Raw genomic sequence first — 144179 nt, 5'->3', positions numbered from 1 at the left:
TGTGTATGTGTGTGAGAAAAGTGCTAGTGACCATGTGAACCAGACACCGAGTGGCCACCACGAGCTGCCTGTGGGCATCCTAGGCTACAAAGGAAGCAGTGTGTGTTGGGATGGGGTGAGGGTTATGCAAGGGTGGGTAGGGCTGCACAAGTGCTCGCTTAGGTGAACTGTGGGGTGCGTGAATCCCTGCCAGCAGGAGGGTAGAGGAACACTGATGTGCACACAAGTGCCTGTGGGCGAGTGGGGCACCTGGTGCTGGAGGAGAGATGCAGGAGGGCTTTTTCCTGATTCTTATACAGTGCAGTTTGGCACAGCAAAGGGTTGACATGGTAAAGAAGTTTAGAAGGGCTCCTGTCAGCTATAAACAGAGCGATCTACATACACAGGATGTGGCAAGCAGCTAAAGGCGTCCCATTATTAACTTCACTTTTATTTCAAGGAGATTCACTTCTCTGTTCTGTTTCCCATTTGGGAAGTGAAACCTAAGATCATGGTACCATTAAAAAAAAATTGTTACAGCTCATTTGTTTTTTCTACTTTATTTTTTATTTTCTTTTAAAATGTTGCTTTGCTTTTCCTCGAATGGAATTTATTGAAATCGCTGCTAACACATGAAGCCTTCCCTCCCTGTTTGTCTCCTCAGGAATTATCTCATTTGCTCTCATTTGAAACTATTGACTCTGAGGGGAGTGTTTACACCTCACTGTGTGCTCACAGTATGGTGCAACCCAGAGCGGAGGGAACAACACGGGTTCCTCCTAAGCACAGCCAGAGCTGGCCTGCACGCCGCTCACAAGGTGCTTTGTAAACATTTATTCATTCTTGCACACACTCTCCCTCCCCTCCCCCCATCAGGTGAGGAAATATTATTGTCACCATTTCACAGATGGAAGAAGTGAATGCAGGTATGTTTGGTGACTCATCCGCAGCCACCGAGGCAGATCTAGAGCTGAGGTGTTAAGCTCCCAGCCACATAATTTAACCCAGCAGGTCACGTTCCCACCCAGGGCTGATGATGTAGGTAGTGCCAGCTCCATCTACCTGCCACCCACTTGTCCTGTGAAGCAGTAACGCTCATCTCCACGTTTGCAGAATGAGATCAGATTGCTGTGGCTTACTCCATGCAATGGTGTCATCAGAGTGTGATATATTATTATGATATCATGATGTTATTATGTCTGAAACTAATGCAAGGACACACAAAGAACAGAGGTAGGCAGTTGAAACTCAGTGACCATGTGCTCCTCAACCACATCACACACCCTGTATTAGGGTGTTGGTTGATCCCACCACCCTGCAAGGATCTGCAAACAACCTGCGTGTTGGGCAGGGTATCCTGCCTTCTCTGTTGGGACCTCATTCATTTCTGCCCCATACAGTCCCACTGCAAATGATTGAGGTAGGAAAAATGGCTCCATGAGGCAGTGGAAGGAAAATGTTTGCCACTTTGGTGGAAATGGCTCTCAAGGACAGTGGCCACAGTTCTCCAGTTGGACTGGTTGCTTTTGAGTGCTGATCACTTACTGGAAACCAAGCCTCCTAAGGGCAGTGCAATACAAGCACTCAGGAGACAGAGTGTTCAGTGTCTCATGGCTGAACACCCAGGGCCACATGTTGTCCCTGTTTGCTTCTGCTCTGCTGTTTCAAATTCCTCACCAATATTGTTATCCTCTCCCACACAGAATCAACAACAACAATTAAAAAAAACCCAAACCAAACACCCCCAACAACAAAACACTCCTTATCATCCTCGTTTGCTTTTCACACTGTTTACACGGGGCATGATTTCACTCATGTTCAACTCAGCACAGACTACTCAGATGAGTCAGTTCTACTTTCTGAGACAGGTTTGTCTGACTGGCTGCTGCTCAGGCCATTCAGGACACTGCTGCAACCAGCCTCACACTGCTAGAGAGGAGGTTAGCTTTGCCTGTATGAATCTGAACTTTCATTTTTTAATAAAACACTTGGTATTTTCTTCTTTTGAATAGGACCTTTGTTACAGGTCCTTCCAATTAAATACAGTGTTGCTGTTTGCCTTGCCATGTGCAAAACCCGTTTCCATTGCCATGAGGAAGTTTGCAGATAGATCCCATTTGCTTTCTGTGGGCTTTGGACCCATCTCCCACAGGCTGTCACTACACCTGTGAGGAGCAACAGCAAAATGCCCATTAATTTCATGTGTGAGGAATAAGGGTCTCAGAAGTACCTGGGAAGTGGAAGGGGAATATGTTGGAGTGCCTGGCGTGTTCAAAGGTCTCCCTACAGTTCTTTGTACCGTGGTATGTGATTTTGGAGTGCATGGGGCCTTTACAGTTGCAGAGAAAGGGAGATGTGGAAGAGTCTCGAGCATCCAGAAGGAAGATGGCTTCTTCCTCTGGACCTCCTTTAGCTCAGACTATGCCAGAGACTGGGGCTGTAGAGTGTCATGGCGACCCCTTTCCATGCACTTGTCTCTGGAGGTGAGTTTTTTCTTTCCTCACTGAGGATTAAACAGGAGTTTTCAGGATGTGGAGGAAGGCAGGGTGGCCAGAGCTGTGACTGGTAGCAGGAGAGCTTGGGCTGGTGTGTGGAAGAGCTTCGAGTCAGCACCTTTTGTCCATAGAAACAGACAACTCTCTGCTGTTGAACTGGAAGAGAGTTAATCTTGTAGTTAAAATATTACTGGACTCTACCTGCTCTTATCCTTCCAGAGTACAAGGGGCAAGGGGCTTAGTAGGTCAGCTGGCTAGTACCTGACAGCAACTAAAGGGACCTGGTGAAGGCGCAGAATCTGACCTGTGCTTCCTTGGCTAGATCTTTTTCCACAGTTCATGTCACTCTTTTATAGCCCTTGTTCATGTTTCAGTGTGTTTCGAGATAAACAGAGCAAAGTCAAAAAGGCCCTGCAGAGAGGAAAGCCCAGGCCAAAGCCAGGCATGGTAAGTGCAGGCTTCACCAGCTGTCCTGCAGTAACTCAAGAGGGCACAGGGTGCTGGTGAGGGCTGGTAAATGAGAGCTGAGTCCTCAGTGCAAAACTCAGTGCCTAAATTTCAGGAGCCCCTGATGGGGAAGACAGCTGTGCCAGCTGTGAGACAAATAAAACAACTAATTGAGAAGTCATAAATTCAGGGCAAACGCCCAGGCCATACCCCACCTTCTTCTGGTAAGAGGCACCCAGCAAACACCCCGTGGCACTAGTAATCACAGCCCTGGGTAGTACAGGGCTTGTTTGCTGCCGGCATTGCCACTGTGCACAGGTCCCTGCTCCCAGACCTAAGCCACCAATGCTAGAAGTTATAGTTTTGGTGACCAGAAGCTTTCTAAATGGGAACAGGGAGCAATCTTTGCTATCTCTACAAGTTCCAGCTCGGCAATGTGTGCCTCACCCATTCATCTAAATGCAGAATTAACTCTGAAACTAATGATAAGGCTCTAAACGCTGTCACACAGCTGATTTATTTTCCCACTGTCCCAAAGTGCTTCCCAGGAGCTGAAAAGCTTAGCTGCCAAAATCTCCATAGCCTCTGCTGACACCTTCAGCAACACAGCTCTGCATTGCATCATCTTTCCTATTCATGCAGGCCCTGAGTGCTTTCACTCTTCCAGAGCCTTCTGTAGCAGTGGGGAGGACATTCCACCCCCTGCATAGGAAGTGACTTCTCCCTCCCTGTTCACAGGGAAAGTGGTGTCTGGAGCACCACAATCAGCTGATGCCTGCTATCTCCATGCGTGCCTTCCCTCCTCAGAGCACGTTCTTTGCCTTGATGTCAGTGGAGTTACACAAGTGCGAGCTCACACTACTACAACATGTTGGTTGTGCAGAAGGCATAAGGTCATCCCTCCCTTGGGAAGGAGAGGGAGGACACGAGTGTAAATATATGCACACTTGAGCACATGTCTGTGGCGGTGTATAAACACACATGTACACATGGAGCTGCCATTTGGAAATGTGTCCCACATGGCAACTGTTTGTTCAGGTGGAAAAACATCGCTGCCCCAGTTCCTGCAGCAGAATTGTTCTTGTGTAGTTCTCTCTTGGGTTCTGGAGCTACTTCTGGTTTGCAAAAATAGCACCGCTCGAGGCAGCCTTCCTGATAGGTGGAATAGTTTCCCCTTGAGAAGGAATTGGTGGAAATCCCCCAGTGAGACATTTTTAACTTTGCCAGAAAACATACAGTGGAAGTGACTGCTTTAACTAGTGAGCTGACTGGGATGAACTAATGGGTTTTTCCATCTCTGGTGTCTAGTTCAGGGATTTCCGTGAATTGCTGTCAGGACAGAAGAAGGCAACAAATTGCAACTGTGGGATCTGCTGTTTCAGCTCCACTGACACGTCATTCCCTCAGGACACCCAGTGACCTGGTTAATCTAGTTCTTTGCTTCTGACTTCTCCTGGTAAATGATTTATCAACTGGCGTGGATCCCTGTTTGCTTAAGGAGGCGTGTGACGACCTCTAGCAGACCGGCTGCACAAAACTACAGCCCACGTTTGGCACCTGGCTGCTGGTCCCAGCTCGTGACCCTTGGCACAGGGAGCAGAAGGACAGGGATCCAGCAGAGCCTGGTAGCAAGAGCCGATGCAGGGAACTGTGAGTCATGTTTACATGGCTCCGTGGAGAGCCCTGGTGACTAAGGCATTAGCTTAGCGATGAGCATGCTTGCAGGTCTGCCTTGGCCTGTCCTGACCCCCACAATACAGAGGTGGTTACTGAGTGGCCAGCCACTGTGTTGACTATACACAGGCTGTGGGGTACAAGTCTTGGGAAGCACCAGCTGTGCCAGAGCCAGCCATTGGGTCCCTGTGCTCCAAGGGAAAACAGCATGAACATCCATCACCATGCACATCCTCATAAAGTAGCATCAGTGGCCATGACAGTGGCCACGACAGTGAATTTGAACCAGATTCAGCTCTGGAGGTCTTCATTATGCATGCACATAGGTCAATATACATACCACACAAAGTGGTCAACAGATGAAACTCTGCAGCTAAAAAAAAAATTTAAAAGAGATGGTACAAATCTGAAGTCAAGCACTCAAGCCAGGCAAGTGAAGTATGATCCTGCAAGCTTTGCATCCTGCCTTTATATGTGAGGCTAAAGGAAAGTGGAAAGAGATCAGATATCGCAAATTGGACACCCTCCCTAAATTGCCCATGGGCAGCACCCTGCCTTTCTTCCAGGCCAGTAACTGCTGTTTCCTGCTCTGATTGTTTCAAATCCAGTTACCTGGAGTTATGCCTGTTGGAACAAATATGGTGCAGCAGAGGGGAGGTCCTGTTCCCTTGGATGCTGCATGCATGCTGCTGATCACAGAGATTAGCATGGGAGGAATAGCTCAGATGAGCTGCTTGAGGCAGGCATTGGGAAACTTACAAGAGAGCTGTGTAACAATCAGAAATACAAAACCATCTAACAAAATCTTCATGTTGGAACATACAGTGCCATGATGAATCTCCAAATGGCTGGAGGCTGTTTCATAGGGGCAGCACCCAGTAAACAGGGAAGCTGAGGAAGCCCACTCGAGCACTGGCCTACACAGCTCTGCTCTCAGGAAGCAGGGCGGCACACCGCCCAAGGGCCACGTATCAGCAGGGAGGGCTGGCTCACGCTGCAGCGAGGAACCCACAGCCTCACGTACACAGAAGTGTGCCATGTCCTCGCTTCCCACACAAGGGTGGATCTGGAGCAGCTTTCAGTCTTCTGGGTCCTGAGAGGTGGGTTTGTTCATAGCCCAAGAAGATGGAAAGTGTAGCTCCTGTTTCATTTCCTGGGGGTATACCACAGGCTACCCTTCAGGTACTGGAAGGTCATTATTAGTCTCCCTGGAGGGTTGTCTTCTCCAGGCTGAAAAACCCCAGGTCCCTCTGCCTGTCTTTGTAGCAGAAGTGTTCCAACCCCTTGATCATTTTCATGGCCCTCCTCTGGACCCACTCCATCAGACCTTGGTCCATGCAGAAGCTCTGTCCTTACCAGTAGCATAAGTACTTCTGGCTCAAACCTCTTTGCTTTGCAAACTCAAACGTGTTTACTGAGGACAGCACAGATGTAGAGTCATGCAAGTGCAAAATTCCCCCAAAGCACTCCCTTAGGGTGCTGAAACAAGAGCTGAGTTCTCTCATTGACCTCTTCTGTGGCAGGTGCACAGATTTAGCAATTGCACATTAGAAGAGCACCCACAAACTCTTTGGCAAAACCAGGATGGAACCCGTCTCCTCTCATCTCCATTCTCTTGGGATGAGGGAGAGATTGCTTCCAGCTGCCTGGCTTTGTTCTGGTCCTGGCAACACAAGGCCATTCTCTGGCCCATTCTCTGTCTGTCCCAAAGGGGGTTTAATTTGCATTTTTGACCACAGCCAAACAGATATTTTCATTGGGTTGTTCACACAGAAACCATTTTATTGAGCTGTTCTGGTTTTGGTGTGGTAAAATCACCCAGCTGTCAGAGTAGTGCAAGACAGAGAGGTCACAGACTTCTTACTTGGGCCTTACCATCCTACCAGGATGTTCCAGTCAAGGCTACAGCTACCATTCTGCTTTACCAACACTGTTCTGGGAAGACTGGCTCAGAGTGAAGAGACAGCTGACCCCAGCATCTTATCCAGGTCTACTGCTGATGAGGTTCACATTAAATCTACTGGTAAGATCTAACAAGACTGCATGCAGGAGGGTACAGTTATGGATGAATAGAACTTAAGGGAGTAATAACCTGCTTTGCTTGGACACAGTCCAGTATTCACTAAAGGGATTTCCACGAGCATTTGTAGGATTCAAATCAGACCATACATTTCCTACAAATTTTCTTCTTATTAAAGTGGAATAACCCCCCACCCTTCACACGAAAAATATCTCTCTCTATATATATATAAAAAACCCAAGTTGTTTTCCCTAAATTTTTATTCTCCTTTTTGCTCCTTCCTGGCACCAGGAAGAGTCTATCTCATCTCTGACAAGACCTTGATCTGACAACTGCCCATAACGTAAGCACACTTGCAACCCTTCCAGCTTTGCTGGCTGTGGAGAGCAACCAACTCAGCACTGCTCCACTTCAAGGCCCATCACTCGCAGAGGGCACCAGCACAACAGAATTACAGGGAGGATGGCCTTCCTGTCTTATTATCACCTCCCCAAACTATCAATTAAAAAGTGTGACATTTCTGTACCCTGTGGATGTGATCTATCTTATTTGAGGGCTTTGTTCATGCAGAGTTGTGATGCATGCTTCCCACAAGTCATCTAGGGAGCAGTATTAGAGCTATCAAGGCTCTTCTAGATGCCAGCACGGAGCCTAATTGGATTTCAACAGGGCATTGCACCTGACACTTTTTGATTCCAGTGCAGGTTGCACACATAAACCCCAGTCCCCATCCTGAGGTATCAAACACTTCTAAAGTTTGGTTGTTAGCCTGTGTTCCCTCTTAAGACTACAGCAGTTAGCTCTCAGGGTGTTGCAAGGATGGAAGAAGTAATGAATATGAGTTCTCAGAAAATACAGAAAGAGAGTCAGCTAAGAACTTTTAAGTCAATTAGAAAGACAGCTTATTAACACTGTCTGCTAATAGCCAGCTTTGATAGATTCCCATGATTCGTACTGGCAGCATCTCCATTCACACGAGGAAGTATTTATGACCCTTCTCCTTCTAAAGGCTGGTTTATCTCATTTAAAGTAAAGAAAGCATAAAGATAGATCTATCAACATTAGGAGCATTAATTCTTCCTTTTTTGTCGCCATCCTTAAGAAGGAAAAGAAGCATTCAAATCTTACAGTGGAAAGTGAATCACAAAAAGTGGCTGTGGATGGGAGCCACTAAGTGCCTGGCTGCATTTTTTTTTTTTAAACAATAAAGAAATTTACCATACAAATAGCTTTGGCAAAGTAGGGTTTGGGTTTTGTACACAGCCCTGTGTTTCTGAAGGTTAAGTACAGCAGCAAAGCCGTTGACATTTCTGAGCACTGAGGAGGCATTAGCTCTCACCCCAGGAGAGCTGATGGCCCATCAGGGAAAGCACCAACCAAATGTGTGCAAGCCTGAAGTCTGAAGGAGTTACCACATCTCTGCTTTGATTTCCCTGCAGTTTGGAAATGTCAGGGCCAGTTCCTAAGTAACAATTTCAGGTCCATTACAGGCAGGTACTCAGCTCTGGTGAGGCCGCATCTGGAATACTATGTTCAGTTTTGGGTCACTCACCACAAGAGTTGCTGAAGTGTGTCCAGAGATGAGTTGCTGGAATGTGTCCAGAGAATGGCAACAAAGCTGGTGAAGGGTCTAGAGAATATGTCTTATGAGGGTGGCTGAGGGAAGTGGGGTCGTATAGTCAGGAGCCAAGGAGGCTGAGGGGAGACCTCATTGCTCTCTACGACTACCTGAAAGGAGGTTGTAGTCGGGTGGGGGTTGGTCTCTTCTCTGAAGTATCAGGTGATAGGACAAGAGGAAATGGCCTGAGATTGTGCCAGAGGAGGATTAGATTTTATATTAGGTAAAACTTCTGTATGGAAAGAGTGGTCAGTCATTGGAACAGGCTGCCCATTGAGGTGGTGGAGTCACCGTCATGGAGGTGACGGTGGACATGGCACTTCAGGATGTGGTTTAATGGCCATGGTGGTGTTAGGTTGATGGTTGGATGTGATGATCTTAGAGGTCATTTCCAACCAAAACAATTCCAGGATTCTAGGATTCTACGTGTGGAGTCCAGAGTAGGGGGTAGGGTGCAAATCCATAGTCCCCATTTTTACCAGGAGAGAAAAAAACAAATCCAGTTTTGTTTTCAATGCAGTCTTGACTGCCCATAGGTTTTGGTCTGAACGACTAAAGTGTGAGGCCTATCTTTATGCCCTGTTTTTAAGAGGAAGGTGTTACGGCATTTTCAGCATTTTGGTGTGTGAGCAATAGGGTTGCCACCTAGAGGCCAAAGGGACTTTCCAGCACAATCCCTTAGGCAGCAGTGGCACTGGCAATAACCTGTACCACTCACCATGTCCTTATAAAAGACTTTTCATTTCTAAATAAAATCGCTATAGCACAAAGCACTCCTGCATCCACATCTCTCATTCAAGAACTGCATCTCCTGCCTTGATCAGTCCAGTTTAAGAATTGACTTAAAGTCTTCCCAGGCTTGGGAAGATTTTGTTCTGGAAATGCCCCAGAACTGCATCTGTTTTGGCTCCAGAAGTGCCTTTCTTCCATCCCTAGAGCAATCTCATTCCTGTCTGACATCAGGTGAAGACATGGTCTGCTGACACCAGCAGCGAGGGCCCGCACACTGTCCTTCCCAGTCTACTTCTGAACTGAATACTGCCAAGTTAAACTGATTCAAACTCCCAGCAACTGGAACCAGTCTAGAACTTGTCTTGGTGGTTTCAGCCTGTACAGAAAAGTCACATCTCAGCTTATTCTATTTCCCTTTGGCTTCCTCTATGCCTTGCTGCATAATCTCTCTGGTCTGGTTTAGGAATGACCTCTCACCAAGCACTTCCTTACAGCAAGCGTAGGAGTCATTAATACTACAAACTCTAAAAGGAACCAGGCAGAGAACATTTATGGTAACCTCTTGCTCTCCACAATGCCCCATGATAATTTGAGGTGTGTTTAATCCACCTCCCACACAACTCGAGTGGCTAAGCAGGTTGAAGCGGAGCAGGAAAGTGAGGATTGCGTTGCAGTACTCAGGCCTTTCAGCTGGACAACCCCAATCCAATGACCTTGCAAAGCACTGCAGTTTGGGTTGTATACCACCTGCCCTGTGCCCTGCACCCGCTGTATTGCAAAATCCCCTGTTGATGTGACTAAGTGTCACTCTCTGCAGCCTCAGCTTCAGTTTCTACCTCTTTCGGCCCTGAAATGGAGACAAGGAAGTGTCAGATACTTTCTGTTCTCCTTACCTAGGACTCTCTGACCACGGGCGTTTTTGACTCCAATGAGATGAGGGGATCTTGCAGTCAATACTGTTGTGTGAGTGGCTAAACACGACCAGCTCTGAGCCCAGTCAGCAGTGCTCACATCAAGGAAAGGGGAAGTGGCCGTTGACTCCAGCAAGTGCTAGCAAAGTTCTGCAAGAGGCCGCTAAAAATAGGGCTGCTCCCTGCAACACTTCCGTCCTGCCTTTGACAGACTCTCAGCTTTCACATCCCAAGGGCCTTGCTGTTTCCTTGTCACAGGCCTGTCCACGTCACAGCCCTTCCTGCCCACAGACAGCCCCAGGAGCTTTGAAGTGTGGGCAGCTCCCTGCCACCTTGGTGTAAGTGGTCACTTCCCCTACCCTCCTTACATGTACTTTGGTTGCAAAAGAGAAGTGGGGGAAGCCCCCAGTGACAGTCTCACTCTAAGACGACACTAGAAGTCCCAGAGATATTGAAGACCAAAAAAGCTTCCCACGTTGGAGTGTCTTCTCAGTAAATGAAATGGTGGAAAAGCATTTGCTTGAATATCCTGGCATAGCATTGCATAACCTTGCCAAACACTGCCTTTCACCTCTGGGGGTTATTCTCGAAAAGCTCAGAGGTGGAAATGGCCTGAACCTGCTTTTTTTTGGAGCAAAACTGAAAACAAATGAACCCAGGATGCAGAGGAAGGGATGTGAAAGGAAACTCTTCTACATGGTGGTCTGAGGCCAAGATGCCCTTGTCCCTGGAGCCAGGCAGGTGGTTGTTAGCAGGTCAATGATATTGCGTGGGCACTGGATAATGGCACATCAAAGATGAAGGTATGTTAGCAACGTACTGTAGGAAACACAAGAGTGTTACCAGTCTGCCAGTGCTGTGTGAGAACAGAGCTCAGCATGGGTGACCATCAACATTAAGTTGAGAAGAAAGCAAAGAAGTCTGTTAGTCCAGATGAAATGGGGGCTCTTGGAAGTGGCCTGTGCTGTTTATCAAAGTTTTTGCAAATCCTGGGAAAGTAATGCCCATGGGAAGTTGGGCTGAGTGGGAGCTCACTAGTGTTTCTGTCTTTCCTGCTTTTCAGTCCAGTAGGTATCAGGAAGGGCAAAGCAGCACATGCTGGACTCCTGGTAAAGACAAATAAAAGCAGTGAAATCCAAGACCAGGGCTTTGTCTTCTTCTCTGGACCACAAGAAGATTAAGCAAGTTTCCAGCTTGTAGCTGCAGGAGCAGGGGTACAGGAAGTCTGGAAGGTAATCCACTCCTCCAGGAGTTTCAAGTCTTGTTCTGGCCTCAGGCTCTCAAACAAAGGGATCTGGTCTTGAAAGAGAAATACTTCACAGACTGATTCTGCTCCCAGATATCAGGTAAATCAAGAAAGCCAGTTATGTCTTCTTGCTGTAAAAGGACTGATGAGGAGGAAGAACTGGGCCCCTTCACTGGGTGTAGGGGATGCTGTCTGGAGTTAGCCTCTGTGGAGCTCTGATGTTGCCAGAGGACAAGAGTGTGGAGAGGCTACCTTGGGAATTTGGCCCCTGGTAAGGGCCAGAGGTCTCTGGAGAGGACCAGGAAAAGACACACCTTGGAAAAGAGCCCCCAGCCAGCCCACAGGACAGCCTGAGGGAGAATAAAAGCCCTATTACGAGATGGCTGCCTCAGGCACTGGGTGGTAAAACAGCAGAAAAGCATTCTGCTCTGAAGTCACACCCAGACCAAGCCAAAAGCTATTTCCTGAAGCCTCTTTGTCACCATATTCCTTTGGAGGACTGACAACATTCTGTGTACACTTAATGCTGGCTAGAACAGGGCCATGGCGGGAGAAGGGTGCATCCTCAGTTCTAGGCAGCTGCTGTGGGTACACGTGTGTGTACATATGGAGGAGGATGCTGGGGGTGGCTAATGCTGTGCCTCAGCAGAGTTGTATTTCTTGAATTTCTTCTTGAACTTCTTCTTGAATTTCTTAAGTCTAGTGCAGAAGAGAAGCATTCATAAGCTCTCACTTTTAAGCCTTGCTAACCACTCTCCTCTGAGACTAGCTCATGTAGGTTTCCTGGGTAGTTGGTTTGTGGGTTTTACTGTTGCAATTTAGCATCTGGCTCCTAATCGAATGTCGTTGTCTCCCTCTCTTGCCCCACAAGAGGTCACTAAGGTGGGTAACTTCGGCCCTCGGTGAAGCTGTGCCTCTGTGTCCTTCAGAAGGTGGTGTGAGGATCTGAGGAGCTCCTCCCCAGGGCAGGGGATGGAGAAACAGGCCTGCGGCCCCTCAGGTCAGTCCTCACAGCAGTCTCCCTAACAGAAGGCCTTCCAAAGGCTCAAGGCAGTGCCAGGGAGTCAGAGGGATGGGACAGAATATCTGCACACACAGAGATGGATTCCATCAGAGTCCTTCAAGAGAGATGCACATGGCTCAGCTCCTTGGCTGATTGTTGAGCGCCCGCCCCGTCGCCTGTTCTCACACCTCTACCTCTTCCTTCCGTTCCACTGGCAGGTGAGCACACCGGAAACCGCAGGAGGGGAGGAAGACGAGCCACAGCGCCCAGCGCTCCGCTCAGGCGTGGTGCTATGGTGTGTGTGTGGGGGTGCGTCCGTGTGTGTCTGTGTGCCCGGGCGGCTGCGTTTCTTCCACAAAAGCAACGCTTTGTGTCACCAGGGCTATTTTAAGATGGCTTTTGCAAGTTTCTTCTCGACAGGGTACTTCCTTGAGGCGGTGCTACAGCACCATCTGCTGGGGTCCCTTTCCCGCCGGAAAGGGGCTGCTCTGCTGCAAATGGCGTCAGCGCGAGGTCTGCTGGGGCAGAGCGTAACGCTGCCCGAGTGCCGCCCTGCAGGGAGGGGGCCGGGGCCCTGAATGCCTCCCGCCCCCAGCCACGTCAGAGGCGAGATCTTTGTCTGTGGTCACGGTGCGCTGGGCCTTGGCAAGAGTTCTCAGGGCACTGAATGCTCTTTCAAAGCATAGCCTGCTGCCATACTGCAAACTGTCTGGGCCCTTGTTTGCTTCACATTATCTGTCTGAGAATGTGTGCTAAAACTCCCCTCAGGGACTGCGTTGCAGCCAACAGTCTGGTGCCCCGAGATTCAATTGTTTAGATACTGGGCAAACCTCACTGTTAACATAAACTACATCATCATGGTGAGGATGAGCATGGGTCGGCTGTGGACCCCTGTCTAAGATAGCCCTATACCACTGGCTGCTACCAAACACCACAGCTGCAAGTACAAGTGCAACCTACTCTCACCACACTCTACCTGTGTACAGCTACTGCTCTTGCAGTAGCTCAAGTAGAGCAGACAAATGGAAAGTGCACCATGCAGGTGTGTAAGCTATGTGCTAAGTAAATTCACTCCTAGTTTGTGAGGTGTTTGCTGAGAGATTTGGGGTCTCAAAAGCTACATGCTACATCATCTCACTAGGAAATACAGCACAGCATGATTGTTTTGGTGTTCAGGGATAAGAGATACGAGCTACAGGACTAAAAGAAGTTCAGGAGAGTACATACAAGGAGCAGAAAAGGCTTTTAAACCATCCAAGCACCAGAACTGGGAAAAGGTAAGGCAAATTGAAGCAAATGGAGGGCGAGTGTGGGCAGAAAGCATGCAGTAAGCATTTTGGCAACCTGGAAGACGAGTCTGCATCAGCAGCAGTGGTTCTTGAATAGTGGTAGAAATTGGCTGTCACAATTTGAAGGAAAAGAATGAGGAAGGGTTTTAAGCATGTAAGAAAACCTGGGTTTTCAAGCACATCACTTTTCAGTTAGGCGTTCAGAGGAACTGGCAGTGGTGCAGAGAACATGGCAATGACCGTGTGTGTAAGAAACAGCAGAGGTGCTAGTTTATAATTTTTGTTAAACAGCCAGTCTGGGCTGAAGCTTTACTGGGAAAAAGACATGGAGAGAACAAAGCCAAGTGAAATCCAAACCATCACTTCAGGCTGAAGTACCAGATGTTGTATTCAGCACGAGCTCTGGTAAGTCCCATCTTTGGCCAGAGGCATGGAAGAGTGTCCTAGTTTAAGGCCAGACAGATCCTCTATTTTAAAACTATCACAATGAGCTAGGCTGTCTAGAGAGGCCAATACCAGCAGAAGGATGTACTGTCCACAGCCTAGACAGGAACCATCTGCTTTGGAGAGCTTTGACTGGTGGCTGGAATGCTGCTGGCCTGAACTCAGTATCCTGAGGCACTCAGGAAAATCCCAACCAGAAGTCACAGTGGTGACTGGGGCCCAGACCCATGGAGTTTGAGGAATAATTCTTTCAGTAGCACACGTGAAATGCAAAGATTTTATCCAGTTTCCTTTCTTTCCCTCTATGTCTTTTCCTTTTGTCTCTTTCTTGCAATTGCAGTGCCAGCATATGCGGCACCACTGCCACCCTACACCCCAGCTAAAGTCTGGCACAAAACTTAACAACGATTTGGGGTACCTCTGCTTTCACAAGCAGGACTGGCTGTTGGGCAAAACAAATTCAGCATGCATGTAGGATCCTGATGAATGTTATCTCAGGGTCCCCAGTGATACATCACACCTACATACACACAGGCAGAAAAATTCTTGGTCTGAACTCTCAGCTTGTTTTGGATCTTTCCAACTCAACCTGCCGCTGCTAAATGCCCACACAGTGCAAGGGGTTTCTAGAGGGGAAAAAGATAAAACAGGGAAAGAAGACATTCACAGATTCATCCCTGGTTACAGGAAAAAGCCATCACACAACACAAAAAGTATCACTTATTACCAGTGAAACTGTCTTTTTATTTTCAGCTCTTTGTTAATCTTGAAGAGCGGGTTTTACAGTACACTCCTTCTTTCCCTCATCACTCCCTCGTGATCCTAGGCCCAGCAAATCAATAGCAGTGATTGTCCTTTGAACATCTTGAGACATAGAGTGTCCATTAGCTAGGATTTCACTGTATAATTTGGCCTTGTTTCTAACCCAGGCCTCAGCCTATTAACCCTTGCACTTCCTTATTGGTGCCGACTCCATCCAAGGCCTGTATGGTTCCTGTATATGGAGTCAGTGTTGCTGCTGTATTTGTCCTTTAAACTGACTCCCCCAGCTGTATCAGCATTAATCACCCCAGAGCCAGAGAGGAACAACTCTCCTGGAGGTTTTCAAAGAGAAGGGGTAAACTGACTGCAGGGCTAGTAAAATGGGAAACATGCCCTCAGGTGCTACACATACAGAGCAAGTAGTTTTCCAGTAAACAGTGGTTAAGGAGGGGCAATGGAAGAAACAGACTGGAAATTACACAATTCCAAAACTCTTGTAAGGAAACTAAAGTCATTTATGAAACTTTGAGCACTTAGCCCTAAGATCACAGAGCAGGAGAGCTTCCCACCTCAGAACTCACCATCCTTGACCCTCTGCTAGAGCAGTGACAGAGCACTGTAGGTATAGAACCTGGGGCATTTCTTCCTCCTTGGAAGCACCTCATTTTTGAAAGAGAAACCTTTTGTCTCCTAAAAGGAACCAACTCCTTTCCCTTCTCAGCTCGTTTCATAGCACCCCAGTCAGCAGCAGCGAGTGCGGCCACCGGATGGCACAAGTGAGAGCAAAGCTTGTCGCCTGCCGGATGTGTTATGGCCAAAGTTTATAAAGTTTCTATTCACAAACTGCTGGGATACTCCTGGATGAAGGGCCTTCACTTGTGATAAATTGACAAAAATGTAATTAATCATAGAATCATTTTGGTTGTAAGAGGCCTTTAAGATCATCAAATCCAGCCTTTAACTGAGCACTGGCAGGTCACTGCTAAACCTTATACCTCACTTTCTCATCTGCATCTTTTAAGTATCTCCAGGGTCAGTGACTCCACCACTTCCCTGAGAAGTCCATTTCAGTGCTTGACAACCTGTTCAGTGAAGAAATTTTTGCTGCTGTCCAGTCTAAACCTCCCCTGGTGCAACCCAAGGCCATTTCCTCTGGTCCTGTTATTTGCAGTAAGAGACCAACACTCACCTTGCTGCGGCCTCCTTTCAGGTAGTTTTGGAGAGTGACAGTCTCCATTAATGCTCTTTTTTTCCAGGCTAAGCAACCACAGCTCCCTCAGCTGCTCCTGATAAGATTTCACCAGTTTTGTTGTCCTTCTTTGTAGTGAAGGTCCCAAAACTGAACGCAGCATTTGAGGTATGGCCTCACCAGTGCCAAGTACAGGAGAACAACCACTTTTCTAGCCCTTACTGGCCACACCATTCCCAGGTACAGGCCAGGATGTTGTTGGCCTTCTTGGCCACCTGAGCACACTGCTGGCTCACATTCACCCCATTGTCAAACAGCACCCCCAGGTCCTTTTCTGCCAGCTTTACAGCCACTCTGCCCCAAGCCTGTACCCATTGCATGGGTTTGTTGTGACCCAAGAGCACTTGGCCTTGTATCTCAAAAATTGGCCCCAGACTAGGATAAAAGAAGGGCCATAAACATCACAGACAATACACTCTTATTTTTGGGGTGGGATGTAGCCAGTTGCTAAACAAGCAACTAATTGCAGTGCTCAACTCCCAGCTGTGCTGTGACAGTTACACGCTGTAGTAAGTCTTCCCTTGGGAGGAAAATGCCCTGTGGTTAAGACAAGCACAAGAAATCTTGGACAGGAGGAGTGATGTTTGATTTGGAGACTGACAGCTTGGAGAGCAGAATAGGTGGACAAAGTAAGAAAAAAAAAAAACACAGAATACTTGTGTTTGTGAGGGAGGTGAACAGAAGGCTCACAGGGGAGTTACACTCCAGGTCATCATCCCACTTCCTCCCAGGAAGCAGTGGAAAAAGCAGTTTTGCAGGAGACCCAAAGTACCTGCTTTCTGTGATGCAATTAAATTGGTTTCTGGAGGATCAGATGAGCATCAGAGCTTGCACAAGACAAGGGGCAGACACAGGGTCGGCAGCTTGTCTTGCTAGCAGCAACCATGTCACACAATGCACTCCCAAAATACAAGTGGAACCTTTGCATCCAATGCAAATTTAGCATTTGTATTATCTTACGTCACTTCCATTTGCTGAGGAGGAATTCGTGAAAATTGCTGTTCAAGGATCAGGTTAGGAGAATAAGGGTAGGAGTAATGACAGATTTACTTGTAGATGCATCATGACTTAAGACTTCAGAGCTTTATTCCTTTCAGCTTTGCAGGGTTAGGAGCAGAAGCTTTCTGCTATCTGGAAGGAATGACTCCCAGCTTTCTCATGGAAAGTGTCTGATGTTGGAACATGCTGCTTGTAACAGATGAGACTTTAATCCATTAAAGAAGCCTATTTACGGTTATTTTAAAATGGAGCTTACATTCCTGTGCTCTGTGAAGTTGGAACTAAGGCACTCAATATGGATAAATAATTTGTTCCAATGCAGTTTAAAAATGGTTTGTAAAATAACCGTGTTTCTGGAATACCTTCATGGTTCAGCCAAGTTTCAGACTATACTGTATTGCCTAAAGAGTCCACCAGGCAAGTCTATGTCTCCTAATTGAGATGCCTACCTGACTCTCAGATACTATCTGCTCACAGGAACACAGACACAACTTCAGCTGTTTGCTCTTCAGTGAAGCACCAAATGTTTTTAGGCAAAACACATTCCCCTCTTTATCTCAAGATCACATGCTGAAGGAAACCTCTAAATTCGAGCTATTGTCAAGTATAAAGGTTGTATTCACTTCTGTGGTCTATCTATATCAGTCTTTGAAACTGAAACTGCCACCTGTCAAAGCTCAAACTCCCGCTTTATTTTTTCCCCCCTTCACAGCTTCCATCTACCCCAGTCCTCCTTCTTCCCTTTCAAGACTTGTCCAGATTTGCTGAACACCGAGGATGTATTTTATCCAGGCTGCTGAACTGTCCTTTTAACCACTCTGCACCAACTCATGTACCTAAAATTAGAAGTTCCAGATTGGGTTTGCTCCAAGCTGAGGTCAGACATAACCATCTTAAGAGTGGCACAATGAGTTATCCTTCATCAAAGCAATTAATTAAGTACACACAGATGTAGTTCATTTTACATGTTAGGTGAAGTCAAAACTTTAAACCCAAATGGAAAAAAAATTCTTTTCATTTCCAGCTCTAACATGTGTCAAATAGGGCTATGCTGCCCTGAAACCTCCTCAAAATTGTGAGGACTTCCTGATAGGCAAAAATACCCCAAGCCATCTGCTATTCATAGTCTGTTCTCTTTATGAAAAAGGGTGTAAAAAGGTGTGGTGACACAGTAGGAAATGGGGAGAGGAAATCAGACCACCCTTCCACCTTCTCCCCCGCTTACAATTGAAGAGCTTAAGCTTTTTTCTGACTAAAAAAAAAATCCATTAATGAAAGGTTATGTGCACAATGAATAAAAATTTGGGCTTCCAAATCCATTATTTCTTCAGCCACCTAAATCAGTTGTACCAAAAGAAACAACTAAGAGCCAAGTAACCAGGTACTCAACCTTTCCTTTAAGAAAACTGTTTTTAGCCGTAAGATTCCTATCCTTGCTCTTCAAATAAATACTGAGAAAGCTGCCAACTTCACACAAGCAATTTTTCCCCAGAAGTACCAGATTTAATATTCTTAGCATTTCAAAAGCTCACCTTTTCCTCACCCAAACATCTTTGTGTGTTTAGGGTAAAAATAGCCACTGCTTGCCATCTTGAAAAATGTGTGTGTGGGGGGGAAATAGTGAGAGGTCTGTTTCCATCGTGTAACATTGCATTCATAACACCATCCTACAATAAGCAGACCTTAGTTACCTGTTACTGTATTTAGAAAGCACCACTGCAGTGGACTTGGATGCAGCTGTGCTGGCAAAGATGCTTGAATTGCTACTATGACAGCATAGAAAAACTTTTGTGTTTCTGTGTTAAACCACTATCAGTTCAGCTGTAAAATTTTACCTAAAAACATATGGACCTCTAACCAGTATTAATAGCAACACAAATCTATGGCTAGATTGGGAGGCAGGGAAATTACATTGTACAAAGAATCCAGAATTAATAAACCTCACAGGATTTAGATTGACTCAGTATTTAAACAATCTGCAAGGTACATGCTGTGATCAAAAGCATTCAGTCTTTGATACTGCACTTGCCAATCTCAAAGGTACTAGGGCCAGATAGTGGACACATTTGGGTGGTCTAACAAACTTACTGAAGTAAGCAACACTGGCATTTAACACAGCTGAACACACCCCAGCTTTCTTAACCGAATGGCATGGAGTAAGGCTTTTCTGCAAAGTGGTTTCCTTGTCCCCCCTGTACTTTCTGACCTGCTAGTACATTCATATCCCACCAAGCCAAACATGGAAAGAACACGATGAGCAATAACTTGCTCCGAAAGGTGTCAGCCTTCAAGCCTTAGATGTGTACACAGGAGTAGTCTGGGCAGTATCTGGAACTGTATTTCAGAAGTGACAAATGATTTTTACCTGCCAGAAGATTCCAGCACGTGCAGCTATTTAGTTGTTGGCTCTCCTGGTAAACAAGAAGGTATTACACAAATCTATCTGCACAGACTGCAGAAGGATCTGCCATCCATCCAACCAGCTGCTGACTGTACAAAGTGAGCAACAGCAACATTACTAAACACCAACTGCAAAGTAAGCCAGAAAAAGGTTTTATTTTATTAGGAATGGTACATTTAAACACACATAAGACTTTGGGATTAATTTACATACTTTTTCAAAAACGCTTCCCTTCTTTTAATGATACAGAAGTTAAAAAAATCATCTAATTCCAAATGATAAGAACAAACAGTATCTGCAGTGTAAATTTCTATTAATCAAAACAACTGTGCATTCAGGAGATTTTAAGAAATTACCCTCTTTAACATGATTAAGTTTTCCTGTCACGACTGACTAAACTTTTCCTGGGACTTTTTTTTTTTTCTCATTTTTTTTCTTCTTTTTTTTTTTTTTTTCCTGCTGTCATTACTAAAATAACCTTCCTTTCCATCAAGACTATGACTAGCCATACACACGTTATTCAGTATCATACTTTGGGGTATGAAAGCTATGTCACTTTTATAAACATCAAAAACATGGACATGCATATTGACATTTCTGTGCAGTTTTATGGAGTCACCTGTCAAATAAGGCCTCTACATACAATACCACATATACTGGATTCCCAACAATCCTGACATCTGGATGGTATGTCTCATTTTAACAGGAAATTCCAGCTTTCACTACTGCTTAACAATGTATTGATTCACTATCCAAATTAGCAATGTTCAACTAACCAATGTGTAATCCTGAAAGTCTGTTACAAATTAAGCATATTATCAAGATCATTTAAAGCTGGAACTTAAAAAGCCTGTTAAGCCAAGCAAGGGGGATAAAAGTGAACTCTAAATTCAGCTGGTCCATTCATTCTCACACAGAAAAGTAGCCACAGAACCTCAAAGGAATAAAATCTACGCTTCCTGTTCTCAGACTTAATACCAAGGACAAAAGCTATCGTACATAGTATTTTGGAAGTCAAAGGCCTTAGAGATGGAGGGGAAAGTAGGGGGCAAGAGAGGGAGAAAGCAGCGTATTGTCTCATCCCATTACCTCAGCATTATGTGTACATAAGATATCTATTATAGAAATGTTTACTAATAGCAGGGGGGGAAAAAAAAATAAAAAAAGACTTCCCACTCCAGACTCACTGGAAGGAGAAAGCTGACAGCCCCTCCTCACAGAGATGGCCTATTTGATGACAGGCACTTTGGCAATGTAAGAGGAGGTTACCCTTTCATCATGTTAACTCTTCCCCTCCCAGTTCTCATCTATAATTTGTCTCAAGTCTTCAGGAAACTTGAATCAAATTAAATGCATTAATACACCTCTAAGAGCGGTTAACTACGGCTATGAGCGGAGCTCGACCTAGAACGAGATTTTCTTTTAGAAGAAGAGGGAGATGGGGAAGAAGCTAGCAAGCTGGAGCGGTGGCTTTTCTGGGAGTAACTCTTTTTAGGCGTACGACTGCGAGAACGAGACCGGGATCGAGAGCGGGAGCGGGATCGAGAGCGGGAGCGAGACCTGGACCTTGATCTTGACCTGGACCTGGACCGGCTGTCCGAGCGGGACGATCCTGTAGACCTGGACCTGCTGCGAGATCTTGAGTAACTCCTTGATCGAGATCTGCTTCTAGAGAAACACAATTAAAAGCTGTAGTCTCATCCCTACTAAATTAAAAAATATTTGGTTTCAACTGTCCTATGCATAGCAGTTAAATTGCAGAGTGCTGCTAGCTATCTCTTACACTCTGTCACAACACTATCTTCTTAGGCCAAAGCCAGCAGACCTGCCTAATAAAATATGTCTTCCTCTCACTTTTGATGGGAGAAGACAAATTAATTTTTAACTGTTTAGAAGAAAAGCACAGAAATGGCAATTCATACCTCTCATATTTATTCTCTCAAGAAACAGCCAAGCAGATGAATTAGGGTTTTTTTCAAGATGCTAGAAGAGTCTCTAAAGACATAGAACACCAGCACACTTTAAGGCCTAAAAGATTAACGCCTCCTCTAGTTATCTGTCCCTTTTTTGTGAAAAGAAATGGATTTATTTTTAAGAGAGACAATAAAACAGCTGCAGCTAACATGTTTTTTTAATCACTGAACTGCAGAACTGGTTTGGGAGCAATGCAAGCAAGCTAACATTTTCTTTTATCCTCATTAAACTATTCCTTTCACCACTATGAGAAACACTTCACAGGACTATGAAGCAGCTTTCCATTAAACTAAAAAGCTTTTAATTATCAAAATAATATGGGTAAAGTCCTTTAATTTAAATATCAGGTTTTATGATTATAAAAAGTATTATCCCCTTTCTCTCATCCCAAAGTGTTCTGTTTACCTTGTTTTCAGCAAGTTAGCTTTAATCTACATTTTGTTTACACTACTAGAAAGTGTGCACCCTAAATATCACTGCAAGGTGGTATTTACCTTGGGGCCAAAGAATTAGATAATACTACTTTGGTATCAATGCTACCCAAATCCATGCCCTCAGCAGAATTTTATCAAGTCAGGTGACATACCTATGCCTTCTGTGATCCTCGGTCAGCTTAATTCTGCGTCCATTCAGCTCAGTGCCATCCAATTTTTCCAGTGCACTCTTCATATCACTGTAAGATGCAAACTCCACAACCCTGCATATCATCAGGGGGGAAAAAAACAACAAAAACCAGAACATTTTACTGAAAATGAAAAAGCCAGGAGAACAAGTTTGGGCCTTTTTCCATCTGTTGATTCACAGCTTGATATTTTATCCTCTGAAAGCTAATTTTTAACTTAGTTAACAGAAAGATAGGACACTAACAGTCCTAGCCATCTATACCTTTCACATCATCTTAAACATTACCAGAATTCTCATCTGCAATGAGATGGGAGAAAATCTAGGAAGCCACAAACCTGCACCAGCTGTGGAAATATCTTTCAGTTCTCTACTAAACTGCATTCTAAGCTGTCCAAGAAACAAAATAAACTTGCAGCAGACTCTCCTGTTCTATTTAGATTTTAAACAGTGAAAAGAAAAATCCCCTCTTTTTAAAGGTTTTCCCCTGAGGAAAAAAAAAAACAACAAACAAACAAAACCCAACAGGTCTAAGCTGCATTTGCTTCTAGCAGCCCTAGAGCACTGTTTTGCCAGCACAGAGACTCTAGTCATACTTCCTCTCTCCACCACTGTGTAGCGAAGGACTTTTGTAGTCTATAGAATTAAGAGAGGAGAGTGGGCACTAAGTATTCCCTGGGGAGACCAGATATGTTCATTTTCCTTGACTTTGACTGTTGAATCAACACAAAGCCATGACAGACAGAAGGTATTTTAGCCTCAAGAGCAAGATCACAAATTATTATACATAAATAACTCTAAGTTAAAGACAGCACAACTCAGCTGTTGAAAGGTATTCTTCCTTCCCTTTCTGCTTTGACACACTGGGCAGAGACGGAGTTCAATATTCTTTCTGAACTGGTACTTACTGTCTGTTTGTTAGTTGCTGTGGTGTGTTTTTTATTTTAACTGGAGAAATTTCAGAATCTAAGCCACACCTTAGATTCATGTTTCATTTCTTTCACATTACAAGGATCATCTTGCATTTAACAATTTCAGTTATCATACACAGACACAAAATTAATTTACCCTTCATTCCTGTTGTTTCTGTGTGCATCCACATAGGTGACCTCCCCAGCCTTTCTCATGACATCTTTCAAGTCCTGCAGCAAAAGTTAACATTTTAGCCTTAACCAGGACAAGTCAGAGAGCAGCAATACCCCCCCAAACTTTCTCTGCTAAACCTGCTTGATGTTTTCATATGTACATATAATTTAGAAAAAAAGTTTCTGAAATAGCATACTTAATAGCAGCTCTGTATAGAAAGAATCCCTCAGTTTTACAACTACAGTGAAAATACTACTTTTAAAATAACACTGCATCCCAAACCCAGCTGTTAAGAAAAGACAATGCAACAGTTAAAATACCAACCAATTCTCTGAAATCAGAAGAAAAGCAACATAGTATTAAATGCAAAGGCTCATGGCTAACAACCCAGTTAGATGACAATACACAGACAAATTCAGTCTATATGCTCACCTCCCCCAACTTCACAGCAAAATTAAATGCAAAAAGGAGTAATTGGTATTTAATTACTAATTTTACACCAGGAAAAGGTTTCTTATATTTCACTTGAATCTGTCACATTATAATGCCACATGAACAGACTTGTATTTAACTTAAGAGGCTAACACAGCCACTCTAAAATTACTGGCTCAGCAATAGGATAAAGTACAAACAAATAATGTAAAAGGTCACTAAAAAGCTAAACATTTGTATAAGTCAAAGAAGTACTTTTACCAAACAGTATCTGGTATTTTAGAATCCCAGACTACTTACCGCAACATGCCACAAGTGGCAGATGACATAAGAAGGTACCTTAAGCAAATTGTTGCTTGTCCAATACCTAGCTGGCCAAGAGGAACTTTCTTACATGAGAAAGGCAGAGTGATGGCTCATAGCAATATGCTTCACGGAGGTACCAGAGGCCCTGAAAGCACTGGACATAGTCTCCAGAGGTGGCTAAAGAACCCGAGGATGATCTGTGCTAGCCAATCGAGATCAAACCCAGGCAAACCAAGATCTAGATCGCCAAAAAACAGGAGTGTCATAGGAACCAAAAGGAAAATTCAGAACAGGCCAAACCCTAGAAAACCCCCAAATCTTTGGTTCTTTTTCCTCCACACAAGGAAAATGAGAGTTAGCTATATTAAGGTTGTTAGGACAGGTTCAAAATGCACTTGGTTAGAAATATGCTTAGGGAAGGAAAGACTACAAAACAAAAATCCAAAAAAAAAAACTTTAGAACACTTGCTACATAATATAAGGCTGCTTAATTTCATCTAGTATTTTAATTAAAATTCAATGGTTTCATTTTAAAAACTGGCACATGGAAATTAGTAGACGTTTTCCTCATTTCACATGTACTTAACATTAAGAAACCTTACTAGCAAATGAAAAACAGGCCCTACAGCACCATTAAAAATAATACTGCAGTAAGTTTATCCCAATTTAGAGACAATGAATGAAATTCCAATTCTGCTCAGGTCAGCGAGTTTAACTGGACCAGGACTGGTTAAATCAAAAAGAAATTAGAAAAAGTTAATCCTAATTTAGTAACTTGAAGCTTTAAAATTGAGGGCACCCCAAGCTTGCCACACTATATACTGAATTCTAAGGATCATCATTGTAAAATATCATTTGTAATAGTAGAGGCAACATGATTAAAATGCCAACATTACTGCTCAAAATAGAGGAAGTGTGCATGTGTTACAAAAACGCTCAGAGTACTTGACATCATTACGGGAATTAAAATTACCTGTGGAACCAGAGGAAGTTAACCACTGGCACAGTCAGATTTTATCCTAACTTTACTCTTCTGGTTAACCTCAAACAGCACAAGAATACCCTCTTGTCCTTAGCAGCAAGGGAAAATAAAGTGTAGGATAACCATAAACAGGAAACCCACATGTTAAAAATTGCATCTTAATGTAGCATATCTGCTTTTCCCAACCGCTTGAAAATTCACAGGTATCGACAAACTGAAGTGGCTGGAAAGCTCTGAACATGCAAAAATGTGTGTTTGGTAAAATAAGGAGAAGTCTGACAGTTTGCCTACTACTTAGATCTGAGATTATCTATTAACAGTACAGTCAACAATTTGAGGAAACTTATTTGAATACAAATTTTATTAGCGGGTCGGTGGGTTTTGATTTTTGTGTGCGTGTTGGGTTTTTTTAACATCACAACACTAACATTTAAGGAGAAAAAAAAGCTGTCAAAGCATGAGGAGATGCACACACTGAAGAGGAAATTAGGTGCCTAAGTTTTAAAGCAAGGTTCCCTATCTGTTGCACTTGCTAGAAGCTCAGGAATTAGAAAGGAAGAATGATGCCACTACTGTTAGTACTGTTAGCTACTTTAATCTTGTTGTGCAAATAGCATAGTTAAAAGAATTTGAAACACTGTAGTCAGTAACAAAGCACTGTGGCTTCAAAAGTAAAGGAGGCTTGATATGGATGTTAGCTTCATATGTTTTCTATTCAGGCAGGTATCAAGAAGTAGAGCCTCTTATGCTAGCTTACATGTTTAAAGAGAATAATTAAAACATTTAATTAGAATCCTGAAGATTCATTGGAAAGAAATCTCAATTGGGTGAGCTTCAGTCTAAAGTCTAAGTATACATAAAGCCATTATAAATATTCACAAGTAAGTTAGAGAAACACAAATTTGTTTTTTTTTCCTCAAGTCACAAATTTAACACCAAACAGCATTATAGGATTTATGTTTCTTTACACTCCATGCTAACTTACTTCCCTGGTCCCTACTGTCATTTCCAAGTGCTGTGTTTTGTAACAATCTCTTCATATACATAAACAGCATACCCACAAGATGCTTTGATTAAATCCACTTGTACATCACATCATGTCAGAAGATGGGTTTTTTAGTTATTCAGTAATTAACATATCTGCATAATTATGAACTTTTGAACCTGTCAAGCGGAAGACAAATTTAGTTCAACCATTTATCTGCTGGACTGTACCCAAGCTCTCACAAAACACTTCATCAGAGCTCCAGACAAGACAAACAGCCTCCTCTTGTGGACTCAGCTGCAAGATCAAGGGTTTGAATATTCAATGAGTTCTGCTGCATCTTTCAGTACACTAATTAATGCACCTCTATTCAAAGAATACAAAGGTTAATGAACAAGACTAAACTCACTCACCTTTTGACAATAGCACCTGTTGTTGTGCCCTTAAAAACTTCCTACAGACTATAATACCCAAGAGCAACTAAATGAGTTGATTACATCAATTAGTTAAAAAGCTGTTAAAAGCTAAAAATCAGCAAAACATTAGAAAGGGATGGGAAAAAAAAAATATAGGAAAGATGGTAAAAAAAGCTTCAAAAGAATTACTGAAAACTGTTGGCATTTAAAAATATCCACAGTAAGCATACTTGACATAGTAGCTCTCCTAAGATCCCCTTTATTGTGTTATCAGACTCCTAAACCATGCATGTCACAAAAACATTTTGCACAACAAGAAAAGACAAGACCACAACTTTCACTCAAAGGCATACACTTCCAGGTGGAACAACAGAATAGTAGTAGTACATATTTTGAATGGATGTGATGCTTCAAGAATTCAGAAATGACCCAGAGTCTTCTGAACTTTTATCAGTTGGTAAACAAATGAGAATCAGTTCCCACCTACCATATCCAGTTCTAAAACTATTTGCACAGCTGCGAAACAAAAGACTTCGAGTGTTTGTTTTATTAAGAATGGTTCAGTAGTTACAAAACCGTGTAACCCAAATAAACTTCAAAATCTCATCAGTTTCAGGATCCGTATCTCCCATGGCAGCTTGAGTCCTACTGACTCTCCTTGCCATGGCAGTCTGAAGCAAGTCCATGCTGACTGTTGCTCCTGGAACAATGTCGGGAGCTTTAAACGCACACATGGTGCTTGTACAGCATTTTGACCAGAAGTTTGCTGCTGTAACTAGATTAGGAAATTGTCTGGGTGCTAGCTTTGACACTGACAGATGTCCAACTGCACCTGCATAATCAAACAGAACACATAGCTCTTTTCTGACAGATTTAACAGCTTCAAGGTACACTGGAACATCAAGGACTACCACTTTAATAAACACTGTGCCATCCATACAATGATCAAGGTATTCCCAGACTGTGAAGCATGTTGTCATCTGTTTAGGCTGGGCACCTCCTAAAAAGACACAGAGTTGAGACCTCCAGTGTCCTGAGTGCCCAGCCCAGTGGGTGGGCACAGGAAATACATTTATTTCTACCCATAAACCCTGCACCCTTATAAATCTGGCTGCAAAGTTATTGTCTTTCTCTTTCTTCCCTCTCTGCTCCCATGGGAGAGAGAAACTCTCAAGATTTATAACAATGGGGGAGTATCCCAGGCCTGAGTTACGTTTTTTTCCTGCACAATCTTGGCTTGTTTAGGGCTAATGCCAGGGTAAAAAGGGGGTGCAGTTCAGGCCTAGTGAGGCCTGAAATGGAGAGGGGAGAAGAAAGAACCCTGGGGTTTTTGGTGAACCCCAGGTGGGGAGAAGGGAAGCACTGGAGTTTTTTTGATCTGGTATAAAGGAACTGCTATGCTCACTACTATGCTTTGCAGTCTTTGTAGTATATGAATTGCTTTTCCATTTAAACTTGCCATGACTATCCAATCCATTCGTGTGAGTGTTATTCTTTTGCCCCTTTTGGAGCAATAGAGCTATCTGTCCCGCTCTAAACTAGGACACAGGCTAAATATTTATGATGGCTTTAGTAAGACATTAGGCTGAGAGCAGTCTACTTACAGGGCAGGAAAATAAAGTTTCAAAAAAAAAGGAAAAGAAGACATTAACTCACCTGCCAGCTGATACGGGATGAAAGGTTTTCAACTATGATCCTGTGTTCAGTACGAACGGGAGGTCCATATCGGCTAGAAGAGTTCAGAGGGAAAACAAACAAACAAAGTCTCCAGTGTAAGAAATTTGTAACTTAAGAAATCTGATGTTTTCTACAGTTTGCCAAGAGATTTAAGTATTTTCCTTGTTACTGGACTGCAGATTTGATTCTCTCTAGTCAATAATGTATTTTAGAGTGCATTACAAGAAGAGAGCTGCTATTAGAAAGGATTTTGACAACAAACTTTGTACCCAGGCTGTAAATATAACTGAGTATTTCTGACACACAGAAGTTAGTAAAGAGAGTTAGTTCATGTAAAGAGAGTTAGTTCAATTTTGGTATTTAGCAGCCTTGGCTCACCCAAATGGTTTTGAGTAACAACATAAAGGGCAATGAAAAAAAAAGGAAAGAAGGTTCTCAGTTGGTAGGAGAAGTTCTGCTTCATGTCAGGAAGACAGAGGCACACCTGTTGCTTTGGCAGTAGAAATATTCTTTAATAAAATGAGAGCTAGGTAACTGGTTGCCCTGAAGTAACTATAGCACCTTAATGAATGAAAGCTGTTGTTTTTTCACTTAGTCAAAAACTGAAGACCTCCTAAAAAAAAATGAAACCGTGGCTTGAACATGTTCAACAGAAGACATCTGGAAAGAATACTGCTCTTGCAGGTCATTTCTGTTTCCAATCCTAGTCATTCTGAATCCAAAGGGATCTGAGAATTGTGCCACTGATATGCAGCGCAGGATTCTAACAATGGCAGTAGTTTGTGTTACTACAGAAAGATTCAGAATCAAGAACACTGACCTTAAGAGAAAATTACTCCCATCTTCTCCTCCCATAGAAACATAATCCTACGTTGTGCTTATTGATTTGTACACTGAAGCACAGGCAATTTCATTTCAGTGCATACCTCAAAGTGTCCCAAATTTTTTCAGAACATCCAGATCTTCCAGGCATTTAAACAGAGGTCCCAGAGTCCCAAAACTGGCAGGATGAGTCTCATTTTTCCATTATTGCAAACCGCAGTCTCTTCCTGTCTGGCATCGGCAGTCTGACACCATGAACATGACTACAACGTCAGATGCCCACGACCTTCAATCACACTTCCTACTTTAAAACTCCACTTTTAGCCTGGACCTCGGACCAATTATACCGCATCAAGGTTACTGCCACTAAAGAAAAAATAATCTAATTAGCATACTTGCATATGCAAATTAGATGCTCCAGACACTGGTTTGTAATTGGCAGCAGTTCTGACTTTGACACAAATGCAGAGGTTTATGTCAGTTAAATCTTTGTCTTTCCTCCAAACTCTGCTCTGCACAGGCCACAGCTATAAATGCTTCCACTGAGTAAATTATTCTGTACCTATTTATTTCCCTTATGAGGAAAGGCTGAGGTACCTGGGTCTCTTCAGCTTGGAGGAGACTGAGGGGTGACCTCATTCATGTTTATAAATACGTAAAGGGTGAGCGTCAGGAGGATGCAGCCAGGCTCTTCTCGAGTGATGTCCAATGACAGGACAAGGGGCAATGGGTGAAAGCTGGAGCACAGGAGGTTCCATGTGAACGTAAGTGAAAACTTTTTCACTGTGAGGGTGACAAAACACTGGAACAGACTGTCCAGAGATTGTGGAGTTTCCTTCTCTGAAGACATTCAAAACCTGCCTGCACGCATTCCTGTGTGACCTACTCTAGGTGATCCTGCTCTGGCAAGGGTGTTGGACTAGATGATCTTTCAAGGTCCCTTCCAACTCCACACATTCTGTGATTCACACAGGTAGATCTAAAATACTGAGATTCTACCAAACTACTACACTTTGCATATATGAAAATCTGCAGAACTTTCACCAAGTCCACCACAAGGTTCACCGTTGGCTCAAACCACGGAAGTGAACAACTCCATAAATACTGTATGTTCACTACAGGTATCCTGGACAGGAGCTAAGTTATGTTTCTCAGATTCCATTGTTGAACATAGGCCCTCCTTCAGCAAGCCACCTGATCAGTCAGCAAGCTTAGTTGATTGGTATTTAAACACTTCCACACGTGCTGGTATCTCCTGCCCTAGCACTGTTCCTCAGAGTTCCTTTTGTATGCTGTGCTGAAGTCAGCATTTTGATAGCCATAGAACTGGAATTGTGAAAGCCTATTTCAGTGCTCTACAGTAATTCTCCTTAGCCTGTAACCTCAGTTTAATGACAAAAGCCTTAACAGAGAAGCTCTGGCATTATTCTTCAGTGTTAAAAACAGGCAATCCAACTGCAGCATTACTCCTTCGCATCATTTACATAACAGTAGGAAGCAAGACCAATGCAGTGCCTACAACATGGAGAAGGAGCATTTCATAATAGGTTTGTGAACCTTTTATAAGCCAGTTAAACTGCTTTAGTATCCACATTCTGTTCAGCCAGAGGAGGTAAATAATAGCAATGGACCTCCAAGGCTGGAGAACACAAAACTTCTTTCATGAAGCTATACAAGGGGATCCCTAACTCCAACCACAAAAAGAAAGCAGTATTTCAGTACACCTCTTCAGTTAGCGTGTCTGTACGAAACAAGAGTATAGATCACCTACCTAGATCCACTCTGTGACTGGTAATAACTGAACCGTTGTGGGAATCTGCCTCTTCCTCTTCGGGCTCGAGCATGCTCAATTGTAACCCTTCCAACAGGAACAAAAGGAGGTAAGCAAACAAAAAAACCAAACCCGTAAGCTTTAAGTATTTGTCACTGATTCCAATCTTTTACAACTGGAAGTATATATGCACAAACAAGACTGATCTTGCCCTTGCAAGCAACGATTCATACAATGGTCACTGGCATTTCTTAAAGACTCTTGTCTCATTTATCTCCCTCACACATTCATGGAAATTGCCACAGGTCTTTAACTCAGACTGAAACAATTCAATTTGCTCATCCAGAGTACAAGAGTCATCACAGAGGGAAAACGGTACCAAAATAAGCAACAACAACCTAATGACCTAAACCCAGCTTCCATGATCAGAAGAAAAATCACTGCAACATAAAATGACTACAGTCCACATTGTTGCAAAATGAAGGGCAACACTCATAATGAGAGGCATCATCAACTTAGTTTTTGAAGTCAACAGATAAACAGCAGATAAGTTCAATTTGCTTGTACTAACATTTCTAGTGACAAGCCCTCAAATTTGCTTTGTAGAAATAAGTGCAAGTGGAAAAAACATCCAGCTCCGCTCAAAACCATCCATCCCCTAGTCCTAAAGATATCTCTGCTTGTTAGAGGAGATTGTAGCCAGGGTCCCACTGAATCTTCTTAGGTACTGTTACAGAAGGTCTACCTCACCAGCTCTGGCACAAGCTAGTACCCTATATGTGGATACAAAGCACGTCTGCTGTTAGAAGGAGATTATGGTATCGTGCTTACCTTTCATCGCATAACTCTTTACCATTTAGTTCATAAATCGCATCATCAGCATCCCTGTGGTCCTCAAATTCCTAGAAAGAAAACAGGAATAAGAATGTATTTTCCCTCACAGTACATTCAAATGCTAGAAAATGTGTTTTCTTTATGGATAAATTTTACATTTCTGCAGCATGTACCAGCCAGAACTTCAGACAAGGAAGTCCCTTCCTAGTATATTTATGACTGAAAAGTCAAGATGTTCTCATGTGGGACAACAATGTGCCCTTGTCGCCAAGAGGTCAAATGGCATCCTGGGGTGCATCACGAAAAGTGTGTTCAACAGGTCTAAGGAGGTTCTCCTTCCCCTCCATTCTGCCCTGGAAAGGACCACACCTGGAATACTGCATCCAGTTCTGGGCACCCCAATTCAAAAGAGGAAGGGATCTGTTGGATCCAACAGAGCTAGGAGGATAATTGCAACAGATCTGTTGGATCCAACAGAGCTAGGAGGATAATTGCAACAGATCTGTTGGATCCAACAGAGCTAGGAGGATAATTGCAGCACTTGAACATCTCTCCTATGACAAAAGACTGAGAGAACTGTGGTGGTTTAGCCTTGAGAAGAGAAGGCTGAGAGAGGACCTTATCAGTATCTATAAATGTCTGAGGGGTGGGTGTCAAAATGAAGGTGATAGCCTCTTTTTGGTGGTGCCCAGTGACAGGACAAGGAACAACAGGTACAAGCTAGAACACAGGAGGTTCCACTTCAACGTGAAGAGACACTTCTTTACAGTAAGGGTGACTGAGCACTGGAACAGGCTGCCCAGAGGTTGTGGAGTCTCCTTCTCTGGAGACTTTCAAAACACGCCTGGAATGCATTCCTGTGTGGCCTGCCCTAGGTGATCCAGCTTTGGCAGGGGGGTTGGACTTGATCTTTGGAGGTCCCTTCCAACCCCTAACATTCTGGGATTCTGTGATTTGTGGTAATTTCTTCTCTCTCCATCCAGAATTCCTTTGGCTTCCCTTAGTTGTTTCAGTGTAACTATTTTCAGGACCTAGATAAAATATACTAATTAAATTTCCTGTTTTATTAGAGAAATATCCAGAATACTTTTTGGGAAAGAGATGGGGGGATTACTCCAAAGCACAGAATTTTAAATACAGCTTTACATACAGGGAAATCTTATCTAACAGCATGGGCTGATGAACTGCAAGCAAAAAGAGGAGAACTGTGTATTCCCAAAACTCTCTTAAGGGATTTAGGTCTGATTTGATTATTACTGAATTGGCAAATACAGTAAACTAGGAAAAAAAGCCCTTCTGATCTTCCTCTGCACAAATTCAGCTTGCTATTCTCACAAAAAGGTGCCTATGTAAAAATAGTATGAAACAATTCCCTCTTCATCATGGGCCACCTGTGGGCCTGGATCAGCTATAACATGCAATTCCATACACTAGCAATGGAATCAGTCACTTTGGCAGCAACGCTGTTTTAGTCAGCCCAAGTAGCCTCTGCCCACTATCCATCCCACTGGCTCTTGGCAAAGCTCTTTGTACAACTCTGCAGGAAACTAGGTCAAGAAACTTATCCAGAAGAAAAACAGCACTTTGTGCAGGAAGTGGGGTGAAAAAGACGGTGTTATTTTTCAACTAGATCAGCTTCCCAGCTAGGTCCATTATGTGGCTGAACAACCATGGCAACACCATGTGGGGCAGTGGGAGAAGGGAAAGAAAGCAAGCCATGAGACTGAGCAGCTGGTGAGGGACTGCTTGAACCAACAGTGTGGCTGAAGAAAAATAAATTGTAGACCTACAGTTTAAGAGCAACAACCAACAGAGAAGCAGCTTCTCAAGTCGAAGAAAGTGTCTGCATAACTGCAAACAGCTTTTCAGTAGCAATGGTGGCTTAAGCAATCTTCCCCTTTCTGCACTGAAATCTGTTTCTCTACCAAGATGAACCATTGCCATCTTAAGAACATTCAGTTAGGCTCAACATTTAGCATATACAATAGTTAGCGCACACAACTCCCATGATTTCAGCTAGTTTCTAACAAACCAAATGTCTGCAAGTCTATCTAGTTTTGCATACAAGGTTTATGGTCTCAAGTTTGAAAACATTCTGCACTGCAATCTACAAAATTCAAGTAAATATAATTAGTTTCAAAGATCAGGCAATTATTTGAATTGAGCACAATGAAACATGCTTTTAATGCTACAACCATGTTCAATGAAAACAGCCTGGCTTTGCAAGAGGTTTTATAAATAACCAAAACCAAAGATGAACTGACAGCACAGAACAAGTGAGGTATCACAAAGGACAATGCTATTCAATATCTTCGTGAACAACCCAGATGACAGGGCCGAGTGTAACCTCGCTGATTTTGTGGCCGATATCAAAGTGAGTGGAGAAACAGATATACCAGATGAAAAAAACAGCACACAGAGAGATCCTGATAAGCTGAAGGACAAGACCAGCAAGAACTGCAAGTTTTAACAAGACATGTATGTTAAGTCCTACTCCTGGGATTGAATAATCCTTAGAAGCAGAATGGGCTGGGGTCTGAGTGGCTGAAGTGTAGCTCTGCAGAAAAAGACGTGGAAATCCTTGTGGAGAGTCAGCTAGGCATGAGTCAGCAGTGTGGCTTTGCTGTAATGAAAGGAAACCATGTCCTGGGCTGCAATCACTAAGAGAACAGCCAGCACACCAATGTGACTATTTCAAGCTATTTGCTATTGGTTAGGCCACATGCAGAACGCTGCGTCAAGTTTTGGTTCTTCCAGCTCAAGATGTGGAAATATTGGAACAGGACCAGCAGAGGGCCACCAAAACTGATAAGGAGGTTGGAGAACAAAGAAAGGTTGAAAGAGTCATGTCTGTTCAGCCTAAAAAAAAAAGCAGCTCAAATGGGATCCAGTCAGAATCTTCCTAAAGCTAAACCACAGTTAGAGATGATGGAGTGCTTTCCTCATGTGGGTGCACAGTGATACAGCAACAGGTAAAGGCATAGAAAATGCTGTTCCGATGCAAGAATAAAATTCTTCATCATGACAACACTTTTTTTGACAGTTATAGGACTACTCAAGCCTATTAGTATGACAATTATTCAAACCTATTAACAAGATCTGGGGAAAGGACAGAAAAAAAAAAGCCCACGATAAAACCCCGTTCTGCCTAGCAACTGGAGGAGAGGAAGGAAGGTTGGCTGACTCAGGTCATGTACAGCAGTCACACAGAAGCTGTTCCTGATGAGTCGAAGGCCCCGCCCAAGAAGATAAGAGGAATGCTCAGAGAAAGGTGATTGAGCAACTGGAAAGGACACATTAAATAAACTCAGGCTCACATTTAGGTCAGCCATTTACCCCCAGACTTTAAGAGGCAGGTATTTACCCACTGGCAGTCAACAAGAATTAGGTCATAATGCAGGGCAGTCAGGAAACCAGCATGCGTAGAAGTGAAGAAGTAATGCTTATATGAAACTAAAGGAGGCAAAGCCTGTGTTTTTGTTCTTCTCCCAAAACTTCACCCAAGGGATTGATCTTGGCAGGACAAATAGGTGTAAGCCTGCCACAGTGTGAGGGCAGTATCGGCCATTCCAGTTTGGACTCTGTGCTACAGAACAACAATTTCTCAGGTCTCAGGAGATAATTGCTAAGAAACAGCCTGATTGCAAGTCAGCTTGGAAACCTGTAAAGCTGTACAAATTTGGACAGTAGTTTAGAAGCTCTAGAAAGCAGCAGTAGGAAACTACAATCCAAAGAATTGATCCAGTAGTCTGGCAGACGCCTCATGAACATACACTGATGGTGAACGTGTGTCACTCTAGCTGCACATAAGCTGTGTTGCTTAAATCTAGCAGCAAGCACTTATTACACCTTTTGTCTGAGCCACCTACTTTGCTTTCATGTCAAGCCATTATTTTGATACGATCAAACAGACCAGGAGAGAGAGAAACCTAAGTGGTTCTGTATAAAGTTTCTTCCACGTCAATACTTTGTCAAGTTTTGTGCTTTAAGACAGTATTTTTAGTGTCTTTAGAAATAATGGATAATATTCAAATCCATAGAAGACTATGATCAGACAACATTATTTTATGTAGCTAGAGTGATTACCAAGATTTTGAGCACAACCTGGCCAAAACTAGGCAAAACTGTAATCCCAACACCTGAAAAGGAGTCTAGCATTATACAAATATAGAAATAGTGAGATAAATGGATATTTTCCATTTCCCCTTGGAACTATTATCCTCTTGGGACTCTTACCTTCTTTGGCATCAGCCTAGCAAGAGCAGCACCTGCAAGCAAGAGAACGGAAAAGACGGTACTACTTACCACAAATCCGAATCCATTTTTCAGATGGATTTCTCGTATGCGTCCATATCCTTTGAAGAATTTCTCCACATCCCGTTCCCGAGCACGTGAGCTCAAGTGCCCAACAAAGACACGGCAGCCACTCATCTTAAGGTTGATGCTAGGAAAGAAAACAGCACTGTTTATCAGATTAACAGACTTAAACCAGGGTGATTAAGATGACTTTTACATCTCTGAAATCTTGGTTAAATAGGATTTGATTTTATTGTCTTCCTGGTTTATATGGTAAAAACACAATACCCCACAGCCAGAGAAATGAGAAAACACAACATACAACTCCCACTTTTGTCCCTTCAGGTCCTACAACTGAAAGGCATCTTAGATCTGAAATCATGTCTTGGCTTGCTTTTGTATCACAGAGCATGAAAAACCTTCACTCTAAACTCAAAATTAATTTACTAGACTAACCACAGTTAAAAAAAAAAAGAGAGAACAACACTGTTATGCTAATCATTAGAACAACAACAGAAAACACTCTCAGACTTTTGCTTTCACCTGAAAGAATTGCTATGATAAAAGGTCTATTAGCACCTAAAAGATAAATTATAATCATGAAATTACTAATATTTGCACTAGCTGTATTTTAACGGTTTATCAAGTTACGAAGGAACATTTTGTTATTATGAGATTTCAACAGTGGTAGGAGATGGTTTATGGAAGCTCCATCGTTTACCTTGATTGTGTCACATTCTCAGTTTACATGCTTTAGAATTATTTTTTTCTTAAGACTGGTCAATATTAACTATTTGGCTCACTCAGTGAGCTTGTCGTTATACAAAAATCAAAGAATCCAGGCCACACGACCGGGATATACAATGTGATCTTATATTACAATACTGCTCTGTAAAGCAGAGAGTAAACAACTTACCACCTTAGCTGTGAAAGCAGTTCAAGACGATCTGGATGTCTATTCTGAATTAGTGTGACTTACGTTCTGTCTTAACACCCATTAGAGGCTTCTATTGATTAGCTTGTTTACACAGGCTCACTGTGCCACCAGAGAAGTGCCAGAACTTTGCAAAACAGGGTACATGGCTTTTTGTAGGGCAAGGGGTAGAAGTGTAATGAACCACGACCTGAGGCAATAGCTATTTAATCGCCTTCACGTGAAAAGTTTTGTGCTTCCCCCACAGGAGGCTATGCTGCCCTTTGTAACCATTCCCTCTTTTGTGCTCACCCTTGCAGTTATATGCCCACATGGAAACCCAGTTCAGAGGACTGATCCAACTTCCTCGCTGAATGACTAGTCTTCAGACAAATCGTTTCCCTGATGCACCCTAACCATACAAACAACGCCGAGGCCAGCAGTGGGTATTAAGGGGAAGAGATCACTGCAGAGTAAAGGACAGGCTTACGTAACTGCGTGCTTTAAAACACGACAAGCACAATCACTCTGGCAACAGCACACATTTTGGGAACAAAACAGATCTGACGTTAAAACGAGTGCACAGCTGCCGCACAATACTTTTAACTAAAAACCCCAACTAACTTAGTCGTAGAAAAAGGGTGGATGGAACTGCCTGCCTCAGAAACTATCACGGATACAACATTAAGACGCGCGAATTACCTGTCCATGCATTATTTACTCAAACATCACGGAGCACAATGGATGCCGAGATCCGTATCGACATCTGTAATTCTCAGAGCTTCACACATTGTTCCCAGCACAGTACAACGGCGTTTTCTTGCTTGTGGCTCACGAGATACCACATACCGGCGGAAAGGCCTTCAGAAGGCATGGGCCCACAGCACAAGGCCATCTGCTTGTCCGCCTTTTTGAGGAGACAGGACGAGGCTGCGCTAGACTCGCCGCCGCCTCGAGGCAGATGGCCCCTCTCCTCGGGTTCGCCGTCACTGAGGCGCCGGCCCACCCAGCAGCGATCACTCCTCCGGCACTGTGGCGCCGGCCGCGAAAGCTTTACACTCACCTTCAAGCCCCAACGACTCCCAGCCATCCCTCCGAGCAAAACGGTAGGGATCAGCCCTCCCTCGACAAGCCGCGGGGTAGCGATGAAACGCGGTGCCCCTCGCGGCCTGCTGCCGCCGCGCCTCCATTAAGCAAGGACCTAAGCGGCAGCGCCAGTGAGCCCTCCGAGGGCCGCTTCCTTCCCTTTAGCCCGGCGCCGCCACAAGGAAGGCGAAGGCCAGGCCCAAGCTAGGCCCAGGCCCGTCCCCACCCGGCAGCTGGGCCCGGCTACATAAACCATGCTCGCAACTCAACGCCCGACCCATCTCTGGCCCTCCCGCCACCGAGTGACCCAAGGAGGGGCGGACGCTCACCGTCACCGAGCGCTGGATCCTGCAGGCCGTGAGGAAACGGCTCTTCCCGGCCGCGGTGGCAATGGCTGCCTTCTTCCTACGTGAAGCCGACACCGCCGCGCGCCCCCAACAGCCGCTGCGCAGCCGCCAACGCCCGACTCCAACTCCCAGCGTGCCCCGCGGCCGCCCGCCGCCCCCCGCCCCCGCGCCCCAGGGCTTGGGCGCGGCGGGAGGCGTAGCGCGGGTAGGCGGATGTTGTGGGGGTTAGAGTGGCGACCTTTAGCGGGCGTCTAGTCCGACCCTCCCTGCAGTGAGCAGGGACGTCTCTAGCTGGGTCAGGTTTCTCGGAGCCCGCTCCAGCCCGACGCTGAATGTTTCTGGGCATCTACCACCCCTCTGGGCAACCTCTATCAGTGTTTCACCACCCTCACTGTAAACCATTTCAGCCTTATATCTAATCTAAGTGTACCCTGCTTTTGTTTTAAACCATCACCCCTTGTCTTGTCACAAGAGACAAGACCCCGCTAAAAAAACTCCTGCTGAAAAGGCTTCTCCCCACCTTTCTTACAAGCCCCTCTTTAATGGACAGCTGATAAAAGGTCTCCCTGGAGCTTTCTCCAGCTTGAACAACCCCAGATCTCTCAACCTTTCTTCACAGCAGAGGTGTTCCATCTCTGATAATTTTTGTGGCCTCCTCTGGACCCACTCGAGCAGGTCCGTGTCTTTTTTTCACACTGGGAGCCCCAGAGCTGGACACAGTACTCCAGGGAAAGTCTCAAGGCAGTGGAATAGAGGGGCAGAATCACCTCCCTTGACCTGCTCACCATCATTCTCCTTGCAGCCCAGGACATCCATACCATCCAGATGAGGAATCCTGAGGCCGGTGGCTTCTGTCTGGGAGGAGAGAGGTGCTAGAGGGAATGCAGTGTTCTTGGACAGGCTGTGGGCCCAGTTAGGGTGAGCTGTGAGGCTGGGGCCATTGGCTAAGGGGGAGGCTGAGAAGGCTCCAGTGAAGCCCAGGCTGAGGGGCAAGAACGTGCTGGGAGCCACCACTTGCTATGAAGCACCCTGAAATAAATCGCACTTCTGTCCCAATGAAGCAATACGTTGTCTATGCATCTCTGCCGACCTGCTGCTGCCCCTCAGCCGTTCTGCTCCGTGCTGAATTACCTGTGACTTTTGACCAAGCCATGGCAAAAAAGGACAGCTATCTATACTGATTAACAAGTGGATGAGGGAAAGCATGCGTTTGAAGAGTTCATCTGAGGCGTTACATGTTAGTTCAGCAACTACAGCTCTCCTGCCAACAAAAGTTCACTCTCTCACCTCTTCAGCACACATAATTATGCTGCTTTGGATAAAACCAAAATACTGTTACTGTCGCTAACACCAGGGGGAAACCTTGGGTGGGGAAAAGTGGCTAGTGAAGAGAACAGGCTTCTGTACGAAGGGGCTGGGCAGAAGTTAGTATTGCCATGCATATACATACAGCACAATACTTCCGTGGCTTTTTTTTTCACCCAGTGCCTGGGATGTATTTATTTAATAGAATTCTAACAGTATAATTCATGGCAGTTCAGTATAGCATAGCTTGTTACATCTTCACCACACAGAACCACCATACAGCTGCAGCTTGTTTTGCCATCTTCCCTCCCTTGCCTGATACCGTGTCTGGATTTCCTGTTTTAACTTGGAGTAAATATCTAAATTTATGACACAGTATGTTAGATTCAGGCATCGTTCACATTTCTTGCTCTCTATTTATTCTTTAGGATAGAGATAACCTGTGCATTCAACATCCGTAGTAACCAGAATCATTCTGTTTGGGAGGGACCCGTTGAGATTATCTGGTTCAGCTCCCCAGGCGTGCTTTTTAATATCTCCACAGATGGAGGCTCCACAGCTTTTCTGGACATCCCAATCCAGTGTTTGACCACCCTTACAGAAAAAAAAAAAAATATTTTCTTGTGTTAAGATGGAATTTAATGTTGTTTTTTGGTGTTTTTTTTTTTTCAGTGGATGCTACTGAGAAAAGCCTGGCTCCCTTCTTTGCATTCCCTCCTGTCAGGTATGTATCTATACACATGCAGCCTTCTCCAGGTTGAAGAATCCCAGCTTGCTCACGCCTCTCTTTACATGAGAGATGCTCCACTCTTGCAGTCATCTTTGTGGCCCTGTGCTGTACTATCTCTAGTAAGTCCCCATCTCTTTGGTACTGGGGAGCCCAGCAGAGGACACAATGCTCCAGGAGTGGCCTCCCCAGTGCTGAGTAGAGGGGAAGGCTCACTCTTCTCAGCTTTCCAGCAACACTCTGCCTGATGCTCTTGGCTTTTCCTGCAAAGCAACTGATGTGAACTCCTTTTGGTAAGAAAATGGAGTGATGTGACAGCTTAACAAAGCTATCTGTGGTTGAAATAAAAAGCAGGCAGCTGTAGCTGGGACAAGTACATCTTACAACTTTGAATACAATGTTCAGTTGTAAGGCCATTTTACTTTTTTATTTGGTAAGACTATCCAAGATGCTCAAAATCACAACCCTGTGGCTCTCTCTATGCAGATTCTGCATAGGTAGAAGAGCTGGACTATTATAGGAGTAGCACCAGAGTCTCTATGTTCCTATGTGCTTGATTTGCTCTGTAAGAAGCTCAGAAGCAGAATAAAGCTCCTTAGGTGGCAATCTTGTAATGGTATGGGAGTAATAGGGATGTGAGTTAGTGGCAATAAGTCATGCCAGAAACCAAATCAAAGCTTTTATTTTGGTTTTGCCCTGCATCTCTGCTGCCTCTGGGATTGTGCCAGTGGGGAAGAATGCAACTCTGCATCTGGAACACAGCTCTGGCTGCTCTGGCAGTGCCTGAGCTGGGCTGGAGCCCCACTTTTCCTTTCTTAGTTGTGGACACTGTGCATGGGTGGTAAAAGGCATGAAATCTATCATTAGAAGAATCTGCAGCACTGCCTCTAGTGTGTGGGTAGCATTTCTGGAAGCTGCCATGTGCAAAATCAACTTTTGTACTAAAACTGTATTTTAGTTTCCTCGTTATTTTGGTTGCACAAAAAGATTGATCTTTCAGAAGACCATCTGAAAGCTAAGTGGGAACTATTAGCCTCCTGACTGTGTATTTGCTTACACAAATGTAGCAAATACACAGCTGGAATTGAGATAGCTAAAAATTATGTTGTTGGTTGGTTTTGCATTTTGTTTTGCTTTAATTGCTAGGGTAAATGAACTGCTTTCTTGCTCCCATGAAGAAGACATTTAATTTCTCTGTGGCAGAAAGCAGGATGCTGTGGTTCAGTACCACAGATTAGAGATTATGCCCTGTTTCAAAAGTAGCAGGAGAGAAAGTCTTCATTACAGTGGTGGTAGTGATGTTTGAATGTGCTTAATAATAAAGAAAGCATAGAATGCTTTCTTAAGTCTGCAGTTTAAAACAGTCCTTGGGTTTAGGCAAATCCATACAACAAAAGCCACAGGGTTCATATGAAATGCCAGGACAGCAATCAAGGAACTGGGGGAACTGGTCTGGGAAAAGATTTGAAATAGTTGTAGGATGACTTCAGCACTTACATTGGAATGTGACAGAGCTGGGCCAAGGACTCCCCAAGGACCACTGGCACACCACTTCTGGCTGGAGACAACCACTCAGTTGCCCTCACTGCAGCACCTAACAGGTGCTAGCCACTCAGAAGTAACCCAAGACATAGAGCTAGGTCTTGCACAGGACACAGGTGAAGGCAGACACCTGGGGACCAAAAATGCCCACATACTAGCTAGTGACTGAGAAGCTGCTAGGAAGCAGTGGTGAGAGATGTAGGATTTAACATCCTGCCTCTGCTCAGTACAAACACACCTCCCAGCAGCTGGGAAAACAGAGCCTTGCTCCACTTGGGATCCACTGCTCAAGAAAGAGTCTCAAAGAAAAGTACCAACATCTGTTTCTAGTGAGGACTAACTAGAACTCAGCCTTTTTTTTATCTGCCAAGAGACATGTTGAGACCAACAGCTATGTTTTGTAAATGGCCTATTGTTTAAAATATCCATCACTGGAGGATTTGGTCTGCTAACTTCCTCAGTCTGAAAATTCAGAATCTCACCACAGAGTGCCCTAACCACAGTCTGAGCTGATGGTGGTGGAGAGAGGCTCCTCTCATTCAAGCTGTACCACTATGGAGCAGACAACCAAGTGTAAGGGCAGCCCTAGTGGAGTGCTGGGAGAGGCATCCTAGGGCCTCTTTCCCACCCTGAGACTTTGTTCTGTATTTAATCATTTGTCTGTTTAATAGAAAATACCTAAACCAAACCTCCAGCAGGAACTGAATGCAGCATTCCTTCTGCAAAGTGATTGCCTAAACTACAATGAGTTCATGCTTTCTCTTGTACTACTTGGTTGCTTATTCTTTCTCTTACAAAGACAGTTGGACTGAGGCTCCCTGATGAAGCCCATTAGGCTCCCTGCTGGTTAGGGTATAGAGCTGGGAGGTAGAGGTGCCCTGAGGATTATGAAGTACTGAACTTGTGTTACTGTCCTTATGAGAAGATACTGTAGGCAATTAGGCTCTTACTGAGCAAATGCATGGCAAACACACCTAGAGGCTTTGCAAAGAAAGCAGCCAGTCTTGGTGGTTTGCACTGCTCTGTGTACCCAGGGTGAGCCCACAGTGGTGTTTGTGAGGGGAATGCTCAGGCCCTGGGGACCATCACAGGCAACCAGCCATCCAGTTGTTTCAGTGGCCCATTCCAGGCCTGTCCTGAAGCAGAAACAAAAGTGTGCAGAGAAGATTTAGGTGAAATAGGGAAAAGCCTAGTGAGGCAGCTCCACATTTGGCCAGCAGCTGAGACTGGATTGCAATTATACATACAGGCTTCACATTTCTACCTTGTAGTGACATCTAGCCCTTTCCCCCTGCGATGGCACTTCTTCCTCTGCACAGTGAGAGCACCACTGGATGTAATGTGAGGATCAGGGTCACTGAGGTATTGTGATGCTTAGGGGTCCTCTTAAGATTTTGCTCAAATGCTTGCTAGGTCACCAAGATGAGAAGGTGTAAACAAAGCTGGTAAGAACAGTTAACACAGTAATGGGATTAGTGCAGTTTCTCCCAACGTACTTTCATGATGTAAATCAAAGCAGAAAATGAAACTGAGAAATTATTTCCCCACTGTTTTGTGGTGTCCAAAGACAGGAGAGGAATCCATTTAAATATTTTATTGGTGAACTGTAGAGGGGCTGTAACTCCTCCAAAGACAGGAAAAGATCAATTTGCTTGCATTTTCAGTGAGTTCAAATTGCTGAGATTTAGACCTACTCCATGGAGCATCCTTCCCTATGCAAGACCTAATCATCCAACACTACCCTTCTCAAGGGCTGGCTTCTCCGCTGTCTCCAGCACAGCACACATTTTCTCAGTGCATGCTGGAGGATGTTCTGATTACCTGTTTGTCTCAGGATATGCCCTAGTCTTCGTTAATCTAGGTTTATTATGCCAAGGCTTTCACAGCAGCTTAGAGGTAATGCTCTAAGGGTTTACACAGTAGCAACTCTTTCAGTAGTCAGTCACCTCAGCAGTTTGATTAATTCAACAGGATTAAGCATTCTTAGTGCTTGGCTACCATAGGAGTGGAAAAAATCTTCTGTACCCCAGCATCTGTAGCACAAATAGTCTATGGCCTAAAAATCATGCATGAAATCTACTTTCTTAACAAAGTCATTTTAGCTCAAGCTGTTTCTTTCCCCAGCTGTTACAGTCTTCCTCTTTACTCCTCTGTTATTTCCCTGATAAAACCAGTCAGTCTGATCTGGTTGGCTGGATCCTCTGTGGATATATGAATACTTCTTTGAAACCAAGTTCATTCAAGGTTTCAGATCAGTTCCCTTTCATTGTCTTCTGAGACTCCTGGCTCTGCACCTCCTCTCCAAAACGAGATGCTGGCAGCACTGTAGACATGCAACAGTCACAAGACAGATTTGAGAGGTTGACATTCTGGCAGGCAAGACAGACCCATATTGTCTTAGCAGCTGATGTGGGTTTTGTCCCATACGGTCAGACAGTCACACTAGGACAGGTACTGAGATCACAGCAGCTGAAGATATCAACAGCCACAAAAGGAAAATGGTTAATTTCTTGGGAAAGCATTATTTTTAACTGACATGCCTGAAAATAGTGTGAGCATGGCAGAGTGATGCAAACAGTTTACCCCTGAATGAGAGATGTGAGCTTCAAGCAGATTGTCCACATCTTGTCTGTTCTTGGCAGGGGAAGTGGCAGTCACTGAGACGCAAACAGCTGCTTCCAGAGATGAATTTCATTAAGGCTGACATCAGGACTTGGCTAAAGAATGGCATGTAGCTGCAAAAGCATGACCCCAATACAAAAAGCTGTTTCCAGATTTCAGCATACCAACTGCCAGAGACTGTTAGGCCACAACTGCAAGATGCATCTTATGCTGTGTATGAGTAAGGTGAATGTGCTGCAGCACAGTGTTACTCCTTGCCAGGTGGGGTGGGACTGGGGAGGCTTTATCTGCAGCCTAGAGGGAAAAACCTGGTCGTGTAAGCTGTAGCCAGTTTGTCAAAAAACATACCACCTAAGCAGAAGAAACACTAGTATGTGTGCCTAAAATATGAGGCACACCTATTGTCAACATTTTGAACTCTATTCAACCAGAAGCACGGGCAAGAACTTTCTGGTGCTGCTAACACCTCAACCTGACCAAAGGATGCAGTATTTTGGTGCCAACAGAGCAATGTCAGCTAGACCGAAGCCCACATACTGCCACTAATTTGTGGTATAAGTGGGGACAAACTACCTGTTTTCCATTTCTTAAACCCAGGAATACTTGAACCCAGCTGGGGTTTTGGGTGAAACCTGGTCACAGCATTAGTACAGCTCAGTAAAAGGTTTTTGTAAAGACTTCTGCAGTCTCCAAGTATGGACTTGCAGAGTGCCATCACCAGGATCATCCAAAATAATTTGGCTCCAGTCTCAAGAGTGGTAGCAGACCTGGGCCCAAGGTACACCTATGCTTTTTCCAGCCCTATTGGAAAATGACATGCATCTTTACCCCAGACAGCAGTCATCTAATATCCCAAGTGATATTCCCTTCACCCTCTGTTGAAATAATAAAAGGTAATAAAAAAAGCATGCATAAAAAGAAGTGCATCATTGCACTGTCTAGGAGTGGTTACAGCCAACAAAGAGCTTTGATTTGTTTGACAGTGCAAATATCCATTCACAGGTGCAGTAAACCAAGGACATGGCCATGACTATGGACAAGGAAAGAGGGGTATCAAAGCAAGTGCAATGGGAACTCTGAGGCAAACTTCCAGCATAGGCTATCTGCTCATGGCTGTAACCATCTTCTCTGCTGATTTAGTTTTCAAACAGATAACCTGTTATGTACATTAAAACCTGGCAATAGAATCAGCACTCCCTATCTTTGAAGGGGACAAGTCCCACTCCTAGCAACATAGTTAAAAACAGGTCTATAGAGAAGCTTGCAAGTGGATTAAATACTGACAGAGCCACAAGCCCTGCGTTACTGCCAACTGGTAACAGACCTCTCCAGGCTTCTTACCACAGCTTACCACACAGGAAACCCAGCCTGAGCTCAACTCCAGCACCCGTAACAACAGTTATTGGTAAATTACCTGAACTGCCTATTTTTTAACCTTTGAAGGCAAACTATTAAGAGTACAGTCTGGTCTTGTCTGTATATGAACCTAAATGGGATTCTATCACTTGCATTCCCTCTGCAAACATGTTATCCTGCCTACAGGAGAACACAGATCTTTGCATCTCCTGGAAGGGTGGTAGCAGACATTAGCATCTCCATATCAGGTTGGGATACAACAAAATACACTGCTGTGACTTTTGTGTCCTACTAGAGGTCAGGAATAAACTATAAGGCTGTGCCGAATCCAAATTCAGCCTGCACAATGTCTTCCTCAGGACTTAACTTTGCCCTGGAGAATGGAGGGCAATGCTGCTGAGAGCTGCCAGAGCACCTTGTGCATCTGTGCATGAATTCTCTGCTCTTGCACAGTGTCTGTGTGGTGTGAACTTCATGACTCCTTACACATACCAAAGGAGTAGTTCCAGAGGCCAGTCTCTTTTGAATGTCCAATAGGAAGATGATCTTGAGGGCTCTGGAAGAATTTATAAAGTCAGGTGGGGGTGTCAAGATCAGTGATGTTGAATGCTGAGCATGGGACAGTGAAGTAATTTTTGACAGATTGTTCAAGATAAGGTGTTGGGTTGTTTGCACAGGACTAGTAACTAAGTGCATGATGTTTTTTAAGGAGTAACAGGAATATTGTTCCTAGAGATGTGGGGGCATTAGGGATGGTGAAAAATTGAGGCATTAGAATAGTAAGAACGCTGTGAAACTTGCACCATCATTCAATAAAAACGAGAAGGTTGTGGGGGAAACAAAGTTCACCTTTGAAATACCATAATTTCAGTTTAAAACCCATTTGTTTGGATTCTGTCTGTCATGTTGAGACACTTGAATGTGTCCAGAGAAGGGCAATGAGGGTGGCGAGAGGCCTCGAGCACAAGCCCTACGAGGAGAGTCTGAGGGAGCTGGGGTTGTTCAGCCTGGAGGAGGCTCAGGGCAGACCTTATTGCTCTCTACAACTACCTGAAGGGTGGTTGTAGCCAGGAGGGGCTTGGTCTCTTCCAGGCAACCAGCACCAGAACAAGAGGACACAGTCTCAAGCTGCACCAGGGGAGGCTTAGGCTGGAGGTAAGGAGAAGGTTCTTCACTGAAACAGCTGTTAGCCATTGGAATGTGCTGCCCAGGGAGGCGATGGAGTCACCCTCCCTGGAGGTATTCAAGAGGGGCTTGGACATGGCACTTGGTGCCATGCTTTAGTCATGAGGTCTGTGGTGACAGGTCGGACTTGGTGATCTTTGAGGTCTCTTCCAACCTCGGCGATGCTGTGATGCAGGTCAACAGGATCAAGCGAATTTGCTTACAAAAGAATGAAGTCTAGATTTGTTATCACAAGAGATTTCTTTTAATATGGTTTGTGACAAGCAATATCAAAGTTATCAACTCTCAAGCTTCATGTTCTGAAACCAGACAACTCTCAGCAACGAAAAGAAAAAACTAAAAAAAAAAAATGAAAGAGAGAGAAGTTGTGCACTGATAAACATAGGAGGCATATTGTTTGGGGTGGTTGTTTTTTTGCTTTTTTAATTAAATATGAAAACAGGAGCTGTGTACATTATTCAGTTATTTATTTCCTTTTATTTTTTTTTCCCCCCTAGAAAACACAGCAGTTTCAAAAGTTTATTGTAAAATACTTTGATGAAATGAGTGAACCAGCAAACACATGCACTTGTGTGCCTTCCCCCCCCCCCCCTCCCCTTCCCGAGATAAACGTGATCCAAGAGACACAGGCAGATGTGAAAAGTCGAAGAGAACAAGTGGCGTCCTGCTGTCATTTGGTTCTTTGTTTGGAAAGGATGGAATGTTAATATTGTGCTCGACTTCCTACCTCACAACAAAAAGAAAGTACTCGGTGCGATACTTTAACATGTTCCTCCTAAGTTTCAATCAGGTGGAGAAAAATACCTTTTATTTCTATTTTTTTTTTTGCATAATAAAATAGGTCTGTTCTTTTTTTTTTTTTTTTTTTTTAATTCAGCTCTTTTTTTTTTTTTTGCACAAAATAATTTTGTAAACTGTCATCCTTTTTTTTTTTTTTAAGGGCAAGGTAGGCGGGGCCATGGCAATGTCCTCCCCTCCCCTCCCACCCCCTAGCCCCACCCCCCTCCGGCCCCTACTTAAAAACGTGATCTGTTATCTGAAGCAAAACAGGGAAACACCAAAAATAATAATAATAATAATAAAACAAACCCAAGAGCGGAGCAGAGGCTGCTTTGCAAAGAGAAAGAAGGGCGTGTGGGACGGGGGAGAGGGGAGGGAACGTGTGGCGGGACAGAGGGGGAAAAAGAAAAAAAAAATTAAAGGTCACTTTCACCATAGAGTGCCGTGGAGAAGGACATGTAGTCCAGGGCACCAGGCACAGCGTCACGGCCGTTGTAGGGTGCCATCCTGGCAATGCAGTACTCGGCCTGATCAGGAGGCAGCTCTCGCCGTAACTCGTCCACAGTGATGTAGTTCTGCAAGGAGGACAAACAGAAAGACGATCGTCAGCTTCAGGGAACTGACCTTCCTCACACTCTGCCAGTCCTGGCCTGCATCAGGAACAGTGTGGCCAGCAGGAGCAGGGAGGTCGTTCTGCCCCTGTACGCTGCACTGGTTAGGCCACACCTTGAGTCCTGTGCCCAGTTCTGGGCCCCTCAGTTTAGGAAAGATGTTGAGATGCTGGAATGTGTCCAGAGAAGGGCAACAAAGTTGGTGAGGGGTTTGGAACACAAGCCCTATGAGAAGAGGCTGAGGGAACTGGGGTTGCTTAGCCTGGAGAAGAGGAGGCTCAGGGGAGACCTTCTTGCTCTCTACAACTACCTGAAGGGAGGTTGTAGACAGGCAGGGGTTGGTCTCTTCTCCCAGGCAACCAGCACCAGAACAAGAGGACACAGTCTCAAGCTGCACCAGGGGAGGTTCAGACTGCATATTAGGAAGAAATTCTTCACAGAGAGAGTGATTTGCTATTGGAATGTGCTGCCCAGGGAGGTGGTGGAGTCACCATCACTGGAGGTGTTTAGGAGGAGACTTGACAGGGTGCTTAGTTACATGGTTTAGTTGATTGGGTGGTGTTGGATGATAGGTTGGACATGATGATCTTGGAGGTCTCTTCCAACCTGGTTTATTCTATTCTGTTCTATTCCTCGGGGAAGCAGACAACAGTCAGGGACAGGACTCCAACAACTAGACTGGTACTGTGCTCCCCCATGGGAGCTTTCTTCACATACACCTTGGGAAGAAACTCAGTCACTCCCTACTGTGTGTGTGGGGTTGTAACGGAGGGAAAGATTGGTTTTGCAGGAGTGATGGTGGCACACCTAAAGAAAAGACCCAGAGGCAAGTACGCTAAGTTGTCAGGGTAAGCCTGTGCCTTCCTGTTGACAGTGGAGGTCTTGTTGAAATCCAGTGGGAGGAAGCAGGAATTTCATTTGGAGCCTGTCCCTCAGTAGCAGGAGGTAACAGCTGCTCTTCAGAGCAAGGAAAAGAGCCATTCTCGCTAGCTCGTGCTGGAGGCACCAATGCAGGCAGCGCACAACCAAACGCTGTGAATTGCTTCTGCAGTTCTCCCAACAATCCCTGCCTTTCACAGCAGACATTTTTAATAAGAAAGCAAAACTCCTTATGTAAATTCAGCTTCTGGAGACTCACTAAGCTGAGCTGATGTAGCCTGGCTTCTCTCCATGCAGTAGGTAACAGTAGCTGCCTGTTTGCTAACCAGTATGTTGTCTTTAGCTGACTGACTCACGGGCATTTGTGGTCCTTCTGAACAATGGTTCAGGTTTCACACCACCTCTCCTTCCCCTGTGACTTTTTAATTATTTTTCCCTTCCTCCCTCTCAGATTGGAGTGAGTAAGAGGCATTTTTCTTCATAATGAAATACTGCCTGATTCATGTTACAGTCACTAGAGCACAGTAAACACTGACAAGTCTATTTAACATCCTGTACAGAGTAAAAGAGTTAATAAGCAATACTGTATCCAAAAGGACCTATTTATTCCCTGACTGGCTTATCTGAATAACGTGGAATTTTCAGGCCTCAAAAGACAGGAGGACTGCCTCCAGTGAGGTAGAAGCCTAAAGAAGAGGTATCACGGGTTTCTCCGTTACGGATTATGACAAGCTTACTAGTGAAAGGTGGAAACCAGTACTGGATTTACCATCTGAGAAATGGTATCTCACATTTCAAGTGAGATGAATAAAACCCTTTGCAAATATGGCAATATATTAGTGTTACACGTAGATATCACTTGTTCAATTACATAAAAGATTTGTGGGGATTGTTATGTAAGAAAAATAAGATTACATAATTTTTTAATCATCTGGTTCCACTGCTAAAAACAAGTGTAGAAAATTAGTGGGTATTATCCCCTGAGATTTCCTACTTTTGTCCAATTTCTATGATTAAGAGATGCTCCCCTTGCAGTTACCGAGCACACCCTCAAGGAGAATCGACTATTGATTGTACAAGAAATGGTAGTGTCCCATGCAGATCCGAGAAAGGTCATCTCAAGTTTACAGCTGTCAGTAATTAGTAGTTTTTCAAGACTAATCAATAACCATCTGTTGAATTTGTTCATATATTCTAAAATAACAAATTGCAACCAAGCTCTTAATTAAATTTTTGAAGCAAGAGTGGGCAGCAAAGTTCTGACTGACAGCTGAACAGGACTTTCAAGTGCTTGGCAGGCTGCTCATTAACTTACACTTTAGCCTTGCACTCCTCCAGTGCTACAAAATGTTCCTGTGAACATACCCTCCACGCTACAGAGTGCTTCCCTCAACACTTCCTCTCAGAGACAAAAGGGATAAAGGAGAGGCCTTGAGCACAAGCCCTGTGAGGAGAGGCTGAGGGAGCTGGGGTTGTTTAGCCTGGAGAAGAGGCTCAGGGGTGACCTCATTGCCCTCTACAACTACCTGAAAGGTGGTTGTAGCCAGGAAGGGGTTGGTCTCTTCTCCCAGGCAACCAGCACCAGAACAAGGGGACACAGTCTCAAGCTGCACCAGGGGAGGTTTAGACTCAAGGTGAAGAGAAAGTTCTTCACCAAGAGAGTCACTTGTCATTGGAATGTGCTGCCCAGGGAGGTGGTGGAGTCACCGTCCCTGTTCAAGAGGAGACTGGACGTGGCACTTGGTGCCATGGTCTAGTCATGAGGCCTGTAGAGACAGGTTGGACTCGATCTTCGAGGTCTCTTCCAACCTTTGTGATACTGTGATAGTGTGAAAGCAGTAGCAATGCAGACGCAGGAAAGGAAGGTGTGCAGCCTGACCTTATCTCCAGCCAGGATCTTGAAGGAAGCCATGACCTGGTCAGCAGTATCTGTATCTGCTGTTTCCCGGGACATGAAGTCGATGAAGGCCTGGAACGTCACTACACCCAAACGGTTCGGGTCGACGATGCTCATGATGCGGGCAAACTCTGCCTCTCCCTGTAGAACAAGAGTCATGTAAGCCTGGACATCTGGGCAGCAGTGTTTTGAAAGTGGTGACAAACTGTCCAGCAGCACATCTCACAGCTAGAAAAGCAAAGCCAAACAGAAATCACTTCTGGTTTTTTTTTTTTGGTGTGGTTTGGTTTTGGTTTGGGTTTTTTTGGTGGCTTTTTGTTTGTGGCTTTTTTGGTTGGTTTTGTTTCTTTATTTTTTTTGTTTTTCCTTCCATCAGCATGTTCTTTTTCAGCTTGCTGTTGTGTACAAATGCTTCCCACTCACTTCTCCTCAGGAATAATATTCCCAGCTGTGCCCTAGGGTAACATCCAACTCCATCTAGCTCTAGGACAATGTTCCTATCAGGGAACAATACAACACAGACTGTGGGGGAAGACTCATATTTCTCTGTTATGCACATTGTACTAGATGTCTCTAGCAATATTTGAAGATCTGCATTCCTCAAATCCTTTCATTTAGTAAAAGAGAACTTTCACACTTCTGTTCTGCTGCCAGAACAGAAACCATCAAACACATGTCCCTGGGGTCTTGAATAGTATCTGGTTCATCTTAACTAGACATGCTTTGGAAACAAGGACTTGCACATCTGGAGCGGTCCAGGGAAGAAGCCTTTATGGGGCAGGTCCTACAGAATCTAAAATCTTGTAGTGTAGTCTTCTGCATGGGTTTTTTTGCATATAAACAAAGATCATCCATTCTCATCTCTGGGACCCTTTCTTCCCCAGGTAAAGAGGAGAGGAGAGCAGAGCTGAGTCGTCCTCTAGGAATAGACTCTTCCAACACATCTAGAACAGTATAGCTTCAAGAGTAATTAAGGTTCTAATCAAATGTTACTGTGGGTTAGCATGCTACACTAAAGAGTCTGTATTTATAATGGGCTGATGAGTAAGATGAATAAACACATCTTTGCCTGATACCAGGAGCACAGATACTGAGAGTACAGATGAATATTTTTGCACTACACACTTCTGCTCTCTGATGAGCATTGGTCTGTGGTGAAGTTCTTCCTATTTGTAACTGTGCCTCTCAAGGTGCCATATGTTACTATTCTGAATATGCAGGTATGCTGGTGAGGGAAAAGCCACCGGGAAGACAACTGGAACTTGAACTTTCATGTCCAGTAAGAGATGGGAAATAAATGCTAATGGTGAGAGGAGCAGCGTTTGAGTGTATTTAGAAATCAGGTGGTGTGTACCTCAGATGTGTTCAACTGATACTTAGGCTGAGGAAGTTGTGTGCAGCTGTGCAAAGCACAGGTATCAATACAAGGAGGTTTATTGTAGCACTTGTAGCTACATAGTTTGATAAATGTAATTCTTATTTGAAATACACAGGAATTGGAATTCTACGTCCACTGTTTTACCTTCAGCCACTGCTGCCAGACAGAAATTTTACATGTACAACCAGCATGAGGTTTAACATCCATTGCTGACAATTCTGGAAGATAAAGCTGTATTTACCTTGATTCACTACACATTCTCCCTTTATTTTTGAAGGTGCCTATGAGAATCACTTTGAACAGGAGTGACAGAGGGCTCTACATTACCATATTGTAACCCATGGAGATAAGGCAGGCTCGGAAATCTTCACAATCCATCATACCAGTCTTCTTCTACAGGGAATGATGAAAAGATGGAAAAAGCCAAGAGAAAAAGGGAGACCAGTCCAGGAAGAAATGAACCCACAGGAGACATTACAAAAGATGAGTTTCAACAGAGAGGAGATGGAAGGAAGGATTTAGAGGACAACAGGAAACCACAGGGGAAAGGCAGTTTGAGAAATCATGGAGAAGCATAGGTGGTTTTGGACATGGAATAGTTTATAGGAAAGGAGCATATCGATGACAAGAAAAAGAATTAACATATCAAGCCAGACAGATCAAGAAATAGAGCAGAAAGCGAGTGTAAAGCGACAGAGAGGTAAATGGAATAATTTGAAGACACAAAAAGGAATTCTCCCAAGACACACAATTAGGGAATTAAAAAGGAATAGATATCAAAATATGTTTAGAGAGGAAGGGGGATAGAAAAGTGATAGATACATAGTCAAATACGAGAATAGCAATGACAGATGGATTAAGACAAACAAGAAAAGAAAGGAAAAACCTGTTATTTTTCCAGAGTTTAACATCTGACTGTGTTCACCACTAGCATTCAGTACCTGTGCATCGTTTCCAATATCGTAACCCAAGCTGATGAGACAGGCTTTGAATTCCTCAGGGCCAAGTGTGCCGGAGTGGTCCTGGTTATGCGGTGTGCCAGGCAGCAGGACATGCAGTGCCAGTGGGGTGACGGTGTGGAGCGGAGGAAGTGAGACACAGTGGAGATCAAAGCAAGGTGGAAGGACAACACACAGTTGCACCATGCAGTGGGTGAGGGGAGGAGGAGAGGAAGAATGACATGCAGATAGGAAGACAGGGAAGAAAAATAAAAAGTGCACAACATTAGATACACAATGACATTTCAGGATGTGCTAAAAATGCTCTTGGAACAGTTCCTTCTCAGAGAGCTCATCACATCTTGAGAGCATTTGAATGACAAAAACAGTTGATGCTCAGAAGCCTCAAGATCTCCATCTCCCACTGAATTACTTGCATCACTGCTTGTTATCCACAGTGTCAGAAGCCCTGTGTTTCACTAGTAACCCCAGAGTGCAGGTAAGCAGGCAGAGGCAGTGGGAAGCATTGCCTTCATCTTCTAGTCAGAAGTTCCAGTACAGGGGTAGGTGAGGGCAGGTATTTTTGGCAACACACTCAAGATAGCTTAGCTGTCAGGGCATCCCAGGAACAGACAAGGAAACCCAGCTGAAGCTCAGGGGTGCAGTGTTATGGCTGTATTTGAGACCTGCACATGAGGCGGAGCTTTGACTGGCAAAACCATTCAAGTGCTCGGCTCTGCAAACAGCACTGCTGCACAGCATAACATGGCAGCTGCTCTTCCCTTTGCTCATTCCCCTCCCCCAGAGTTTGGACATACCCATCAAACTGTACACAAGCTACCACAGGAACTGAGACTCCCCACCCACCCTAGAGAATTTTAGCTCAGGACAGCCCACCGTAAGCACTGAAGAGCCCCTGCCTGCCATCACCATCTCTGGCCAGATTAAGGAAGCTACAGACAGGATGGTGAGGCCAATTCAAACAACTTTCCTCAAAAAAAAGCAGCTCTGAAGGTCAGTGTTAAATCTTCATAAATTAAATATACAGTTAAAGATGGGAAATCCACATTCTTCATTATCTTCCAGACTATTGTGGAGGCAGGGGCAAATGGTATGAAGGTCAAAACAAAAATCTACAGGCCTTCATGGGTCCCTCTTCTAAGAGGGGAATCCATGGCTTTTGGTTTTTCTGTGGCAGCTAGAGAAGGGCCGAAATAGCCAGTGTTCATCTCTCTGAAAGTGCTGCCAGCCAGTCTCTGAGGGCCCACTGCAGCCCTGTTCTCTGGACACCCTTAGAACAGTCTGGCTGGAGCAGCAAGTGGTGAGGATCAACCCAGATATGCATCACTGGCTTAGTATCTCTGCAGACTGTTCATGGATTTCCAGACAACATTGAAACACTTCATAATGGAGCCTGTTTCAGGCTTGGGCTGCTGTCTCTGCTTCCCTGCATGAGATCTTTGTGATTCAGGCTACAGAAGGAAGAACTGCAGACAGGCTGGCAAACTGAGGGAAGGAGGATTTCCTTTAAGAAATCCCTTAGTGCCTTGGCACATGTTTCTACAGTAAGGCAAGGCATGGTTTACACTAGAGTTTATCCACCTCAGCAATGCCATGGCGTGTATAGATCTCCTGCTTGCTCTATACAAGAGCACTACTGGTTTCTTCAATACAGGTTTAAGCAAAGGTATGTGATTGTGCAGGGACAGCTTCTCCAGATAATAATCTGCTCTCTGGAAAAGACAGGGTAATAGTCTAATTTCCTAATTAAGATGCACTTCTCACAGCCTAATCATCACTTAGCAGTCTTCACAGGACTGACTGCTCCACAAGAATGGCATTTTAAAGCATGAAACATCTTCTAGTGATCTAGTTTATCAGAGTCACTGTTTGAATCGCACTGTGCAGCCTACATGGAAGCTTGTAGCTCACCCAGTTGCAGTCAGCACTGACTTACCCTGTCGAAATGGTTGAAAGAAGCCCGGAACTCATTCATCTGCTCCTGGCTGATTCCTTTGGCATCACGGGTCAGAATCTGGTTTTCCACTTCATTGATGGTTCTAGCAATTGTTGTTAGTAATTGCTCCCAGCCCACTCGAATATGCTGGAAAGAGAGGACAGGACAATGTTTAAATTAAAAAAGCAGCACTTCTGCCTCTGAGGCCAGGGGATTGTATGTGCTGCTCTTTGCAAATGTAGTGATTCTGGTGACCAAGGCAGAACTCCATGTGCTCAGAAAAACTTCATTCCACTCTGCAGTGTGAGATACCCAGACATTTAAAATCTGTTTTGACTGAAAAAACAGACAAACAAGCAAACAAAAACATATTGAAGAGACCAGTTCCTGAACCTAAGAAACTCTTGGTCCTACAGCAAAGTTCCTTTGCCTCGTCAAAGCAACATATCTGGGGCCTTTAATAAAAAATGAGATTCAAACACGGTGTTTCTAGGACTTAGTTGGGCAGAAAAGTCTCCTTACCAAGAAAATAAACAAACCACAGTCCTTGGAAGACACTGGTGCTCCACTGCCTCTGGTGTTGCTTAATGGAGAGCTGGCCAGAGACCAAAACACAAGTTTCAAAACCCATCTGTGTTCTTCTGGACTCACATTGAATTCAGATTGCAAGAAGCCTCACATCAATAGACAACCAAAGTGATTTTAAGAAGCTTTTTTGGGACCTTTCTTCTTTTGCCAGGCTGTGGTAGTTCAAAGTCACCAGCACTCCCTTGGTCTTTCTAATCCCAGCTCCTAGGCTGCCACGATTGGGTGGCAGGAGAAGCAAGACTAGCCAACTTTTCAAGCAATCCTGTTGATCTCATTCAGATTATTTCTATTGTCTATATTTGGAAGTACATGGGAATGGGTTGGCATAAAGTACAGCAATGCAAAAAAGGCATTCAGCGAAACGCTGCATGCTTGGTCACACTGTCAAAGCAAACGAATTTCCCTGCAAACCACAGCACGTCGCCAGAGCTAGATGTGGCTCATGTTAACGGGCCACAGAGATGAGGCTGGCTGATCTGCTGCCAAAACATTTACCTCCATGGTGTAGTTGGTGTGTTTGTTGTCAAAGATAAGCGCTTCCTGGATCTGTTGGTGGTCTCCTTCCAACTGGTCAATCTTTGGTTTGTAATTCACAATGCTCTTCTCATACTGCCGCAAGTGGTTGAGCTGGTCCTCCAGGGTCCCGTGCATCTCTATCGAGATGCGGCCGATCTCCTGCATTAGCCAAACCCAAAGAGTCAGATCCCATTGGAAAGGCAAGCCTCAGCATGCCTGACATTTATTCCAGCTATTTCATGCTCACACAGGAGGATGAGTGGAAAAAAAAAAAACACCCTCTCTCATGGAGCAGTTACTTTAAATGAGCTGAGGCAGCATCAGCAAAAAATGCAGCAGAGCCCTGAACATTTTCCAAGCAAGATGAGTCACATGAGTTGTGTCTAATACAAGGATACAAAAGGAAAGCAGAGAGCATGCGCTAGTAATGTACCAAGGCAGAGCTTTTTCTGATGGGCTGTCACCAACTCGGTCGCCTCATACAGACCGAATACATACGGCTCCTGCCATCAGGAATAGCTTCATACTTTGCCTTTTAAGCAGGTCTAAATACTTAAACTCCAATCTTAGCTAAAGATAGAACATCTCCCTTAAAAATATCTCCTCCAATGATGTTTGATATGCTAATTGTATTTATTGTGTCTTGCATATCAAGACCTCCCACAGGAAGGCTGGAGAGGGACTTTCAGAAGGGTGTCTAGCAATAGGGCAAGGGGGACAGGTTTGAAGCTGAGGGAGAGCAGGTTTAGACTGGATCTTCAGAAGAAGTTCTTCAGTACAAGGGTGGCGAGACTCTGGAATAGGTTGCCCAGGGATGTTCTGGATGCCTCCACCCTTGGAGTGTTCAAGGCCAGGTTGGATGAGGCCTTGAGTCACTGAGTGAGGTTGTGAGACCTCCCTGCCCATGGTGGGGAAATTGGAGCAGATGATCTCTAAGGTCCCCTCCAGCCTAATCCATTCTATGATTCTGTGAAAATATGATTTGGGTTTTTTAACTTGCTGTATCTAAACACAACTCTACTAAATTACCAGTGCTCCCTATTTTAAGTCATGTCTTTTATCTCTGTACTAAAGAGCTAGGGGAAGAAAAGTATGAGCACTTCAGTAATTGGTATTAATCTTAGGTCTCTCCACTGTTTCTCTTGCTATAACCTGAGGGAAGAATGACCGTGACAGTGGTCAGGAAAGACCAAGGGTAAGGATATCAGCAAAGATCACAGTGGAAAAGAGATTGTTTCAAAATGAGCAAAGCACTACCTCCATCTTGGTCTGAATCCAGGGCCCAATGACATTGGCCTGTGCACCAAACTGTTTACGAAGTCGTTCATTTTGCTGCTGGCGCGCATGCTCCTCCATCAGGGCTTGATCCCTCCTGGGCACCAGCTGCCGCACCTAGAGCCGAGGGCGACACCGCGTGCGGTTTATGAGTAGAAAGGCACCCGTGGGGGAAGTGTGGTACTTTCAGGCTATGCCTTTAAATTTTTTCCCCACAGGTCTTGAACAGAAAGTAGTAGAATGTAAAGAAATCACTATTGAGTGTAAAAAGGAAAACAATGATAGTTCTAAACAATCCCACTGGAGTGGCATCTACCACAAGATTTAGTTTGGAAAACAATCTTTTAGCTTCTTTGGCTCTGGCTGATGCTTCTCCTGGCTTTACTGACCCTGACTGCATCCCTTTTGTTGTGACTGATATTAACAACAACGTCTCTGCTCTGTCCCTTTTTGTACACAGGCGAGTAGGGAGGGAGGCAGGGAAGAGAAGCTGTTGCAGCTCCCTTGGTCTTTGGCCAGGGTGGGGTCTTTGTGCTGTTTATTAGTTGTAAATACCTGTAAATATTTGTAAACACTGTGTATTTTGCACATAGTCATTGCATTTCACTGTAGATTGTAGTTTTGCTTGTAAATACAGCTCCATTTGCTTCCAAATGAGCTGGTCTGGCAAATTTAATGTTGCAGGGGAATTTCTTCAATCCACCACATTACAGAGAGGTAGGAATTGCTGCAAGGAAGGGAGGAGCGCTGGGTGCTTGCACTGAAAACAACCAGGCAGGCAGTTTAGGACACAGTGGGAAGGCTCATGGAATGTGAATCTTATCTGCTGTAAGATGCACACTGCAAACTCCACTCAGGCTATGGAAAACCAGAGGAAGCTTCTATTCACTACATGGGTTTTTGGTGGCTCATGTTAACTGGACTGCAGGACTCCATTCAGATCTCACTTTAGTGATCTCATTTGGTAGTAAGAACCATTAGCAGAGCTGGTATGGAGAACAGATGCTGTGTGGAAACAGAACATCTGAAGGATTGAATGGTGAAAAAACTCGCATGCCATACTTCCTCACTGCTCAGGTCAGCTGAGGACTGAAAACCTCAAAGCTTCTAATTTAACATCTTTCATTATAAAACTAGCAAGTAGAATGGATCTGACACTCCTTAGGCATTTCTGTGACAGAGCTTTTCTACATTCCAAGCACATGGGAATTGAGCTGCAAATGAATGACAAAAACCCCCAAAGCTCAGCAGTAAGCCTGAGAAGATAACTATAGAGTAAACGATCCACTTCCTGAGGCCTGTGTGACTGAGCAGCAGCACCCTCCCACACCAACTGGCAAGGTTGAAAACAACTCACATGTTCCCATTTCCCATTGATCTCTTGTGGGGTGATCGTAGTGTAAGGATTTGTTCCTGCCATGTTGACATGGTATGTCTGGACAATCTTTGAGACTTCATTGTGGATTCCCAGGATGGCCTGTCGCTCCTTGTCAGCATCTGGCAAAGTGGCTTTGAACTGTTCGTGGGCTGTGCTTAATCCCTGCAGAAGGAAAACAGCAAAGGATGGGTAAGAGCATTAGCTACTGAATAGCCTCCTTAGCAAATGTATTGCTGCAGAAGTGGTTGCCAAAGCTTACATATTCCCAGGTTACAAAGCAGGCTACACTAATATGACTTTCATGTTCTCTCAGCATCACTAAACAGGCTATTTTAAGTAGTTAAACGATGTGGTCTTGTTTTCTCTCTGTTTCTGTTCCATGCTGAACAGTGACAGAGACCACAGCCCAGAAAAATGGTGTAATAATTCTGGCTCACAATTGAGAGGGATCTATTTTCCAGCACTGCTCTGCGACTGCCTGTCAGGCCTTTTGGAAAGATTCAACTACTAGCACTACGATTAAAGCAGACAGGTCTCACTACTGAAAACACACCACCTTTTTGTTCTCCCACAAGAAAGCGCACACCTAAGGTAACTCCAGATGAATAATACGAGTCAGATTCAGTCTGATCAGTCAGTTAGAACTAGATGAAGTTCTTCCAGCCAACAGCAGTCTCACAGAGGCAAAATATGCTCCAGCCACCACAAAGCAGCTCCTCCTCCCTGAACACAACAGGCCCTTTTCTGTTCCCTGTCTTGCGCCAGTGCCCAGACTGTGCTCCAAGGATCGATGGTGGGGACACGCTCGCTGGTAGTTTGCGGACAGCTGACAAGCCAGCTGGTCCTGGCTCATCTCCCACTGCTTCCACAGGACTTTAAGGTACTTCATCCCAGTAGCCTGGAATAGCAAGATTAGGGAAGCAAACGCAAGGGAAAGGCAGTAAAATGAATGCGGGAGAGAGAGGCATGTGCAGGGATAGTCGAGGGAACAGTGTGGACAGAAGAGGGAATGAAGTAAACCTCGTGATTTACCACTCTCTTACAACACACACTGCAACTACTGTTTGTAGAATCGCTCCCTTACATGGTGACTCATTACTTTGCAGCTGCTGCAGTGGCCATAGAGATGTAATGCAAGTCTGGGGAAGACACTGAAAACAATGACAGCTAGATGTTGGAAGAGTTTAAATGCTGTTCAGATTTGTTCTGCATTACAAAGGACTACTTAGTGATCCCCTTTGTTCAGGAGGGAGGGAGGGAAACAAGAAACAAGTAGCAGCTCCATAACAAAGCTGATACCAAGCTAGAGCTATTTCACTACCCCACTGCCTCCTGGCTGCATAGTGTCCCTTGTTGGTCTCCCATTTGCTACCGCACTCATGGCCGTGTTGCTGTCAACCATCACCAAGTCAACCAAAGTGCTGACTTGGATTCTTTCCATGAGCCCATCAAATGGGAGGAAAATTCCCCACTGCAGCCTAGGGAAGAGTAATTGCTGCTCTCAAAGGTCTGAAAATTACCCATGGATACCTCAAGCTGCTTTCATAACAACCTTTCAAGAGTGGGAAAATGGAAATACTTTGTCTATTGCAGGAAGCAACTTCTGCTTCAAATGGTGATCCACTGCCAAAATGGACAATTCTGACTCTTCTTGTGCTGGCAGCTCAGCAACTGCCCTTATGGCACATTCTATCACATAGGAGCAAGTGACCTGGACATGTCATTACATGAGACAACTGACCTACAGAACCTGTGAGCAGCATTAAGCTTTGATCACATGGGTTTAAAAGCCCACACATAACCCCAAAAGAGTCTCTCAATATTCAGGCTTTCATTAATAAAACTCTGGAGTTACACTGAAAAATCCCCTTTCAGTTCTCTGTGACCAGGTGGGATGGTGTGAGCATGCTTCATACCTATTCAGATTTGGAATAAATCACAGAAGAACTCCTTTTTTGTTCTCTTGCTAAGGCTCACTCACTAGAGCAACAGCACCAAACTATGATTTATGAAGGACTAGGAATCCAGGAGACCCTCAATTTCTTTCCATCCCAGCCTGACTGGCACAAATGACTACTCTGTACCTGGATCTCCTCAATGGTGTGAACAATGAATGTGTCCTGCAGGTCTTCCATGGCCCCTTCCATCCAGTTATTGAAAGGGGCAGCTCGTTTGGCATATTCCAGGTACAACTGGTCAATTGTTTCCAGTAGCTTCTCTGTCCTCTGAGCATGCACAAAAAAAGAAAGAATCAGGCAAGACGGTTAGAAAACAAAAAATCACATTGATATGTGGGTCCTCTGAGCTGCTCCTTTGTTCCAGATCTCCTGGATGCTCCCTGCCCCCATAATGGCACTACATTGAAAGTCATTCTGCTGTTAAGAGATTGCATACAGGATGGATTTTTTTTATCCCGAGGGAAAAATCTGAGGTCTTTTGAAATAAACCAAAAGAATGACAGTCTGTTTAAGCAGGAAAAAAACCTGCAAAACACAGAAAGGTCAAAACGAATAACCTGAGGAAACAAATGGCACCATGATTGGACTGGAAGGGGAAAAGCAGGCTAAATATACTGAAATGCAGCCCTTGTTTACAGCGTGGGATGTTCTAGGAGTGCAGAAAAAGCATTAAACTGGTTGCTTGTGTGCATTGCAACTCGCTTTCCACCAATGATCTACCCACGCAACCCCGAAGGTCCAACTTGTAACATATCTCACCTCCAAGGCTTCTCTACGTTTCTGGGTTAGGGAACCCAGATTATCCCACTGATCACAGATCTTCTGGCACCTGGCATTGACACTGGGAGAGTCATAATAGTCCAGCTCACTGTAAGAGGTGGGGGAAAAAAAAAACACCATAGGACACAAAGTCAGATAAAAACTACTTGGAGAAGAAAGAGAAACCCATTAGAAATCTTTGTTAGCCTTGAAGATACATCCAGACAAAAACCTCATGGTCTCTGTAAGTAAAGCAAGCCAGGAAGACAGCAGTATCTAGATTTGGAGACACTGTATGTTATGGTACATCAAACAGCACAGAACAGGAAGAAAAACAACCACCACCCAAGGCCTCAATAACATTGCCTGATGGGAATAACTTGGCACTAGGGGAAGTGAGTATAGACTTCTGCTCAAGATGTGAATAAACAGATTATGTGCAGAGCAGTATGTCCCTACACTCTGCTGAAAACATCACATGGGCTTCCTGTACATCAGGATGGGCAGAGAGGGTTTGGTTATGAATACAAAGAAGCTGCTTAAGGGTGTTCCAAGAGTTGCATAGCATAGGTGGCAAGGGGTAGCTAAATTACACAAGCCATTCACTTATTTGAGACAATTAGAATTATAGCGTAGGCTTCACTTCTGTATGCCTGAGAGCAAGTGCTTTGCTGAGGTCTCTCTGGGCTGGCACTCACAGAAGATGGGCTGGTAAGAACATGGTTGAGAAAAAGAAAACATGGCACTAAGCTGAAGCTTGTGGTCTTGTATTGCTTTGTGCTCTTGGTTCTGCATGTGGTCAAAGTGGGAGAAACCTGCAGGCAGAGGAGATCAGCCAAGCTGGGAAGTGTCAGCTCTGAAAGCAGAATAACTCACAGGGCTACTGCATGACCCTGGGCCATCTGATGACCACTTCTCTATACAGCAATGCAGGTTTAAACAGTTGCTTTTCACCTCTCCTGGCCACATTTCTTCCCACCACTGTACTGCCCTCCTGAGGTATGTGGGCACAACTGTTGGTGGGAGTCCTGCAGTAAATGAGCCAGGAAACTGATTTGGACTAAAAATAACTTTTTCTTCGCTGGGTTTTTAATCCAGATCAGTTTCTTGATCTACTTTGCTGCAGAGCCAACATTGCAGATGAAAGAACTGCTTCTGAAAGCCTGGCTTGTAATGCACTAGTTATGGACCATTATTGCTGGGAAGTGGAACATGCTGAAGCCCCAAATACGCCTGGTATAGGCAGCTGCAGTGGCTTCTTCCAGACCCTCTCCATCTCCCTGGCTGTGTATCTCTGGGGGAGAAAAGCTCAGCCATAGTTTTTCAGGGTATAGCATCTTTGCTAAGATGGAAGATGGATTTTAGAAGGATGGCAGACCCTACTATTCTCACACTTTGGAAGAAATCAGCTCTTCCCTAGCTTAGGGACCAGCTTTCCCTGGTGCTCTTAGGACTGCAGTTGCTTTGGCTGGCATGTAGCATGTGCTTTGGAAATGGCAGTTCAGCTAATGCTTGCTGACTAGCCAGCCTCAGTTTTAATCTTACTGACATGCAGGATTGCCTTGAACTCTCCTCCTGTTCCAAGGTCAATCCTCCAGTGGACAAGGGAGCAATTCTGCAAATCTGTGCTGTTAAAGACGATAACGATCTTGATCCAATAATCCTGATTTTTTAGAACAAAACAGTCCTTCAGCCTCAGAGTACTGATCTTAGCCCAGACACCAACTTGAGATAGGCCAAAGTAATAGAGAAGTATTTTTAAAATAGGAAACAAAGTCAGAGCCAAATTGTTCAGACTGTTTTTGCCAAGAAACATGCCGGGCTTTAAAATTCTCTCCCTGTGCTACAGAGGCCAGCTCTTTACCTGCCTGCTGTCCCCAGCAATCAACATCCCGCCCTAAGGAGATCTCATTTCTCCCGGTAACCTGCCTCACTTGTCACTTCAGGAAAAGGAGTGGAACTGATGGTTTCCAAGCAGGGAGAAAGCACCTGAGCTGCTGTGGGGATGCCCTGGAGCAAGTGCTGATCAGAGTCCATGCAGTGTGGCACTCCTGGGCTGAAGGGCCCAGGGTGGAAGCAGAGGCCACCACACTCGCAAGCACCAATAAAGGTTTTTTTTCCCTGCCAGAAAAAGGAGGATTCTTTTGACAAGAAAGAGCAAACCAAGAGCCTGATTTCCTCTGCTGTTCCTGGAAAAGTATGCCAGAGTTACAGCCCTGAAACCTAGGAGGCACCAGTGGCAGGTCAGACTCTTTAGGAAAGGGTTCACAGAGCATAAGAAGCTGGAAGAAGTCAGAAACTTGGCTTGGGAATAGAATGCAGCCACCCCCCATCAGCACCCACGACTCATCCGTGCTCTGGTCTGCTCTTCTGGTGCATCCAGATACTGGAATGCAGTATCCTAGATACTGTTTAGAAACACTGGGACTTCCCAGCATTTTTCTATGGGGACTGATTTATGCTTTCCAGAGGGCAGAGGGCAAAGCTGATCGAGCCTCTCTGGCCCAAAGGATGGGATGTGTGCCAGGGTGCCATACTTCAGCTCTTGTGCAATAGCAGCAATCTGTTCCACGCGGTCCTGGTGTGCAGCCAGGTCGCTCTCAAAGGCCTCGTGTTTCTTCAGCAGGGCCTTTATCTCCGAGAGGGTAGCAGTTTCGTAATCCTTCTGCTGCAGCATTGCTTCCTTACCTGGGGAGGGAGCCAAAGGACAGCAGAATGAAGGGCAGGACCCAATGCCCCCCAAAGCCACCGAGGTACCCCTGGAAGCCCTCAAAAGAACATCTGCCAGACTTCAGACACCCTGCCTAAGGTTTACCCTCATGCATGCTGGCCTAGAGACCCTTCACTTTCAAACAATGGACTGAGTTTGCCATTAACAACAGAGAAGGCTGTCTAGTGCAGCTCGAGCCAGTGCTGCCAGTTCATAGTACGCTTGTCTCGGTATGTGCAGTCCGGGCTCTGCTGGGTCTGTAGATGCCAACTGTAGCATCTAGTCTATGGTAATTTTTCCTCTGCTCTGTACCTCTTTCCTATGCAAATTTCTCACTTGCAACAGTTAGGGAACGCCAGTGTGGCTGTAGGATGTAGCAGAACAGAGATCACTTCCATGCATTATTTTCTAATAAAATCAGAAATGAACCTAGTATTCTCAAGAGGAAAGTCTCACAGAAGGACACATGCATGATTCATCTCTTTCTCCCTATGTAATGGGCAGCACCATGGCAGGCAATAGGAAATACATAGGCTGCTGTTACCATCTGTCCACGACTCGTGAATGGATGCCTTCTGCCGGAACTTCTCTGCCAGGTGATCCAGCCTCTCTAGCCTTCGGATCTCATTCAACAACCACTCCTCATAGCCCTTCTCAGCCTGTTCTAGGCCACCCCAGGCATTGTTTATATCCTAGAGACAGGGGCACAAGAAGAAAACGTAGGTTAGAAGGTAGTGGGGTCAGGGGGAAGATCCTTGTCAGCATTAATCTCTATGAGCTACATGGCTCCAGTTGGTTGGCATGGATATGGGATTTTAATCGCAGAAGTTAGTGCAGACAGGTCTGGAAGATGAAGTGCCAGACAAGACAAGCAGGACTAGCTGTGTCAGGATATACCTGTCTGCACAAGAGTTCCTCTCAAAACACTTCTCCACATGAAACTTCAACAAAACTCAATTTTGAATCAGAAAAAATGAGAGGCACTCAAACATCTTCTCATAAAGTCACTTGCAAAGAGCTTCCCAGGCTGGTTTAGATACAGAGAAGCAATGATTGCTTGACCCTCTCTTATTAGGGCCTCACTGCAGGATTCCAACGACAGAATAGTTCGCTGTGAGGTGGGGAAGAAATGGGGTCTCATTGTTTAGGAATGGGTTGGATATATGGATGACCATAGCGGTCTTAGGTTGAAGATTGGATTTGATCTTGGAGGTCTCTTCCGACGGAAACAATTCTGTGATGCTATATACGACCAGTTCCCCCCACTCACCGAAACCATCTTCCCTTCTGAAGGCATGAAGGCTGGCCTATTGCTGAGCCGCAGCTTGGTCTGCAAAGTGTTGAAGTTTATCTCAAGTTGGCACTTCTCTTGGACCTTGGGGGGCTTGTGCAGGCGGCGGTAGTCCCGAAAGTCCTCCAGCTTCTGCTGCATGGCTTGCATGGTGTTCTCTGGGGCCCGGTTCTCCAGCCAGGGGATGGTGCGACGGATCCACTCCAGCAGCTGGAAAGAGCAACGACAAGCCTCGAACTGAAAATTGTGTTAAAACTACAGGCGTTGCCCTGATCTCTTTAGGGACCATTCACTTTTATGTTTGCCGTCAGAAAGATTCTGCCACCAGCAGGGCTTTTAAAAATAAAGCTTGCTAGCTTTTTTTGAGAGCTTTTCTTTTGCATAGCTTTCACACAAACAGGACCAAATTATGTCCTCAGATTACACTTAAAGCCTTACAGAGTTTTGCTTGACTGTTCTGTAAATAAGGATGCTGTAAGCCATATTATGTCCAGAGGATCTGACAGGAGAAATCAAGTTCTTGCCTCCAGTTACATTTTTCTCCCTCTGGTTTCCTTGAATTGATTCCTGCTCTTTGGAATAGCCCTCCCTGGCTGACCTTGGTGGGGAGCTAGCAAAGTGCTGATGCAATGGGCACTCTATAGTGTAAGCAGAGTAGCATCCTATGCTTCTCAGACCAGTCTGAAACTGGGTTCATGGATTGTGTTTGCCCTTCTGTTCTCCATCTTTCCCTCTATACTTGTCTTCCACAAACACTCCAGTCCAAATTTGATTGCTTCTATAGTTTCACAGCTGTTAGGTCTGCCAGACTTCAACCTTCTCAGCTAACCAAAGCAGCCTCCTGCTTGTATCTTAAACAGATTATTTCCAGCTACCAGCAAATGTGTATTTCTTCCCCACATTATCTCTAACTTCAATTCTCTCTGACCCAACTCCTGACTGGTACAGCATACAGTTTGTATGAAATACGTTATGAAGTTGTATAGGTTTGAGGAACACAGGTTAAACCAGCTTGATTTTTTCACACAGTCTCAAGCTGCACCTGGGCAAGTTTAGGCTCAAGGTGAGGAGAAAGTTCTTCACAGAGAGAGTTGTTAGCCATTGGAATGTGCTGCCCAGGGAGGTGGTGGAGTCACCATCCCTGGAGGTGTTCAAGAGGGGATTGGAGGTGGCACTTGATGCCATGGTTTAGCCATGAGGTCTTGGGTGACAGGTTGGACTTAATCACCTTTGAAGTCTCTTCCAACCTTACTGATTCTATGATTCCGAGATTCTAATTTTAGCATTTCTATGGCTACTCTTCATAAACAGAGAAGCTCTAAGCTGCTTTATGGAAGCTTTCTATTTTGAGATGGATTGTTCTTGCCTTCAAGGTAAGTTCGATTATTTTTTTTCCCCCCAAGCTGAAGGAGAAATTCTGCAATTTTGTAGGAAAACACGGGCTGACAGCATTCCCCAAGATTAATTATCAACATTAAATGCAATTCCTTTCCACATACCACCAACCCAGAAACCCACAGCACCATGGACACCTACATCACTGGCCAGTTTTTCATAGTCTTCCATGAGCTGTTCATTTTCTTGGTTGACTGCCAGCACCTTGCAGATACGATTTGCTGCTGTCTCCGCCTGATGAAGAGAAGAAAAACAGAAGAAGGGAAAAGTGTGAGAAAAACCCCAACAAAAACAAAAAACCCAAGCTTGCAGCTTAGCTCCCTGCCACATGCCTGCAAGTGAAGTCTCCTACCCTTGGCTCTAGCAACCTGTCTGCACTTCAAAATAGCTGTCCTGACCTCTCTGCTTTCCACCTGACCTTCTGTAACAATTTGTTTTTCCCTTCTCAGGTGAAGACATTCCTTGAGAGATTTGCAGCTCTGCTGATCCAAGCCTGTGTGTTGCAAGACAACCATATTTCTATGCCTTTTCTGAAGCTGTTTCTGTGAGAAGGCATGCTTCCTACCAGAGGGGCCCTGGCTGCCTCTTTACAAAGACAGAGGATTTCTGCCACCACTTCCCCTTCACAGGTGCAACACCAGTAACTGGAGTGGGTATCAAGCTGGTGAGAGTCTCTACATCCTGTAACTTAAGGAGAGTTAATCCATAGACTGGATTTCAGAATATTTCTAATTTTGTTTGGAAGATAAAGTGGTAAATCCTCCTCTTAACCCTAAATCCTGCCCAGCAGTTATTTTCCAGCTTTCCCTGTATTTCTGGCACTTGTTAGAGGATCATCTCCTGTACCCCTACTATATTTAAGGTCTCAGATTACCCAGAGAGTGGAAAAAATAGAAATTTCTGCTTACTCTCCCAAAACAAGCCTCATCAAAAAAAGAGCCTGTTGTTACTATCTAGGTTGTTGTTTGGTGGTTTTGGGTTTTTTTCCTTCCCCTCCATTGCAGGACCAAAATCTTGTTCTCTGCAAGGAGCTGAACATGTTAAAACGTGTTGGAATAAAGTAAGGATCAGAAAAATCCCAGCTATGAACTCAGGAGCCAGTCTGCCCTGGAGTACCATGCATGTGTTTGGCATGGAAGACATACAGCAGACTGATATAAAGGAGTATCAGCTGACATTATCATTATCACAGTAGGTGCCATGCCATGAAACCTCAGAGGATGTGACCCTCAAGGCCTCGAAGAATGTGTGATGGGCACAAGGGGCTTGCTCAGCACCTTCTTACAGCTATCATTGGTGCCTGAGGAAGGTGCTAGAGCTACCCACAGGACCCCTATGGAAGAGTCCTCCTTTCAGAGGCTAAGTGGAGGTGAAGAGGGAGAGGGCACATGCCAACACTACAACAGACCAACCGCAAATGCTGTGCCCTGACTTAAAAATATATGTGGGACTGATGCCAAAAGGTTTTGCTGAGCTTACAGTTGGCAAGTTTCAACCTTTTCCTATTTTTAAAAGGCCTTTTATGATCTGTTTAGTCAATCTTCAAGGCCATTTGAGGAAAAAAGTAAAATAATCTAATTTCTACAGCTGATGTGAGGCAGCAAGAATAGCAATAAAGTCATAGGCCACACAGTGATGTATGGATTGCCAAGGTCCCAAAGGATCTGGCAACCTCACTCATTTGTAAGAAGCTGTAGAAACATATATTCAGTCATCTGTCCCTTCACTGAAGTGGGCCAGTTAGGAGATAGCTGGATATTAACTAATCTAAAACACAGAGGGACCTGTACAGCAGAACAGGCAATTTAATAATACTAAAACCCCAAGAAACCCAAAAACACCACCACAACCAAAAGAAATCTGCAAAAAGTGCAAACAATGCTTCCATTTAGGAGAGCTTTGATCTGTTTTTAACTAAAGTTTGTACTTCAATGGAGTGTTTTTTGACATCCAGAGAAAACCTTCAGAGACATGGGACCAAACACTAAGCCAAAAAGACACTGCTGGAGTGCTACCATGATGTGCCTAGTGATTGCAGTGAACTGGTGGTGCCAAATGTTTACCTCTGTCATCCCAGGAGAGGAGCTCCCTGCACATTTAAGCTTTTTAAACTCCAGGAGCTCTCTGCAGCAGCAGCTAGCTATACAGGAGGAACCTAATTTCACAAAGGCTTATTTACATGTATCTGATGATAGATTTCCTCCAGCTGCCCAAGTTTTTAAATGTGTGTGCATATATATGCATGTTGAACATCTGTCCCAAGCCCTCTGAATGTCAGCAATTATGACATTATTTGTATTATCCCAACTGCTGAAGTGCAGGGAATTTTTTTGCCCTACCAGTACTTGCTTCCCAATGGTTCTTGCCTACTCTATTCAAGTGCACTGCTGCAGCAGCAGGAAGGGCTCTGTGGCCACTATCACCATTAATGTCACAACCAATACATTACACTGACCTGCTCTGAACAAAATAGGATGAAAACGTCCCAATGCTTTTGGGTAACCTCAACAAATCCTTCCCACACTCCTGCTAAATGAGCTGCTCTGTGGTGACAGCAGCCTCAGTGAAACACTTTCAGGTAAAAGAAGAGTGGCACACTAAAATGTTCACGTGAGGCCGAGGCAGCTCCCCCTACACTTTCATCAGTGGAGTGGAAAAAACTGGTTTGGTTTCCCCACACTGTTAAAAGCAATGATGCATTTTGGATGCTCACACTGGCCCCAAACAAGCCAGAACCCCTCCAAGGCATGCAGTGAGATGCACCCCCCTGAGGTGCATGACTGTATTCTCACAGAACCTATGTGAGCTGATCATCTTCAGCGCAGCATCACGTATTACTTGCATGCACACAGTGTGGGCAGGACCAGCCCAGCGCATTCCACTCCACACTACACTGCTGTGTGACATGTGTGTGATGCATGGTAGACTCAAAATGGAAATCTGAATGCCCAAAGTAATACTAATCTCTCTGCTTTTTTTTGGTTGTGTCTTATCTGTACTTCTCATCCCTGACTTGGACTGCTTAGGATGGATGTGGAGCTAGCTGTCTCTCTAGCTCATGGATCCAGGTCTCTTCACTGAGAAGGTTTATAAAGGGAGGTATTCCCACAGTGTGCTATACATAGGGGAAGATGTCTGCCTGTTGCTGTCCTCTGGTCTCAGAGGACCTCTCCAGAATATTGTATGCTAAACACACCACCTTAATGAAATGGTAAAAAGTTAGTTAGACATTTTCAACCCAGAAATCAAGTTTACATAAAAAAAATATGAAGCCAACCAGTAGTTGCATGCATTTAGTGTGAAAGTAAGAAGCAGTTAGAAAACAAGCAAACCAACCAAAGCAAGTATACCTACAAATATAGATAGATAGATAGATCAAAAATGGCATACAGAAAAAGCAGCCATCTACACACACATGTCAGGCTGGGGACCCTGTACCTTCAAAGGCTCAGTATAAGAGAGTGATAGAAGCAGAAAGCAGCTCATGGGACTTCCCCTTCAGGACTGGTGGCAGTAATGAAAAATCTGAATGAGAAATGGAGCGATATCAGAGTAAGTCACCTAACCGTGCGTGAGGTTGCGACACATTACAGCCTGGGCTGGGGCTCTGTACTCAGCAATCACTTTGCATTGGCTAGGGGGTTGGAATCTGTGTCGCTCAGCAGCTGGCTAATGTATGGCTAGGGTAGCTCCAAAAAAGAGCTATGCTCCTTCTGCAGGGCACAGTTGAGTTGCTGGCCCACCAGGACTGTTAAAAAAATGAATAAATTATTAAGTCTTTAATCTTAAGTCAGTTAGACTACATGGGATTGAAGCCTTGACTGAGAAGCTCCGTCTCTCGTTTTTGCTCTGACTACTGGTCTCAGGTTCTGAGGCAGTAAAAGGCTGTGAAAACCTTGTTATCTTTGGAGACATAACATCCACCTAAATTGCTGACGAGAGCACACGACCTGTTGAACGAGTTTACAACTCATGGAATGGGCACGGAGAGAAGAGGAAGGGATTGGCAAAGGGGCGCGGCTGCTCTTGCAGCTGGCCAGAACCCTCCTCATATTGTGGTTTGCTGTTTCCTCAATCTGGAGTTCTTCAGGTTAAGCAGACAGCATGGAGCAGTCCCTCAGGGGCACTGAGAAAACGGCAGGCCTTATTACTGGACTGGTGTGAGTTCTGAGGCTACAGTCTTCCTGGGCAAGCATTAGCTGGCTGGAGCTTGCAGCCTGGTCTTAAGGTTTTCAAGCTATTCACAAAGCAAAATTTTAGTGGAAAAATCATGACTAAACAAATTGTGTCAAATGGGCAAGTCTACTGCACTGCTGTGGGACATACTCCCAGTTCCTTGGAAACAAGACAGTATCAGATAATTTATATAAAATAGGGCAGAACTGGAATCTACTGTCTGTGTTTGCCCTCTGCAAGGCAGCATCAGCATGGTATCTGCATCAATGCAGTGACCATCAGCATTGCTTTGTGCAAGAGATGGACTCTTCTTGGATTCAACTTAGACCTCAAGCTGGACAACACATAGACAGTATCTCAAAGAGAAAAGGCCTAGTGAGAGAAATAGCTGTGGCTGGGGGAAATAGGGAGATTTTACATCTATTGGCAATGTGAAGAGTACAGTCTTGAAGTTCAAGTTTTATTATTCGAAAGCCTACGCTCCGGAACCAGCTCTGATCTTATGGAAAGGCTGCAGCCCAGCCAGGCTATGGCATGGGAGGAAAGGATCAACCTCTTTCTTCTATTCAAAGGATTACAGGGAAATTGCTCTTTTGGAGGAAGTTTGCCCAAAGGAAAACTGTGACTATTTGGTTCCTCTGAGGACAAGTGTCCTGATGCCAGGCAAAGAGACTTTGGAACAAAGAGGAAGCAGAAGACGGAGGACTGACGTTATGTAAATGAGCAAAGCAGAGGGAAGGAAAATAAAACATATAGGAGGTTTAAGATACAGAGATGAATAACCAGGGAGAAGGAAGGAATGGAGAAGAGTTTGGAAAGCTCAAGGCTTGGTAAGAATGGATTTTGTGGCTGCACAAAAGTGCTATGCAGCCAGCTCAGATGATACAGCCTAGGAATAGACCGCTGACCTAATGGGGACTGAGTGTGGAAGGCAGGATGGCAGGTCCAGGAGGATGGGTTGTGATTTTCTGGAGTAGGCCAATTTGATTGTGATACTTGTGGAGGCTCATTGCCTGGCCAGGATGATGCTCACTAGTCACTGAAAGGGTACTGATTCTGTCAGAGCAGACATTCATTCATCTTTTGATGTCAGCTTTACCAAATGCTTTCTCCACCACTGGGGTGTGAGACTGGATGGAAGGAGCAGCTCAAGTCTAAAAGGACATTAACATCACTTCTCCAGCAAGACTACAGACACCCAAGAGCATCACTGGATGCACTGGGCTTCCCTGATAATATCCTGGGGCAGATGGGGTTCTGGCTTATTCCTCAGTAGAGAGGTTCAGCGGGCAGGGCAGGGAGAAGGGAGGGGGTTGTTAGCAGTAAAGTCTCACCTTCTGCGCCCCTGAGAAGGCGTGGTAGTAACATGAGACATAGGTCATTATGGCCTTCTCATCCGGCCTTAGCGTGCCTATAATATCTGTGCAGAGAAGGAAAAGAGGTTGAAAGGATAAAGTAAGAAGCAGCACATAGAATAAAACAAAACAGTCATGGGTGGCGTGAGAGGGGGAGAAAACTTCCCATCATGCATTGCAGAACAGGCCAAACAGATTTCCATGCGGAGAGCTGGGAACTCAGATCAGAAGGTGGCCAGCAGCGCTGGCTTGTGGCTCAAAGCAGCACCCCGCCCTCCCGCCCCCCCAGTCCAGCGGGATCCTGAGCTGAGGGTCCAGGCTCTGCACCTCTGCCACTGCAATCACGGGGCCTGGGCCAAGGATGCAAACAGGCTGTTTGTAGCTGAACACCCATGCTCAAGGCCTTTCTGTACGTAAGGAGCTAGAGATCAGAGCCTTCCTACACAGTGAACTTCCTACACAGTATCTGCTCTGCTGCAACACGCACTGCCTGTTCTTACTGCACCGAAGTACGGGCGGCTGCTTGGGTCTGCCAAGAGATCTTTACAGGGTTTCACCTGTGAAACATTTTCCTTAAGTGACTCCATTACCAACAGGAAACTGGCTAAGCCAGACATAGTAAGGACTCAGCTGCCTGATTTCCATCATGGTGGGTGAGCAAAGATATTGAAAAAGAACAAAACCAGGCATTTCGGTCACCATAAGCAATGCTCTCTTTGCAAAATCCCCACAGACTTACTCATCAGGCATGTTTCGTAAGCCCCAGGTGAACTGGGAGTGAGTTTGTGGCACAACTTAAGAAAGCAGCAGGTTCAGACCTTGAAGCAAGGGTGCAGGAACCTGCAGCATACATAAGGTGACAGAATTTTTCGGTATTCATTGAACCCTTCACAAAACCACTAAGTTAGTTCTGCTTCTCCATCTTTGAGAAAGAGGAAAAGAAAATAATGTAATAGATATGAGCATTGTTTCCAGCAGGGGCAGGCCGCAGTGTCCTGCTGAGTAGACTATCCATGTGGTAATCTCTACCTTTGTGAGACTAAGCATCGCATTCTAGGTCAAATTTCCCAGGAAGAGGGACTGCAGGTCCTCAGTCATCAGGGCAGCAGTTCAGAAGGCAAATGGAGAAGGCAGAGCTGCCCATTCCCTCAACCTATGTATGTGTCAAGGTGCTGCCAATCGCGCCAGGGAAAGTACCGCTGACTACAGGGAAATGGGACCCCTAGCTCCCTTGCCCCAGATACTGTGTCTGGGGCACCACTTTGAGCCAACAGCCAACACCACCAAGAACATAATAATAAAGATGCCTGTAGCTAGAGAGGAGAAAGAGAAAGGAAAAAAAAAATGTTTGGACATTAGCAACGGCACCAGCTGTGCTCTGTGGAGGAAGCTTGGGATCCTGTGATACCTTCTGGGCTCCTGAGAAGGCGTGGTAGAAGCTAGAAACATAGGTCATGATGGCTTTCTCGTCAGGACGGGCAGTTCCAACAATGTCTGTCAAAAAAAACCTCACGTTAAGAGCGCAATCAACTGACGGGAGGAAAGCAAAGGAGGAGGAGAACCACAACAGTCCAGGAGGCCTGCTGGGGTATACGCTTGTCACAGCAGCTCTGCAGGACTTCCCCAGAAGATGTGTGTCTCTCAGAAGCCAGGATCACTCTCCTGGTACTGTCACAGTAAAACTGATTCCAGGGGCTGGCCAGGCTAACGCAGCCATACATCAGCATGTCTTGTGTCACAGCACTTCATTCTGAGAACATTACTGTGAATGGTGGGTTGAATCAATCCTGGCAGAAGGTCAACATGGCTTTTATAAGCATATAATGCAATTCCTCCACACAGTTCTTCAGGGAAGATCCTTTCTCCCTTTTCATGCCTTCATTTCCATGCCTCCATTTCAACACAATGATGGCTTGAATTTCAAAAGGCCCTTTCATTAGTTTCAGGGGAAACTCAACACCTACAGAGATCAGAATTAATGGCATGGAGAAATGCACATAAGCTTGAACTCCATGAGGGAAAAGAGTGACTGGGAAACAGCAGTGGGAGCTCCTGCAAGGGGCTGCCTTCATCACTGCTAGCTTTACTAAGGTACGAAGCCAGATTCACTTATTTTGGAGATGGCTTTATTTTCTACAGAATGGAAGGAAGCACTTGAATCTACTACTGGAATCTAGAAACTCTGAGTTTTTGGTTACCTCAGCATGATGAATGAAGGGAAAGTAAGGCCTGTCCCCGGGGAAGTGAAATACCGCCTGAGAATATGAACATCATTCTTACCCAAATACGGGCTCACTGGGTTCAGCTGTCCTATCCCCACCCTTCCCACTGTTTCTCTCACTCCCTTATTTAGCAAGCTTTTAAGTGCTTCTCCTGTCTAAACCAAGACTGAAATACAGCTTCTACCTTCAGGCAACCAGCCAACAAATGGTGAACGATTTCAGGCTGTTATTCGTACTCCAAAGTTACAGTCTTCCAAGTCTATTGTCAAGCTGGTCGTGACAAGGCTCTGAAACGTAATCCTTGCTCTCCCAGTGGCCTCAGGGAAGCAGTCACGGTCAGTAGCAAAATCATCTCAGAACAACATGGATCTCTGCCTTGGTCTCCAAACCCAGTCAGTGAGGGATCTTCATGCCCAGCACTTCCAAGTAGTCAAGAAGAAGCCATTTACAATACTAGTATCATGCCCCCCAAAAGAAAAATCACCAGCAATGTCAGAAAAAGCCCAGGAAAAAAAATCTGGGGCAAAAGGAATGTAGTCCTACATGATACATTAACTCAGTATTAAGCTTGATTCTTGAAAGGGAACATTTTAATCAGCAGTAAACACAGCCAGGTGTTACTCATCTCTGCCTAGTATGTCAATGCCAAGTTAAGATCTCCACACCAGGCTCAGAGAGGCACACAGGAGGAAAAGGGATGCAAAACACGTGATTCACTGTTCCATCGTAACTTTTTCCCTATCCATTTAGCACATGGTGATGGAGGAAGCATTCAGAGGTTACTGAATTCTTGTACAAGTCCACCTAGAAAAAGGGGGAAATTTCTTGAGAAAGAGCAAGTTAAAAGACACTGGGTTCTACTTTACCTTCTGCATCCAGCATCTTGGGAATATCCAGATATTTCTCAGCCACATCAAAAGCTGTGTTTAGATTAGTGAGAGGATCATCCTGGGAAAGAAAAAGAACCAGGGCATCAGCATCAACTTCTAACAAGGTACACAGCATTCTGGTCAAAACAGAGCTATTGTTCTTGGTTTGGTTCAGGTAAGTGTGCTGTCCAGACAAAACTCCCATAGGAAGATGAAATAATTAGCTTCCTTTTGGAAGCAGAGCCTAGAGAGCTGTAATATGATCGTTAACATATAATCTATGCACTTGCAGCAAGAAGTAATAATACATTTTGTCTTGAACCTGAAGTAAAATTAGCTTCACATCACACTGATAGTAAATGGCCATACCCCACACTTAAATCTCACACTTCTATTAGGTTTGCAACATCCATTTCAAAGAGCTGCAGAGCAGCGTATCTGTGAGCGACACTGAAATAGTAACAACATCCACAGCGGTTGCTGTCCTCAGCTAGAGCAGTTTGTTGAACACCAGTTGAGTGGGAAGAAGAGAAGTCTCTTAACATATCTCTAACAAAATAAATACATCTAAAAGTGCTCGTTTTGCCTGAGTGCTGCTTTTCCTCCTGGGCACCGCACACAACTTCTCATTTCCTTAGGGCATTTCTATTCCTGTCTCTATAAGCCTGCTGGGGCAGGACGTACTTCAGGTGCAGACATCAATACACAATAATCAAATCCTAAAGGAGGTTAAATGCGACTTATTGCAGCATGAGTCTTATCACAAAGGTAACTAGATTTTAAAGAGCCACACAAGAGAGTCTGACACAGATGTCGCTGGAAGTGAAAGACCTCTGCAAAGTGTTACCAGCACTTGAACATCATGATTAGCAGCAAGACAACTACCAACCGGTATGAGACCCTCATACAAGCCTGATTCCTGTATTTCCATGATACTTGGTTATTTTGAACAATCAAGTGACTTTTGCACTATTGGTTTCTACTCTTGAGACACGTGGCTTCTGCTGGAGGAAAGGCTGTGCATAAACTGCTAGTGTTTAGTCACCTTATTTACTAAGTGTCTTTCAAAAGAGAGGAAGATGAGGTCATACTCTCCATAGTGTCATTTGTCCCACTCACTCTAGGACCCACCTTAAAAATTAGGAAGTAAGGATGATAGTTGTTTCACCTAATTTTCACAGTGGCTTCCATGTTCTGTTCCTTTTCTATTTGAGATCATGTGCCTTTACTTATTACATTGACTTGGAAGATAAAGCTGTGCCTGAACTCTAATCAACAGGCAATTTCCTTTGAACCCACCCAGCATGAAAGATGAAGCTAGGCAGGCTCAGGCAGATAGGGCATGGGTGTGCAGAGAAGTTCCTTTATGGCACTGATCAATCATCATGTAGCCCTCATTAAGTAAGGAGACTAAGCTATTTTGAAAAGCAGTTTCCTGCAGCATTTCTCTAGGAATCAATGCATGTATTAGATTGATGCTGCTAGGGGATGCCATATTCCTTTGGGTGAGTGTCTCCAGCAGACAGCAACATTTCACCTACAGAAGTAAATCACACAGAGGCCATGAAAACAGACACAATCAACGATCCCTATGGGCACACTGGGCTGAAACCAGCAGCTGCCACACATGGCAACAGGGCCCCATCTCAGTGTCAAATACTACTTTATAATTATATACTCTTAATAGTGACATGAGATCTATCTGTGTACATGTCTATCTAGAGATATATCTATATCCACCTATTCAGAGTTAAGCAAGGGTACAGATGGGATTTTTACTATCCTCCAGACAGGATAAAAAGCATACCCTGTGGCATGGAATTAGGGGCTGGTACCATTTCACCTAGTTGTCTCCTGGGCCTGGAGAAACCTCTGTGAACCCAAAGGGTAACCACAAGCCTTACTTGTGGAGGTGAGACTAGCTGGTATGTAACATTCTTCATTTACTGTGTGTAGACAGGGCCTTAGCTTCATTTAGGAAGGAAAAGTAACAGCCTTTCTTTCACTCAAGCACAGGAGCATCCAGAAGTGCCAAGTGGTAGCTCCCTTCCCAGTTTTACCCTAGCCCACATACCATTTCCTGTTTCTGTAGACATATCCCTACTGTTAACCAAATTCCCCCCTATGCTGCCCATGACCACCATGGCATTGCCAATACTAAACACTCTGCCAGGGTGTTAACACAAACACTTCCTTAGCACAAACCCATCTCAACGAACTGTCTGAAGATCTGTCAAGTCTCCCCTGGAGGAAAGGGAGGAGCAAGCTCACTGCAGATAGCTTTCTTATCAGTTTTTAAGTAAGACCAGGAGAAATACTGCCAAAGGTTAAAAAGAAATGTTGAGCTGGAAGTTGGGAGAGGTTTCCTGATGGGAAAACTTACTGAGCTTGGGCACTCCCAAAGGAAGGGCTGGAAGTCTTAATATGTGGGAAATTGGAGACTCACCTAGATGAAGCCAGCAGATTTCTACTTCATATGTAAGATGTGTGATCACAGAGTCTTCTGGGGAATGAAGCTAAAGATAGTGCTACTGAAAGCAAGAAACCAAAGTCCAAAGGCAATCTCAGAGATGAGCACAGAGCCAAGCCTGAGTAAGACCCTCTTCCCTGTGGGAAAAGCTTTGCCCCTCACAGATCTGCTCATCACTGAGGTGATGTTTCTTTGTGCAAGAGATAAGGTTTTCCCAGGAACTTGTCCAAGACTGCAATAGGGTCTCAAGCCCTACAGAACTCCTCCAAACTCCACCTCTTTCAGTTCCAGCTAATCACTATTTAGAATCACCTCTTCCAGCTGACTCCCACAAGAATGTATAAAGTAGTAAAGACTGGCCTGGTACCTCCAAGCCTTACAGTGCAGCACCATGGCTGTGGGCACACCCTAGGAATCCAAAAGCTGCACAGCAAAGTATGCCAACTGTCCCCTGATTTTTCCCACAGCTCCCAGAACACTAACCCAGATGAGGTTCTGCAGAGGTGCTTTGGTTCTCATTCTCCTTATGCATAGCAATGGTAGAGACATGAAGCAGAGCAGTAACTTGCCAGGCTCTAGCTGGGCCAGTCATGAGGTAAGCTCTAATCTTACCATGGAGGAATTACATTGTTTTGACAGTGGCAGACAGCAACCTCCCCTAAACAGATATACCCACCTAGCACATTCTCTGCATTTGCTGACTAAAGACTACTGTGGCTCCTCCTCTTTCACCACAACCCTAACTCATATGGGAATCTTGACTCCTCCTGAAGCTATTTCCAAGTCCTTGCAGCACACAAGGTTGCCATGGCAATTATTGCAGTGTGATATATAAAAAAAATAATCTTCTATTAACTAGCAATCAGAAAAGGAGATGGAGGGGGAGGAAAATTGACAGAAATCAAGCACTGACTGTATCTGCCAGAACTGAAGACACTGGGAAAGAAATCCAACTGGTACAGCTCATGTTTCAGGAATATCTATACCAAATGCATCCAACACAGCAGTACACAGACCATGTCTCTATATGGATGGGCTATATGAGGGGGTGTCTGAGCCATCAATCAATCAATCATTGTACTTGATAAAAGATCTTAGCTGTGGCTCACAGTTAAGCTACAGTCAGGGGTAAAAGGAAGAAGGGAAACCCCATCTTCTGCATAGCCTTTACATGCAGACCATGAGCTGAATCTCAAGATCTTATCTACTGTGAACTGGACAACAAAAGACTTGCACTGAGTAGAAATAGCTGTGGTCTCAGGGCACCACAGAACGGCTTAGGCTGGAAGGGACCTCAGATCATCTACTCCAGCCTCCTCACCATGGGCAGGAACACCTCTCAACTAGACTTGGCTGCTGAAGGCCTCATCCAACTTGGCCTTGAATGCCTCCAAGGTAGGGGTGCCCTCTTGGCAACCTGTTCCAGAGTCTCACCACCCTAGTACTGAAAAACTTCTTTGTAGGACCTAGTCTAAACCCACTCTCCCTTAGCTTAAATCTATTTCCTCTTGCCCTTATGATAAATTCCTCTCCAACCTTCCCATAGGTTCCCTTCAGGTATTGGAAGGCAACTATAAGGTTCCCTCAGAGTCTTCTCCAGGCTGAGTCACTGATCCCAAGGTGAGCAGACGTTGGGGCCTGGACTATACAAGCAACTTCAGCTAGGCAGTGCACATAGGCAGTCATGCTTGCTCCACTAATGTAGCTAGACAAGTTAAAATAGCTAGGAACATCAACTCAGTACCAAACTGTGCTGACCAGAGATGCTGCCATCTTTTGGTAAGGAGACATGCAGCTATGCTGTCTACCTTTTGCCAGTTTGCATTGCCAATACAGGGTCTGTAGCATAGACACAGCCTCTGTGACGGAGCAGAAAATACTAAAACTACACAAAAATGGTGCCCAACCAGGGGGTTAAACATAGACCTCTTGGCAGTTTGGACTGATGTTCACCTCCTTATCTTATACATATGTGTTTGTGTGTACACAGAAACATGACATCGCCAAAGGCATACACAAAGGAGATAACAAGAATCACTCCCTAGAGGTGGAGGAGAGCTGGAGATGGACCTCTGATCTACTATCAGCTGTGATAGCTGCTTCTCAGCAGCCTTTCTCACATCTTTCTCTGCAAGGTAAGTCCCCTGCAGAGTCAGGGATGATTCAAAAGGTTTAGGCTGGCTGGTTTGTTTGCTCATCTGTTGTCGAGGGAAGGAGAGAAGTAAACTCCAGGAAGGCAAGAATCAGTTGATCTGAGCCAAAGGGTGGAGAAAGAAGGAATAAAGGAGGAAACAAAGACAGAAATAGTCCAGGCAAATACTGTGTTTAGGATCTCTTGAAGGATGAGATCAAAGGGAAGCATAGAACAAAGGATGGTGGTTCTACTCCAAAGAGGATAAATCCCTTCCCATTTACATTGCTTTTGGCTAGGACAATCACCCTCTCTTTGCCTTAAAAGCCTCCAGGCAACATGACCAAATAACTTATCTTCCCTCACTCTTAGGAGTCTGGGTTTGGCTTAGGGCTTTGTTCATCATGTGTGTTCTATCATTTACCCATTTGGGTTTGTCAGATGCATGTTGCTTAGCTGCTTTTATTTTCCCAAGATCGGGCACTGAAAAAGTAGTTCTAATAATTCCCTTTTTTATTGCTGCTGTTTATGTAAATAGGTAAAGTTTCTCCCCCCTCTTTATTCATCATGTGCTGACTCCACATACAAAAACTGATCAGATAATATAATTGTAAAGACATAAAAGGTTACTGAAAAGCAAATCAGGCATTGTACAATTAATTGCCTCAAGGATGCAGCTAGTTTTATTAACTCATTTGTACATTGCCTATTTGCAATGATCCAAGAGCCCAGGTCTTTTAGTGATGGGCTTCTATTTTTATCCCCCTAGCCAACATCCAGCATGTTTGTGTTTGATAACACCCAGCCCATGAGATCTGAAGGTCAAGCCTTTTTCTGTGACACCACCTCAGTTATGCTCTTGGTGACATCTCATTCCACATGTGCACAGATACAGTGAAACTGGATTTCAGTAGCCTGCAGGAATGCCAGTAGGATGAGAACCCAATTTGCTCTTCCATCACCCCGCTGGGCCAAGACACTGCTGGGTCAAGACACTGCTGGCAGCACAAACTACTGAATGCTTATTCTCATCCTCCAGTTATCAATCTTGTCTCCAAGATAGACAGGAAGCAAAGACTGGAGCAGCTGGATACCATGTTACCAGTAGCAATTATTTGAAGTAAAATTGAGTGTTATGGCAAATACTTTTCTGTATCTGATTACCTACATGCTAGAAGCAGCTCAATACTGCAGATGACTCACTGCTAAGCTGGAAGCATGTGACAAGTGCCCAGAGAGGGCACACAGACCCCTCAATGACTTTTTGCATTTGAACACCAGGTGATCAGTTTTGATCCAACTCTCCACAGAAATGTTGTCTGATTCGACTCTCTAGTCTGTGACATTGGCACAGAATTAGTCTCACGTTTGGTGCTAGTGCATCTGCCAGCTTTTGCTCATCAGCTGGGACTGGGGCACACGTGTCTCATAAGGCAGCCTGAAAGCAAGGAAAGTCAAGCAGGAAGCTCATTAAGTTCATGCTTCACTAAGAAGCCTGAATGTACTGATTCATCCCTCATTCCTTCTCCTCAATACTGCAACAGCCAGCTTGAGTTGAAGTTCTCCAATTATGTTTATCAAGCTAATTCCTCTCTCTCTTTACTTCCAAGGAGCCAAGCATCTGGTCTGACAAACAAATTGAGTTGTACCTTTCGTAGCTTCCCGTAGTCAATGAGCTCTGGACGGTGTCTATGAATTAAAGCGCAGAAACCAAGGCCATCCTTCCAACTACAAGGGAGACAGAAGAGACAGCCAGTGAGAGACACAGTGATGGGTATGATCATGAGGGAAGGAACCACGGCAGCAGGATTACTAATTCTGATTTAGTTTGTAGCTAACAGTGCTTCTGTAAGCGCTACGAAGGAGCCAAGACTTGTACCTGCATGAGACTGCAATAAAGATCGCTTTCAATCCCTAGGAAAATCCATGGTGATTAAGGCTTGCCCTTTGCACTGCCACCTCCTTTCTGCCAGTTCTCTGTGCTGAATGAACTGTGCATGCCCTGTGGAGCATGCAAGGAAAGGTGTAGAACTCAAGCTTGAAGAAAGGTATAAATGCAAGCCCTAAAGGAGGAACAAGTGCATTCCTTAGGGAAAAGGCAGATGCCCACAGCCAGCTCCACTACAGTACTGGATAGCCAGGATGGCACTTAAGCTCTCAAAAAAAATGCTCTGCATTTATATGGTTCATGCAGCTCTTCAAGATATGCTGGGAAAAGCACTATGATACAGAATCCTCACTGGAACATCTGCCAGTTTGGAATTATTAAGAGCAGAGCAAGAAGTCCTTTAATTCCCTCCCAGCTCCATCACACTACAAAGTTTCTGGTGCAGCCCTTATTTCATACCTCCTAAAGCATTCCGAACTTTCACAAAGCAAAAGCTGTCTTGCCTAGCTGTATGCTGCTGCCAGGGGACTAAATGCTCTTAAAATTTTATGAAAGCAGCAATTGTAACCAGAATGAGGAACTGAGATGTAGGTACTTGGATCCTCTATAGCCTCTGCCTTAAATTTTCTAGGTCTTGCTTTGGACTATGCTGTTACTGTGTAACACGCATCTGCATTGCCTTGGGAGGTCTGTTAGGATCACTGTTGAATAAACCAAGAGACATTAAAAAAACACAGACTGTAAAGCTAAGCTCTTGCTCATAACTCACCTTATATGGAAGTTCTGGATGTTTACATTTTTGTAGGGGGCTGTCTTCCTCTGACACCATAACAAAAGTCCCTCTTTAGCAGATGTCTCTAAGAAAGAAAGAAAACACACCAATTAACTCATTTTCCTAGAAAGCAGGAGTGTCTGGAGTATATGCTAGGAAAACCTCTTTGGTACAGACTTCACTGAATTGTGCTATATTTACAGAGAATCACAGAATATATCTGGTTGGAAGAGACCTTGAAGATCATCCAGTCCAACTCTTGACCCAGTACTGAAGGGTCAACACTAAACCATGTGCCTAAGCTCAGGGACATGATGCTTGAAGACCCCTATGGATGGTGACTCTACCACTGCTATGGGCAGATCATTCCAATGTTTGATAACCCTCTCTGTGAAGCAGTATTTCCTAATATCCAGCCTAAACCTCTCCTGGCATGTCTTTCAAACATTTCCTCTAGTCCTGTCACTCGCCATCAAGGAGAAGCAGCTCTGCCCCCTCCCTGTTCCAACCTCCCTTCAGGTAGTTGTCAAGAGAGATAAGGTCTCCCCTCAGCCTCCTCCTCTCTAGACTGAACAACTCCCTCAGAAGCCTTTTGTAAGCCCTGTGCTCCAGGCCCTTCAAGGGCCTCCTTGCCCTTCTTTGGACTCGCTCCAGCACCTCAATATCCTTCCTGTAGTGAGTGGCCCAGAACTGAACACAGTACTTGAGGTGTGGCCTCAGCAGTGCAGAGTACAGGAGGACAATCACCTCCCTGTTCTTGCTGGCCACAGTGTTTCTAATACAAGCCAGGATGCCCTTGGCTTTGTTGGCCTTCTGAGCACACTGCTGACTCACACTCAGTCGATTATACCCCAGGTCCCTCTCCAAGTTGCAGCTTTCCAACCACACATTCACAAGTTCCTACTTACCATGGGGTGGTTGTGACCCAGTCAGCTTTGGCCCATCAGCCTCACCTGTCCAGATCCCACTGTAAAGGCTCCCTATCCTTTAGCAGATCAACACAGCCACACAGCCTGGTATCATCTGCAAACTTACTGAGGATTTAATTTCACTTTCCAGAAAATTTTTGTCTGGAAGAGTCTGCTGGGGTAGCTTTGTTACTATTATTTTCACAGTGAGGTTGTATAATAAGGAGATAACTTTTGGGGATTAGAGAGAAGAGTTTTCTAGAACTTGTAAGAGGTAGTCCCTGAATCAGCCTGCAAGAAATGCAATAGATTTCAACACAAAAACTGGCTTTCAGGTTTAGTCATCCTTTTGAACTGCTCTTAAAATGTCCTACAAGAAAAGGCTGGAAAAATTCCCAATATAGCTGAACATGGAGAGAAATGAGATGACGGGGCAGCTTGGGAAGGGTCATTCCCTAGGAACTTCTGGTGACTCATCTAAGAGCATTATTCTGGACCTTTCAAGTGGCAATGACATTTAGTTACCCCAATTATTAATAGTTAAAGAGTGGCTGGAAAGAACTAAGATTTACCTTCAACTGAGATATCCTGAATGGCAAAACGAAGGATGATGGTCCAGATCATTCCAAGAGTCATTTTAACATTGCCATCCACGATTTCTAGGAGGGGGGGGGGAAAAAAGGCACAATGAGAAGAAATAAAAGCCATCAGTTGCAAGTGCAAATCCTAATAAAACTGGAACATTCCCTTTTCCAGATGGAAGAACTGGAAATCCATGTGAAAACTGTTGATTCCTGCCTCCTCAGATGTTCTGCTGGTACAGCAATCTTGCCCAGTAGCACCCAGTAATCAGACTGGTTCTCTCGCAATATAGCAAGGAGTGTGAAAGACACCAATAATCCAAAAAGAACAGGAATAAGGATTAATTTAGATCAGTGTAATTCCCAACAGGGGCTTAAAAACACCTTGTTCAGGTTTAATTCCAATCACTTAAAAGCCAAACTGGGAAAAGGAAAAGCCTCCCTCTCACACCGATAATGTCTGTTCCATGTCATCTTTGTAACTGCCCCAGCATAATTATACCAGAAGAATTAGTGAGACATCCCAGTGCAGATGAGCTCTGATTGCTGGTTTTGTCCTGTGGAAAAGGTACCACCAAGAAACCCACTCAACATCAACCTCTGAATTTCAAACAAGCCTAAATACACCAGAGTGCATACATAGGACTTCTTTCAGTCATGTAACTGCCCAAAGATGCAGCAGAGCGTACCCCACAGTACATGGATTCTGCTTGGAGAATTCATGCTGGCCAGCCTGAGCAGACCATAACATAAACTAAGATGTTAAGCAGATTGTGCTTTATTGCTCAGTGGACTCTGCAATATAAATCAGCAAGGGGCCACAACTCAGGGGCTGTAGAAAGCGACTGCTTGCATATATGAGCTATGATCTGTTTAGGATGAGGAATCAAAGTTCTGAGGGGAGGTTAGCCCAGGAAGGGGTTTCCACCACGTATAGGTTAGCACCAAACAGCGCAAATGGTGAGCAGCTGGCTCTGAAGTGATGATCCTCAGCATCTACAAAAGTTCCCCACAGATTATATACACACTTCATAAAATTTACAGCCTACATTTTTTTGGGGATAGTGAAACTAGCCTAGCTGCCTTTCTCTGGCACATTTCTGCATGGCAGAAAGATCTTTCACAAATAACCAGCGAGTTACAAGAGTATTTTCAGTAAGAAAAGGGTTAGAATTAACCTCCTGTTTGGAGGTAATTGGAGGCAGAATAATAACAAGCCTGCCAGAAAACATCTTTGTACTACTGCAGACACCTCTGGGCCCCTGCTTCTTTCATGAAACTGCCCAGTAGGAACACATCATGCTCTGGGGCAAGTAGACATCTGCAATACAGTTAACTGCCACCCATCTGGACCTTGTCACACAAGTTAATAATACTTGAAATTTTCCTTCTAAAACATTAAAAGAAGTTTTTCCTCTTTGAAAAATTTGCAGAACACGAACCTCAGCATATTAACAGACAAGCAGCAGGCATGGCACACTGGTGTCTGTCTAGTCCAAACCCCTGAAAGCTTGTGATTTAGCCATACATTTGGTGCAACTTCCACACACATACTGGGAGCTTACAGAAAAGACAGAAAACAAGACTTACCACCTTGCTCTACACTGCAATAAGCCTGTGTCCACTCCTGCATTTATGAGTAGATAAAGATACCTTGGTGGGGCATCAGTTGCCCAGAATTAAATAGCCAACAACTTTTCACTGAAGTGGTGAATAACTACAGTTATTGTTGCTGGCATGAAAAAAAGCCAACTATGTCTGCCTGCTGAGGGTGTTCTCAGGTTTTTTTCACCAGTATTTTGAGGTAAGGGGTTGGTCTTCTAGGCCAGGGCAAGTACATTTAGCTTTGCACCTTTTGCATTCTTCACCCCTCCAGCGAAGCACTGCAATCCATTTACTATTGCTACAAATACCTGAGATGCTACAGCTAAGTTATAAACAGAATGCATTCGTGCTTTCAGCTTTTGTTCATGTGAGAGATCTGTGTGAGGATTTTTAAACTGCAAAAAATCTCCAGTGCCTGTAAAAACCACAGCAGTTGGCAGGAGTACCCTAGGATATATTTAAGATCTGTAACTAAATTGAGCTTTTTATTTGAATGGACTGGCTTAAAATCTGATGGCAATACTTTAGTGCTGAAAACACTTTATGAACACTAATAAATCAACCAGTGAGCTGAAACTGGTAATTAATATTACTGTTCCACGGGTTTCAAATGGAAATAAAAGTCAAGATACTTACATAAAACAAGATGGCATTAAGTTGCTAATATGGCATTAGAATTCAGCACTGGGCTCTGGTCACATTCTCAAATTCCAGTTTTATAGTTAGCTGGTGGAATTAAGGTGGAAAGTGTCTCTCCTCCCCATCCCTCCCTTCACTGCATTAGCCATTTACAAAGGAAGAGGTGTGCTTCCTACTCCTGTGTCTGATTCTTCCTTAGCAGTGCACCAAAGCAAAGCTGCTCAGAATTGGTCCAGTCCTTCACCTCCACATAACATTTCACTTGACACAGAAACCCCACCATCTACCAAGCAGATACTGATGTAGCGATGTCAGTGACTGATTCATCCCTGACTGCAGATTTACCAAACCACACTATCCCCAGTCCTTTTCCTCCTCCTCATTTTTTTTTTTTTAAGAGAATTGACACAACTGTTACTATTTTTTAGAAGCAGGCAAGCATTTTTTATTTCCAGAGGCAAGCATTTTTTCATTTTTCCTGGCAACCTGGTTACAAAGCCAGCCAGGCTGATGAGAAAATCCATGTGTTCTTTGGACCCTAACTCACTTGGTTTTCCATCCCTGAATTCCCCAGTGCCAATCTCCTTTTCCTTTTAGGATCCCTTCAGCTACTGCCAGTCTCTTTCTGATAGAGTGGAATATGGCCAAGAAACAAAAGTCAAAAACATGATTGCAAAACAGGTTTGCACGAAGCCTTCTGCTTCCTGGTGATTAAGAGAAAGAAACTCCACAGGAATTGCTAAAAACCTGAACTTTACACTACAAAGACTAGAACAATCTTAATGCTTAATTAGGGAGACTGTTTTGTCCCCTGCTGATAAAAGTAATGCTCAATAATGTGAGAGCAGTTCAAATATTAAAAGTCTAATAATCAGACTGTATCTTCTGCCTGACTCTGCTTTTCCAAGTGTTCTTCCTAGAAAGGACCTCTGCAAACACTGTCTGCACTTCCTCTACCATCAGCAGCTGTTGTCTGAAGAGCAGCAGCAAGTATATGTTATTACTGTGATTTACATTCAATTTGGAAGTGGATCAGTTGCTGGCTAAAGCTGGTGAGGCATCTATATCTACTGGTGCAAATTTTTTGCACCAGTGGCTATGCTTCCACCTAGGTGCCATTACCGTACCAAATGCCACATACAAAATATGCCAGAACTAGAGTACTCTCACCCTTTTGTTTGACAGGCAGTTGAGGGCCTGACAAATATGCAGTCCTTCAGAGGAAGACTGGCTGGCTGCATAGATGTGGCTTTTAGAATGCCACCACCTTTTTGAAATGCAGGTGAGAACAGGATCAGTTCATCCAAAGTTATCTTTACGCTGAACTGAGCCACATCTAAGAAAGCAGCAGTTTTCTGTGCACATTAGAGGTGCTGATAAAACAGTTTTAGGATCACATACTAGACCTATTCAATCTGTTAAGTCCCAAGAGCATTAGACACCAATATGGAACCTATTACAGCAAAAGGCAGCTCCTGAGGTGTCAGATGACAGTGAGATTTAAAAGCAGATGACAAAACCACTTGGAAGCTGCACCAGGCTAGAGCCTTCCTTGATCCAGATTTACACAGATCTGCTGTGTGCCACAACTGCTTTGATCCTATGGACTCCAGCTAAGAGAGATATTTAGAACCATCTTGAACTGTTAATGGCCAAATATGGTTGTAGAAAACAGCTCTTAACCCTCATTGCTTATTTTATTTGTTTAGTTTATGCTCCATTTAACATGGACTTGGAATATGTCCTGCACTCCTGCTGAGTGTAGGAAGTCCTCTTCAACTCCGGTTCTTGTTCACTGGGACACAGCTACAGAGTTTGTCTTGTTAATAGCAGAGGGATCTTTATTTGATGAAACAAGAGAGAAATGCCATGAAAACATTTTTGCTGGCCTTAACTCTGATTAAGCAGAAGGTTTCACAAGTCTTTAGGTGACCTGAGAGTCTCTTTAGGATTCTCTCTGAAACTTATTTTTAACCACACAGGAAAAAAAAAAAGTAAAACCAGGACTGACAGCCAAAGCCATTTGTGCAATAAACATGGACAGCTACAGCTGGACTGCAGACCCTTTATACAGGACTCTGCCCAGCAGATACTCAAGGGATGAAGCAAACCATCTCGAGGCAATGACTGCAAGTCCCACTACACTGCTGGTGGATGGTGGTTTTCTCCTCTAGGTGAAAAGCCATCCAGAAAACTTCCTACATCAGTCAAACATGACTGAGGCATTTTCAGCTCATTTTCTTGGTGCAGTGCTATGACTGCCTCATTGACTTTATCTTCTATTTTGCTGCTGCCTGATATTGTTCTTAAAGTCAGAAAGTCAGCCCTTAAAATTCATGCTCCAGCAAGGTTCATAATCCCTTCCATGGACAGAGTTACTGTTGTGCTGTTCAAAGTGTAAGTCCATTTTTATAGCTCATGCATAATTTGTTGTACACCAAGCACCTGGCTTGAAGACCTGGGCAGAAGACTCTAAAGTAGGTTATGTTTCCTGGTGAAAACCAGAGCAGCCTGGGCTTGCTCTGGGTGCAAGGGCTGGTGCTAGAATGGAGAAAGCCCCACGCTGTGATCACACTTAGATGACCTAAGCTGGCTTTACATCATGAGCCCAATGCTCTGTATCACAGAAACACAGAACGTCAGGGGTCGGAAGTGACCTCCAGAGATCACTGGGTTCAACCCCCCTACCAAAGCAGGATCACCTAGGACAGGCCCCACAGGAACACGTCCAGGTTGGCTTTGAAAGTCTCCAGTGAAGAAGATTCCACAACCTCTCTGGAAAGCCTGTTCCAGTGCTCCATCACCCTCACAGTAAAGAAGTTTCTCCTCGTGTTGAGGTGAAATTTCCTGTGTTCTAGCTTATGTCCATTATTCCTTGTCCTATTACTGGATGCCACTGAAGAGAGCCTGTCCTTCTTGACACCCACCCTTCAGATATTTATAGACATTAGTAAGAAAGACTTCCTTTCCATAGGATGGGCACATCTTGGAGATGTCTTTAAGAGTATGCCTGAAAGGCCAATACTGGGGACAGTATGTTGATACTGCTCTGACCTCCTGGACTAAGAACAGGCAGGGGTCAGCCCTGCAGCTCCACAACCATCCCAAAGGAGGAATACTCATCTAGAACTGTATCACAGGCTCATTTCCTGGCTCTGTCATGAGTTTCCCTGGAGAAAGCATGCATTTCCATCTGCAAGATGGAGATAACAAACCTCCCTCATTTTCTGTGGTCACTCTAAAGACAAACCTAGAAAAACCACAGTAGCAGTGTCTCTGCAGCAATAGTGACAACATGAGTCCAAAAGCAGGACTCACATGCAGGTAAAGAGCAGAGGAAAGCAAGTGCCATGAAAACACAACACAGATAAAACAACAAGTTGTTAAGGTTCATAAAGAGCAAGCTACATAGCTGCAAGCTTTTCTGAGTCTCAGGTGACGTATCTGCAAAACACCTCTTTGCCAAAAAGGGGGGAAAAAAGAAGTCCTGCACAACTCCCTGCTGTCTGCACGAGCCACAAGCTCATCCTGAGGGCGTCCCTGGTGCTGCCACAATGGTCTCTACATGAGGATACACAGACTTCCATCCAGAGCTCCCGAGTTTATGGGATGCAGGAGAAGCCTGACAACCTTGGCTGCACTTGGGTTTGACCCATGAGACACTCTATGGCAAGAGGATCTTACCCAGCAGCTCTGCAACAAGCTCAATACAAGCAGTTGTTATGCTTCAGTTGAGACTTTCCTTCATTCAAAAAATGAAGTATCTCAATTCATTTGTCTCTGCCACTCTTCAATGTTTTCCTTAATTCATGAAAACCAGAAGAAAAGCAGGAGGACCTGACCCATAAGCCCAAGTTTTGGCAGTTTGGTGTGACAGTGGGATGTAAATCCAGAATAAAGGTCTAATGTATCTCCTTTTTTCCTCTGTGGCTTATTCTACGAGGATAGAGTAGGGCTAAGGAGGCACAAAAGGAAGTGACATGTAGCCATGAGTGAAAAGCAACAACTAAGCACAGCTTGGGCCCAGACAAATCAGATGGTTTCCTTACCTTCTGCTCCAATAGACACTAGCTTGACTCCTTTGCTGGCAATGAAATCCAAGGCCTTGTTCACGTTGGATATTTTGTGCACTCGCATTTTGCCTCTTTCAGGCTTAGCCAAACGTTCACCTAACAAGAAGGGAGAAAAAAAGAAAAGTATTAGAAAACTACTCTGAACCTTTTCTTCTCTGATGAGTGTTTCCCCACACTGATAACTTCTGCTGCTCTCCTAGGCAGAGGACAGACCACCCTGTGTTCTTTCTTGACAGCAAATGCAGGCTGGCTGCACTCATTGTTAAGTACACCCAGAAAGAACCATCCAAAAAAAGTATTTTTGTTGCATCCCAGATAACTCAGTAACAGAGAAACTATTGGTACTGAGTCCCTTCTGCAGCAGGTTGTGTAAGAGGTGAAAAGGGCCTGCAAAGCAACCCCTGAGACAGACAGTGGAACTAACCTCTGTACTGCAAGTAATGATGCCTGGAAATGGCACAAAATCCCTGCCCCATGAAGCCAGGTGAGGAGATCCCCTCCAGCATTTACAGCACACAATTTACAAAACAAATCTCTCCTTCTTGGAACTCCCTCTAGTCAAATTCGAGGGTGATCTTTAATCTTGCCTTTTCCCCTGCCTCCCTCCTACCTCTCTAGTCTCCTTGCTGAAGGCCATAACTGCCCCTATCAGGAAACAAAATCATTTATTTGGCAAGGCTTCATAACTGTGAGGACTGTCACCTCAACTCCTTTTCATTACATGCTTGATGTATTTCTAACTTCATACAACAGTCTCTATTTATGATAGAGTGGTATACATTTAAAATGTTTACAGTGAGGGAGAAAAAAAGGTGAGCAGCCTAGCTCTGAGGTAAGAGCAGGTAAATCTCTGCTAGAAATGAGTCTTATGGCAAACACCAGCTCCTGACTGGAATAAGGCTGGAAGACTAGGAAATGCCTTTCTTGATCTTGTTTATCTGAAAGAGGTGCATCGAGAGGAGTCACGTCCTTCTTGACAGACTGCCTCTAACTACATTTCTAGTTTACTTTAATTAACACTAACCCAAAATGCAGAGCAAGCATTAAAACTTGGACAGACAAGAGGACTTTTCCAAGCAACCCCTGACAGAAATATAACTGAACACAACACCAGGAGCCACCTGTATGTGACACACAGCAACAGCTGCTTCCAGATCACAAGCTTCAGAACGCAAAAAAGATGCAACCAAAATGCAAACAGGTTTTGCAGTTAAAAAAATATAATTAAAAAAGTTATGAGATAATTAAAAGGAGATCAAATGGGCAAGTCTGGGCAAGTAATTAGCCACCTGACCTATTCAGTTCCTGCTACATCTTAAACCTGAAATCTTTAAGTCACTGCAAGCTGATTTAAAACCTTCATTTGAGGCTTAAGGGTGAGGAAGAAAAGCACTTTTTAATGAATTCTTTTTCATACTAAACTGGGTGGCTTGTTTCCTAACAAAGGAGTGAAGAAAAGCTAAAAAGGGATAAAAATAAATTATCTCTGTAACCATGCCCTATAAAGAAAAAAAAAACCCTCTGAAAATTAAAACCCTTTGAAAGTGTTTCAGTGATTACTGTAGAGTGGTATCATTAGCTCTCAAGTTTAAGAATAAAACCAGACTCACTTTCAAAATTAAGCACTGATGTCTGACAAGTTGACTAAAAAGATGTATTTATGGTACTGCCTCCATCCTAGGATAAAAACCCCCAAATCTCTTTTTAGTTTAATGGAGCCTCAAGTAAACGTCACAGCACGTTACTTGCTTTTTCCATTTTGTGGTGGTTCAGGCTGGGTGCTGGCCCCTGATGCCACGCCTGGGATGTCCCAAAGGGGTCCAGCCCAGTGGGTGGGCACAGGAAACCAGGTATTTCATCCCATAATGCCCTGCTCCCCTATAAAACATCAGTGAGGGGTCCTCACTTTCTCTTTCTTCCCTTGCCACTGCCTAGATAATGGGGTGAGCCGCCTCTCTCGGGCCTGGTTAGGCCCAAGGGGTGGGGTGGAGAAAGAGCCCTGGGGGGTTTGGGTATACCCTCAGGTTGGGGTGGGATATTCTTGGGTATATTTTGGGATCACTCTCTTTTGTCATGGTGGTTCTCTGTAAAACTTTTGTTGTTTTTTTCCCCCCCCCATTTAAACTTTCCACCATTTTTTTGCAATCCCTTTGTCTCAGTCTTTCTTTTGCCCATGGTGGGAGAATTGGTTTCTCAACCTACAACACATTTGAATAATGCTAGTGGTGCTAAATAGAGATGGGCATGTTTTTGGTGACAGTTTCACGATGACATTTTCACTTGTGGTGCCAAAACAGACTTAAGGAAACCTGTGCTGCCAAGCGTCAACAAATGGGATGAGCCAGGTGAGAAATAAACCCAAACCCCAAAACATTTTCTTCAGTTCATGTGACTGTAAACTAGCCTTGCAAAAAGGAAAAAAAAACCCAAACCCAACACTCACAACCAAACCACAAAACAAGGAGAAGCGATTATGTTTCAGCTGGAACAGCAAGCTGATCCAACTCACCTTGTGGCCGCAAGTGTACTGCCAGCACAAGCGACGGTCTCTGAACTACTCTCCCCCGGGGCTGGGGAGAGCAGGATTCTTCCCTCTGACAGCAATGAGATCCTCTAGCAATTGATAGTGATTGCAAAGCTGGACTCTATATTTGTTTCACAATCATTTGGGGGTAGGGGGGGAAACTTAAAAAGTCCCTAAACCCAATGGCTCTTTCCTTCAGACTTGGCCTTTGTTACGACTGTAGATTTCCAGATAACAGCATCACCTGGTTCCATGCCATACATTATTAACAATGTAGGCTGTGAAAGGAGAAGCCTGCTAGAAATATGCTCTGCTTTTCACCTATTTGCATCATTGCTTTATTTCTCAGTACTTTTCCCAGCTGACACAATCAAAATGACCTACTCACTTCTATTCTATGATTTTCATGTGCTAGCCCCCTCCCCGCCCCCCCCCCCCCCCGGCTGTACTTCAAAAGCCAAACAATGCAAGGAAATGTTGGCATAGATGTTTACAGTGTATTTGTTTGGGAAAAAATGTCAATTAGTAATGACTTCTGTTTGGGGGGGAGGGGAGGAATAATAACAATAATAATAAAAAAACCCTTATAACTATTTTAGAAGTACTGAACATGAGCTTAGCCTTTCAGTCCTGCAGCATTGGCCTTTTTAAAAGGCTTTGTCAGAGGAAGGAAATACATGTGGTGAAAAATGAAAGTGTGTATTTTGGGGCAATTCCTAGGGGATGGCCAACTGTTACTTCCCAGGGGCTAGCAGGACACAACTTGCAATGAGGAAGACCCAGAACTGCCTGTGGAGCTCCCCCCACAACACAGTGGCTGGGAAACCAAGGGGCTTTGGCTGGGCTAGAAAGGGACTTGTCAGTAGCACAGCTCACCATCAGAAGCTACCAGGCCGAGTGTAACTGATGCACCCTCCCTTTCACAGGCCACCACTGCTTTGCATTCTTACCACTTTGCATGGGAAAACTTTCCTGTCTGCCCTAGCTGCCTGGCAGGAACATGCCCCCAAGGACATGTGGGAAGGTCTGCTCTGAAACAGGTCTCCCGCAGCCCCAGTGGGCAGCCCTTCTTCCACTCTAGGCTCGCTGGCAGCTTTCCTGATGCAGGCTCCATTCCTACTCCCAAAGCAGCACAGAGAATACCAGCACTGCAGTGGGAGCAGAAAGAGGTAGTGCTCCCACACATCCTGCTTGGGTGGCCAGGTGGAGGAAGCATTCAATTCTGCATGGCTCTTGGTCAGCCTGGGGCAGTGCTCTCATGGCCATCACCCTCTGGGTTAAGAGGGAAAGATCAGCCTGCCACAAAGCATCTCTGCCCACACCAAATTCCTATCAACAATAACCCAAAACATAGGAAGAAAAAGATGTGGAGGAATCCAAGAGCTGAAAGAAAAGGCCAGAACCTGGAACTGGAGCACTAAGAGCCATCTGAAGACACATCCTTTTTGCAGGTGATCAGTAGGAACCATGGCAGGACCACAAGGCTGATCTCTGCAGAAGAATCCTTACCCCCACAACTGCTCCTAGGCTGGGCTGCTGTTTCCCCATCTATGGGGCAAAAGGGCTACTAGCAGGGCCAGATCGAAGGAGGCTCGCTAAAATCAGTAAGGCTCATGACTGGAAATGGAATTGCCAGTGTTGGAAATGAAATGGGGAAAACACAAGTGTGCTGGATTTCTTGTCTTTTGCACTGCACCTAAGAGAACTGCAGGTCTAGCTCCTGCTGGTTCCAAGGGAAAAATGCTCAGTCCTTAGTGTGTGATGGTCCATGGCATCTGCTGGGATGTAGCCCACAGCTGCTCCCCAGGCCTTTGCCCACTGCTTGTCTAGTGGTAGGTTGCAGGCACAGAGCTACTCTGCAGCAGATGGGGAAATGCTGTAGCCATACCAACGCTGCACTTGGGAGCCATTATAGCTTCTTTAATACCATCCCCCACAGCAAACTCCTGACCAACCTGTCAGCCTGTGGCTTGGACAGCAGCACTCTGTGCTGGGTTAGGAACTGGCTGGAGGGCCGAGCCCAGAGAGCGGCAGTGAATGGTGCCACATCCAGCTGGCAGCCAGGCACTAGTGGTGTGCCCCAGGGATCAGTGCTGGGCCCCATCCTGTTCAATATCTTTACTGATGATCTGGATGAGGGCATTGAGTCCATCATCAGTAATTTTGCAGATAACACCAAGCTGGGGGCAGGAGTTGACCTGTTAGAGGGTAGGAGAGCTCTGCAGAGGGACCTTGCCAGGCTGGACAGATGGGCAGAGTCCAACGGCATGAGATTTAACACATCCAAGTGCCGGGTTCTGCACATTGGCCACAACAACCCCATGCAGTGCTACAGGCTGGGGTCAGAGTGGCTGGAGAGCGGCCAGGCAGAAAGGGACCTGGGGGCACTAGTTGACAGTAGGCTGAACATGAGCCAGCAGTGTGCCCAGGTGGCCAAGAAGGCCAATGGCATCCTGGCCTGCATCAGGAATAGTGTGGTCAGCGGGAGCAGGGAGGTCATTCTGCCCCTGGACTCAGCACTGGTTAGGCCACATCTTGAGTCCTGTGTCCAGTTCTGGGCCCCTCAGTTTAGGAAGGATGTTGAGTTGCTGGAGGGTGTCCAGAGAAGGGCAACAAAGTTGGTGAGGGGTTTGGAGCACAAGCCCTATGAGGAGAGGCTGAGGGAGCTGGGGTTGCTTAGCCTGGAGAAGAGGAGGCTCAGGGGAGACCTTATTGCTCTCTACAACTACCTTAAGGCAGGTTGTAGCCAGGTGGGGGCCGGTCTCTTCTCCCAGGCAACCAGCACCAGAACAAGAGGACACAGTCTCAAGCTGCATAAGGGGAGGTTTAGACTCAAAGTGAGGAGAAAGTTCTTCACTGAGCGAGTTGTTTGTCATTGGAATGTGCTGCCCAGGGAGGTGGTGGAGTCACCATCACTGGAGGTGTTTAGGAAGAGACTGGATGAGGCACTTGGTGCCATGGTTTAGTTGATCAGATAGTGTTGGGTGAGCGCTTGGACTCAATCTCAAAGGTTTTTTCCAACCTGGTTAATTCTATTCTATTCTTCCCAAACTGAAGAGGGTCTGACAGGCCATCAGTGGGCTCCAAAGGGGCAACAGAAGCAGAAGAGTGGGAGATGGGGCAATGAAATTAAGCAGTGTGAGATGTGAGACCCCTGGCTTTAGCACCAAGCCTCATCTGCCCTCCTCAGCTCCTGCTTCCCTATCTTGCAGTTCAGCAACTGGAAACTAAGCCATCAAGGCCCATCTGCTCCAGCTTCCAGGCTGCAGCCCCTCCTCTGCAAGGGAACATAAACACAGAAAATACTAACAGGACTGTGTTACCTTTTCTTACAGGCACCACAGCGCACATGCTGCAAAGCTCTGATAATATTCTGAACTCTGATGCCTATGAACCACTACCATGATGTTTTATCCTGTATTTGTAAATTCTGAGAAACATGGATGCTGACAGCATCTTTGCAGGAACTGGTAAAGAGGAAGGGAAGAAGGGGCAGACAGAAGGCCACCTGATGGCAGTTTTATTGAAAGAGGTACCAAGAAGGTCAGGAGAGTAAGCCACTGGGTTGCTATTACTGGCACAAAAGCCATCAGAGGAAAGCCTGTGAGCACACAACCCCAGTTTCATGTACAGTCACCCTGAAACCTCCCACAATACTTTACTAAGGTTTTTATTTGATCAGCACATCAATAGGGATTACTGCTTACATGAAATAATCCCTGTGAGATATCTGTCAAGTATTGGGACATTCATGACAGGGACTGGAAACAAATCTGACCTAACTTGTTCATGCCACTGTTTCTATTTCCAACTACATTGTCTGGGATTTTGCTTTTTCTTTGGGATTTCTATTTCCCCCTGAAGATTTGAATGGAAAAGCTTCAGTTACAGCCAAAGCAGAATGGCACAGAAGATTTCCTGGTTTGACTCCCCTCTTTCAATAACTTCTACCCTATTCTCATTGTCATAGAGCTTTGATATGATTTGCTAGAGCAGCATTCCTACCACCCTCCCAGCGCTGCTTTGTCAGTAAGAGCCACTGCCTGAGCCTTCACAGGAAAGCTGTGCATTCCTGACAGGCAGAGGGAAGCTGAGAGGCAGCAGCAGGAATGCAACAGGCAGCCTTCACAGGCCACAAAAATTGGAGTACATTCCAGAAGCACATTAATGGTCACTGCTGGAGACAAAGTATTTGTTAGGGAGTTGTTTGTATATTCCAGCAAAACCTGCAGCACTACGGCCCTTGCCACAGCTATTCTGCAGGAAATGAGGAGGCTGTTTCTCAGGACAGAGATGCTCAGGACGCTCGAGAGAATCAATCACACAGAACCTCTCTCACCTGAAATGACTTCCAGAAGCAACATGAGTTTAAGGCCATCCCTGAAATCTTCCTCTATGTTCTCAATCTGTGTCCCGGCCTTGCGAAGGTGAGAATTACACCATGCTGTGAACGTCTAAAACACAGGAAAGAAAAAAGAAAACAGCAGTCAGTAATCTTCTCAGGAGCCAAACAACAGTTCAGAACTAAAGCAGTGCTGCTAGGTACAACGACACAGATTCAAACCCTGGTTATTGTTACCGTCTTTCCACTTGCTGCCCTTGTGGAACACGAGCCTTAGTATCCAAAGAAGTTGCAGGATGTTCCCATGGCAGGAGGAGTCTGAGAGAGACAGTAATAACTTCATGGCTCCAGCATGTCTGATTTTCTGGAGAGGCCTCTATGTTCCAGTTGGCCTAGAACTCCTCAAAACTGACTTTAAGGGATGCTAAGTGCTCAGATTGCTAGGGACTCCAGTGGAGTTAGATGACACATCTTAACATAATACCAATGGAAAACGGCATGCCAGATCATCCTGGTTCTAGACAGGTGCTTGAGGATAAAAAGGATCATTCTTTTACAGCCAACTGCTTCTGGTCTACTCCATTCCCAGCAAACAGTGCAGCCCTTAAGACACTGAGGAACAGCACATTAAGCTCTTCAACCAGATAAACCACATCCCAGTAGTGTCTGTCCTGCTGCCTCTGCTCTCACTGCCTAGCCAGCAAGCAGACCTCCCTCCTCTGCGTGACTGTCCCACCTTCCTCCCCACCAAATGAAGGAGTACATGCCTTCTGAATAATGATGCTACCACCCATCTCAGCAGAAGCATGGGTCCTAGAAATGATAAAAGCCAGCATCACTTAGCAACGCTTGTGTCTTGCACAGTCCAAAACTCCCACTGACTGAGAGCCTCTGGCAGAAGAATCACTGCAGCCACCTCAATACTAGAAATTACAGCCACCCTAATTAGTGATATTATGCACCACCACTGGATTAATAATGCGAGTCTGGAGTGCAGGAGGGACTGAGGTCCAAACTACAGTACAGTCAATGGCTTTCAAGCAAAACAAAGCTCTTTTGGGAAAGGCCTTCTAACCTCAAGTGGTCAGGATAAGATAATCTCTCATAAGAGAGAAATTAATTTCACCACAACTGATGACAAAACACATTTTCTGCGGCTACAATCTTTCAGACCATGTTCTCAACAACGGGCATGTGGGGCATCCAAGAGATGCAATAGCAGGGATTATCTCAAAAGAGCACCATGTGAAGGGGTCTGAAAAAGAAAGTGCTAGTGTTTGATGGTCAAAACACGAGAAACAAATATAGAACACCTCAGGCACCTAAGTGTGACAGTGCCTTAAAATAGGCGAATCAAAAGAACCCAATCTGGAAATGCAGAGGCTGTTTGACACAGAAGTACCATCTCAAGAGTACAGGGTAGCAACTAGTTCCTTTAAGGTGGACAAGTTTATCTAAGTGCTAATGAATGTGTTTGAACAGACCACCAAGTAAACACTTTCTACTGTATAAACTGTTAAGTCCTTAAAGAGAAGGGTGAGGTTACTCAAAAAATGAGTGGTTCCAACAGCTCAGTGCTCCCACAAGCAAAGGAGGTCTTTCTTATTCATGTCTGGAAACATCTGAGAGGTGGGTGTGAAGAGGATGTGCTCTCTTCAGCAGCACCCAGTAGTAAGGCAAGGAATAATGGACATAAGCTAGAACACAGGAAATTCCACCTCAACCCGAGGAGAAACCTCTTTACTGTGAGGGTGATGGAGCACTGGAACAGGCCTTCCAGAGAGGTTGTGGAATCTTCTTCACTGGAGACTTTCAAAGCCAACCTGGACGTGTTCCTGTGGGGCCTGCCCTAGGTGATCCTGCTTTGGTAGGGGGGTTGAACCCAATGATCTCTGGAGGTCACTTCCAACCCCTAACATCCTGTGATTCTTCCCTCCCTCTCCTAGAGCTGGTTGAACTCACTGCCCCAGCCAAGAACTGTTTACTTTCTTCGGTATGGCTAGGATTCTGCCCAGTAGTGCACAGAGACACTTCAGCAGACTCTAGCAAGCCTCTGCAAGAGGTAATTGGGTATGCATGAGCCAAGCTGCAGGGTGGAGTGGACCACAACTGTCATGCCTTCTTAGGCTTTTGGGGAGCTTCAGCAGAAAGGACTCAGCTGATAGTGAAACATGCCCAAAATTCAGAGCTGCTCTACTACTGCTTACACCGTGCACAGGATTTCAAAAGAAAGATTACCCCAAATGGCAAAGAGCACCAGGCCTTCTTATTTGTCTAGAAGCTGGGCTTCCACTCCTAACCTGCTCACATCTGGGCTTACACAAGAACAAACAGCATAGCAGAACCTTTGCTAGGAAAAAGCATTGCTCAACAGCTGCCAGGCTTCCCACTGCTGTGCTCTGGCCTTGCTCTCCGCCAAGGCTGTGGGACTGAGCAGGATAACAGTGCAGCTGTAAATAGTTTCATGCCAATGGCCCTTTGGATGGATACATGCATTGGGAAAGCCTAGGATCTTCCCTCCCCCCCCGCCCCAAGATTCCAGATTTGGAAGCTTTAAAAAAGAGTAAGTCATTAAGCACCTTTTATTACTTCTTATTGTTATTCCTCTGAGAAATGAAAGTGAAGTTTTTTCAAGTAAGAGTAGTTTTATTTGAAAACAGGTCCTGTATCATGAAGTACATCCTTTTGGCACTACTTTCTTCATTCCAGTACCTGCACTTCCTTATGTGAGAAGTTAATTTACTTGGCTCCCCTTTGTAGCCAGGCTCCTTCGCTCCTCCAGAGGGGTAAATGAGAGCACAAATGCTTTCAAATGCTACATCATCATCATCACATAGCAACAAAAGACATGTCAGGAGGGTTGCAGATGCACATGAACCTCCTTCTCACATTTGGAAAGCAGTCAAAGCAAGACCCTTTGAGCCAGTGATTTGCCCAGGGTTATGTTATAGAATGTGTTGGAGGAGGAAGCCTGGGATCGAACTCACAGGGCACCAGATTGCACTTTCATTTCTTGTATGAATTCCCTGATGCCATTTCAGTTTTGTTTTCCATCAGCCCAAAGCAGATAAGAAAGCTCTGCTTTAAATCATGGATAATCCCAGTATAGCTAAACTGGGCATCTGTTTGCTATTTTGAAGATGCAATCAGGTGATCAGGTCTAAGTTTCTAAGAAACATGGATGAAATTAAAAGTAAACTGCAAATCTTACAAATTGTGCACTACAATGAAGCCTGGCAGGATAACCAGATCAGTGAGATTATTTGCTGCATGAGTCACCCAGGGCTTGGTGGAAAAATTGAGTCCCAAGGCCAGCCCTCCATTTTCTCTGCTGAAGCCATCTCCATCACATCATGGCCCCTGACATGCTGAAGTAAGATGACTAGTCATCAGTGGCAGAGCTGACATACCAGCTCCTCAAAAATGTGGACCACGAAGGATCAATGAAGAGTGCACACACAGTTCCCACCAGACACAATACACAGCTATTTTCTCCAGGTACCCCTCAGGTCACACATGAACTCCAATAAGCATAATATCATAAGCAGCAGAACGGTGTATGGGACCAGCAGGGACCAGCAGCCCAGTGTGGGTGCATTAGACCATTCTACAAGAAAGCCAGATTAGGAATTCTATTAATAATTGCCATGGGATTCACAAAGTACATTCTTCACAGGCCAACCCAGAACAAAACATAGTAATCAGAAAACAGCTTTATGTTGCTGCACGTATTCCACAAGAGTAAAATACCTTCTTACTCCCAAGTAGTAAGTTGGAGAGAGATTTGATAAGAGTGGAGAAATGTGGCAGAAGAGTTGGGGGCCCAAGAGAAAAGTGCAAGCCGAAATTTCTGCTGTCTGCTGGGGCTTGCAATCCTGACAATCTTGTTTGGAGCCATTTGTACTGACTTGGCTTCATGCATCTGCACAGGATCCTTTTTGTTATTCTAGGAAACCTCCTGAAACCACCTACTCGCCCCATCCACCTTCTGGGCAACACAGCCACCCCTCCCCACTCCCTGAGTCACAGCTAGCGGTGACAGTCGGCTCAGGGCAGCCACTAAGCCCCGCTGTGCTGCCTGTCACCAGCAAAAAAGCTTTCCATAGTGGAAAGGATGCTGAGAGCAGCCAGCCCCGTCTTCCTGGCACAGGCCCAGCCCTGGGAGCAGGCAGACAAACTCCCCACCACCTGTGTTTGCTAGGGTGAGGTGAGGCACACCCCAGTTCAGAGGGCAGAAATAAATGCATTGCCAGGTAGGAAAGCACTGTCTCCTCAGCTCTGAGTTCAAACCCTGCTCTGAAGCAGCAGATATGCTTCCTTACTGCCTGCAGATACACAAGGCCTGCAGATTATTCTCCCACTTACCCTGTCTCAAAGGCAAGGAAACAAATACTCTGTTAATCTTGAGGCTTGTGGAAATTTTGCAGAGCTGGAAAATTACTTACTGTTAAATAATAGCATAAAAACATATCATCAGCTGGATTTTCTCCATACAAGGGTCAGACCATCAATTTTCCAAGGTAACTGCACAAGAGGTGAAAACAGAGATGTGTTTCTTGGCCCTTGTATCTTTCCACATATTGCACTCCTAATTTAACTTCTGGGTACAAGAGATTGCCAGGACTCCTCTGCAGGTCTGCCTCTTGTTCAGTCTTCACAATGGAGGATTGTCCTATGAAGGCACACTTATGCATTTGCATCACATGCATGAATTTGATCATTGCTCTCCATGTTCCTTACTTCCATCTAGAATCATAGAATGGTCTGGGTTGGAAGGAACCTCCGGAAGTTCACCTAGTCCAACCCCTCTTGCAGTCAGCAGGGGCACCCTCAATGAGATCAGGCTGCCCAGAGCCCTCTTGAGCCTCACTTAGAACATCTCCAGGGATGGGGCCCCAACCACCTCCCTGGGCAACTTATCCCATTTGTAGTTTTCCATTTTTTATCTCCCAGCTTCATCAGCAAGATCCCTGACACTGAGGTCAACTCTTGCTATTTGTATGATGGGTGCTGTACAAACAATAGGGCCTTCACATTCTACTGCAATATAACCTGTCAGATAATAAATGCAATAACTAATGTTACTGAAAGCAAGCAAATAAGATTAACTGTTCTGCTGCCACAGCATATCAGGCAGGTTTACTGCTAGGGTAACTTCTACAAGCCTACCTGCATATCTATTTCAACACAGGTATGCACACCTGGGGTTTTTTTTTTGATGCTGACATGGAAACTCTTCCTGCTTCTCAGAACTTATTGTATTAACCCTTGCCAAGGGATGTGTTAACTACAACAAATAGCTGGGTGATTGGTGAAGGTCCTGCAGTCAAAGCTCTAATGAGAGACCATCTTCAACTATGCCCCAACTGCAAACCTGACTTTTGGTTCTCCCTGTATTTCATGAGCATACACACACACACACACACAGGTACTCTGCTTTTGTTTCCAGAAGACAATAATCTCTTCTTTTCACATTGTCCTCTCCAAATTCAGTACCCTTCTGGTACCAAAGTGACTCTGGCAAGCTTCCTGAAAACTGGGGAAGCAGGACAGTAAGTGCACATTTGGTAAAGAATGCTTCTGCTCGGGAAGTGACACCACAGAGCAGACCTAGAGAGCTCTTTGCTGCAAGGAAACAGCCATAAGGCTGTTCAGCTGCTGAGCAATTTTAGCAATGTAAATGTCAAAGCTACCACAACCACATAAATGGCAGATTGTTTTTAAAAAGGGGGCAGTTTTATCTCTTTGTGGCTCTAATAGTGACATTCCAGCTTTATCTGACCTTTCCAGATGTTCTTTAATTCTCTCCTTGCTAAATCACTCTTGCATGCAGCCCTGCTTTCCACGGGTGAGTGTAAACTTTCTGACACAGCCAAGAGACTGCCATATTTGTGTAACAGCCCCAGAGAAGCTGTAACTGAGCCAGAGTACTGCCATTTGCCTCCTTTCTGATAGAAGAAAGGTCTGACTAAGGCAAGCAAAGCAAGAATTCACTGGAGCATAGCCTTGCCAGAGCACCACCACCAAGCTCAAAGGGAAGCAGTGTTCATGGCCACCAAGGCACCCTCCTCCCTGGTGTTTATGCTAGGGGATGAATTTTAAGCAAGTATTTCAACACAGCTCTGCTGTTTAGACATGTCCACGAAGGTATGGCTCCTTTTAAGAAGGGAATGCACACACAACCAGAAGGGAATAAGAAGGGAATGTACACACAATTCTCAGCTTCATAGCACAATTTTATGCTGGTCTGCACATGTGCTCTGAGAAGGGAGCTCATGAACAGGCTGAAAGCTGTGGGCACTAGCCCACATTTTCTTCTAGTGCTGTAGAAGAAGTGGCAGGAAGACTCCCTTTCCATTCACCAGAAGAGAAAGCAGGATATTCAAACAATACATCACATCATGCACAGCTGGAAAACAAAACCAGTTTATCCAGCTACAAGTGCTGCTCCTCTGCTAGTGTGTTCAGAGGAGTGCGCCTGGGCTTCTGACTGCACAACCAGGCTGCATTCCCTGCCTGGCCCGAAAGCAAACTCTCCACGGTGCCAGCTTGTTGCAATGCCGGACATTCCAGGACTGCCAAGACAGATCTGCTAACTCTCGCAACAGATTCTCCAGCCCATTCCCTGCTGCAAGGAATTCTATTGAAATTACGCTGTCCGGAACAACAACTGAGGCACTCGGCTAACAATGATTAACAGTTTACGAAGAGCAGGCAGAAAACTCCTGTACACACAGCTTTAAGCAACAGAACTACAAATAAAGCAGTTCCAGCTGCCCCAAAACGGGGATCCTTCCACCCCAGTAGTCTGGGAACTGAACATGCTGTGTCAAGCAAAGAGGATGCTAACCCCCAGTCACCACAAATCCTTCTCTCTCTCGCTTCTTGAATAGACAGACTATGCCATCATTAGCTTATTAATTGGAAGGTTTTGGACTGAAAGTCTGGGCAAGCCATGAAACAGATCTCAACAATCCAGTCCAAGTTTCCCTCCACTTAGCACTAATTTATTACCAGCATTAAACCCCAGGGTCTCATGTGATTTTCCCCCTTCAGGGTGCTATTGCTCCCTAACATTTTCTGTGGCACCCCCTTCTCTAAATCCTCCTCTCCAATCTTAAAAGTACTTGGAAAATCTCCTTAAGATCTCTTGGGTAGCTGCTTGTCACCTCCCCACACTCAACACTGACTCAAAAGACAGACTTTGCTGCAGCTTCTTTTCCTGCCCAAGACTGAGGTATAAACTGACAAGGAGCCGCTCAGTTAATTAGGGAACAATTACAAAGTAATCCTGGATTCTGTCAACATCTTGGCCAAGGCTGGACAAGACAGATCATACCAACAACTCTAAGAGAGCTGGACCCTGAAAGGGCCTTTCACGGAGTACAGTTGCGACCAGATAAGTCTCCTGGCTCACTGAATGGTTTCTGTGCCAACAGGCTGCAAGTAACAGAAGTTTATACACACATACATTAGTGGGTTTCAGCTGCCACAGAGGAAACACAGCCCTGCAGCCCTCATCTCTGTATTCTACACCTCCTGGTTTATTCCTTGGTGTACTTGGATGCCTCCTAGGATGCCTCAAAATATGCACAAATGGCCATCCTCTCCACACAGAGAAGATGCAGCTAATGGAGATGATCCACAGAAACCTCATTGTGTGTCCAAGGAGCCATTTTGTTCAAACTTGAACTACAAGACCAGCCACCATTTGGCATACCCTCCAATTTCATCTTCTAACCTGAAATATCCCTGCTGCACATTGCTTTGCATTTCAAGCCACATAACAATTTTGAAAAGTAAGAAAAGCATCTGATAAACCCTTTCAGCATCTACTCTGAGCCCATTCTCCCAAAGCTGGGATGGTTCAAAGAGCTTGGTTTGTGTTGTAGTGTTACACTGCTGGTTGCTGACCTCTAAAAAAGTCACAGGTATGATGGTCAGTAAGACCAACACTGCACAATAAAGAGCTCTGCTTTCCAAGGGAGTTGGCCAATTCTCTTAAGGCTGAAGGAATTAAATGGATATTCAGAAGGAATCAATTACTGACACCTCCACAAAAGGAGTTGAGTACCACTCATATAAGTAGCAATGTCCTGTTCTGGATTAATACCAGCTGCTGAGTTCAGGCATGGCTGAAAGACAAAATGCAGCCCATGCTGCTTCTGAAAATAGGAGGTATCATTAGACTGTATCGTGTGTTACCAGCACCCACCTACAGAACCATTTGGTGGCTGTGTAAGGAGTTGCTGAGAGTGGAAAGGAAAAGTGTTTAAGTTTACTTGCATTTCCCAACTCCAGGGCACAGCCCCTGAAACTCAGAAACAGAACTCAGACCAGTACTGCTGCTTAGTCACTTCCCAAAACCCATCTCTACAGCTCAGGATGAGAACAGTACTACAAGAGTAAGAGCTCTAACTGTAACTGTATAAGCCAGGCTGGATCCCACTGGGAATGTGAAATTCACCACCAATCCCTCTCCTTGTCCAGAAGAGCTAGGAACTGTTGCACAGGAAAAATAAAGATTAATTGGTTGTCAGGAGGGCTTTTAGAACACTTGGAATGAATCAGCACATCACTTGTCAGAAGCACAAGTAAATTCTGTGTAGGAGTTTTCATTTTTCCCTCAGTGCAGCAGTTCTCAGTGTCTTGCACAATTACTAATTCTCCTCTCCTAGAAGACAGGGCAACACACAAAAAAACCCCAGAGGCCCTTCCACACTGCTTTTCCACTGGCATAGTGTTAAGTGCTTTGGAGTCAGAACAATCCCTTTTATTAACTAACAACAGGCTAAAGTAGTAAGGGCAGACATCTCAATCCAGGGCACTTCCCGTCCACCACAGAGTAAATATTTGTTCTTCTCTACATTTGTGCCTCTGGAGCCCTTAACTTCATTGTTGACAAAGAGCTGCGCCATTTCAGGAAAAAATCAGCTTCTGGCATTTGAAAGCTACTGACCAGTAAATCAATGAATCAGCCAGCATTTTAGATGAGCAAAATACGAGCCTTCCTTATCCCAGGGTTACCAGGAAGCACTAACAGCTAGGAGCTTTCAAGAAGTATTTAAAACCAAGACACAAAAAAACCCCAACCCTGCACAAGAAGATCAACTGGCTAGAAGGGCAGTCCTCTAGAGTGTAGTGTGAAGCTCAGACTAGCAAAACTCTTTCTCTGGGTCTTCTCTCTCCTATGAGATCTGCTCATAAATGTCAACTTGCTTTGAACTCTCATAAAAATTAAGCAGAGCCTGTCTCTGCACTTCATATGCTGAGGTTTCCAAATGCTTTATAGCATTTGAAGATATACTGGGAGAAATCATTTCACCGAGCACTAGAATACAAGTATTTATGGACTGAAAAGCAGCAACAAGTCACTGAAAGCAAAACTGTTTGATTCATAGAGGCTAAACTCCAACTGCCTAGCACAGGACTAGGCTAGGACACCAGGATAACAAACTTCATGAGCAATCTTATATCCGTGACAGCAGGCCAGCACTTTACATCTCACCGCTCAAACTCTTAGAGAGTTTATCCAGACCTAGTACCAAATTCACTGTGAAGTGTGACCACGTGTCCCCAGGAAAAGGCTGGGGCATGGGGGAAACGGCAAGCTCCTGACACACTAATCAGGACATACATGCTTGCTCTAGCTTGTCTGAGAGCAGAGAACCACAGTACAGGACTTCTTTCAACTGGAAGCAGGGAAGCATCCTTTCTCCACTGGATTCATACTGCTCCACGGGCAAGCATTAACACAACTCTCTGCTAAAGATTTGTCTTGTGCCTCTGCTCTCATGGGATAGGGAGACTATCAGTTTACACTGAGTTCACAATGCCAGAAGTGCAAGAACTGATTTGGCTGAAAGCCCTTTTGCAGTGTAGGTTCAGAAACATATGGGACTACCCTGAGCCCTTGCACCCATCTTGCATGCTGCTGTCATAAAGGGTTGCTTCCTCAGCTTCCTGGGGACATCCACTGCTGTTGCCTTTTCCATTGCTCTTCTTCAGCTGTTTGTTTTGCTGATGAAGGGAAGAAGAGGAAGTTGCAGCTTCATTTATCCAAGCTTTCTATACACAGAGCTAAGTAAATAGCTTTAATAACTGAAACAACTGCATGTGTTTACAGCTCCGTATGGATGCTGCGAAATTAGCACAAAGCATTGCTCCAGGCTTTTCAGGCTGCAGAACTTAAGTCACTCTACAGCTCTAGAAGACAGAAAAAAAGCCTTGAAACAATCCGGTTTTCTAACATGGCGAGTGTCCTGGCTAAAAGAAGCTACAGCTGCATTTGCAGCGAGAAAAGGACTCCAACACTGTGCTTGCCATGAGACAGAGCTACCCAACAAAGAACAAAGCATCAGAAAGGATACCTATTTCCAACAGAGCTTCTGGAGGCTACATGACATGGGGGTACTATGTACTCAGGCTTCACTCCCATCACTGGTGACATAAAACTCTTTGCTAAAAGGTCTAGGAAGAAAATAAGACTTTTGGCTACCATCCTGACTCAGTGTAGCACCAATGCTCACAGTTCAGGTGCTCATTTGCAAGCGTGAAACCCACTGCTTCCAGCTCCAGAGGATTTGCCCTTTGAACAAGGTCTGCAACTACTAAGAACGGTTCCCTTGATATGGGATTTTCCAAAATTAAGAATATAGGCCCTGGGACAAGAGGACTGTGATGCTCATGCACTATCAAAGTTGGGGCCTTAAAGACAGGTAGGGATCTAACCATGCTAGGGACTACACAGACACAGGGTGAATAGCTGCTCTGTGCTCAAAGCGCTTTCAATGTGAGACTCAGAAATGAGGGTGGAAACAACGCGTCTCAGAAGAACGAGACAGCATTAGTCAGGGTGCTTGGCAGTGGTCTCAGTGCACCCACAACCTACCTCCTGTCACATTGCTTACCAAGATCATAGTAAACTGAAGAAAAATTTAATCCAAAAAAGACTGGCTCTAGCTGAAAAAAGGAACAAACCATTCACAATCCTACAGGCTACATAGCTGTCAGAACAGCAGCCTCCCATGCAAGACTGCAAGACTGATTTTCTTACACTCCCCAGTGTTTGGTGCCATCATCTTGTTCTCAAAAGCTACATCCTGTTGCCACAGTGCAGTTTGCCTTAGCTTGGTCCATGCAGTTGGCACTGGTAGCCTAACTGGAGTAGAAACAACAGAACTGTGATTGTCTGTAGCAGATTACTCCAAAGCAAGAGAGGCAGCACAAACAAGAGTAAGAAAGCAATTGTTTGAAAATGTAACAAGCAGACAGTTGGCTTCAGAGGCTGATAGAGGTGAGAGCTGACATTTCATGGCAGAGAGATAAAAGAGAATGGATGAGGCAACATGGAGGAGCCTTGAAAACAAACAGGTACCTCACATTTAACAAGCTAAAGAAAGGTGTGCTGCTGAAGATACATGAGCTGAAGGGGATATTTATAACTCACAGATGACAAAAATGATCACTGCAGCTGTTTGGGTGAGTGTGATTGGATTGCCTCACGAAGGTCAGAAAAGAAAGGATGTTGCCGTAACTCAGACGTAAGACAACAAAGAGCCCGCGTGGGAGCTGTATGGGAGATCCATCAGCCTTTCCAGAGGGAAATGAAATGTCAGGTCTGAGTAGGGAATGCCACAGCTATTGTTGGATAAAAGGATTTATCTGATCTGAGTGTAGGCAAGTTATTGAATGTTTACATAAAGGCACTGTGAAAAAAGTCCCACCAGTAATCCACACGAGCAGTAAACAGCTTCTAAAAGGCAAAACATGGAACCGAGCCTCAGAAACTCTGAACAGTGACCCTGCACCTTCCCACCTCCATCCCTGTAACACAGACCAACAGAGAGACCATGAAAAGGTAGAGCTGCTCCTCTATGTACCTGTAAGTAGACGTGCTCCTTTCATTTACACACAGAGCAGGAGGAACTGTCACTTACTACTGCTGTTACCTCCATGAAGCTGGCACAGATAATTAGGACAATGCTAGATCTGTACCTTCTCATGAATGAAACAGGTGCACCATGGCACATGCTTGTCAGTGTCTCATTAAGCATCTCACTGAATTTGCAGGCCTTCAAGAATGCACAGACAAGCAGCATCAGGATGAACAGATTCTCAGTGAATTACTGGGAGTTGACCACAGGCATCTCCCCTCCCAGGCGGTAACTTTCAGGTGGGTGGCGCATGTTTGCACAGCTGCCGAGTCGACCGTGTTTTCCCTTACAGTTTAAATACCCAGCACATGAAACAGCTAAGAACAACACGAATTCATATGTATCAGTATCTGTGTATTATGTGGTTGTGGGGAAGGCTCTTGAATAAGGTATCAGGCATATTTAAAATTGCATCGTGACTTATTTTTAATTGGATACAGAAAGTGCTAAAACTGCTGTGGGTGGTGAGATTATGAAGATGGTCTTTTCTGGGATCTCAAGACATATTCCTTGCTGAGGCATGAATGTGTCATCTAAGAGCTAGGGTAAAGCAGGATTTACATTGTCTACACTAGCATTGAGTAGCAAGCTATTTCTCAGTGTATATCACAGCCCAAGGAGTGGTCTAATTAGCGAGCAGCCTCATGGGCCCGAAGTCATCTGCATGCCACCACAAGTTTCTAACACCACCCTATTACCACATGCACTGCAAGCAACGTGATTTCATCTTGGTCCAGCAGATATAGCCATGACTAGGACCACAGTGTGTTTTGAGGGATCTGTACCAAGTCTGTGGGTACACCTGGACAGCACAGCGAAAAACAGCACAGAGGTGTCCTAGTATCTGAGCCAAGGTACCAGGAACAGCTAGACAAGGGCTATCCCATGTAGGAGGGCCCTGGGCCCCTGCTATGCCTCCTACACGGGATAGCCCCTCTGCAGAGATTAGTACCTAGCAAGCGCAAGAAATGATGTTCAGTACTGCAGAGGAGCAAAGAAGCAGGGGAGGGCAGGTCTTCCCAGAAGCTGTGTTCAGACCAGGATGGAGATCCTAAAGCAAAGTAAGCAATAAAGGCAGCTGAAGATTAAAAATTATGATAGGTGAGAATTACAGCAGGAGTTTTGTTCCAGGCTGCTGTGGTCCAGAGGTTCAGACACCAAGAGAGCAACTGCCTTGAGAGACAGAGGCAATGCTGGCTCACCCCCAACATAACACCTGGCTGCAGACACCTCAGGGCTTCTCTAATTCCCCCAGGTTACTTTGCTCCAGACTCATGCTCCTTTGCCCTGCCTATCACCAACAAGATTCCACACTGGGAATCTAAGCAGAATGTGACCTAACTTTAAGGCAATGTAGTCTTTAAAGACTTTCTTGATCCCATGACCAAAACCTCATATTCTTATCTATTTTGACTTCAATTATTTTGTTTGCCTTGAGACTGTTCATGCAGTTTATCAAAGCAAAAGGCTCTCTGTAAAAGAAGCCAGATGTGGGACTGATATCAAGGATTAAAAGGGAAAGATTCAAGTTTGTGGGTTGGGTTTTTTTTCTTTGATCTTTTATTTAACCTGAGCCACTAGCAAAGGCAGTTTTGGTTCCAGGTAGCACAGTAGGTCTGAGCTAGTGTCTCTTGGTCTTGTTTATTCTTTTAAAATCTTATTATGGCATTTTATTATAACTATTTTGGAAAATTAGAAGGAAATCAGGCTTAAAGAAAGGCACATGGATCTGCAATACTCTGGGAGGGTGTTGAGCCTGTTAGAAGAGCTGCCCTAGATAAAGCCTGGGAAATGCAGTCAGCAAACTCTGGACTTGTTTACAAAGGCCTGTAGTGGCAGGATGAGGGGCAAGGGCTTCAAAACAGAGAAGAAGAGATTTAGATGGGATGTTAGGAACAAGTTCTTTACCATGAGGGTAGTGGAAAACTGCAATAGATTGCCCAGGGAGGTAGTTGAGGCCCCATCCCTGGAGATATTCAAAATGAGGCTTGACAGGGATCTGGGCAACCTGATCTAGTTGAGAGTGCCCCTGCTTACCACAAATGGGGGTGGGCTAGATGACCTTTGGAGGTCCCTTCCAGATGGCTCCCAAAGAGAATGTCTCCACTGACTGCAAGGGGGTTGGGATCAGGCCCTGCACTTGCAGAGTGGCAGAATGACAAAAAAAATGTATGGTGGCTCCAACCTAGTCCAAAGGAGGTGTAGGGAGCTGCCCCATTATTTAAAAGCAGACAGAGAACACTTTACCAGATACTAATGGGGAAAATTTGATCTATTTTTAAATGCAGCAGCAAGACTTTCACTGGCCTGATGACAAGAAAACCTGTGGGACCATAGGGGAAAACACTGCTGCCAGCCAGTTCAGCCCCATCAGGAAATGTTTGCTGTTTCTACTTTTTGCCCTCAGGGAGCTGGAGGCTTCAAACAACATTGTCGAAGAGACAGAGCATGAAGAGACAAGGGGAAGGCAAGTGCCTGCATAGATGCTTTGTCCCCCCACTGGTGAGGTCCTGGAGCACGAGCACCTTCTGTGAAAGTCACCCTCTGGAAAAATGTGGCAAATCCAAATGTAAGAGATTAGTAACACCACACTACTGTATCTGGCTGGGGAAACTAACTTGGCACACGGGGCAGTCAGGAAAGTGTATGAATAATCTGAAGGCAGGAGCTGCAGCAGCTCTAATGGCTGAGGACAGAGTGATTTAAGCCCTAACCACAAACACGTTCACATTCTTGCATTTGCTCATTTCTAGGAGATGAGGTCAAAGAGCTCACCACAAGAGAGGACAGATGATGTAAACTGGATGCCGAGTGCCAGCACCAGGGCTTTTTTTTCACTGTGCTCTGCACATAGCCAGAACCTTTCCATTTATAGGAAAGGCCATCAGTATAAAAGGGCCATTCTTCAGTGGGCCAGAAGAGGAGGCATCACACTGGGTATAAAAAAATGTTAGCTCTGTTTCCAAAACTCACTTAAAGGATAAGGGGGGGGGAGGGGTGGAAATAAATCCCAAGTTGTCCCTCTCTAAGGAGGAGATTTATGGTGGGCAGAGGACTGTAAGAGAGATTCAAGGAGAAAAATCAGGTATTTTCATCAGGGAATATGAATATGCTTCCAAGTTAATGGTGTTTCAGCTATTTTCCAATAAAGTGCTAAATATCTTCTTTCTTTCCTTTTTTTTTTCTTTTCTTGGCCAGTCTTATGCTGAGACAGACAATTTTTATGTGCCATGCTAAATGTCCCAAGATGCTGCTCATTAATGCAAGTATTATCTCGAGAAAGAGAAAAGACAGAAGAGTAAAATCCCACTGAAAACAGAGTTTAAGTTACATTTTACAAAAGATATTTCCACATTACACACTGTTAGTATTTCCCCCTCCTTTGTTAGCTCCATTTTAACCCTAACCATACTCCCAGCTATATTCTTATCAAATAATGAGCATTCCCAATTGGTAGCTGCAATTTCACCCTTTCTAACAAGGTGAGCAAGTTTTAGGATAGCTCTGACTATTTGAGATACTGTCTGGAGCAAATCAGGGAACCTTTTGCTGCTATGCAGAAAAGGATCTGTTTTCAGCAAGGACACACACAAGAGAAATATTTTGTCCTGAGCTGCAGGATTCTGCTTTGGCAGTTAATGATCTTGAAGGTCTCTTCCAACCTGGTCTATTCTATTCAGCTGTGATGCCTTTCAGGAGCTCTAGTTCAGATACCTCATGCTCCCATTTTCTTCTGCTGTGCAGGAACTTGTTTAAAGGCATCTTTCACAATAAGCTGCCAAGTAGGATGGTACTTTACAGGAGTTTCATGGATGCAAGTCATGTGAGGTGCAGTTCCCTTTGGAAATCATCCCACAGATCTGACTGGACTATTAGTTGCCTACTCTAATGTATTTTTCAGAAAGGAAAAGAGAAGTGGCCAAAATAGTGGGACTTGGGAATTTTCAGTCTCTGGCCTTTTTCCTTTGAGAAAAACAAAACAAAACCACCACAAAACAACACCACTAACCAACCAAAACACAACACACAAAAACCAAATGAAAAAACACCACCATCACCCAGACCACCAAAACATCTCCAGCACTGTTTTCCCCCCCATGGAAAACACAAGCTTCTCACAAAAATACTGCAGTTAAGAGGACACATATTTTTGGTCAAAGAACATTTCCAACTGTTTGAGAAGGACTGACCCCTTGCAATAATTGCTAAATATCCTCCCAGGTACCAGTGTTTCCCAAAGCATTGTCAAGGGAACAGGGCACACACAGTGCTGCCAGTTTTGCCATCAGCCATGCAGTACTTAATTTCAGAAAAGGTATTTCCTCCCCACTGCTAGCAGGCTGGCTGTAGGAAGGCAGTTACAGGGAAAAGAACACAGCAACTGGAAGAGGATGTTTGGCTAGCTGGCTGGCTGCCTGGTTGGAAGAAGAGGATGGCAGCAGAGAGGCAAGGGTAGGGTTTAACTTTTGATTTGTGGGTAGATGCATTCAGTCATAAAGGGTGACTGGTAGTTGAGGAGAACTGATCTGAATGGGATCAGACAAAGAATAATTATCATTTGCCTTTGCTGCTTTTCTGTTTAAAGAGAAGGGATGAGGAAAATTGCAAGATGAGAATTGTTTCTGACTCGTCCTGGGACAGGCAAAGCAAAAAGAGGAGGTGGAGACTAGTTTTGTGGGTTTTGGATGAGAAAAAAATGCAAAAAATAGCTGGGAGAAGAGTTTGTGTTATGAACTTTAATCTCAGTTTGGCAGTGGTGGCAACAGGCTTTGGTCCAGCAGCAGCTGGAGAAAATGACCATATCGAAAGTCTGTATTATACATGAACATAAACCCAGAATTTTCCATTCCTCTTCCTTCTGCCTGGAAGCATATGTCATCTATTCAAGCATATGTCATCTATTCCCAAAAGTTTCAAACAGGAGACACTGAAATGATCACTACACATTACAGACACACTGCAACATGCACAAGGTAGCAGTAGAAGGGGGCATTTGGATGGGCTACCACAAACTACTGCAAAGCACTACCTGTGCAAAGCTCTACTACTTTCTGAGAAGCAGCTCACTCCACTAATGCTACTATATTCAGGTTTCCTTTTGGCACTCAGCTCTGCTGAAACTGCTCAAGAGACCACAAACCACAGCTTAATAAAGAAAACACACAGACAGACTGAAGAGAAATTTCACCACAGCTAAAATTCAGCCACCCTTCTGCTCTTCCCACCTCCCACGCTGAGCTTCAACCTTGCATTATGAACAAGTCATAAGTCACCAGTTCTGTTTAAAGCATTACAGCAGCCAGGACACAGATGCATCAGCACCTTTTTAGTCTTTGTAGGTAGCCAACACTCTCATATGTCCACGTAACTCATAATCAGGGGATTATTTGCCTCCGTGTCTAGGCTGAGCAAAATGGGAAGCAGCCAGGCCAGCAAACATTGTTGAAGAGCCCTGGAAGATGGAGGGCTGTGCTCAGACACCCCAGATCCAGCAGGGCACCTGTCTGTTCTGCTCAACAGCCAAGACTGGATTAGTTAAGGAGGCCAAAGGGAGGAGATGAGGGTGTCTGTGAAGCATACCCTGAGCTGAGAGCCCCTCAGAAACAAACAGCTTAAGCACCCCCCTTGCTGCACACCAGAGAGCTTCACTGTAAACACATCCTCTACTGAAGCAGAGCACTAATACAAAACAGATGCTGCAGAGAATTTTTTCCCTCTTTGTCTGCACTAAATTTAAACACTGAGCTCTTCTTCTGCCAACTTGTTCTTAAAGGGCCTGTGTACTGCTCTTCATTGACATCTTGCTTGTCCAAATTTAAACAGAGACTTTCATGTGCTGCAGCCACCCCAGGAAGCACATGTTCTTCATGAAGTCTTGAAGGCTGTGATCTGGCTTTCAAACTGCTCCACCAGAAGCCCTTACAACTCCTCTGGCAATTCACCTGAGCACAAAAGGAATTTTGTAGCTGAAACCATGGCATGAAAGCACTGGTTTTTACTCTGGCTACATAAATTTTAATGCATTAATGCATTACCATTCATTCACTTGGGTTCTTCCAACATGATGGAGGAAGGAAGAGGGAGGTGCCATGAAAGATTCACTTTGGAAGTTGGGTGTTTCCCTGTAGCACACATTGCTTACTTGCAACAGGGCACATAATACCATTTCAGCATTGTGCCATGGCTACATCTAGGCAAGGATTCCCCACCTCGAGACTTGCAAAGCTGTAAGAACAGCAGAGTTAAAGAAAGCCTGACATGCAATGGGCTGTTGAGCAGTGCAGTAGGCAGGGCTAATTACACACCATCCAGTGCAGCAGAAGCACACAATCAACAGTGTAATTGCACACTGGGTAACAATGTTCCCCCAAAATTGTTTTTCCAGCTTCAACAAGAAGGTAGGATCAAAATCCCCTTCAGTTTAACACAACTCTACCCTGCCCCACTGCTATCTCACTAAGCAGTGTAGCAAGCTGTGCCTGAACTGCAGCTCTCCACCACTAGATCCAAAAATCTTCTTTCAAACCACACATAAGTCCTAGAAAAGTTTCCCCCTCCTTGAAGTAAAACCTACTCCATCTTCTGGAGATGCGTTAGAGTCAACACAGGAACTTCATTTCCACCTCATGTGTGACAAAGAACTGCACTTAGATTTCAAAACCTGTGCCAAACCTTATCAACACACAGAAAGTCCCACCACGAGCAAATCCACTAACCATCTACATCAGTGACTCAGCACCCCAACACGGGCCTTGTCACTCAGGCAGAGTAATGGAAATCCATTGCTTAAGGACATTCAGTTCTCATTGCAAAGGGTGGAGGAGGACAAAGGATGATACCCTTGGAGTGCTCCCCTCCAGATAGCAGGCTCCACCTGTGTTACTGCTGAACTGACTGCAGCTGCCAGAGGCATTAAGTCAGCACCATTTTCCTACTGAAGGTTTTAAGCTGAACATTAAAATGGCATCAAGGTTCAACATCATTGAGGATATGTCCCTGTTCTCCCTCTCCTTTGCTAGCCTACCAAAGCCCACTGCTGCCTTGGTTATCAGTAGGTTGTTGGTGGGTTTTTTGTTTGTTTTTTCTTTGTTCTCCCCGCTCCCCTGACCCCAGCAAGGTGCCTTAGCCTCTCCTAGCGCTGCTAAGCACCAGCTCTCCTTGGCAACTCAAACAAATGGCCAGTAACAGAATGGGCAACATGTCATTCTTGAAAGATGCAAAATAATGCTAGTGCAGCCTTTCCTACATACTACTGCATTAAATATCTACTTGGTTTCAGCTCTTCTGGGGAATTAATGCCTCACCCCTAAAATCAAACATTAACCTATTTATTCTTTGATAACAAACTATTCCATAAGCAGTGGAAGTAATAAGGTCTGCCTTCCTACACTGCTCTGGTGCACATTCACTGGTGTCTAATAAGGAACAAACCCAATTTCCCATCAACAAACCCAATGTCTCATCCTGCTACACCTCCACAAACAAGCATGCACTTTACACCTTTCTTCTTTGTTGCCCATCTTCAAGCTTACTTTTGCTAACTTTGCTGTTACCATAACATCATTGACCCCTCAAAGGCAAATAGTTATAGGGCAAGAGGAATACTCTCACCTTGAACATAAACTAGCTAGAAGTAGAAAATGAAAGCATTAAGGGGCCAGCTTCCATCACGGAGCAAACTAAGCAAGGGAGTTACATTTCATACAAGCACAAATATCACCTGATGTAATTATTACTAATAGAGAAAACTAAGATCATCAAGGTGAAAATATATTTTGTTTATAAAGCCCAGGTGCAAAGAACTAGATTTAATCAAAGTCAGGTGATGACAAATAAAAGTCACTGCTAATAAATTCTCAAAGACTCAGTTGTATTGGAACTAGTCAAACATCTTAGTGGACCCTTAATCAATTCAAGATAAACCAGGACAAAACAGGGAAGAGCTCTGAGCAGCTGCTCCCCAACTCACCTGCCTAATGCACAGCAACACCCTAGAAGTGACACTGCAAGTACAGGTGAGGAAAGAATGTGATGAAAACAGCTATGGACATTACATGAACCACATAGTGTTCTGTGCTGCACCTACACACAGAGCACACTGTGGTCCTGAACCTGCACGATGAGAGAGCAGGAACAAAGCATTTTTGTAAGCAAACTCCTTAAATCATCTGAGATGTACAACTTCTACCTCACAGTTCAGCAGCAAAGAGCAGAATATAATTACACTGCACTTGTTCCATATAGCTATGGCAGATTTTATGTAGAGTTTGACTTGGGTGAAGGTCAGATCAATACTATGTGGCTTACAGTTGGCTTGTTTAGCAGTTTTTAAAGCAATGCAAAGTAAATCTCCCCTTTCCTGCCCCTCCCTCATCCCTCTTGAAAAAGACATTGTCAAGGTACAGAAATAACTGTTGAAATCTAGACTTTCTGTGGACATTGTGGTTGCATATTAACTACCAGGGAGGAATGCCACTGACAACAGCAGCTATAACAGCAGCATGGGGAGAGTGCCTTTCTCTCATGCACAGACGGGAAAGCATTCCAAGGATGGGGTGCTTTCTACCTTGTGTACTGCAGCTTTTGAAACAGTCTTACAAAGATAATAATTATGGATAGATAACAGCACTGGGCTGCTTCAAAAGGCAGTGCTTCAGTACCCCCTATAAAACAGGGCATAAAACTACTGCGAACCATTGTAACACATTATTTGCCTACCGTGAGGTACGCACGCAATCATATCTTTAACCCATATCCTCCCTTGGAAGTTTTCTTCTTAATAAGCTCTGATCTCATCTGAAATGCATGTTGTTTTAGCTACAAGGTCCCCAACTTGCATATGTTACTCTCAAAACTCTCAGATACGGGTCCTGACCACAGGAAATGATCTGTTCTATAGCCTGTCAGAAAGAGCAAAGTACAAGCACGCCTACTGCTTTATATTTGCACCCAGGTAGCTGGAACCACTAATCTTACCTAGATGGTCTCCAGGACAGAGGCTCATCTTGTTCTCTGTGATGCATTAAATGCTCTGCTGCAGAAATTAACAGCCAGTAAACCTGTGCATATAACGTTTTTCAAAGCAGAGGGCACCCATTAAAAAATACAAAGGTACTCTGTAGCAAGGGCCCCAAGCTACCATGGAAGCCCATCACCCTGGGACATCAGAGCACAGCTTTTTTCCCCCAGGGACAAGAGAAACTTGTCATCCCATAATTTCTGAATGGCATTTCTTAAAAAAATAAATTTTTTATATATATATAAAATCTGTTTGTTTGGTAAGTGGAATAGAACTTATTCAACATAGGATTATAAAATAGAATAAACCAAGTTGGAAGAGACCTTCAAGATCACCGTGTCCAACCCATCATCCAACACCACCCAATCAATTAAACCATGCAACCAAGCACCCCATCAAGTCTCCTCCTAAACACCTCCAATGATGGTGACTCCACCACCTCCCCGGGCAGCCCATTCCAATGGCCAATCACTCTCTCTGTGAAGAATTTCTTCCTAACATCCAGCCTAAACCTCCCCTGGTGCAGCTTGAGACTGTGTCCTCTTGTTCTGGTGCTGGCTGCCTGCGAGAAGAGACCAAGCCCCACCTGGCTACAACCTCCCTTCAGAGAGTTGTAGACAGCAAGGTGGTCTCCCCTGAGCCTCCTCTTCTCCAGGCTAAGCAACCCCAGCTCCCTCAGCCTCTCCTCACAGGACTTGTGCTCCAAACCCCTCCCCAGCTTTGCTGTCCTTCTCTGGACACCTTCCAGCAAGTCAACATCTTTCCTAAACTGTGGGGCCCAGAACTGGACACAGGACTCAAGGTGTGGCCTAACCAGTGCCGAGTCCAGGGGCAAAATGACCTCCCTGCTCCAGATAGTTTTCAGCTTTCTATGGCCATTTTGGAAAAGCCTGTGAGCCCAAGCAATGTGCTGGCAGCAGGCTGAAGCCGAAGTTATTGAGATGTTGCCTGTGACAAGCAATAGGAAGGGAGTTCCCACAGGCTCAGAGCACCATCCTGGGTTTCTATCACCCCACAACCCTTTAAGTCCTTTACCAGTGCTTCGGTTTAAGCTGCATGGAATTTTTTCCAATCCTGGGGTCGAGGAGAAGTTACTTTGATAGCTCTCAGTGTCAGTTACTGGTGTGCTATGATGTGCCAACCACCAGAAAATTGTGCTTTCCATGTCTGTATTCTCAGCCATTGTCTGGTTTTGAGCTGGTTTTGGCTGTGCCCACTTAGTACAACCCTGAAGAATGTGCAGATGGATGCCTGCTTAATGGCCTTAGGTACTAGAGCTGGTCTCTTACCTCTTCCCTGTACTTCCTGACACAAGTCAGCTGACCTCTTGGATGAGTAGATAGATATACCTGCCAAGCTAGCTGCTTGGTGAGCAGAGACAAAGCTACACCAAAGCAGCCCATAAATACACAGGGTACAGGCATGGCACACTCGCTCATGCAGCTGACAGCAGAGGTATCAGAGTGGCAATCCATTTATCTTCCAGACGTGCCAGCACCACCAAAGTGGTGGGACTGCAGTGCAGACCATCCTAAGGAGGCTGGCAGAGATGAGTCACCACCATGGACCAGTGGGGACAGTGCAGGGGGAAAGGAGCACCCTGCACAGAGCTGCTGGGCTGCTCTGCCAGGCACAGGCCAGAGCTGAGAGAAAGAGAAGAGACTGCTGCTGAAGAGAGACAAGCCAAAGGGAGAACCCAGCACAGTGCTGCTGGTACCCAGGGGACAGAGACAGCCTGTATCGCATGCAGGCGCCGCAAAGGCCCTGGCAGCCACACAGCACCAGGGATGGGCCTGGCAGCAGGCCCGTGTACCTCCAATCCTCCACTTCTTTTGAGACACCATTTGCTTTCCACCACCTGGGCAGCCTTTGGGAAAGCAGATGCACACAACAAGCAGTTAGATTCATTTTTAAAAACCAGGTTTTCAGAATTAATTGCAAGGAAGAGCGAGTCACTAGCAACACTATAGGCTTCCCCAGTATCTCCAGGAGCACCTGCCTCCTCCAGCAGCAGTGACCACCCTCACCATGCTCACCACCACTGCAACATAGCAAGGGACCAAGTACAACACCTACAGCACTGCATCTGCAACAAAGCAAGAGGCACCCCTTGCTGCCATGTCTGAAATCACAGGTTCAGGCAGTCAACGAGGTGGAGAGGCTACTGCACCTGGTGGGAAGGATAAAATATGGTCTCTGCTCAGGGAAAGACAAATGATTCATACGAGATTTCATTTGAGGGTAAGATGAAGTAGCCTGAACTTTTATTTGGGAGCTACTACAGCTTCTAATAGAATTGCTGCTGAAGGTCACAAAACTCATACAAGGCAGACAGAACTACAAGTACAAAGCACAGCAATGCTTGTAACACAGCTCTTGTGGCCCATCATAGAGCGGGACATCCTGCCTGGCGTCTTTCCACTGCAAGGCACGGAACTTGCAGAAATAGCTCGGACTCAGGTGAGAAGAAGATTTCAGGAAAAGGTAACACCTCACTGAAAATGTTCTCCTGCCAGACTCTTCTGGTTCAAATGTGGAAAACTCTCATCTTGGAGGGCTTCCACTCAAGCTATGTTCTGACCCTGGCAAAGCACCAATTCCCCATACATTTGGGACAGACAAGGAAGAAAGATCAGGTACTTCAGAGATAGTGCCTTGGTTCCAGCTGAGCTGACTGGAGGTGATGACAGCACTACAAAACCTCATGCTGTGACACTGGGATACTTCATTCCAAGACTGGACAAACAAGTTGGGCAGGTCGCTACTATGCTCTAGCCTGACTTTTCCTTACATAACTTTTAATCTACTTGTGCAGAGAATTTAATAGCTAAAAAGGAGTGTGTAAGACACATCAAGCACCCTCTCATGGATAACCCAGCAGAAAGGCCCCTGCACACTGAGGCACATCTCATGTACCAGTTCAAGGTCTTTAATAATTCCTCCCATGAATAAATAATGTCTAATGAAACTGCTTGCACCCTGACAGAATTTGTATTCTGATACCCAGAAGCTGCTTACACGCATCTCTCAAGACAGTCCCTCCTTAAGATTCCAGTAGCAAGGGCAAGAAGCATGTGAAAGCAGGTGCTTAAAGGACCTTTGGCTAAGTTTCAATTACTTATTTCAGGCCTAAAACCTGCTGGATCAGCCCCATTCATGGATTCTTTTAAACTGTGTTCCCTGGTAACATGTGCATATGACAAAACTAAAGCCTGCTTTCACTGTAGGCTCATGCTCCACCCAGGCAGCTCCACAGCCAGTATTGCTTGAGCAAACACACAGATGGCACATGCTGCGTCACTCATTGGTTTACCTTGTCCTGCTATGTACTTAAGAGTGGACACACCAGTACCTCACTCACATTCTTGATTACACCACCAAGCACCTTGGTGCAGTTCTACAGCAGGGAGATGTCAGATGTGGCATCAGGAACAGTCCTCTCAGGTACATCATTTATTTCAGGGGCAGGGGAACAGTTTCACGATGGAGAGTGACAAAGCCAACGACCATTCTTCAGTTGCCATGGTTGGGTGTCCATTCAGACCTATCACTAGAGCCCAAGGATTGGCTGTAGAAGCTACTACCACGCCAAGCTCTTTGACCCTGCTGCCTTGTGCTGTTGGGAAGCTGCCTGGAGACATCTACTACACTCAGAAAGCAAGCAAGAGCATTTACGAGGCTAGGGGATTAGACTGAATTTGCTTTGATGCTTATTCATAAATGCTCGTATTTCTCACATGTTTGTGTAAGAAATGCCAACTCATTTAGTCACAGAGTACAGCTCACCTCTTCAAAAGAGGGCCTTCCATACTCAACATTCCAAATTTCGCCCTTGCCTGACAATTTTCCTTTGCAACAGTTGCTAAGCAAAACATTTGCAAGGCAGCTTACTATCACAACTGCTCGGCGGTCCTTGTTCCTCATGGTTACACAGTAAAGCACCTGGCTGTCGAGTCCTGTTCAGGTTTTACACCTACCCTGCCTTTTTTTCGTAGCTGTGACACCCAGGACATTTTATTCAGGGAACGCCTAAACCATTTTTACTGCACTACATGCGTGCACAGACACAAGAAGAACAATGAAACCAGCATATCCTGGATGAGGCATCACATTGCAATGAGGTGAAACAAACTACAAAGCACTGACAAGAAAGAGAAAGCCCTAACGGCAGGACTCCTAGTTTGCCACAACTGCCATGATCTTTGTGATCTGTTTTCTCAATTAAGGAATCATCTGAGCCAGGCAAGGTGCACACAGATGACAGACAGCAGTGTTACTTACCACCTGGAAGCAATTACCCCTGGAACAAACAGCCAAGGAACATTTATTGCCACTTGTTTCAGAAGACCTGAAAATCTAAATCCAGCAATATCCATTCGATGCTGGTCAGTATCTACTGAAAACAAGGAACTTGCTAGCACTCTAAGACATCCAGCAAGTGTCTTCTAATTAAAGGAACATGGGATTATTTCCAGAAGTTCAAGTAGCTTTCTGTCTGTCCTAAAATAATCCAATTCAGTGCAAAACCGACATACTGAAGTTAATTCAAGACAGGTTCAAACTGCTCTGATGTTAATGTTTGTAGCTAAAGAAACCACGCCATAGGTTAGCAGTCACAGCTAGCACTGGGCAGAATAGGAAGCAGGAAGTCATCTCCTTTCCTGCTGAAACACAAAGGTGTAAATAAAAGTCAACTTTGTGGAGTAAAAAAAAAAAAGAAGGGTCCCCCTGCCATTATGGACAGACACAGACGGGTTTATTCCAAGCTTGTGCTTAGACTGGGAAACCTCTCCTATTCCCCTTCAGACCAAGAACTTCCTAGGCAGGCAGACCTAAATAACGAAACAGGATGGTCAGGAGAAGTTGTTTTTCCATTACTTTTGGCTTCAACACATATAAACATCATCCATGGATAATGATCAGACTTTTCAGGTGAGACAGGAAGAGGGTGATGAAAAGAGACCTTTAGAAACATGAGGGAAAACAGACTTCTGCAGTTCCTAAGAGATGACAGGAGTCTTCAAAAACAACTCTGGCAATCGGGTTGCTGCCATGTGTTGAAGCTGCAAGGAGGACGAGGTGAGTCCCCACAAATTAACTGTTACTAGGCTGGAGAAGGCAAAAGCCCCTTGCTGGGTATATGCATGACGAGTTAGTTAGAAGAAAGAGACAGGAGGAGGAGTAGCAAGGTAAACAATGCTCTGCCTTGGACCCCACGGAAGTTTGCTTACAATTATGTCCACACCCACAGCACATGCATGCCAACAGACTGCTGCAAAAATCACACCTTCCCTCTTGCTCAAAACCACACCTTGAAAATCAACTTGAATTTTATGCTTGGTTCTCCAGCACCGCAATTGCTTGTCTTCAATACTGGGCGAATCCCTCAATGACACCCACTCTTATGCCAAAAGGCACAATCCCATTGCCCAGACTGGTCACTGTTGAGCCTGGATAACTTCATGCACTAATGTCACGACCAGTGTCCAGCCAGAACCTCATTCAGTAGAGATCAAGTTATTATGGAAGAAGTTGATTTCTGGCACAATTCCCCTGGCTTCAAGCTTACACCAATGATAAATGCAGTTCAGTCCAGTTCAGTCTTATGTCACTCAAATAGTTCATTTTCTCCTCTCCCCACAGCTCCTTCTGAGAGCTATAGGGATGAGGTCTCTGCAAGCGAGCTGATGGCAGGCTGCATAGCTTCACAGAATACCGACACGAAACACATTGTTTCAGAGTCCCTAGTTAACTGCTAATCTTCTTCCGGATTTGGATGCCAGCCCTGATTATGAGAAGTATGCAGTAAACAGAACTGTGTGCTTAACCCTCTTCCTGCTGGCAGCTGCACATCAGCACAGCATTGCAGTGGGAACAGCAAAACAGACTGATTGGCCTTTTGTCCTCAGCTTTGTGCTCACTGCTGTCTCCCTTGGAAAACCACGTTCACACAATGGAAGGCTGTGGAAGGACAAATGCAATTTCCACCATAACCAGTCCCCTGGAAGTCTGTTCTATTCAGTGATCTACCCTGCTCCAACTCGAGCTGGTTGGGCACCAGCCACAGCTATGTCAAACAACAACACTGGTCTATGTGCAGCTTCACATGGAAAAGGGCATGGGCAATTATGATCCCACAGTGGGAGGCTCAATCCAATCTTGTCTGCAAGCCAGGAAGAAATAATCCCACTCCCAAAATGCTGAATAAGCAATGAGTGGGCTTGAAGAGCAAGGGCACAGTTGTCCAAGCCCTTTCCTCAGCAAGCAATCACACGATTGTTACACACTACAGTAGGTGTTGGCCATCACCCAGGGGCACCGTGGCTGCTGCTCAAGCATCCAGTGCCCTGCCTCACATGCTGAGCTCCCACTCCAATGGCTACCACACATGCTGCTCACGCATCAGCGAGCAGCCCTGCACCAGCACCCACCACAGCCTGGGAAGGGAAAGTGACCAGAACCATCAGGCAGGAAGCCAGGTAAGCAACAGCTTTCAGCCCCTCTCTCCCATGGGATCCTCTTCCCTTTCATGGATTCATATATCCTATCATAAAGGCACATAGAATCTAACCTTTGTGGGACTCTTCCTTCCTCTTGTGCAATCAGATGGCCATAGAGCATTGTGCTTGAAAGGGAAACATTTTCTTCCTGCTCAGATCAGACAACTGAACTCAAAGTGGCCTTCTCAGCATTAAGCTCAAGTTGGTACTCAACAAGCCTAGCTACACTTTTTAGTGGCCCAGGACCTTCTCACATCCTACATCCTATGCACTGTACTGGCAACTGCCAGAGGAAGTTAGTCATTTCCACATTAGACTGTCTCCCATGCTATGAGCCAGCCAGCACATTTCTGCACGCAGGTAAGGCATTGTTAAGTGAATTAGAATTTATGTTTTCCCTTCACAGAAGCCAAAAAGAGCTAAGTCTCTTGCACTCCTTAACTGGATACTCTCTTAACCTTTTTTCTCCCCTAGCTTCCTGATGCTGAAGAATCCATTCCTGATAATTCAGAGCCTGTCTCCAGATTTCTGCATGGTTTCTCTGTATTTAGGACTGCTTGTAGCCTGAGCTGTACCCAGGAAGACCCAGATAAGAGCCTTGATGTGTTCATGGGGCACAGTTTGAACTACATTTAAAACAACAGTTGGCAGAGCAGTGCAGGTCCATATGAACAGCAACCAGGAAGCAAAATCCAATCAGATCAGGGCACTATGCATCTGCTAATGAGTAAAGAGTTAGGCACCCATCAGTGGAGCCACTGCAGCACAGCGTCTCCCTGCTAACAGGGGAATCCCCCTCAGCTCACAGTAGCAGCAGCCAGCCCAGTTGCGTTATCCTAGCAGGGAAGCACCAGCTCCTAGGCATGAGAAACCAACCCACAGCACAGCCCAAATTCCCTGCAGTGACCTTGCTGCCCTTTAAAGGCAGGGATCAGACTACTGGTACCTGTTCATGGAAGAAGTCTGGTATTCTGTCAATCAGCATGACAAAGTCTTCAGGTTTTGAGCTTTCAGACTCACAGGGCTGAAGACTGCACTTGCTGAGCAGCTTTATTTCCTCAAAGCTTCAGCAACTGGATTCACATGAACTGCTCTGAGCTCTGGCAATCTCTGCAAGGCCTAAGAGGTGGCAGCTTATGTTCCTGAATAGGCAACAGAAGCAGCTTCTTTTCCAGCTCAGCAGCTGCTGTGCAGCAGTTCTCTGACCAGCTATTAAGCACTCGCTTCCAGAACGTGGGAGACTCTGTTGGACTTGAAAATGAGACAGATGTCAAATCCCAGTCCAGGGCCAGTGCTTGGGGAACCAGGCAATGTGATGTCCAGAAAACAGATCCACTAATATTTATTTTGGGGAGGGGGGGGGGGAGAAAACAAAACACCACCACAACAAAAAAACCCAAACAGTTAAGAAGTTGTGGGGTTTTTTATTAGACTCTTTCCAGCTCTCATTCTTTTGCTGCTCCCTCACTGTGGGGAGCTATCTAGGTTTAACTTGCCCCCTCCTAGTGTTTTGGTAAATTAACTTTAATTCTCTAATCTGCCTCACCGTTCATGGCCACAAACAGTTATCCTGGAACAATGCTGTGCTTTGCAAGGGGTGGATGAAGCAGCTGGGGACAGCTATTGCTAATGCAGCCCCCTTACTCTAGCAAGCCACAAGCACAATTTCATTGCTTTCAACACTACTTACTTGTGTTAGGCAGATTTCCATTCCTCCACTCCAAAACCCTTCCCCCATAACCTCAGATACCTTGCATGGCTTGAGGTGGTTTTAACTTGCATTCCTACCTATGGAGAGCTGGCAGGCAGTTTATTCTTTTCACATGCAGACTAGGACTATCACCTGGTGCAACCTGCAAGTATTCAAGGAATTTGGGCAGGACTCGAAAGTAAGAAGGCTTTGCCATGCTTTCCAATCAAGTAAAAGGCATTCAGAAGTCCCCAGTACAGCACACACCTTGAGCTCCTTTGGCTGCATTTGCTGCAGCTCCAAACAGCAACTGCTGAGGGACTGGTTTCATGACTGGTGTTGACCACTTTATTGATAAAGTGCCATTAAAGCAGGTGGTCTCACTTTGCACTGACCCTTCACTTCCTCCACCCTGCCACCTCCTCCTTCCCATAACTCTCGGCGCAGCAGGATCAGCTCTGTTATCTGGCTGAAAACTTTTCCACCGCACGTGCAAGGACTGACTGTGAGTGCATCCAAGTGAGAACAAGTGACAGGTAAGTACAGACAGACTGGACTGAAGACTCTGAAACTTGATCTGCCCCAAGTCCATGGATGAAGAGAGAAAGAACACTCCGCACACGCACATGCAGCAGTTAAATTAATTACGTGCAAACCCACCAGGTTTTGGCAGGTCTTGGGAACCATAGGGGACTGTCAAGTCGACTATACCTTATGTCACCCTCTGGCAAATGTCTAGAATTCACTTTACAGACTGCAATTACATAATACATTTATTCATTCTTTCTGTAAGGCTGCAGAAGTACAGAAGTTCACTAGCCAAGAAGTTGATAAACGTTACATAAGCTACGTTAAGAGCTGTAGAGCACGTTATCCACAACACACCTGTAAAGTATTTTGCCCACTCATCTCTTCTTCAGAAGGCAAAGCAACTAACAAATGGCAGGGAAATTTGGCCTCAGTTTGATAGAAACAGGCACATCCATCTAATACTGCTGCTCCCCTCCACTAACATGTAAAAGGTGGTGGGTTTTCTGGTGCACTGCAACTTCACGACAACCCTTGCAAAACTTTGTGAAGGGCTCACAAGAGAAGTCATCATAGGAGAATGTGGTGAGAATGACCACCACACAGGAAAGTCAGAGGGGAACAGAAACCCAGCTGAGTTTTGCCAATGCCTTACTCTCTGCTATGGCATCAGAACAGTACTCATTCCCAGAGCCATACTTATCCAAAGGAACCCTCTTACGGATACTGGGCCCTGGCACTGCTGAGAGCCATCTGGACAGCTGTTCTTTGGATGGGATGTGCAGACCAAACCCACACCTTTGATTCCCACAGCCTGGCTGTGCCCAGTGCAAACACTCTCCTACCTCAAGATGCCTGCTGCTGCCCTGCTCAGAAGCAGAACAAGGCTTGGCTCAGGGGCTACTGGAGCCCATGGCAAGTGGCAGACCTCCAAACAAGCACTGAAGGAAAAAGTGACACCACCAAAATACTCTTTATGTGAAAGAGATGAACAAAAACTAATTAAAAAAAAAATAATTAAATGCTTTCCAGAACATCATTTTGTTAATGTACCCTAGCAAGGTTGGAAGAATGTGGAGAAAAGGACAGCTGCACTTGTAACTGTGTCACAACACGCTGAAAGCAAGTATCTGAGGATGAAAACAGAAACGCCAATCTGCAGTGGTCTATTACTACACCTCACCCTGAAGAGACTGGGAAGCATTCAAGCAGGGTGTGCTGGCAGTGGCTGCAGCAGTACCTAAAACCAACCAAGTCAACCACATGGTGCTAGTGCAGAAGAACACAGAATTTGTAAGAACTTCTTAGAGTCAAGTGGATTGTAAGCAAGTACCACAAAGAGGGAAGCAACTTCTATGCACTGTAATGAGCACAAGTGGTCTTAAGACAACAAAATAAAAAAAAGAAAATAAAATAAGAAAAAGCATCCATCACTTCAGTGTTTCTGCACAGCCTTGCAGCATCTGGGAAGGAGGCTCACAGACTGGAGCTCTGTGGTGCAAAACAGTGTACAAACACAAAGCAGAAACATTCTCCCTTTCCCCAATTACCCTGCAGGCCATGAGCATGGCAAAACTGCAGGAAGATGCACACAGTTGCAAAGGCAGGGCAGAAGGCAAGAGGCTCAGGCCAGCAAGCATAAATCTTGGCACATCATAGGGCCCACTACATGGACTGTGGGCCACTGGCATCCTAGGCTTGTCGTTCACCCTTCCCGCCACTCTGACTTACATGACGGCAAGTAGACTTTCATCTTGCACAAAACACAGTGACAGTAGCAGACTTCTGGGGCAGCAAGGTAAGTGTACAGCAGAAGGCTGACAGCACACACAAACTCCAGGGAGCTGAGCTCCCCTCCTAAGGTAAATCCAGAAGACATGGAACAAATTCATTCTTACCAGAGGTGGTTTCTCTACTCATTTCACCTGTTGGGGGCCACAATGAAGACTATACATCTTCTTGTGCCTATATTGCTCAGCACCACATAGGAATGAAGTCTGGAAAAGCTGCATGATTATTGCTCAAGAGCAAAATGAAAACTCTGTGATGGAAGCAGGGTTTGGGTAGGGATTTGCACGGTTTCTGGGTTTGTTGGGTGGGTTTTGGTGTTTGGTTGGGTTTGGTTTTGTTATTTTAAAACCTCATCCTTAGGCCAAAAGGACTTCCCATTTCTACAACCCTATCACAGCCTAAACACTGCAGATTAACACCCTGCTCTGCTGCTGAGTAGAGCCAGTCTGCCAATTGATGGCTGGCTGTGCTGGGTATTTTACTACTGCAGGGCCTTTGCTTGCTGTAGTTGCTCTACTCATGCACCCTTGCCCCTTCTCATCCAGCACCACTCCCCACTATAAAAGCTGCCCATGCTTGCTCCTCACATCAAGGCCCTCCTCCTTCTGAAGAAGGAAGAGCCTGAGTCACAAGAAGATCCATTTCAGGAGGTAAAAATAAGGAAGGAGGACAAAGGCTGGAGATAAGTGCGCTGGTACTACCCTCCGGAGACGGTAGGAAGAGAAAGGCTAGAAAAGCCTTCAGGAAAGCCAGGACATTATTCCCAAAAGGACAAATGTCTGAAGAGGGATTTGTCTGCTTGGAAATGTCATGTTCTGCAGAATGTATGTGCAGGGCTAGGAGATTAAGTGTCTTGGCCTTGCCGACAAAGTTAATAATTTGGTGGGTGAGGAGAGAGCACAGAAACTGTGCATAGAAACAAGAGGGTAATCTGACACCAAGACAAGATACTGAGCTTAGTGCACAAAAGGATTTTCTAGCTCACCTCCATGGGGCTCCTGAGCTTCTCCCTGCTATGGAAAGCCCAAGTGGCACCAGCCAGGGCTTGGTAGGAGAGGCAGCATGCCCTGAGCCCCCTGTACCCAACCCTGTGCCATCAGCAGAGCTCTCACAGGCCTGCAGGCAGAAGCTGTTCCAAACTCTGCAAACACAGAGGATATTACACTAAAAGTATTTTAGTTACTGTAAGCAGTTCACTAATTACAGTAGTAATTAGTGGATTATGGCCAGTTAACCGCTTTAAAGAAACAAGCCATTGGGGGGAGGGGAGGGGGAAGGGGGAAGGAAATACTCCTTTGGGTCTAGGACGGAAACAGCCTTCAGAGATCCACCCCATAGGAGGCTATCAGTAGCTGGCTGGGTCAGACTGTTTCAAGCAGCAAGGAGCAACGTGTCACTAAATGGTATGCTGGCAAATGAAAATTATCAGTGTTGGAGGAGGTGTGCTTGCAGGAACAAAAGGTCTCCTGTTCATAAACTGGCTCTATCAGCTCCAGCACCTCTGCATGACTGGACCCAGAAGACATGATGCATACAGGTGTGTGCACGCCAAGTTACTAACTGACACAGTGTCATGCTTTGTTTCAGCATGCAAGGAGCTATGCCTACAGGCATTCTAGAAACTCTCTTAACAGAGACCTGCTAGCTCCAGCCAAATGCAAACACCCACAGTACCAGGAGCCAAAAAGCACTCACCAGAAACGGCAGCTAGAAATTTCCTTTCACTAGCAATTGTTGCCAGCACTGGAAGGACCACAGTATCAGGCATTAATCCCTCTAGTTCCTCCAGTTGCTACAAATCCACACAAGGAATATGCAGGGAGGCTCCCAGCACACCTGACACACATCATCTTGTTCTTCCACAGCACCTGACTGCAGAGCAGTCTCTGTGGGAAAGCAGTTAGACCCACAACTCCCTAAATGAAGCCTTATGAAGTTTCTGGCGGCCATGCCTTTTCTGTGGAGGACAAAAGGTCCAAGATGTACAGCTTTCCCTTGAAGGGCAACTTCTGCCCTGCAGCACCTTCCACAAAAGAGGAAATGTCCTATTTGACAGAAGAAATCCCCAGTGGGTGGGAACCACACCGAAAGGAACAGTCATTCCCAGATGACTACCACGATGGTACTGCCAGCACTGTGTCCCTGCCTGTTGGATAGCTCTGCGTAATCAAGCCAACCCCTGGCACCCCCTTCATCCACTTTTGCCTCTCACTCACCCAAGGTAAAGTAGGACCTTATACCCCTCACCCACAACAGCCACTCTTCGGTGGCGACACTCCAACACCATGCCCCTGCACAAGCTCTTCAGTGACTCCCTTCACCCTCTCTGTCACAGTATCTTGGTCTGCTTCATCTTCTCCCCTCCCTTTGGAGGTCTTCATCTGAGGACTGGCAGAAACTGAGTTTGGTATCACTGGCTGGAGGGTGAAGGTTTCTGGCAGGACAAAACCAGTGGAGCAGGGCACCTTGCCCAGAGTGAGTTCACACTTGGCTCACCGCAGCTAGAAATAATCTCATCCCTGGCCAGAGTACCCCAACAGCCCAACAAAGCCCTTGGGAAGCAGCAAGTTTCCACGTGTTCGCCATTTTGAAACAGACTGCTTCGTATTTACGACCGTGTTCCCCAGCTGTCCCCACCCAGCCCTCCCTGCCCAGCACAGCTGCCTTCAAGTGCCCCTGCCAAGAAGCACTTGATGAGCAAGCACTGGCAAAGTGCAAAGTCTCCCTTTGTGTGGAGACAGGTGTGGCTGAGACTGACTCTTCCTCTGGAGATGCCCCTCCTGTACAGCAGCATTGTGAGCAGAGCTAGAGGGAAGACAGAGGTTTGAGCAAATGTGCCCACTCACTCCTCTTCCCACCACGCCCTTGCATCTGAGCTACTGCTCTCTCCACATCTCCCAAACCAGATGAAACATGCAGAAAGCTCACCTGGAAGCATAAACATGCTTAAGAAGCTGCAACTGCTTTTGGTTGCAATCAGAGTTTTCCTAAGGGAATTAAGTATTTTCTGTTGTGATAAACCCTGGCATAGATGTGGTCTAAACGGCTTTAAACAAAGTGTTCATTCTTTGCCATTGTTTAGCAGTTAAGAAGGTAACTTGCCCTTTTGATTTGTTTGTTGTTTTTTTTTTCACCTGTGCAGCCAAATTTTCATGTTTTCTTGGGGATAATACATATAAGTAGCAGAACTAACTCATCATCCACTGAAGGGTAAAGTTAAACTGAGGAGAATCACAGGTAAGCACATTGGGTAGCAAGAGAAACTCATCTGCTACAGAGCCAAGGAATCTGGCCAGGAAACAGGGCTCTGGGATGTACACAACACTTTCCATGATGAAGAAAAGAGCACTCAGCTGGGATGCAGACACCATACATGGCTCTCTCACTCTCCCTCATCTCTCAGAGACCTTTACAGGCTAGCTCAGGGAGCAGAGGTAACAGCACAACTTCCATTTACAGCAGCAACAAAGCTCAATTGCTTAGCATCAAATACATTGCAGGGAGAACTAGCGAGTGCCATGTCTGCCTGATCCAAAGGCCATGGAAAGCAGCAGTCCTTCCTCTGCTGTGAGCTGGCCTTCGTTAACCACTTCTGTAGGGTGGCAGAGCTGTTCTCAGTGCTGTAAACTGAAGTATGAATATTCTGTGTGAAACTTCTCTGGCCACTCAGCATTCTGCTCATGGAAGGAGAAAAGCAGGCTGTCCATCTGTGCAGCCAGATTCCACAAGGGTCCCTCTGACGGCCATAACACTGAAGGCCATGCACAGAATGCATAAGCAGAGCCCACCTGTGCTATCCTGAAGGGCAGGCCCTATGCCACAGTAACACACAGCCACTGAGAAGTCAAGCAGCCTGCCAAAGCAACCAGCTAATACATCAAACCACTCCTGTCTTCCCATTGACCTTGTAAGCCACCTAAGAGGATATGGGACAAGCTGCTGCTGTGAAGTCTGCCCTGCAGCCTCACCTTGCCTATCGACTATCCATGCTGGTGTGTTTCTGTAAGATTTCCCAGAAGCCCTAGATTGCTGGCATTCAGAGACCTACTTGAAAGCACTCCAGTCCGAGCAACAGACAGGTGATATATGGAGACTTACTTCAGTGGCATCCACTGTAGTGAGTGTTAATAGCCAAGACACAGACTTTTTAGCTGCCAACACTTCCCATCTTGGCTCCAATACATTAAAAAGCCATTTTCACTGTTACTTCCCACACCATGAGGATGACAAATCCAAGATTCAGCTGTATGAGAAACTAAAATCCCCTCTGTTTAAATGCATAACCCAGCCCTGTCAATGGGAGCTGTGCACTGAAGGTGCAGATCTCTTATTGTAGTGCTTCAAAGCAGCAGCAGATTTAGAAGACGAAAAAGAGCAGACAACCTCAGGTAAAAGCCTGAGGTCAGTCAGCTGCAGTACAGGGCTGGCCTGCAGCAAAGGCCTGACCTAGTCCTTACCAAAAGGGTATATGCATTGCCAACTGAGCAGGAAAGACAACGACAGGAAACCAGCACATGGAAAAAAACTCCAACGTTCTGCTTTACTGCCTAATAGGGAGCCAAGAGGTTCAACTGGCGCCAGGCCACACCACAAACATCCTATGACCAAGCTCTGCTCTCATGGAGTGAAGGAACAAGAGGAGGGAAGGCAATAGCGGGAGGGGAACAGGAAGCAAACTTTTTTTGTCTAATTATATTAATGCCAACGGTTTTGCTCACTTAAGCATCTTTTGGGTTGGCTGAAGAAGACTCTAGTTCTGTCTCTGGGACTTCAGTGACTCCATGGAGAAACCTGCACACTAGTCTCATGTGCTGAGGTTATAAATCAAGAGGCAAGTGTCTCCAGAGACTTCAATAAAACAGACTTCTGGCACAACTAGCACCAGACTGACGATCCTGCTGCTGACATGCCTATCTCACCATGCTACACCAACTCATCCCAACAGATCCAAGATCTGTGCAACATGCTTCATCCCCAAAATACCAGAGTTAGAGTAAATTATGTGCCTCTGTGAAAAGATGACTCTCTGTCTTTCTTGCCAAGGCCATATTATTCTAACCCATCAGCTGTCAAACATACTACACACATTCTTTCCCCTACACACACAGTGCACCTATGGCTTTTAGGGGACGAGAGGGTTTTACATTGCTGTACAAGATGTGTAAAGTCATGCTAAGCATGCTCCTCATGGCAGCCATCATATCTCCAACAGTCACATGTGGCCAGAAATCAGTTTTACGTTCTTACAAAGAGAAGAGTAAACTCTGCTGCTCTGTCCCCCAAACACCATTGCTTAAACTGCATAAATAAAATCCCACTTTAAAAAGAAACGTCATTAAAAAAAATCACATCAATACACCCACCAAGCCCCTGGGGCAGATGTAACACATCAAAGTGAGACAGATCAACTGTTTGTGTTACATTTTAACAGCTTCCCAACATTTCTCCAGACAGCTCTCCAGTCGCTTTTCTACAGTGACTGCTTTCTGCACCTCATCGTCAGAAAGATCAGAGCCGTCCTCTGCTAGCATAAATGCACTTTGAAGGACAGCCTACGGGTCAAGCACAACGGTGATAATCCACAAGCAGCTAGACAAAGCTCTCAGTCTCCCCCCAGCACAGTCGTGCAAGTTTTCACCATCTCTGTCACTGCTGCTTGTGCCAACTTGAGGAAGTCCAGGCCAAAGGCTTAAGTGGATCCCAGTGAGACAGCACAGACAAGCTTGCAGGCTCACAACCCGAGTGGCTCCTCACTGGATTAAAAATGCATGAGACACATTAACTTGTAGAACTGCACCTCTCACACATCACACATGATAAAAGCAAGCTGCTGACAGCAGTAGCAGCTAGGGGCGCATTCATTCACAGTGGTCACTTCAGTGGATAGTACCTGTCCTTCCCAGCACTGAGTCTCCACTGTAACGCATGTGGCTTCCAGAAGTATGATCTCAAGAGTTCATGAACACTTGTACTGCACATCTTTAATGGCCCACATTCTCACAGCTACCATACAGTCACATTTGAATTTGATAGCCAGACAACATCACCTCATACAGAAGCTTCCTTCTTAGGGGGCAATTTCTCACTGGACAGCCAGGAAAACTGAAGTTTCCAAAATGGCTTCTATTTAAAGACGTCCTAAGTGGCACCAGATGCCCCAAGCTATACCACTGAGCACTGTTAGGGAGGAAAGTAATGTTATCCTCTCTAGCCTTTGCACTTATGCATGGCAAAAACATCACTACCACATCACATGCACAAGAATTTAACCTGGTTGCCTGAAGCAGTCAGCAAGAAATTCCCCAGACAGACACATTTTACATCACTGGGCTGGTAGCTGGATTCCTTTGAGGTGTTTCACCCTCCCCTAGAGGATTAGAAGAAACAGTTCAATAAAGCTTGGAGAGCATTGTGTTCTCATGAGCTGATACTTGGGATACAGTATAGAACCTCCCAAAGAACACGCAATCTCCTTTTCAACCTGTGCAGGCTTTCTCCTTAGTTTCCCCTCTTAAACAGATTGCTGACTAGATGGGTAAGTCACTGCAAAGCACAGCTGCCTCATTCATCATGCACTAAGAGGTTACAATGAATAACAATGTTCTTGCAAAAAAAACCCCAAAATAACAAGCACACACCCTGACAAAACCTGATCACAGAAAGTATGAGGCAGCTCCTACACCCAAGGACAAATAAGTGATCTACAAAGCCCGATACTTCCAGAGCCCCCTACAGCAACTTTTAAGTTTAATGTTTTGAAGAGCAAGTATCTGACAACACACTACCTGTGTTAAACAACAACAGCTTAATCTGCAAGGGAAGAGATACCTGGTGACCTATATTCTCTGTCTGACTCTAAATGAGCAGCTGAGCAAGCACAAACTTCACCATTCAGTTTCTGTATCAACACTGATCAGTGCAAAATAAGGCACAGAGGATCTTCAGGTGTGTTAGGGCCAGCTCTCCGACAGCACACCCACACTGCAAAGACCACACAAGGACCATCCCTAGCCGTGGCCCATCAAGTACTACACAGTGTCACAGTGGGAGAAAAAAAGCACCCAATGCTCCACATTCACCAGCAACACATATTTATTTACCTCACATCTGGCTTTATGATGGCACTGAAAGAAATTCTAGCAAACTACAGGTGAGGTGCAATATCACATCCCCGTGGGTCCACAGCAGCTACCACAACTGTCACCTTCTGGAAATCCAGACACCCTTCTCAAAACAAATGTTGTGAGGACACTCAGTCCGAGAGAAAAGGTAGCTGTGGTTGTGACATGTAGATTTTGGCAGAGACATTAGTCACACACCACCCAATCCGAGTGTGCTGCCAGCAGGTTTGGAGGTCAGGCATTTCCATCAGGGACCTGGGCTCTGCTTAACAAGTACTTTCTTAACAACCCTGCCTCAAACCGAGAAACAACTAGCACAACAAAACTCAAATCATAACAAGTGCAGTAAGATCTGTTGGATGCAGACACAGCAGACCTGCAAGATCCATGGCTTTTCAGGTTATAGGATCACCCTTGTATTTATATGTACCTTTATACACGGTGCGTGGCACAGAACGGCAAGAGGAGTTCTGGGGGCCTGATATTTCCAACAGGGAATTTCTACAAGTTCATAAATAACTGTAGTTAATAAACACTTCTTAAAGGCAGAAAAGGTGCTCCCAAAGTCTGTGCTATCACTGCTCCAGCAGCACTGTAAATCTGAGCTATTAGAAGAAACTAATGAGATGAGTTCAGCAGTGCAAAGGGGAAAGTATTTTAATCCCCAGAAGAGACTCCCTGCTCCTGCAAAAAAGGCTGTGGAGAGACTTATATCAAGTGAGAAATGGATTAATTTGTTCTGCACATTGTAATTTCTGCTGCTTATGAATAGCAATGCTGCAATGAGCTCTTTAAAACCTTTGAGAGTCTCTTCTGATAGACACAAAAAGTAGACTTCATGTGGAAAGCTGCTTTCCAGCCAGGAACTGTCACCGTATCCCTACACTGTAAAACAGTAACTCCCCAGGAAGGGGCAGGTGGGAACAGGTGCGAGACCAGCATCTCTTCTATCATGTTCAAGATGCCAAGCTTCATCCTCCAAATATGAAATTCACTCTGCAGTTCTTCTATTTACCCATCTGAAGGCTGAGTGAAGGCTGTCGTATCTGTCTCAGTGTCATTAGGAAACCTGCAAGCCAGGTCCCAACAGCTCAGCAAATCTGTCCTCCCTATGCCGTGCCTGTTGAGGTGGTCACTAAAATCCAGCAGATCTTCCTGCTTCTGATGCCTGGCATGAGCTCTGCTGAGCATGTGCAGCCACGAGAAAGGGAGCTGGATTCAATTTATCTTTGAGCAACACCTCTAGACTGTCTGCTTTCCAAAGCTACACAAAGATACACACAACAGCACCAAGTCACAGCTATGCCCACAGGGCCAACACAGGGCCTCACTGAGCCAAGACACAAGCGGTTGGCAACAGCCATCAAGACACAGCCAATTCTCACACAAGCATTTGCTTACTAGATTACTGGCCATGCCAGCACTTTAGACATGCTGTCTCCTCTCCCAGAGAGTGCCCAAGCATGAAAGTTTCAAGCCTGCCCCACTGATTGGTCTAAAAATGTCAATAATTCAGTAGTACTTAAATCAGATAAATTCTCCAGCTTAGGTGAAGAAAAACCTCAAACATGAGTCAGACAGGCAAGTCTGAGCCTGAAGAGAGGAGTATTTGGGAGGCATGAATCTCTCCTGTTCACCTCAGTAAGATATTAACTAACAGTAATGAACATTTAACTTTAATTACTTCGATCATTTCATTTCACAGGTGAGGAGTGACTGTTTTACTACAACACATATCACAAGCTTATGCTTGGTGGACAACATTATCACCACACCTCTGAAGGAAGCAAGCCCCAACACTCTAACAGTGCTTTTGGTCACCCTCAGACCACAGGGAGATGAACAAGATCGGTACACCCAAGAGGGATCCAGTCATCCATCTCTCTGAAAAGGCATTAACCTGATGGGCTGCAGCAGGGAAAAACCACTACTCCCAGACCAGACCATCCTACCTACAGACACCAGAAGGGTGGCTCATAGTAAAACTTGCACACTCTGCTGAAGGGAACAGCTTCAGCTGTTCACTGGCAGGAAAAGAAACAATCAAGTGATCTTAAAATCAGAGGAGGACTATATAGAATCAGGTTGGCAGGGACCTCAAGGATCATCTAGTTCCAACCCCCCTGCCATGGGCAGGGACACCTCACACTAGATCAGGTTCCCCAGAGCCACATCCAGCCTGGCCTTAAAAACCTCCAGGGATGAGGCTTCCACCACCTCCCTGGGCAACCTGTGCCAGTGTCTCACCACCCTCACAGTGAGGAATTTCTTCCTAACATCCAATCTGAATCTATCCACTTTTAGTTTTGCTCCATTCCCCCTAGTCCTATCACTACCTGACACCCTAAAAAGTCCCTCACCGGATTTCTCTTTTATAGAGCCCTCCCATCCAGCAGGCTGAAGAGTGACACCCAGCACATCTAATGCAACTGGAAGAGGTCTATCAAAATAAATTGGCTTGGATTATTTTGAAGCAGATGCGTTAATTCTTTAAAACTCCCTCTTAAGAGGCTTCTCCCCTCCACACAAGTAACCCAACTTAATAGAGTAGCTCTCTGTCCCCCTCTTGTGATACGACCATGAGAACTTAAAACCTCCTGGAAGGTGGCAACACTAACAGAGCATGGCCTTCACATTACGGGTGGGGTTTGAGACTTCTTTCTACTACAAATGCTCAGCTCCTGTTTCTGAAGCAAGACAGTGTCCCACTACATGCAAGATATTTCACTTCACCCTGCACCATGAAAGGCAAAAAGCCCCATGACATGGCAATCACTTCCCCTCAGCCTGTGAGCAATACTGCCCAGCTCGCTCTGGCTCCACTGGCTCTTTCTAGATGTACTGGCCAGATATAGGCGTAGGCCTTTTGAAAAGGAAGAAACTTCCCTCCTCAAAGGAGTAGAGTCTGGTCTTCCTGTAAGGAATCCAGCACTCACATCCCAGACCATGATTACAGCCCGTGCTTTCCCATTTGTTGAAATGGAAGCTCACATAGCATCGATTCCTTCTCCCTTGAATGCCCTTGTTTGTGTATTTTAGTTCTCATGTTGTCTACTCTCACCACCCAAGTCCTTCCAAGGGAGGAAGCCACTGACAGCAGCTCTAAGCCGTCACCTTCAGTTAACTCATCAGACTCCAGGGGAATACTTCTCACTAGCACTATTTCAGACAGCTATGAGCAGCAGAACCTGAAAGCCCTTCACAGTGAAGCAGAGAAGGGGGTAAGGAGCTAAGATTAAATGTCAAGAAGTTTTCTCACCTCCCAGCTGCTCCCAGTTCCTTACAGGAAGCCCCACACCTCGAGCTACATAGTATCTATTAATATATCATCCCCGCTAGCTCAGGAGGTGCGGGGATTGTCCTGCCTGCTCGCAGCTCAGGCAGGCAAGACTCGAAGCAAAAGGTGAGCAGGGAGCAGGCAAGTAACTGGCCGGGCAGAGGCGGCAGGCGGCTGCAACCCGAGGCCCCTGCCCCGCTACCATGAGCGGTGCTTCACATGCTGCTGTATTGTTGCCTGATGAAGTGACTAAGACGGAAACGTTTCGGGGATTAGGATTCCTGAGTGATCTAATACAGGATGCTTTTGGTTGAAAGGAGGAGGGAAAAAAAAACACACCACACATAAGGAGAGAACGGCGAGGCTGGAGCTCCTCCTGAGCTCCGCTCCCCTCCCCGCCGCCGCCCTTTCAGTTTAAAAAAAAAGGGCTGAATGTTACCATTTTTGGACATGAGCTCGGCGCAAGCCCTGCCCTAAACCACACCATTCAAACGAAGAGCCAGTGACCGTCCCGCTGCCGGGCCGGCGGGGCCGGGGCGCAGGCAGTGGGGCGGCGGGCGCGGGCGAGGGGGGGGGGGGGGGGGGGGGCCGCCACCTACCCCGAGGGTTTCCGCTCCTCCCGGGCGCACCTGCGGACCGGTTACCTCTGACATCTGTTGCTGCGGGGGGACCCGCCGCGGCACCTCCCTGCCCGCCCCGCCATCACCTGCCCGCTCCACCCGCCCCCGCGGCCCCCGCCGGCCCGGCTCTCATCTCCTCGCCACGCTGCGCAGCGCCAGCCCCCAGACGGGCGCGCACTAAGGGGCAACGGGGCCGCGTCCGAAGGCCGGCCGTGTGCATGTGCGAGGGGAGGGGAGCGGAGCGGAACATACTCACCTTTCTCTGCTGCTTCTCCCAGGCCGGGTCGAGGAGCAAATCCCGGTCCCAATCCTCTTCCGGCTGCATGTAGTCGTTGGTCTGCTGCGGGTCGTAGTGATCCATGGCTGCTGCTCCTGCTGCTTGCTGCGGCGGCTGCCCGTCCCTGTCCTGTCCTGCGTCCGTCCGTCCGTCCGGCGTGCCGGTGGCTGCCCTCTGTGCCCGGCCCCGCGGCCGCTCAGCCCGAGCAGGCGGCGCTGGCGCCCGCTCCCACTTCTCCGCCTCGGCCGCGCGCAGCACGGTGGGGGCGGGACGTAGCGCCCCGCCCCTGCCTGCGGCCCGCCTCCATACCGCTCATTGGCTGGACCCCGCTGACGACCCCGCATTTCCCAGCATCAGCCCATCGCTCATTGTGTGTTCCGCGCGTCCGTCTCAATTCTCGTCCGCCGCGATAGGCGACCTGCGACTGCTCCGCACCGCCCTCAGCACCGCCCGACACCCTCCCCGGCGGCTGCTGAGGGCGGGCGGGCGCGCGGGGGCTATAGCCGGAGGCCCGGGCCGGGCAGGGCAAGGGCGGTGTCGAGTATCTAAGTGCTGCTTTCGGGGCGTTTTTCGCTAGTGGCTCTGTGGCGGGAGGGTGTGGGCGAGCGGGTGACTCGCAGACACGGTTGAGCGGTGCGCGGGGTGGCCGAGCAGCGCGGGTCAGGCCAGCGTGTGGTCACAGAAAGATGCCTTCGTGCGGTGGTCGCCAGTTTTGGCCCCGAAGTGTGGATGCTTGATCATATCCTGCCACCACCCTATCGAGACACAGCTTCTTCGTGTGGTCATGCAGCTGTGCCTGCACGAAGGGTGCCAAAAATTAGCTGCGTTCTCCCGTTCCTGACTGGTGGCTACTGCTCAGGGTTAGGATGGCAGCACTGGCGGCCGAGGCTTGCCAGCCTGAGTCAACAGCTGCGGCCATGCAGTGGATGCCAGAGCTGCCCAGCCTGGCTCGCCTTGCATCCAGGCCTCTTGGGCACAGCTGCCGCTCTCTGCCCACAATATCCTGTTTAACAAGAAAACCCTGAACTAACGTGCATCTGGCTCATCTAGCAGCTTCCTAGGAGAGAAACACAAACCCTTAAGGAGCATTGTGATACACAAATGGGTTTCAGTCCATTAATAGCTGAGAAGAAAAAAAATGACCTAAGCATTATGAGTTTCCTCTGGCAGTCTCCTTGAGAAGCAGGATGGTATCTTGCACAAAAGTGAGAGGAAACCCAAAGAAGTGCTGCTCCCCACCATCATCCAGGGCAGAGTGAGCTCGTATCACAGTTCATCCAGATCAGAGGAAATTGAGAGTTTGTGGCCTGTGAGTGATGCTGAGAGCAGACTGGAAAGTTGCTGCAAAGCCTCAGGGTGAATTGAGCAACAGTGCTCAATATCAGGCAGGATTTGGCCCCAAATTACACCAGCGAGCTCCTCTTCCAGAAGAGGAATATGTTCTTTTCTGCTTCTTGCAGACACTGGAAATGAAATTGGATAAGTTCTTTCACTTCCAGCATAAATAACTGTGCAGACCATAATAGAAAAATGGTCTGTGTGGTACCGTGTCTTCATATGTCAGACGATGTTCCTTGTGTATGCTCTCAGCCGTTATAAACACAAATACAATTATGAGAGTTGTTCTGCACTGTTCAGAGATTTGCATCATTTGGGGGTCCAAAGATTATTCAAATACATAGGTACCATAATACCCATGATTTTCAAAAGCAATGCAAGATGCCTCCATTTTGAGACCCTCAGCATCCTCCCAAGCATCAAGCAAGCCAGATCTGAGGAATCTAGGTCTACCAGGCACTTTGGAACTCCTCCTGGATGTTCTTCATGATGAAGTATTTGGGAACACAAAATAGTCCTATCACTCTGAAGAGACAGTAATGGACTTGAAAGAAACTTCCCCTACCATTCTGCACTGCAGGGAGATACAGGTGAGAAGTGATGTATTTTGAGGAGCAAAATGGAGGGATATACATTAGGGGAATCTATTAATCATCAGGCTTTGAAAAGAAAAGGCCAAATTTTATTTATTCGAATCATTTGATGAACACTCAGTAACAGAAATGATGAACTAACAGCTACAGCCTGCTGACATGAATAGTTTAGAAACAACATATGTTCCTGAAAGTTTTCTTTGTTTTTTTTTTTTTCTTGTTTATCAAGACACTTCCAAATTGTGAAATCTGGAATAACATGGGAATTGGTGAGATCCGAGGAAACAAAGGGAGGAGGGAAGCAAAGACATTCCTTGAGAGAACTCTTAGGCTTTGGACCTTAAGGCAGGGGGTCCTATTGTCTCTTCCCTGCCCTTGCACTTTAAGAGGCCATTATTGAAAGCCACTTTTCACACCTCCCTAAATGTGGTGAAAGATCTCAGCTGTAGTTCTGTGAGTGAGGAATTTCAGCATTTTCCAGGAGATGCTCAGCACTGGGGAGATCCAGCCTCTAAGATGTGGCAAGCTTCTGAGAGGCTGAATCATGTAGGTGCTGCCCCTTTGGTTTCTTGGAGTTGAGTTACAATGCAACTATCCCCATAGTCATAAGTTTTTATTCTTAGCTGCTTCTTATACACATAGTGATCTCTCTTACAGAGACTGGTGGTATTGTAAGTAGGAAAACATTAGTAATTGCCAATATCCTGTTTGTTTACCTGTTCTTGCACAGGCCAGAGGATGGATTAGATGATTTAATGTACAACAGCAGTGCAATAAAAGGCAATAATGGAGAGGTTTCTAGTGTATTAGACCCTCTCTCCTAACTGTTCCTGCCATTTGTGTTTCTAGTTCTTGTATGGGTTTCTGGGGAATATCTCAATCTGTCTCTCCTAACCCCATCCCGACTCTCGGTTTTGCTCAGACCCCTCGATAAAAGCAAGTCAGTGTCCTTGGCCAAAGTTTTGTGAACTTACAGGCAGCAGTGGGGGGTTGGAGGAAGATTGGTTCTAAACCTGAGATAGTTCCTGGATCCAGGTGACCCTTGCGCTTGTAAAGAATTGTACAAGCACCATGAAGGGGAAAAGATGATCTTGCAATGGGGGAGGAAGGCACAGCAGCAACAGAGGCTACAGAAGCCAGTGCTGCTGACGGGAGAGATGCCTGTAACTACAGCAATCCTCTGTTTTCTCTTAGTCTCCTAGAGTTCTCTTCTCCTTTTCTTACAAGGTGGCTGCTGATTTCCTTGGGCGTTATTCAGACCTTGCCAGACCAAGTGGGTTTCAAGTGTGTCCTTCCTATCTGATGGAAAGATGGCTTTTTGTGGGACAGGGGGCAGAGCCACCGTGGGAACAGCTGGACCTACATCCCACTTCTTCAGCTTGCGACAGATGAAAATAGGAAGCAGCCTGAGAGCACTGGGGGTATTTCTGGTTACTGTTTGCTGCTCTTTCTCTTTGTGCTTAGCATATTAGCTACAGGTCACAAGCTTCCCTGGGGAGATATCTGTTTTCTTGCCAAAAACATCCCCAGGCTTCTCTAATGAGGCCCAGCAGGTGAGCTCAGTCACTCTACAACAATGGACAAGGCTGTGTTGAAGTGGCCCTTGACTTTTGTTTTAGGAAGTCCCACAGTGAAGTTTCAGTGCTTACATTTTGCAGATACACAAACTTTGTAGCTATGGGATTTAGCACTTAAATTTGGACTGCACATTGGGCTCTTAAGCTAAGGAATGCAATGAGTTACTGTCTTTCATTATTTCCACTTCCCCGGTCCAGGACACACTACCAACAAGAAAACTCAACACCTCTGAAATGCAGACATTAATCTGGTGGAGTTCAATGGGGTATACCAAGATCCATGGGAGACTGAGGAGGGAGCTTGTTCCCAGACATTAAGTAAAAGTTAGGCTTTTAAGAAATGCTATGGAGTAAATGTCATGGTCATCCAGGGGTGGCTGGAAGAGAGGGGAAAAAAACCCCAAATCCAGGAACATCCAAGACAGGGATGCTGTGTTTGGAGGAGGGGAAAAGGGGACCTGAATGAAACTCCCAAGCACAAAACATTATTTCT

At 45.3% G+C, this 144179-nt stretch overlaps 2 protein-coding genes across 6 annotated transcripts; both read right to left on the bottom strand.

Annotated features, from left to right (window-relative positions):
- Positions 1–19631: 19631 nt before the first annotated feature.
- On the bottom strand, positions 19632–37935 carry LOC104297291 (serine/arginine-rich splicing factor 5). The gene is made up of 8 exons (XM_054161599.1): positions 37800–37935; positions 35481–35619; positions 31173–31243; positions 30342–30428; positions 27728–27800; positions 22933–23006; positions 21830–21940; positions 19632–20937 (listed from the first exon to the last, which is right to left on the bottom strand). The coding sequence occupies exons 2-8, from the start codon at positions 35604–35606 to the stop codon at positions 20646–20648; spliced, it is 834 nt and encodes a 277-aa protein (XP_054017574.1). The 5' UTR covers positions 35607–35619; positions 37800–37935; the 3' UTR covers positions 19632–20645.
- A 9633-nt stretch (positions 37936–47568) lies between these two features.
- ACTN1 (actinin alpha 1) lies at positions 47569–140447 on the bottom strand. Of its 5 annotated transcripts, XM_054161598.1 has the most exons (22): positions 140158–140447; positions 97417–97531; positions 90530–90649; positions 84228–84314; positions 82745–82832; positions 81737–81815; positions 75484–75565; positions 73804–73889; positions 67006–67098; positions 65449–65679; positions 64723–64870; positions 64006–64156; positions 61469–61577; positions 60836–60976; positions 58731–58913; positions 57356–57490; positions 56078–56257; positions 54995–55141; positions 53041–53121; positions 52427–52492; positions 50704–50862; positions 47569–47909 (listed from the first exon to the last, which is right to left on the bottom strand). In XM_054161598.1, the coding sequence occupies exons 1-22, from the start codon at positions 140260–140262 to the stop codon at positions 47751–47753; spliced, it is 2745 nt and encodes a 914-aa protein (XP_054017573.1). In that variant the 5' UTR covers positions 140263–140447; the 3' UTR covers positions 47569–47750. The 5 variants fall into 5 exon arrangements, with proteins under 5 accessions (XP_054017573.1, XP_054017568.1, XP_054017571.1 ...); XM_054161593.1 differs by lacking the exon at positions 52427–52492; XM_054161596.1 differs by lacking the exon at positions 53041–53121.
- Between the last annotated feature and the right edge of the window lie 3732 nt (positions 140448–144179).

Source organism: Dryobates pubescens, chromosome 5 (assembly GCF_014839835.1).
Source record: "Dryobates pubescens isolate bDryPub1 chromosome 5, bDryPub1.pri, whole genome shotgun sequence".
Classification (NCBI taxonomy): Eukaryota; Metazoa; Chordata; class Aves; order Piciformes; family Picidae; genus Dryobates; species Dryobates pubescens.
The sequence above is the reverse complement of the archived record's forward strand: the minus strand, read 5'-3'. Positions and strand labels throughout refer to the sequence as shown.

Bases quoted from the DNA above. Each gene is read 5' to 3' on its own strand.
- ACTN1 (XM_054161598.1), bottom strand. From the start codon at position 140,262: ATGGATCACTACGACCCGCAGCAGACCAACGACTACATGCAGCCGGAA. The intron at 75,566-81,736 runs GTACAACTCAAT...TTTCTTTCCCAG, and splicing joins ACTACGGGAAGCTACGAAAG to GATGATCCTCTCACTAATCT. The intron at 61,578-64,005 runs GTATGGCACCCT...CACCTCTTACAG, and splicing joins GCTATTGCACAAGAGCTGAA to TGAGCTGGACTATTATGACT.
- LOC104297291 (XM_054161599.1), bottom strand. From the start codon at position 35,606: ATGAGTGGCTGCCGTGTCTTTGTTGGGCACTTGAGCTCACGTGCTCGG. The intron at 30,429-31,172 runs GTAAGCACGATA...TCCTGTTGGAAG, and splicing joins AAAGAGTTATGCGATGAAAG to GGTTACAATTGAGCATGCTC. The intron at 27,801-30,341 runs GTAGGTGATCTA...GAACTCTTCTAG, and splicing joins CAGTCACAGAGTGGATCTAG to CCGATATGGACCTCCCGTTC.